Raw genomic sequence first — 144,179 nt, forward strand, 5'->3', positions numbered from 1 at the left:
GTTTCCTAAAATTGCCGTCTGCCAGGGATATTTACTTAGGTGAGAATTGTTTGTGAATGGAAAATGAATTCCAAATTTAAGCTCAAAGTAGCCAAACTGAAAACCGAACTGACTTTGCCTTAGGACTTAGGATTTTGCTAGTCTGATCTCAATTTTGAAATTCACTCGGAATTCCTCAAAATTCCCACTTCAGTGAATAACCCGGACGGCGTGAGCTCTTAACTGGCTCTTTCCTGCTGGGAGCAGGAGGAGTCGTTCAGAGAAAGGAAGGGAGGTGTTAGGTTACAGACACTTCATGTACTTACGAGAAGATTTACTAAGAAATGAGAAGCGCACTGTGAGATTGCTGAAAATGAACATGAAACCAGCAGCTATGTGCCGAGTCCAGAGTGTTCCTTCACTTCATTTAAACAAAAAGCACACATTCCTACCCTGCAAGTTACTTCTATAGGTATGTAGACATTTCTATATGACGCATTTCTTTCCACGTGCAAAGTAGGGGTAGTGTTTGTTTTGTGGCAGTAAACTCCAAATCATGATTTGCATCACTAAGCAAAGACTATGAGTCCCGAACAACATTTTCTTAAAACGTACAAACAATATGGTATTTCTTTTAAAAGCCTTAAGAATGATAGACACAAATCAAATGTTAGTTTTCTGATATATGCATACATTATTTATTTATTTCTCTTTATTTGCTAATTTTGTTTTATTAATAAAAAATATATATACCCACTCTACTAAAAAACACTTTTAGAAATAAATATTGAGATAGAAATATTGTGCCTACCACATCGAAATGCCCTAATCCTGCTCAGATGCAAATTTTGTTTGTTCATATTTTTGTCTGATCTTTAACTATGTGACCCAAAATATGTCAGTGATGGCTGAATATCTGTTGCCAGAATGCCAGAAAAAGAAAAATCATTGAAAGAATAATTTGTCTTAACTGCATTTGCTTAACATACAGAACACTAAGTGTATGTATTATCTGGGCAGAAATGCACCTTTTAATGGGGTTGTAATTTTTGTATATATCTAGGATTTTTCGAAAGTAAAGTTCCATAGTAAAGTTTCCATGCAGCATTTTTCCCACATCTGGTTGCAATCTGTTTCTAATACTAGTCCTCTTGGCATTCCATAAACTCTCGATTCACTTTACAAACAAGAAATGAATTTTGAAAAGCTACAATAATGATACACAGAACAAATAAGCTACGATAATGATACACAGAACCAATACGCTATAATAATGATACACAGAACCAATAAGCTACGATAATGATACACAGAACCAATAAGCTATAATAATGATACACAGAACCTTCAAAGTTTGTAAATAATTTGTATGTAAGAGGGGACACTCAAGCTGTGCATTGCTCTTGCACTTAAAGGAACACTATAGTCACCAAAACCACTTAATCTCAATGAAGTTGTCTGGGTGCAGTGTTCTTTCATTTTAACACAGCAATGTAAACCATTTGTCAGAACCTGCAATGTTCAAATTGCAGAATTAAATCCTCCTATAGTGGGTCACTCCAACCACTAGAAGCGCTTCCGACTGAGTAAAACTTGATCTGGTAACAGCAGCATTTGATTGGAGGAGCGCAGCATTTTACCACGCATGTGCTCGCCAATCTAGTGATTCTCTATGAGATGCATTGGATTGGACAAGATTGTGGGTGACGTTGGCATTCTTGAGTTATTTTATCTTTACAAGAGTTATTGTATCTTTTTTTTCTGATTTAACCCCTTAAGGACACATGACATGTGTGACATGTCATGATTCCCTTTTATTCCAGAAGTTTGGTCCTTAAGGGGTTAATGTTAGTCCACCATGTAGATTCTGCACATAAAGTATACCACATAAATCAAATTGTTAAAGCAGTATTGGTCTGTGCACCACTTCTGAAATGCTAACATTTCATCAGTACAGTTTGCATAAAAGAAAAAAAGACTAAACACAAATACAAATGCTTAACCCCTTCACGACCGGTGACAGTTCAGGAACATTATCCAAAAATTCCCCTTGAGGACCGGTGACGGTCCTGAACCGTCATAACGGAAATATTTACTCACCCGGTCGCCGCTGTTCCCCCTGCGGCGATCGGCGTTACTTCCGGTGTGGAGAGACTGCCTGCAGCCCAGGCAGTCTCCCCTCTGTGAATTTGGACCCCGCGGTCATGTGAGCGCTCTAACAGAGCGGTCACATAGCCACAATAGGTGTCCATGTATCTGCCTTAAAAGTTATAATAAAGCAGTCACAGTAAAATAATTATATATATATATTATATACATAATGTCAAACTAAGTGTATTTTATATATACATATATTAATATAAAAATACAATTATAATTAAATTACACACATGTATATATATATATATATAATATATATATAATAACTATATATATTGTATATATATATTGTAAAATATAAATAATAAGTAAATAAAAATAAATTTACTTTTTGTTAAATAATTTAAAAAAATTATATACATAATATCAAAATACACTTAGAATGAAATTATATATATATAATAAATAAATAATACAAAAAAATATATATATATCCATATACAAAATTACATAAATAATTTTATAAATATACACGTAGACTTCAAATATATAAATATGTAAATATATTTAAATTAGACGTGCATATTTATGTAATATTTTTAAAATAATTAAGTAATTTTATTGTTTGCAATTTGAAGGACCTGCCTGACAACCCAGGCCTGAAGGCCAGAGAATTTAATTTGCTAGCACTATATTTAACCCTGTAACTTTTCATGACAACCTAACACTTGTACATGGGGGGGGGTACTGTTTTACTCGGGAGACTTCACTGAACACAAATATTAGTGTTTCAAAACAGTAAAACCTATCACAGCGTGACATTGTCAGTGAAAGTGGCGTTTTTTCTGCATTTTTCCAACACAAACGGCACTTTCACTGATGATATCATTGTTGTGATACATTTACTGTTTTGAAACACTAATATTTGTGTTCAGCAAAGCCTGCCGAGTATAACAGTACCCCTCATGTACAGGTTTTATGGTGTTTTTGAAAGTTACTGGGTCAAATATAAGGCTTGATTTTCCTTTTTTTGTTACATTGAAATTTGCTTGGTTGGTTATGTTGTCTTTGAGAGTGTATGGTAGCCCAGGAATGAGAATTACCCCCATGATGGTATACTATTTGCAACAGAAGACAACCCAAGGTATTGCAAATGGGGTATGTCCAGTCTTTTTTAGTAGTCACTTAGTCACAAACACTGGCCAAAGTTAGCGTTCATAATTGTGTTTTGCATTTTTAACACACAAACAAATATAAATGCTAACTTTGGCCAGTGTTTGTGAATAGGTGGCTACTAAAAAAGACTGGACATACCCCATATTGAATACCCTGGGTTGTCTACTTTAAAAAAATATGTACATGTGGGGTGTGATTCAGAGATTTATGACAGATAACAGTGTTACAATGTCACTATTGATACATTTTAAATATATTTTTAAACCGCAATTTCCTATTTGTACTTATAGCCCTATAACTTGCAAAAAAAAGCATGTAAACACTGAGTGTTTTTAAACTCAGGACAAAATTTTAAATCTATTTAGCAATTTATTTTCATTACCGTTTGTAGATAATTAAAAGATTTTTCAAGTAAAAGTAAAAAAACGTGTTTTTTTTTAATTTTTCACCATATTTATTGTTTTTTTAAAGTAAATTATATGACATGATACAAATAATGGTATGTAAAGAAAGCCCTTTTAGTGCTGGAAAAAAAACAATATATAATTTGTATGGGAACAGTAAATGAGAGAGAAGAAAATTGCAGCTAAACACAAACACCACAAAAGTGTTAAAACAGCCCTGGTCCTTAACGTACAATATGGCCAAAACAGTTTGGTCCTTAAGGGGTTAAAATTCATCATGCAAGGGTTATCGATGTCAGCAAAAAGACTATAAAGAATGTGTTAACTGCATGAAATATCAGAGATATTTATTGGTTAACACGGTGCTTAAAATTACAGCAAAGTATAGTTCCTTTGCCGCATACAATGTTTTTTTTTTATCACTTTTGTTTGAGTATAAGTTAGGAGTCTCTCACTAAACAATGAATGGCGACCGAATGTAAGCCAAATGTTGTTCAATTGTCACAATTCATTCTTTTTAACCAAGTGTGACCCATTTGGCTATTTATGAGAGGCAGATTTGATTGATGAGATGCACTTCTAGCAACTCAGTTGTCTGTGGAAATAAGTAAAATTTCCATATAACGTGGATGATTCAGCTATCTGTAAACTGCTGAACTGCAAATGTATTCCTAACACCGATCTTATTTCCCTCATTCAGATTGGGAGCATTGTTTCGATAAAATTCTCAACCCCCCTAATATTACCCACCATCCCGGTATCTCTATAATGATACTCAGCTTTAAATCTCACCAAAACCTATTCATAACTTAAAGGGACACTATAGTCACCTGAACAACTACAGCTTAATGTAGTTGTTCAGGTGAGATCTATAGCTCCCTGCAGGCAATCTAATGTAAACACTGTATTTTCACAGAAAATACAGTGTTTACATTGATTGATAGGAATACCTCCAGTGGCCGTCACTCAGATGGCCACCAGAGGGACTTCCTATCATGTATGGCACTGTGTGCGTGCCTTCTCTCTCCTGCCTGTCAGCAGAGGAGAGGGGGCGGGCAAAGACCACGAGCTGAGCTGTCAGTAGTCGGTAGTGCGCTCAGGACTTCATAGGGCGGCATGAATGCGCACAAGGGAGCAATGACACTTCCGAATGTAAGCGCCTGATTGCTCCCTGCTCGCGCCCGCCTATTTCGTCATTTTGATGAAATAGGGGGCGCGGCTTCACGAGGCTCCCATCGCTGGAACGAGGTGAGTAAAAAGGGCTGCCTGGAGAGTCCCTTTAAGTCGTGTCCTTTTTTTTTTCTTTTCTTGTAGCAATGAAATGCGATTGAGCCATTTGCAAATTAACCGTAATCGTGAATGAAAATAGTTAATTTTAGTGAATATAGACCGATTACTATTAAATAATAACAGTAGTGCAAGTACAATGACATGTTACCAAGTAACTATATGAAATACATGCCACATTTTCATCATGCTAGTGGCAACTGGCGGTCTCATTTATTTTCATGTATTTGTCTAAATGTCTTGTTTTGAAATGTTATCAAGGAAGTTTTAATTTTTCCTTACAATAAAACTCAAAGTGAATGAACCTGGGAAGAAGAACTACAGAAAAGGTAGATTCATAGAATAGAGTTCCCACTGAAGGAGCAAAGGCTAGCACAGTACAGTGATTCCGGAATGCTTGGAATTTAATGTAAATGTGCACATGCTTAAGAACTAATAGGCAAAATCACTTTTTAATAAGCTGCTTTTTATCAGCCTTCACAATCTATTTTTCAATGTTGAATCTCATAAATATGGGATATGTACACCCATAAAAAACACCTATCAATCACAGCAACTCGTCTTTCCCCTTTTCCGTTTATTGTTTAGACCAGGGGTTCCCAACCTAGTCCTCAAGTAATACCCCTACCATTCCAGGACTTAGGGATTACCATGTTGTGTCTACAGTGCTTTTGTTTTGTTTCTAAAAATATATGACACAACTGGGTAATCTCTAAATCCTGGACTGTTAGGGGGTACTTGAGGACTGTGTTGGGAACCACTGTTTTAGACCAAATACAGGGCTATCTGGGAGTATGTATTCTATGATAGGTGATAATTGAATTATCCTAAATACAACCGTTTTATTTTTAATTATCAGTTTGGTTTTTCAATGCATTTGCAGTTTAAACCACTTTAAAAGAACCAATATGTTTGCCATTGACTGTTTATGATATAATTAAATTCATCTATATTACAAAGAAGCACAGGTCTCTCTAGTCTTAAAAATAGATCCATGCATGCCAGTTGGGAACTCCACTCAGTGGCAGTAAATAGTGAATGCACCCAATAAACCCAACTTGACTAGCCTCTCAGAAACCCAATAAACAAAAAAAAAATGGATGTGAGCATTCCAGGAGGATGTACGTTACAGACTTTGATTTGAAGTTAGGTACACAGCCACGCAATGCGGCCTTTGTTAAATCTAAATTCCCCTTCACACCATCACATTCTCTTCCTTCCAAGCTGCATAACTTTGCCACACCTTTTTGGTGATCTCTTAGCCATCATTTTATTTGATCTTGCTACCCATCACGTGCCTTGTCTGCCATCTGTCATGGAGTAACACTTCCGGGTTCGGCACTCAGCGGTGAGGAGGCGGACCCCGCCCCCCTCTGACACAGCTCTGGCGGTATTTAGGGAGACTGGGCCAGAGGGAGGGTGCTTGGTGATTGATTGTGTGAGCTAACGTGTGAGCTGCCTCCGTGAGACCGCGGGCTCCACAGGCTCAGCTACTGGGATCTACTTCCACCAGACTACCTCTCCACAAGCTCAGACAAGCCGTTCCAGCCTTTGAGCAAATGCAAGGATTGCTGCATGCCATAAAGGATTACTGGAGAACAGATACTTTGCTGAACTTTTACTGAACTATTGGAGGACTACCCATATTAACCTTAAGTATATCGTTCAGCTATTTGTCTGCAATATCATTTATTAATGAACTAATGCTTGCTTACTCAAATCTTCATTACTACAAGTTACTAATCCCATGAAGGACAACTCCCATCATGCTTATTCACTATGAACTGTTTCTTGCTTTGCAATTACATTCCGTGCTTCAAGTTACTAATCTCATGAAGGACAACTCCCATCATGCTTATTCACTATGAACTGTTTCTTGCTTTGCAATTAGATTCAGTGCTTCAAGTTACTAATCTCATGAAGGACAATTCCCATCATGCGTATTCACTATGAACTGTTTCTTGCTTTGCAATTACATTCAGTGCTTCAAATTACTAATCTCATGAAGGACAACTCCCATCATGCTTATTCACTATGAACTGTTTCTTGCTTTGCAATTACATTCAGTGCTTCAAATTACTAATCTCATGAAGGACAACTCCCATCATGCTTATTCACTATGAACTGTTTCTTGCTTTGCAATTACATTCAGTGCTTCAAGTTACTAATCTCATGAAGGACAACTCCCATCATGCTTATTCACTATGAACTGTTTCTTGCTTTGCAATTAGATTCAGTGCTTCAAGTTACTAATCTCATGAAGGACAATTCCCATCATGCGTATTCACTATGAACTGTTTCTTGCTTTGCAATTACATTCAGTGCTTCAAATTACTAATCTCATGAAGGACAACTCCCATCATGCTTATTCACTATGAACTGTTTCTTGCTTTGCAATTACATTCAGTGCTTCAAATTACTAATCTCATGAAGGACAACTCCCATCATGCTTATTCACTATGAACTGTTTCTTGCTTTGCAATTACATTCAGTGCTTCAAGTTACTAATCTCATGAAGGACAACTCCCATCATGCTTATTCACTATGAACTGTTCTTGCTTTGCAAATATTCTTAGCTACTTGATTATTGTTCCTATTGAAGATTATTCTCATGAACGAATGTTACTTAATGCATCTCTGAAGAAATACTTAATAATGAACTTTGTGTTGTTGATTACTTGCACTTCTTCTTATTGGATTATTGCCTAAATGCAATTCATTTAAGTTTAACACTTATTAAAACTTTGGTTGAATCAAGTTACCAGTGATTCTCTCTTTTCTTAAAGCTACAGTATTGATACTTAAGGATTCTCCATTTCTTCACTAATGTAATTAGGGAGATTACAAGCTGAAGTTGAGTTCCAATCCAAATCACCCCTAGTAGCGTAACACCATCCCATCCATGTCATGCTCCCATCACATACCATATGCATCTGCCATCCATCTATATACTCACTTTTTCTCCCACGCCATGCTGCATTTTCCATGGCTGACCCTGCCTCCTCAATATTGATGACCTTAGCCAATCCAATGCTTTCCTATGGGTCTATGCCAATCAGATAGTCACTATGAAATAGCTGAGTTGGAAGTGCCTCTATTGGCTGTCAGTGTGACAGTCACTAGAGGCATTTTAACCCTGCAATGTCAGCAATATCTAATTTTATTAGGTTCTTGTTTTGCAGGGTGAAAACAAAAACAGTAAGTACAGTTAGCAGGTCAGCCAAGCATGCAGCACCTCTACAGACATCTTAGTAGTAAAATACACAACACAAGGACTATTTGATTATATTGTAGAGCCTTTGTCTTACAGTATTTCATGCGAACTGCATGTCACAAGAGGCATCATCTCAATATGGTTAGGTTCTTGTGCCTTAACAAGTTCAGCATTAGACATCACAGCAATGCATACGAGATACAATTGGAAGAAATACCAACAACAAACAGGGAGGGACAAAAATAAATAAATAAGGAACAAAAAGTAACATTGATCATTAATGCAGAACATCAGTGACCCGTAAGGACTGCCAGGAGGAAGGAGATAATACCAATTGTGAATGTGTGCCGGTTCGCAGGGTGTGAGGTGGAAACGCGAAGCCGCATTCAGCTTATGGCATTGTGTATGGTTATGTGTGTATTGGTTGGGTTCGCTTTTAGCCAGCATTCCCATTTCCTGTAATAAGCTGCTTTTTATCCCTCTTACTCTGAAAGCTAACTTTTCTAGCTCGATTGTGGCTACTAGTCTGTCTGTAACTTCCAGTATGGTAGGTAGGGCGGTCCCCCTCCAAAGGCAAGCAATGTTTATCTTAGTGGCCAGCAAAAGGTGAATAAGCACTACCTTGTTATGTACTGAGTCTAAATTTGGGATTATGTGGAGCAGGTATCATGCTGGTTAGGGGCTAACGTGGTCTTGGTAATGTTTTGAAATGAAAATGTTTCCTCCACCTTTGACCAATATGTTGATAATTTGGTACATTCCCAGAATATGTGAGTGAAGGATCCCGTTCCCGCCCCACATGTCCAACATAGAGGGGATGCAGTACTGTAGATCCTATCTAGCTTTTGTGGTACCATGTATCATCACATTAAGATCTTGCAGTAGGCCTCCCAATGATAAAGACTACTTGAAGACGATTTTGTTGTCCTCACGCATTGTATCCAATCGGACAAGGGTAGCTCTATACCCAGTTCCTTTTCCCATTGCGTCATGTAAGGCAACTTCTCGGATGCATTCATATTATGGAAGGCGTTGTAGCAAAGTCATAATGCCTTGGTGAGTGTGCGAGTGGTCGTGCAACTGTGACCTATCGATGTCATCCCAGGTGTAATTTTATGTGTTTCAATTATATGTTTAATGCGGAGATATGTGAATATTTCTCCAGATGAAAGTTTAAGTTCTGTTTACAGGGTTGGGAAATGTTTCATCCCTCCTGCACTGTAGAGTGAGCCCACTCTAAGCTGACCATCTTTTGACCAGTTGTCCAGCCTAATATCCTGTGCTAGAGTGCCCAAGGTGCTGAGAGGTGCCAAGGAGAGAAGGCTGTCCGTCCCCATCAGGGGTCGTGCCCACCTCTGCCAGCCGGTGGTCAGAAATTTTGTGCTTGGTAGGCAGTTGGATTCCCTATTACTGGGTATGGAGAAGGACTACAATATTCCTTTAATTTTGTGAGAACAGATGCATGCGTCATCCGGTGGGAGCCACACTGGGGATATGTTAGTTTTTATAATTGTTAATCCTTGAGCTACCACTGTGACTGTGTAATATGTTGCAATGTGTGGAATTCCCAATCCAACTTCATAATTTCCCAGCCACGTTAATTTCTTCCAAACGTGGGCGTTAAGTGTAGATTGGAATTTACGTATCAGGCCATTCGGTAAGGCAATTGGAATAGTGCGAAAAAGATAAAGAATGTGAGGCAGTGCCATTATCTTAATAGTGTCTATTCTGCCAAGCCATTATGTCTAGTTCTCTCCAGGTATCCAACTGAGTGTGTAGTTTGTTTGTGAGGGCTTTATGATTTTCCAGAATCAAGGAGGGCATTGGAAATGCAATGTTTTACAATACAAGGTTAAAACAAGGAGGACATGGTGATTGCCATTTAAGGTGTGTGCACTAGCTGTTATATATCTGTTTGACTGGATGTTTATTTCCATCAATTCTTCCAATTGTACCTTTTCCTTTTGTCAATTTCAATTAAAAACTTTATTTTTTTTTTTTAATCAGCAAGTTGTGCAGATTTATGGGCACCTAATATAGGATTAAAAGATACGATTTTGTGTCTATTAAATTTAGCAAGAGGGAAATCAAGGACAATTGAATTATGCAAATATAAAGATTATGTAATGTGCCTATATTTAAATAGCAGGAAGGAAATTATTACTAGATGAATATAATGGATACCTTTATAAATAGCAAGAGCAGTATCATACCAATTAAAGTATTTAAAAAGATAACAGAAGTATATACTAAGAGATATACCACTCCCTCCTATATAAATGTTAACCAGAGAAGTGTTGGCAACTTTAGGTCTGAGGAGCAAATACACACAAGTAGTCTTTTTTGCACATCTAACTCAGATTTCAGTGTGGATGGTCACACTCACCCAATATATGTAGCATTCAATACATATATATGTATATACATATTTATATTTGTTGTGTGGACCATAAGTTGATAGAATGTTGAATGTAAGTAACTCAAATACCAACAAATTGAATATTACAAAGTCGGTTGTGGTGTTCCAAAACCGACGCATGGTTAAACCTGCAAACATATTACATGGTAAACTTTATTAAATTACCATATCGCTGATTTACAGAGCAATAGTGTGGAAATGCTTGTCTAATTTCTTTCTCTGGCTGGCATATATATCATCAATAGACTGAAGATTTCCATCAATAAAAAGGTATTTTAATGATGTGAGTAAGAATATTATGGCTTGATGCAGCAGACCTGAGAAAGAAGGATTAAGACCTAACCTAGCTAAGAGAATCCTGATGTATAGAATACATTTTTAAGTTGTAAGAGAATTCTCATGCAAAGTTAGCAGCAGAGAAATAGGGGGTTGTTATGTAAGCAATTAAGTGAATTTGTCTAGTACCTTTACTGGACACCAATTAGTATCTGATGGGTAACATGGGGGCGGAGGTGGCCAAATTTGGTTTGTTTGATCATGTTGTAAGCTAATTTTAATGAAAACAAATTGGTACAAGCAACCAGAGTTTTGATAGAAGACTAATTTATTCTGTGGAAGTCAGAAACATATTTTATAAATAACTTATATGCTCTGTTATATGATTTGTTTTGTGTTTTCTGACAATCCTGCTTTTTACTTTAAGACAAAGGTAGGTTTAGTCTATGGTTAGTTCCTGGAAATCTGGGGGTATAGTATTATGTTTTTCTATTGTAAGAAAGTTGTCTAAAGAGTGTATCACCACTGGGCATCTGCATTTATTAAGGAGGAGCCAGCATAAAATTTCAGCAAAACCATCGATCAGTTTTGGGCTACTTTTAGATCCAAACATTGCCTTGTAGCAAAGAAATACTGTTTTCCCACTTAACCACATGCTAATGCCACAGGGAAGGAAGTATGGAAAGCAGTATAAATGCATTGGGCATGTCAGATTTACTTAACCATGCTCCTTGTCCTCTGTCAATTATTGCTTTTATAGTGTCATCTATTTTGGAGTGTTGTGACAAAACGTCTTCTGAGGGTATGAGAGAGTTTAAGCTTGGTGTAGTAGAAGAATAAGGAGCAGAGAAATTGAAAATCAATCTTTTTTTATTATTGAGTTTACAGGTGACGATGGCAAGAGGACTAGTCCTTCAATTGGAAACATTTGTTTTTTTTAATGGACCTATCATGAAGCCTTGGTCAATTTCTTTAGTAAGCAGCTGATTAAGAGTCTGGGCACTTTTGGTTGCTCACTGGGATTCATACATGTAAATGTACCTGAAGGGGAGGGAAACTAAACCTGTATGGAAACCCAAAGAGAATCTGGAATTCAAAAATTTCACTAGATAAGGTGACGGGTGATCCATTAAATAAGGGTTTAGTACATCAAATTTTGCAGGAGATAGTTTGTGCATGTGCCCTAAAATACAAAGAACAAATGTGAAGCAGTCTACAGGCGCTGAACTTACAACTCCCTGCGTTAATATTATTATTGCATACTTGTGCTTTCCCAGGAAAATGAAGGGTCTCCTTAATGTATCCTTCTACTCTCTTCCGGCTGGTCTGAACTTATTATCTGTAGAAGTCTGACTGGTGGAGGGAAGACTGACTTCATTTGGGCATACATTTGTGGATAGGGAGGAGGATGTACATATTGCACAAACTGGAACCTTGAACCCAACAAAGTGACGAGAAAAAGGTTTGGTTTCTAACTGGCCCCAGTCTGTCTGGATGTTAAACTGGGCCAATGCTGCTGCTGCCTTAGCTGAAAAAAGATTTGTGGTAGTCAAAAAATGTGATCCCTCCATATTTGTGCCCTAGGTCTACCAATTTGTGCATATATGAATCCAATTTCTCTTTAAGGTGGGTGAAATTGGAGAAATTAACATCTCTAAAGAGACCAAAAAAAACTAATTTGGGGATATTTAATTTCTTATTAAGCCTAGTGTCCCAAACATATACGATTTGTTGTCTACTACATCTTGTGATGCGTTGAGTGACACCAATATCACATCTTTCCCCTCCAAGATGTCTTTCCTAATACTTAGAGCGACTTGGTGTGCTGGAGTGATAAACAAACATGAAGTTACTTTGTAATATTACTTAACATTTCAGATGCATGTTTATTCCCCACTTGCATTCCAGATGTTTATGAGCTGCTGTTCACACAATACTTTGCCAGCAGCAGTAGAGCCATGCAATCGTATGCAAAAGATCACTTCAGTATAAGAGTTTTTTTTCTGCGGGTGGTTTCTTAAGACCCAAAGCATCTCTGTAACGGAAATATGCAAAGGCTTCAGGTAGTGACTTGCTGTGAGCTGACCTGGGGGTGAAGAGGAAGATAGTTTTGACTTACCTGAACCTGTCTCTCAGGGCGTTTTGTATCTTTGAAACTCTTTTTTTCAGGGGAGAAGAGGGGTGACAATGCCACTTTAAAATTGCCTGTGTACATATTTCTTATACAGGATATTTTATTATTAACACGTTTGCTGGACTGAAACGTCACATGATTTAGCAGTTTGAGAGTTGTGGCTAAAGCTTCCAGAAGCTAGTGTATCACTGTACTTCATGTTCTAATTTACAGCTGACACCATGGTAATGTTAAAGTATTTTTTTTTTTTTTTTAAATCATAAAAGATAAAGTGGGATTTATTTGATAATTTTTGAATTGTGAATTAAAACAAAACTGCAATTAGGCATAAACTGCTTATTTGGGGAAAGGAGGGTCGTGGTTAAGAGGCGTGGCTAAGGAGTCAGGATTATGAAGCAGAATTTTTTTTTTTTTTTTTTAAACATGACGGTTATAGATAAATACAACATGTATATGCAGTAAAACTCCCCAGTTATATTGGTGCCCACAATGTCCCTTTAAACCTGTCTTGTAAAATTGACAGTTGTACTTTAAAAACATTAATATATCACATATAGATTGTGAGCTAAATTTCTAGTAAATGTATGAAGAAACAAAAAGGTAGTATTAATATTTTACAGTTTCATCTCAGTATGTACATTATAGCGTCATTAATTACTGCTGTGCCATTCACAGAAAGGTGTGCACCCCCACGTTCACTCATCAGTAGGGATGCAACGAAATGAAAATTCTGGGCCAAAACCGAAAATTCAGGATGCCCTTGGCCGAAAAAACGAAACTGTAAATGACTTTTTCCAAATGATTTTGAAAAAGTTTTTTTCCTATATGTTTTTTAAATATTAGACCTTTTAATGAATTTAATTAATCTAATATGAAAAACTTCCCTTCTCTTTTAGTGGTCCCCCCCGCTAAATGTTCCTCTCTCCCCCCCTCCTCTCCAGTTCCATAGTGTTCTTTTCTCCCCTCCCCTGTCCCAGTGTTTTTTTCCCCATCCCATAGTTTTCTTCCCCCCCCTTCTCCTTTCCCATAGTGTTCTCCCCCCCACCTTTCCCATAGTGTTCCCCCCCTTGCCTGTCCCATAGTGTTCTCCCCTGTCCCATAGTGTTCTCCCCCCCTTCCCTGTCCCATAGTGTTCTACCCCTCCATCCCATAGTGTACCCCCCCTCCCCTGTCCCAGTGTTTTTTTCCCCATCCCATAGTTTTCTTCCCCCCCTTCTCCTTTCCCATAGTGTTCTCCCCCCCTCGCCTTTCCCATAGTGTTCCCCCCCTTGCCTGTCCCATAGTGTTCTCCCCTGTCTCCTAGTGTTCTCCCCCCCCTCCCCTGTCCCTTAGTGTTCTACCCCTCCATCCCATAGTGTACTCCCCCCTCCCCTGTTCCATAGTGTTCTTCCCCCCCTGTCCCATAGTGTTCTTCCTCCCACTCCCCTGTCCCATAGTGTTCTTCCCCCCGTCCCATATTGTTCTTCCTCCCTGTCCAATTATATATCGCCTCTACTTGGTGTGGAAAATTTTGTTTAAGACTATTTAATGTTAGGGCTTTTTGTACTGCTGTACCTGGCACGGCTTGCGTCATACAGTGTTTGGGGATTTGTAACAAGAGCATTGGAGGAGGAACTGGTGTCTACAGAATTAGAATGGAATCAATGAAAGTTGACATTTCACTTATTACCAGTTACATTGGAAGGGCCAGAGGTGACCGGAATCCTGTACCTTACAGATCAGAGAGGCACCAGAGACACCTTCTAGCACAATAAGAAGTCGTTCAGTCTGAAGACGTAACTAGACTGTGACATTTCAGTGATTCTTTGTAAACTGCTGCTTAGCTAGCAGTAGTAAGGTTAATTTTCAGAAAATTAATTCTAACAAAAGAATGATATGTAAAGGAGGTATCAAATGTATCAGTTAATTAAGCACAGTTGGGAACTGGAAGTTGAGCCTTGGCGAGTTAAAATGACACACAGCCACATATTATATGGGCCCGTCAGGTCAGGATGATCCCAGCAGTGGCATGCTGGAGGCTCCTGGACCAGATCTCTTGGAAGTACTGCAGAATGTAGGCCCTCGGAGCTATGCTCCTGCTAATATAAATCACAGCACTGCACTGATCTAGGATACTAGGAGGCAAATAAGATCTTTTTGCTTTCCATTTAACTCTTCAGCCGCTGGGAATACTTAAAGAATCATACCACACAGATATTGTATCAATAAGCATTCCAAGGTTTAATGTGTCGTACAGCGTATATATTAACCCCTTAAGGACTGAGCCAAATGTACACGTTTTGATCAAAATAGAATGATATTAACATCAATTTTTCTTGTGGATAATTGAATTGGAGCATTGGCTTAGAAATTCCACTGTATGATCTATATTTACTTGCGCTCTCTATAACTTTTGTTATTATTTTACACTGTGTTTAACCTTTATTTTACTTTATTTCAGGCAGCAGGGGGACTACCTGTCATTACAGGCACCTCCCTTGCTTGCACTGCTATGGACGGCTATTCCGTTAATGTGATTGTGAGGTCCTCTCAAGGACCTAACGATCACATGGGCCAGGAGGGCCGGATCAGACGCAGGGGGACTGCCTGGGATGCTGGACAAGTCCCCCCGATCGCAATCGCCGAAGGGGGATCGCCAGCGAGCAGGTAAATACTATGCCGCCCGCTGGCGTTTAGAGCCGGATCCCCAAGAACGCCATAGCACGCCCGCTGTCCTTAAGGGGTTAAACACAGTTTGTCTAGGGGTGTATACATCAGATGGAAATACTAACCAATCATAGAAGTCTCAGAACTAAAAGTATAATTTTTAATATAACATTTCGTAATGCTGTTAGTTAGTTCCTGTTAGCTGATGTAAGTGACAGTCTTTGATTTAGGAACCCAATTAAAACTTGCAGGTGCTTAGAAAGAATTCTCTTCGTTCAAGTGAAGGATGTTTATAAAAAAGATAGTGGAAACTGGTGTCAGGCACACGAACACAAGAACAGAAAAATATTGCATGTTTAAAAAATGTGAGTTTAACCCTTTCAAAGCACGAGTATCTTGTATTAAAATCAGGCCTACTGATCATCCAGTCTTTAAAGCCATGTATACAGTAATACTTTAGCTACGTAATAAGAAATACAGAAGTAGAAAGCAGGACATGAGACTGACACCCTGTAACATAAAATATATATAGCTCTAGGGGAATATTCACTAAGCATTGTATAGGTAAAACTATTTATTTTCCATCAGGGTGTCTCTCTGTCACTCAACTCTTTGCATTGCACACATGGTTTAAAAGAGAGCAAAATAAATACCACAAAGGAAAAACACTGGAATTTGACTTGTTTGTCCTCTTATTGCATATGTTGTGTTCCTTAGGACTGTCAGAGTTATTCACTAAAGTGAGAATTGGCAGGAATTCAAAATGAATTAAAAGTGAATTTCAAATTTACGGTCATATTTACCGAACTGGAAATTCGCCAAGTCAGCTATCCTTCTAGTTCTGCTATTTTGAAATACGGTCCCATAATTACATTTTGGCTTGGATGCTTAAACTCTTGGCCCAGAATTTAAAAATCGGAACTATTTGCCCACTGGCAGCACTAGCAGGGGTTACTAATAAAATATAGAAAGGTTGGACATACCATTATCCGCCCCTCCCCCCTCCACCCCTCAAAAAATGTCTCCCACCACTAAACCTTCTGGGTGGCTAGGAGTCTCTAGCCACCACTCCAAAACAATAGTGATGGGAGGCACCAAAAAATTATAAAACCTATGAAAAAAATACTATCTGATGTGTTCTGAAATCTTGTTTTCTTTGGCCCCACAAATATTAATAATAATAAAATAAACTCCAAAGATATACATAGATAGATATTGCTTCAATAAAACATGTTAAAATAACATAAAATATGCACAGACCACAAGATCCTGAAATATTAGTCAAATAGTCCGATAAATTGATAGAGAAGAGGTCCAGGCACTCCATGACTGCTGACCCTCTCCCTTTTTTCTTCCGTTACCCTTCCCCCCCAATAACTCACAGACAAACAAATTGTGGTTAAGGGCAACGGCCACAGCTTGATTAGCAAGCCAGCATAACACAAACAACTGTCAGCTGCTGGACTTTTCCAGAAGACAGCTAACCATAACTTTATTCTTCCCGAGCCTCTTCAGTCTGAAGTCTGTCCTCAACCAGACCAGACTGCGACTCCCCAAGCCCGTCCGGGCAATGATCTCAGTTCCACTTGCAGGCGAAGGACAAACCGCCACCACAGCTTCTCCCTATCCTTGGAGAGGACTGCGTTCCCCTCCCCCCGCCCCCCCCCCCCCAAAGCCAGCGTCTGTTCAATGGCCGACTGTAATCCCAAATTGAAAATATCCAACCCAATTTCATTCAGGTGGACCCTCATTAGGTTTAAGTTGTTCCCTTCCAGCTCCACATGACGAGCCACAACACCAACCAGCCTCCGCACAAAACGTGAAATCATCATGTTGAACCGCCGCCTGACGCATTCCACCGCCTTGGCATGTGGCAGTGCCCCCCAAGCCGGACGAGGAATGACTTCGGACCACACCAGCGTGACGTCACTGAACATACACCAAGCCAAATCATGCTTGCACGCATAAGTTAAATCTACCACACGGCTCAGTCCCAAGTCACTCCCCCCGGCATGAATCACCAGAACCACTGGCCCGGTCACGAAGCTACAGAGCGCGACGCACTCCGGATACAAAATGGATTACTATTACCAGAGCACTGAATATACTAAAGCTCTATAGGGGCAGGAAAAATAGAGCTATTTGAACATACAGTTATGAGTAATTTATCAAAACAGCTACCACACTTCCACAGGTGTTCCCTTCACCAAATATAGAATATTGAGGTATAATGTTTAAGAAGTGGAGCGATATAAAGTAGATAAGCCCCTTTCACCATATGTAAACAAAAAAGGTTATACTTATACTCTGCTGGATAGGGCTCAAAGTCATATAGAGCATGTAGAAAAAGAAAGATCAAGAAAAGATCATAGTACAGATCTACATGGATTTGTATACATGTGTACTTCATATAAAAGTAACAATTTATTGTATATAATATTTAAAAAACAACTGATAGATAAAATGTAACTAAATAGCAGTGCAAACAAATTACTGCTTACTAGAAACGGTGGTCCGGCACTCCGGATACACTTGGTACCAACCCAAACCCCATATCCCCCGCCATCGTACCCTAACCTGCCCATGTGGGAGCCCTAGATTCCGGCCGTACGGTCTCTGCTCTGCACGCCTAGCCGCCCAATAAATAAAGGAGTGACCGATGATCCAAACATACCGGGGGGAACCTGTAGAGAGAAGACAACACAGCATAAACCACCTAAGCCCTACAACAGGTGAGGACGAATGTACAACTGAAATCTGTGGGAATCCCACCCACCCATGCACTGAATTGCAGCATCAGACAGCCCTACCTGCCGCGCCTGCATCGCTGCACCAATCCGAAAGGAGTGGGGAGAGTATCCCCCATCCTCCACACCCAACGCCCGCAACCCAGCCTTGAAAACACTGGAGAACTGAGACCAAGTTAAGACTGATCCATTTGGAAGCAAAAAGGACTCTGCCGCCTCCGGTCTGCCGCCTCAGGTCACCACCTTCCCCCAGTAGCACCAATACTAACCGTCCTCCCACATCCTAGCTGGTCTGTTTTGGACCTCCGAATGAACAACTCCACTCCCCTCCGGAGAGATGCCCGGGCCTTAGCTGACACGGCCACCAACTCTCCTATCCACAACGCGGCATAACAACACAGAGAAAAGGCTACCCGAAACAGCAGCGCCTCGAAGGCGGAGGAGCACACCGACGAGAGAACACCACACAGTGCATCCAATAGGTGGATAACCCTCTCCTTCCTCCACCCCCGAAGCACCCTCTGGACCACAAACTCTTTGGAAACGTCCTCCCACCCCATACAACGCATCAGAAAGGAGAGAGCCACTAAACTGCATTGTTCCACCGACAACACTGATGATGCGCACTCCCGTAAGGTTGACAGGTAAGCGAAAGTAGACAGCAAACTACCCTCAGCGGAATACAAACCGAACTCTCCCGCATAGTCCAGCCATTGCTCCCACACTGCCCGATAGGCTGTCCACGAAGCGGGAGCCAGCGATCTCCCAAAGAGGTCTGCTAGGATCCAAAATCAAGGGTCCACAAGCACGTGGGATATACCAGAGGCATCCGTGACCAACTCCAGGGCCACATTTGATATTGCTTCCTGCCGCCAAAACGTCTGACCATTGTACTCCGCTAGGAACTCCCTCAAATCATCCTTAAGCCACTTGGTAAACTGAATAAAGTGATGGGGAAGACTAATGCTGACAGTAGCAAGAGACAGACGCCTACAAAACACCCAACCCATAGGCATGGTCCGACAAGCAAAGTTTAGATGGCCCAACAGGATTGAATCTGCCGAAGCTGCACTTTCTGAGCACCCCTCACCTGATCAACCAAGGTGGTAAGGATCTCCAATTTGTCCACAGGCATACAAAAACCAAGCTGATGGAGTCAATCTCAATACCCAGGAAGGAAATCACCACCCTCGGGCCTTCCGTCTTGTCATCTGCCACTGGAACCCCCAAATCTAGCATAACCGCCCTAAACTGTCCCAACAAATCCTCACACCGCGAAGAAGGCACAGGACCAACGAACAAGAAGTCATCAAGATAGTGCAGGAGGGAAGAGAAGCCCGACATCCGCGCCACGATCCATGACACCCCAGCAAATGAAAACAGGTAGGGTGAACTGGCAGCAACCGAAAAGCCAACTGAATGTCTAACTTAGCCATCAGGGCCCTGGGCCCTGCTTCCCGAACGAGATCCAGAGCTCGATCAAACGAGGCGTATCGGACCCGACTATCCTCCTTCGATATCCTGTCATTAACCAAGGACCCCGCTGAAAAGGACAGGTGATGAATAAGTCGAAATGCCCGCTAATGATCAAACGGAGGAATGGAAAACGGATCCGCCATCCATCCCATCACCACTTCTTTTCTCAGGTTAGCTGGCAGCACCCCTTCCTTACCCTGGATGGAGGACAAATTGTGCGCAAACTACGCCTTCCCGACGGAGTAAATGGAATCCGAAAACCCTTGGTAAAACCTTCCCATAGTAGCCATGCGTCCCTTCACCTGGGATGCCGCGTGAGCCATGACAACAGTTTTTCCGCCCTCACCGGGGTCCTCCCACGAGGAATGTCATTCTTTGACGCCATCCTGGGGAGGGGCTTCCCTCTCCTAAAACATCGAACTGCCGGGTTGGAGCCACAGTGGGAGCACTCATGTTTTAACCCACAACTGCTGTACCATCTGCAGTGACTCTCGTTGTAGAGCCAACAGATGCCTTTCTTGTGCCCTGCCGACGCTCCTCCAGCAGCGCCGGCGGCCGAAGGAAAGGACGATGTCGACGGACGACAGGGAGTCATTAGAAGCAACCAAAGGTTGCCATGCTGCATTCCAAAATCCAGGTGCGGCCGCACCGTCATCTTCTGCCCAAACTGTTAGTCATACTTAAACTAGCACTGTCCCCCGTAAACCTTATAAGCCCCCCCAAATTAAATCCAAATACGTAAAAAACGATGGGGCCCGCTCCGGAAACCTTGCTGACATAGGTTGCAAATTCTTGCAACCAATTCCCGAAGGTAGGGGGGAGCTGCTTACCTTTTTCACTCTCCATCGCTTTGCGGTTTATCCGCCGATTCCCTATCACATGGGACCAAAGAGATGAGGTCCACATACTCACCCTTAAGTATTCTGTTCTCACCTACAAAGACACATGCAACCCCAGGGGGCGATGTCACACCGCCCCTCCCTGAAGTACCACCTCCTGTACCCAACAGAGGAGTTCCTGCGGGAAGCCTTAACTTCCTGCGCATCACCCCTTATGCCAACAGTCCCCATTGGCGCTAAGCAATCTAACACTAAGCGCAGCGATTGTACCACTTCCCTTTGACCCCCCTTTTCTAACCTTGAATCCCCCTCTGCCCTTAACCAAGCACGAGCGCACTCCAACTCACAGTTTTGGAGCAGGGGTCTGTCAATCAGCTCCACATCCGATCCACCTGGCAGTATTCGTACTATGGCCTGCCTGTCTGCTGCCCCTCAAAGGGCCCGGCGGCTCACCCCCATAGGCGCTCCAAGTCTTCTGGGGTGGGTACTTTGAGGGGTATCCTGTGTCAATCCCTGCTCCCTGGCCAACCATTCCTGCACTGGTGAGTTCCTCCACCGGCCCGCTTGCACCCGCTCGCCGTTGCTACTTTCGGGGGGGGGCAGCAGTGTTCTGCTCTGGAATCTCTGCTTCCATCCTCACCCAGACTTCCGGGTTCGGCAGTGGCCTGTGACATCCATGCTCCCTGATGCACAGACTTCATGTACACGCCACCAGTGTTCCGCGTACCAGTGCAGCGCTCCGCCGCTTCTGGCGTGCGGCCGCACGCCCTGACGTCACTTACGCTGCTGCCGGAAAAGAAGGGTGAGGACTGCGAGACCTCACCAGTGGCGCTATCTTGGGACCCGCCATCTTGACTCCTAGGCCCCGATCGGGCCGTTCACTGCTCATCCTCATACCGGTGCCAGGATTCCTCCCCAGGAGGCCAGCCCGGACTGTTCACAGATGGTGGCGCCGCCCTGGATCTCCAAACCGGACTGGGGGACAATCTCGATGGCGGCCTGGAACGGCGGTCCCGACATCCCCTGGTTGGCACCGACCCCTCCTGAGAGTCCTGGGCATCGTGGACACTGTGCAGCATCGCTGCATAGGACTCTGCACTGTGGGTCCTCTGGAAGGCCTGCAATGTAATAAGCCGGGCCTCTCTGGGCATTTCAGGGGCACAGGACGACCAGAAACAGCACTGCCAGGTTCCCTCAGCATGCTCTCCAGTGGTCTGGTAAGTCTTTTCCCAGTGTCCCTAGTCCAGGTGCATCTCCAACATTGTATCCCTTGTTGCCATGCCAACCTCTCCAGGCAGCAATCATGCTCCCCCCTCCTTATCCACTACGGGGGTTGGCCTATAGCTTCAGACACATTTATTTGAACAATAAAATCACTCGAAGTATTAAATATAAAATGTTAACACTTCTCAAAATTCACATTTAATCCTTTAGGTGATACGGTATCTAACTCAAATATCCATCTCATTTCATTCTTGCTCAGGCTGGATGACAGGTTTCGCCCTCTCCAATAGTTTTGGATTAATTGTGTACCATAAAATGAGAGTTTACTAGCATCTTTGTTATAAGACCTTGTAAAATGTAGGGATACACTGTTTATTTTAGAGTCCAAACACGTCCAACATACACTGTATGTGTATACAATAAGTTCTAAGCACAGCTCCCTCAGAGGTGGCTCTGAAAGGACATCACACCTCTCTACATCATAGCCATTCTATGTTCTCTCGCCTTGACTACTGCAATCCCTTTCTTAGTGATCTTGTTTCCAGCTTGCACCGTTGCAGTCTATAATGAATCCACCAGCAAAGCTCTTCTTCCTGTCCGCCTGCACCTCCAATGCCTCCCCCCTCTGTCAGTCATTACACTTTCTGTAAGATATAGGGCTCAATTTAAGATTCTGGTGCTTGCTTACAAGTCTCGTGGCTCCAACCTACCTATCCTCCCTAAAACACAAGTGTGTTCCCCTCTAGGCTCCTGCGCTCTGCCACAGGCCTACGTCTATCCTCTGTCCGTACTCCCACCTCTGATGCTCGCATTTAAGACTTCTCCAAGACTCCGCCGTTCCTTTGGAACTCCCTTCCCTTCTCCGTTAGACTTTCACCCAGTCTCCACTCCTTCAAAAAATCATTGATAACTCACTTAATCGGAAAAGCATATCAATTAAACAGTTAGCACCTTTCCCTCCCCGCACCCTGATTCTTCTCCTGCAACGGTCAAAAATAACCTACTAAGTCCTCGCTAAATACTTTTCTAGCAACCTACTTTTCTACCCCTACCCTTATCCTTTGTGTCACTATACCCCACTCCCTCTAGCATGTAAGCTGACTGAGCAGGGCCCTCAAGCCCCCTATTCCTGTGCGTCCAACTTGTCTGGTTATAAGTACGTGTCTGTTAGTCCACCCATTGTACAGCACTACATAACTTGTTGGTGCTTTATAAATAATAAAATAATGTCAATATGCTTTAAATAGTGATATAGTCTCATGATTGGCTTTTTTGGCTATTTGTGTTGAAAAACAGGTATATCTAATGAGATAGCCACTGAGTATACATAGGTTTGTAAGAATAAAAATGCTAAATTTACATGTATACCATATGGAATATGCTTAAGTGTTCAAATATAAACTACATATTACCTTCACTTATATGTACTAAAAAAACATGGAAGTATTCTAAAGAAGTATAATTTCTTCTTATACTATTCTCAATTAGTGTTTCTCAATATCCAGTCCTCAATTCACAGTACAGTGCTTGTTTTAGACATGTCATCAGTTCAGGTGGATTACCAGGTATTACTAAATTACTGGTTTATTAAGTCTTACGTAACCTGTACCCATTACTATTGTTGTTGTCGAGTCTGGACATTACTTTTTTCATGAATAGGTTGATTTATTCAACATACAGCCATATTGACAATACTGGATACTTGCAATGGAACTCTACTGGAATCCACTAAGCATACTAGAATCGCTTAGTTTCTTAGAATTAATTTACTTCACAATATATTATCCAGTTACTTTTTTTCTGGAAGGAGTTTATTTTGCTTGCTTTTTGAGTTTCCTGTGAGTTGTTTAGCTATAGGTAGAATTAAGTTTAAAAACAAATGTTTTTTTTTTAATTCTTTATTTTTGTTGTGCAACATTTAGACAATCGTGTGTGTTACGCCACAACAGCGAATAAAGATATTTCAAGGAGCATAACACTGTGACATGTAATAAAACAGGAATTTTTTTAAGTAGCAAACTGGCTGATACAAGTAATGTCAGATAATGAGAGGGCGATAAGAGTGGTTGGGACAAACTATGTGGGCTGGCATTAGTAGTCCAAGATAAGAAAATAGTGTAACACTCTAAACAGTAGTTACCGCTGGGTACTATTCTCGGTGGAGATGCATGAGACGATAACAGATTGTTAGATAAAGATAGAACTAACATGCCCATCACGTGCTGGGGTATATCTGCAGCAGCAGGAGGGATGTTTTCTACATAGGCTGGTTTGGCCTGGAGTATATGGGCGTGGGCCAATACATACGTAGTACATAATAGAAACAAGGCTTTTCAATGGTGGAGTACATCGTTATGGTTAGTAGGCCATATCATGTCAACGAAGGGAGGCAAAACAGTCTAACTTAAAAACCTAGACATGGTATGAGATGGCTATATGGCTGATATAGGGTGCCAGACTGTTTTGACTGGTATGAAACAATAAGTAAAAAACAGAAAATTAAAAGTTTCACCAATTCAGGCATATTGAGCATTTAAGATGAACTTTGCTTTAAAAGAAGTGTGGCATCTGCTTAAGTACGCTTGGCCAGTGCCTGTTAGTGTCTGGGAGATACTAGAAGCGTTGCTTCATACAGATATGTTGACAGGCAGGTGTAGCTAGGATATGAAGAAAAAAATAAATGAAGAAATAAAAGACAACCGATCTAGACAAAGCAGAACTGTTAGTCCAAGGTTGGGGTTAGCTGCATCGTTGGTCTGTCCCAGCAGGTGCAGCTCACCTCTTATTTGCAGTGTCACTATGTTAGTGTATGGCCCACTTCACGCCCAGTGCTTGAGCGAGGGTTTTCTCCTTCACCCTGTGCACACAGGAGTTGTTAGGGCGTAGTAGCTTCTCAGAGGGCGCATGTCGCGGGAACTTTGCTGTGTGTCACCTCTTACAATTCGCGGTCTTCTGCCTAGATAGGCGAGGTGGCAGGATCAAGCTCTGGGTAATTTGCGGTCCTCTTGGTCCCTTGTTAGGGGAGGCAGGGGTGTTGCAGTTTGCTGTTCCCGGTGGGTGCTTTGCCGACCCCAGTATCTCACCTCCGCCGTCCGTTTTCAGTAGCTGGGGAGGGGCAGAAGCCAATCGTTGTTCCAATTGGGACCAAATGTTTGCGAATGTCGCCTCCAACCGTAGCATGAAGTCACTGTGGAGGTCCAGCAGTGCTTTACCCTTCATGGACGTGGCTTGTGCCACCATTAAACCTCTCTCCGCCATCTGAGAGAGTGTGTTGAGCAGGTGTGAAGATTTTGCAGCAGGAGTAGCCACTTGAGACAGTCCAGCGGGGAGTGGGATAACCCCCACCGGTCCGGGAGAGAGGGGGAATGCAGTGTACGGATCCCACCTAGCCTGCTCGAGATCTCGGAGAGTGGCCGTCTCTCCTCTGATTCTTGTGTAGGCCACAAAGCCTTGAGTCGGGCAAATCGGTTGCGGAGTGGCTCAGATGAGGTATTATTAGGTTCACTGTCGTCTCGTTAGCACAGATAATGCTTAATTGTGGTCCTCTGATCGAACAGGCCGGGGATATCATCTCTTGCAACTCACGTCTGGTCAGCTTAACCATCGGTCTCCGCCCTCCCCAATTGAGTCAAATGTTATATTTTCCAGTACCATGTAAAAAAAAATGAATAACATACATTTTACGTGCTGGATTTAAAAAAAAAAAAAAGATTTTATTTCTGCTTTAAACGAACACTCCGACAGTTTTTTCAGGAAATGGGGTCAAATAAATGAGGGATGAGTTCTTGAACTTGTCCCCAAAAAGCAAATTTAGCCAAAGGATACATGAGCAGCTTGTAGTCAAAGGTAAAAAAAAAACAGACCAACTGGTACATTAAAATGGTTTATTACTGGCGCCCAACCCATAGACTTCAGCTCTGCACATAATTGAGAGGGAAACTAAACGCAGATATGACCGCATCTTCGGTGCCCTCTGGGAGAAGCTGGAGGCCCTGATGCAGTCCCCCCAAAAGGGACCCCCACCAGGCGATATGAGGCAGGGTCCAAAGCACAGAAGCGCAGGGGGAGACTGGGCAAACCCCCCGAAATCCACCCGCATGAAGAGTGCACGTCCGAACAGGCCGGCCTCAAACCCAGTAACCTGGAACCGCACAAAGGCCACTCACGGTCCGCACAAAGCGACTACAACACGAGAAACACTAAAAGCACAGCTCCAAAAGTGGCCTTACAGACGTGTAGAGTCCTGACCTAAACTCCGGACGAGAGGACAGCAGAAAGTAAAGCTTACAGTGGCTGCCATGACACTTCAATTCCGGGAAGGCAAAGACTGGCGCTTGCACCAAATAATACACAGCACAGCCAAGACCCTGCGCTGCCTGCCGGGTGAACATACTCCTTACAGGGGCACCCCCCCCTGACCACACGACCGGAATACAGCACACAGGGCACGAGATCAGAACTGACCACAATGCGACTGGGTTGCTACCCGGCGATCTAAACCGGCACGGAGCCCATCCACAACCAACAATGGGAGGAAGGTATGCCTGGAGGCAGACCCCATCGGCACCATCGAAGGCCCCAACGGAACCGGCCTTGCGCAGAGGCATTGGGTAAACAGACCCACTTGGACTATCCATACAGTCCCAAGAAGGGGAAAGGACTGACATTGACCGGGGCCACCTATACCCCTCCATTGCAATGCCTATTGACATACTTCACTGTATTCTTGCTCCAATGTTTCACTCTCATGCTTTATGCATTGTTTCCACTGGGCTTGCTAGTAGCTCCATATAGTGACCATATGTACATGGAATTTACACGGCATTCAAGAGCATGCACCCACATAGGTCTCACTACATCACAAGCAACACACAAACTAGCAACCACATAGCAGCAAGACTTAATGCGACACACATACTTAATACAGCGAGAACCTAATCAGCCATACTAATGACCTAGGGCTCATAACTTACAGGGCTGCATAACAAACCATAACACCAGGCGGGAAAAAATTTTGTTGCATCACAGGTAGCCTAGCGTGTTTATGGCAAACTGCGGATGTCTCCTAGCCTGTTTATTCCTCTGTTATTTTCATGCTTGAAAAAAACAAAGCTCCTTACCCAGACCCAGCATGATTATTTTATATTGTACTTTTATGTTTTCCTAAAGAAATGTATTTGTTCTGACGTCTATAAATTGTATAATTTTGCATAACCTCTTTATTGGTTAGTTTACTAACTACTTTGTCTAGCATCTCTTATGAACCTGCTCAGGCTCACTCAACCCAGACATCCTCGAGTAATCTGTTAGAAATTGCATTTAACATAAAAAATGTGCAAGAAATCTAAATGCCATGACGATGTCAATATATGTATACTGCATTTGTTTGGTCCGCTGTTGTGGCGTGACGAGACTGTTATGTATAATATTTGCACAATAAAATACAGAATTAAAAAAAAAAAAAATGGTTTATTACCAGGACCTCCTTCTATAGTACATGTTCTTACTTTTATTTGGTTATTTGTTTTTAAAAGTTGATTGAGGTGGTTGTTTATTAACCGCGCCATAAAATAATACGTTTTTGTTTTACATTAAAATAAACCATTTTGTCTGCCTTGATGCAGAAATACTTGTTCTATAAATCTGATAACTTTTAGCTGTTTAATAGTTAACCACAATCCTTGAAGGATAGGTTTGTCTGTTTTGTTTGCATTTGAAAGATAGAGATTATTTTCATTACTCTTGCTCAGCATGAGTTCAGCACACAATAACATATACTTTTGTTTGTCAGTGTCATTTAAAAGAACACTGTTGTGAGAAAAAAATATTTGGGTTGTGCGTTATGAAAGGGCTAACCTTGAGTAATTTCAGTTACTAAAATAAGAATTGCCAGAATTTAAAAATAAATAAAAATTTTGAATGAATTTAAATTGAGTTTTTTCAAATATCTGTATATGTATTTTCAGGAGTTGTCCTACTTTAACAAATTTCACTTATTAGAAACTGAGTGAAATGCACAGTATACCACAGCCTGGTAAAGTCCACAGAAACCATATTAATTGAAATATTAGTAGATGTTCTATATGCTTACTTTTAATTCTATTCCTGACATGCAGAAACTGAGGGGATTAAGTGTAACTATAGTGCAAAACATTGTGAGTTTCTTCATGTTGGAGCACGTTGGGAAATAACATTCTCTATACATTAATTAAGACCGCCAACACAAGGTCATTCATGGCAAAGGGTTGTGATTTCGATGGACAGAATGATCTACTATATACTAATCTAGCATCACTGCAGCCTTTCATCTTATCTCGAAATCGGTCGGGAGATCAGATGTCTCTGATGACTGCATGACAAATACACAGACACAGGGAGAGTATCTGCACCTCTGTACCAATCACCCCCAAACACAAAAAAACAAACATAAGCAATAACTGTGAGTTATTTAGAACCTTCCAACCAATAGTCACAATATATAAGTAATACATCTACTTCAGGTTGTCAAAAAGTTATAAATTCCTCAATTAGTCCGGATCCTCTGCAGGGCCGCAGGTTGTGTTTCAGAAGCCATCCGACCACATACGCAGTGATAGCCCGATTGACATGTTTCCACCATGGAGGCTGTGTACTAATTGCTGCCTTTATGAGGATTGTAACCTATTTTCTCTTCGACATGCCTTGATTTTTATTTTTACAAATAGAAGTGAATAATTTCCTTGTGACAAGCTTCCAGTGTTAGTGCTGAATTGATACAAATCAGAAAGTTCAGTGTGAATGGAAACGAGACTTAATTTCACAACATTCCTGATTCGATTCTTCATATGGCCAGGCCGTTCTGGTCAGTCAATAATTGCAAAGAGCCAGCATTCAAGGCTCGGATACCTTGCGGCATTGAATGGTTCTGATCAGAGGAAGTACTTTCTTTGTTACAATCTTACTTCTGCGTGACAGTCTGTCCTGAACTCTCAAAATGAACGCAGTGAAAAACTTTGTTTGCTGTGTAATCAATACGATCATATAGGGCTGAGCAAGCTGAACAACAGTGGCACCCCAGCACAGCTGGTGACACATGTAACCAGAATCCAAGTCGTAATTCTTGGTGTCTGCATTCAGCAAGGCATTCCGACATCAACTGGAACCATGGATCATGCTGGCACATTCAGAGATGGTAGCAACATTGTCTGTAGGGACCAATAAGCCTTTCTACAGTGTAAATGGCTGGTTGGTGAACATGCATTCAACCAACAGCAATTTACACTGTAAATGGCTTTTGTTTGAATGTGTCCCATGATTCGAACATACCTGCAGACACAAGCTGGGAAAATAGCTTCTACCAGGACTGTCACAGGAACTGCGAGTGATCAACGAAATGGATCAATTCCAGTTCATCCATGGATACCTCAATATAGTACGAATAAGATGTCACACTTTGATGGCACCAAGATGGCGTCTGGGGAAAGCAGAGTGTTTCAACACCTTCAGTAGCTGTGTGAGACTCATTAGAGGTGGGCGAACAGCTACCATTATTTCAGTATGATTCTTCTTGGGATTGTGCTTGCTCCACTGCATTAGAGCCTGGAAAACGAGCGCACCCTTGAACAATGACAGGAAGCCCTCGCTGGTGATGACATCCTGTGCATTACGATCCATAAACATACAGCAGGTGCTGGTCAGTTTGGATAGCAAGTACAGGTTGGCCACATAATAAATTATGCACACTTTCTGAATCTTGAGAATAGTCCAAAGGTGTTCCGACGTGGAGTCCTTGAAGCCATATCTATGAGCTAAGCTGAGAAATTCCAGGATGACATCCTCCCGTTCATCTTGAAGAGTGGCTAGCCATGTGTAGATTTATGTTATTAGCATGGTGAAGGACTCTGAACTAGTGTCCTGCAGGACGATTTCTGCTTCAGGCTGAGATTCCCTCATTCCTCTATATAACAATGCTCTGAAATACTGACACCTGGCAACCAGGATGACTCTGTGAGCTGGAAACTTCTTATTTTCGTAAATAAAGGTAACATCACTGTATTCTTCACCATTTATCAGCATGTCAACATTCTCCGATAGTAGGTGCATATGGTCAATTTCTCAGATGGTTGTGTATGGCCGCAGAGGGTGGCTGTTACTCATCCTGGCAGCATGCAGCGAATTGCAGGTCAGCCCACAGAGACAGCTTCTTCCTACCCAGGTGACAAGCTCTCCTCCCCCCCAGGTAGGCTCTCCTGAAGTAACAAGAGGGCAGAGAGCGGCAGCCATGTCTACTACTGGCATGCCATCATAACCTTCCCATATATCACATTACTAAGAGGAGAGTTGATGGGTAATACAGAGGGAATTTTAGCTTACAGACCTCAATAGCCAAATTGGGGGAGGGGGAGGGGGGGGGCTGACTGTCAGCTATGTTTTCAGTTATGCCTTCACTTGGAATTCCTAACAAGTCACTTTTTAGTGAACAATCCTGTGTGTGTTTGTTTGTGACAAAAGCTTGTCTACTATGTGATTATTGCTTGCAGCGCAATGCATTTCTAAGGAGATACTGCTGATTAGATACAGGCTTCCTGTTGTTAACTGATAGTTTAGTTCAGAGTTTCTGTGTGACCTTACATGTACTTTCGTCCAGATCAGTTAGAATCTTGTATTCCTTGATTCTGTTAAAAACCTGTGAGCTAGCTTATTTGTTAAATGAGAGCTCAGGGATGTTCCCAAAAACCCTGAAACAAAATATTATTTGAAAATCAGTGCACGCATCAGCAGTTTATCTGTCATATTGTGTAAATCGTGAATTGTGCTCAAGTAATTGTGCTCATGAGATACATGAGTCCAGGAAGCATGTGATTTTAAAAAGGTTTTCCCATGCTACCACTGCGGCTCCGCACTAATGTGCGTCAGTGACTAAAATATAATCTAATTCTATATAGTGTGCAAGCCAAAGTGGATGCACAGTTAACTTAGTCTGCCAACACATCCACTGCCAACAGGTAAATATAACTTCACTACCAATTTATTTGCATGCAAATAACCTCCAGAAAGTGCATTTTGGAGGGGTTTTAGAAAATAATGTATTTAATTATTTTCATGTCAATGTGCTCAAATAGTACAACATTTAATGACTAGATGAAAATATAACTTCTCATTCAGTCTTCCTCTCTTCCTTGTAAAATAATTTTACTAAGCATGTTATGTTAACCACGTGTTGCCTAGTCCCTAAAAATCTAAGCGGCATTAGTCAGACATGCCAATTATAGTAGCGACCAAGAATTTCTTTAGTTCAATAATGCCCTAGTTCCAGGCCTCATAAACTCTTTAAAGTATTACTCCAGTCACCTTGACTACTTCTGCTTTTTTTAAGTGGTCATGGTTGTAGGAGTTTGTATGTGCACTGTTTCAGCTTGAAACACCACACATCAAGAGTTATTGACAATTGTGCACCGGGGGCTAGTTACACCCCCCGCATACATGACTAGGCAGCCTGGAACTTTGTTCAGGGCTGCCTAATGTAAGCTCTGTGCATATTTTATGTTTGTTGTCAGCATGCACTTCTCACTGATGATAGACATAACTGCTTCTCTGCAAGGGTAAGCTCTCTACCCCCTCCCTCCCACAGTGAAAGCTGCTCCCCCTGCCTCTCTATCCCTTCTGATAATATATTTTTCAACCCAGCTTCCACGCATGCGGTCTGAGCCTGTTGGATCATCCAATCAAAGGCTTCCCTATAAGAAGCCTTTGACTGGAACTCTGCACAGCTATCGTGACTTTAGACCGATACAGGTAAGTAAAACTTCTTTTAAAACGATCTTTGAGCATTTATATTGGGTGGGACCTAAAGATTAATGGCAATAGGGCATTATTCTAATTAATACAAAAAATGGTTGGAAAAAAAACCTTTAACCCCTTAAGGACCAAACTTCTGGAATAAAAGGGAATCATGACATGTCACACATGTCATGTGTCCTTAAGGGGTTAAAGGGAAACTACAGTGCCAGGAAAACAATCCGTTTTCCTGGCACTGCAGGTCCCCTCTCCCTCCCACCCCCCAATCCCCGGTTGCTGAAGGGGTGAAAACCCCTTCAGTAACTTACCTGATTCAGCGACGATTTCCCTCGTCGCTGCTTCCTCCTCCGCCGCCGCTCCTCCTTTGCATTGCGTCGGTGGCCGCGCATACGCATTAGTGCTCCCCATAGGAAAGCATTGAAAATGCATTTCAATGCTTTCCTATGGGGTTTTGAGCGACGCTGGAGGTCCTCACACAGCGTGAGGATGTCCAGCGACGCTCTAGCACAGGTTTCCTGTGCTAGAAACCAGGAAGTGCCCTCTAGTGGCTGTCTAGTAGACAGCCACTAGAGGTGGAGTTAACCCTGCAATGTAATTATTGCAGTTTATAAAAAAACTGCAATAATTACACTTGCAGGGATCGGGTAGTGGGAGTTGGCACCCAGACCACTCCAATGGGCAGAAGTGGTCTGGGTGCCTGGAGTGTACCTTTAATATCCAAATCACTAAATATTTCAAGAGCTTTACCTTTATTCAGCTATCACACTTGGATGTGTCACAAAATATCAGACGATCTGCCAAAACAACACTGAGTCCAGTTGTGTAAATATTGGCAGAACTGTCCAAACAGAAATATGTTAATAATGTTCAAGTGAAAGCTGCTACTACATTTCCACAAAGCTTCAAGGATAGATATGATGTGTAACAGCTTGGCATGTTTTTCTTTTCATTTATTGTATGTGTAGTTCACTGCTAAAATACAATCAGCATCTGAGCCACAGTGTTGTAATATAATAGTCAAAATAAGAGTAAGCAAGCAATGACATTTAAAGAGACCCTATAGTCACCAGAACAACTACAGCTTAATGTAGTTGTTATGGTTAATATAATCATTGCTTGCAGGCATTCTCATGCAAACACTGCCTCATCAGATGGCCACTGGAGATGCTTCCTGGGGCAGTGCTGCACAGTGTGCAGCACTGTCGTTCAGCATCTCCACACTCTGCAAGCGACGTAAATGGTGTTTTTAACACTATAGGGTCAGGAATACATGTTTGAGTGAACTGCTTGTGAAAAACTCAACTTATATGAAAGCCCTCCATATACATTAAATACACAATAAACAAAGTTACATGAGGTATTTATTGTAAAATATAGAGCTTTACTCACCTCTCCTCCATCTCAGTGCCGCCATCTTAAAGCTTTGTGGGTGTTATTCTTCATGTAACACCCACCTCCGGGACGTCCTCTGATCCAGCTCTGTTCTTCTTTAAATTGCCCTGCTTTGGGATTATATCCACAATGACTTTGGCAGGCTGGCTTCGTTGAAAGCATGTCGGCATCGGAACGGAGTGATGTCACGTCACTCCATTCCAATATTACCTAGCCGATGCTAGAAGCGCCGGATAGGGAGTTTCCATAGCAACCGCAGAACATGTTTTGTGGTTGCTATACTTGCGGGAGTTCTTTTCTGCTCTCCCTTGTCAGTCAAAAAAATAAGAAAATGCTAAGAAAAAAAGAAAACAACAAATAAATTAGTCAAATAGTGTATAAAGTCTCAGCTATCAGGTTCAGTAAGAATGTGTTTGTGTTTACAGAAGGGACACTATTAGTACCATTTGAAATATCTCAGCGAATAACAGAGGATGAGGCAAACTTTGTGTTTCAAGCAATGAAGGAACCTATGACAGCTAATGCTTTTATAACAGTCCAGTTTTATCCTATTACAAAATGGAAAATAAAAAAAATATTATTAGATTGCCTCACAATCTAGTCAAGGTTTCTAAATTCTTGCATCAGGGCCACAATTTGGTCTCCATGTAGTTTTAGTGAGTTTCAAGGCATATCATATAATTTGTGTCCCAGACCGTCAACTTAGCAACTGTAAATAAATTATAAATGTATTATAACTGCGTCCTGTTCCCCAATGTGATGATGACTTCCTTAGACATTGAGAATAGATTTATGTTGGTATTTTGTGTATTTCCTATTTAGTATACTTAATATCACTGTGACAAACTCCCCTGTCCAAGAGAGTTTGCCACGAGTTCCTAGAGGAGCCTGCTTGCCAGCCTTCTGCCCACAGACTATGGACCTTAATAAATGTGATATAAAAGTCTCCATTCGCGCAATTGGGATTATATGGTTTAGTTACCGAACAACCGCACGAACCAGAGACCACCCTGGAGCTTGTTAACACCTATTAACAGCTTGGAACGTTTCTCACCGCAGTGTTCTAATTGTTCGTCTGGGTGGCCGCAATTCCTATGGCCAACCACGAGGTGGCGGCCATCTTGTTCGCATGAACGCAGGCAGCTGTGTTTGGGCATGAATCTCATGGAACTAAAATCGGACACAGAAACTCCTGAACACCGCTAGACTTCCATCATCGCCTGCATTCGGTTCTATACAACTTAGAAGGGCACTGTTAGGTGAAATCATTCATCTGGATGAGGGGAACAAGTTCCAGGGAAAGACTATTGACTCTGTTCTGTAGTTTGTTCGTTTTCAGGACCATGCCTGAGGTCAGTCAAATAAATGAGGAAATACAAGTTTAGACCACCCAAGTGCAGTATGTGAAAAATATATAGAAAGGATAATTACTTCCCTTTCTTTGGTCAGGTATAACAAAAGGATTCCTCTTAATCCTCAATATACATAGAAACAAAGCAAGATATATCTATACCTAGAAAGATAAAAAAGAAAGTACGCTCATAGGGGATTAACGTTAATATAACGTTAGAGTTATTTGCTGTAACTTTTATTTGATTTTATACATTTTTCTGTTTGCCTGCCTGAGATCTCTACAAGGACTTCGTTCTCTGTATTGACGGGATAACAGAATTGTACTGATGGGCCTTTTTACATCTTTTATATTGTAAGTGCAACCATTAAAGCTGATTTATATTTTTTCAACAGTGCTATACTATGCTATCTTTTATTTTTTGCATGTAATGTCCACTACTCCAACTACGAGGAATTTATGAGAATCTACTGATTTGATGGGCTTGAAAACAACCTCAATTCTGTGAGTGTGACATATTAAAAAAAGGGTCCGTTTGTTATATTAACGTTAATCCCCTATGAGCGTACTTTCTTTTTTATCTTTCTAGGTATAGGTATATCTTGCTTTGTTTCAGTCAAATAAATGACTTGCAGGAAACTATCAGGGGATGCAACTGTTATGGGGTTTCATGTATTTTTAGGGTACTTTTGGCGTGTTTTGGAAAAAGTATGTTTTTTCTGTGCTTGGAGATAATTGGATTCGATTAGTACAGTTCCTGATCCAATTATCTCCCAGGCACAGAGGAGGGATTATCAGATTTTGTGTGGGAGTGTCCTAGGCCTGAGAGCCAATGTAATTGTTTATTTGTTTTTTACTGTGGTTTACTCTCAGGTCCAGGGGGAGTGCCCCTTGCATGGGGACATGCATATAAGGCCAGTTGTGGCTGCCATTAAAGCGTTCCAGCTTGCACTCCAAAAATGTGTGTCATCCTGTTATTTAAGGGAAGGAAGATGTAACCTGTGTGTCTGCTGTTCCAGCTTGCAGTGGATTCAATGGGGAAAGTCCTTGTAAGGACTAGATCTCCCAGGACTGAGTGTCGTCCAGTGCCTGGGGGTGTCTAGAGCAAATTCCCCATTCGGCTCCAGGAAGAGTTCTTCCAGGGCCCCAGTCAAGCCATGGTGACTGTGGGAAGAAGTGCTGCGGTTTGTCTCCTGTTCCAGCTAGGGAGCGGTCCTTGGCAGAGGTGCCCAGCCAGGGGTGCAGGGAGCTCTGTTACAATCACAATGAGGGGGAATGCGCCACTTCACTGTTTGTACTGTTGAAGAATAGGTTGCTAAGGGATGGCGTTGTATTGAATGGGTCCCTATAAAAAAGGGTAAAGAACCACTGATCCAATCGCTAAACACCATTCTCTATGTGTCTACCTGTGGTGAATTAAACAGTATGCCAATCTCCAGGATCCAAGCCACACAAACATATTTCCTTCCTTCTATGACATGCGTTGTCTTACAGCATTGAGGTGACAACTGCTGGGAGGTTAGGAAACATTTAGTCCCTCCTTTGTGTCCTTTCAATTGATAGAAAGCCTGAAGCCTCAGACAGTTACAATCTGCTTGTTAACATTCCTTCAAGCTTTGCATGTTCTTAGAATAGAATGCAGCGAAGTAGGATATCATGCCTATTAATTAGAACTAGAGAGTATGCTGTATTTGTGTAAGGTATAATAATAATACCCTACTATTTGCTATCTTGTACCGTAATACAATATTCTGCCTCAATCTCATTAAATCAGCGGAAATCCCAAACATTTTTGTTTTTTTTTAAAGAAAGGACAATAGTGACACAATAACTGTTAGTGTGGTAAGCCTACTGGTATCAGTCTATCCTTTTATTGTTTTGCAATAGTTTGTGTTACTGACATATTAGGATGTTTCCTTTGCTCCTGCTCACATCACATGCTCACTCTATTGCGCAGGACATATGATTTAACACTTTCAGTACCACGGGCGTGAGGAATAGTTTACCCACCCTTTGGTACCTAAAGCATTCTGACAGGGGCACTCATTTTAAAATCCAAATGTTTAGCGTATGTGTTGATCATATTTTTATAAAGTAGAATTTGTTCAGTTATCATTGCACATTGCAGCTCAGAGATTCTTCTTGTCTGTGAAATGTATCAGTGATAAACCAATATTACCCATATTCCAATAATTCCCCAAATTGTGTGATTGACATGTTCACAGTCGCAGTGGTAAAACAGTGGTAAAAAATGTCTATGCATTGTGCTGGTAAAAGTTCTCTTCCTTCACATAGAAAATGTACTCCTGGATCACAAGTGCAGGCACCCCTCTTTCAAGCGATTTAGGGGGGGGGGGCTTTCTGAACGCCCCACTCAGGGTAGCCTGTGATGAGAGCATTGATGAAGCTGTCTGAGCATGAAATTATTGCTCTGAGTTGCAGTGCTAGCACATAGCCAGAGGCAGGACACCAGGGAGCAAACCAAGGACAGCAGAACAGCACCACAAGTTCAGGACAACGCATGGGTTTTGAAGAGTGTAGACCTCTACTCCCTGCTGATCATCCTCTGTTAGTGATGAATATTGGGAGATGCCCCATTCTGCACATTATTAAATCTGGGACTGGACTGTTTCTGTGTGTTGCGATAGCAGAGACAACTTGCAGCATTTTTTTGCATTCAGCCACGTCAGTCACGTCTCTGGGAAGATGTGTTATGGTGTTACATCCTGCAAGCTCTGAAAGTCATGATGCCACATTGAAGAACAAGAGCAAGGCAGTCCAGGATCTTTTCATGCCACGGGATTTCTGGATCAGCTGGGGTTAACTGCAGAAGCACTCCTCCATGGGACAGCAAGCAAGGAATAATTCCCAACTCAACCACTAGCATCATAGGGTTGCTATGTCTGTGGATTAAATAGCAGGGGGTACATTGAGATGTTGTTGATGGAATACAGCAGAAAAAAGACAGCAGGCAGAAATTGTCCAGGGTCTTTGTTAACCCCTTCGTGCCATGAATTGAGTACATTAAATTCCCAGGGTATGCACCCACTGCCTAGAATGGTTTAACTTTTGCAAATTAAATTAGTTTATTGCAAATTAAATCTGTTTGCAATTGCTGCCCAGATGTTAGAACTGGCGTTATCATTGTAGGGCATGTTATGCCCCCCTGCTGCTGCACGGGCGGGTGGTGAGATATATAGATTTCCGTGCTCAGCCCTGCGCATGCCTGCACCTATGGCTGGCTGTAGAGCATTGTAGATGCTCTATCCTGGTTAGAGAACGGATTGAAGCATTCAGAGGGGTCTGCACCCAACTGGAGGTGCAGACCTGTTTCACAGCCCTCTGGCCAACCTGGGATCCCAATGCACTTTAAGGGAATCAAGAATAGAGACCCCTTCAGAGTGTGTATGTGTGTACATGTATCAGAGTGTATTTATTTGTGCGTATGTCAGTGTTTCTGTGTGTGTCCAAAAAGGCAACATCGCTGCAATATGAGGGCGATATGGTATGGGCCGTGTCATGGTACTATGGCAACATATAGAATATATATGGGGCAAGATATATATGTATATACATGCACAACTGAGAACTGAATGCATATGGGATGATATATATGTGATAGGGGTATAGACTATGTGAGGAAAACATCTATATTTCATATTGAGAAATGTTATTTATTAACAACACTGGTTTCTTATATGTAACTTATTACATTATTTTGTAAAAATTTTTCACTCCAAGCAAATTTTATTTTTATTTATTTTTTCATTTAATAATCTATACATATGGAATGCATACATAAACAGTGGGCTTATTTCAATATAAGCTGTTGTACAATAATATTGCAGCATTTCCCATGAATGCTCATTTTTAATATGATATAATATAGATTCCCATCTTTCTTACAGAAGGCTTACATTACCCTCACATAATGAGCAAGACGCCCACATATGATTAACAATAGACGTTTTCCATGGTGACAGCTCCTTGTACATTGGTTGCCGTTTTATTGAATTCAATTTGTACCTTCAGCTTGATTGCATCTCCAACAAATTGGGGGGGGGGGGGTGAATTGATGATATTCTAGATAGGTTTTTTGGTACTAAGTACCATCTATGCATTGTTTTTACATGTGTTTCCAAAATGCCCAAGCTATGCACCACTCTTTTAATTTTATTCAAGGAAAGGCACTATTCTTTATTCTTTATACTTATCCCCAATTCCTTCTCCCATTTTTTTTTTTTTTTAAAGCTGGAGGATGGACGGTTGAAAATCTGGACCTTAATAGCATAGCTAGCGCTAGAGTAACCATTTTAATTGTTTTGCCACAGAATATTATATTAATAAGGCCCTTCTCTTCCTCCTGTGTTTTAAGAAAATGATCTTTCAAGAAACATTTGATTCTCAAAAATTTGAATATTTTTCTATTTGGTAGATCTAATTTTTGTATTAGATCCCTAAAGGGTAAAATATGATAAATTTTACATCAATCTTTTATTTTTACTCCCTGCGATTTTTAAAAGTCTGGGATAATTCTCTCTAAGAGGTCAATGTTGATCCCGTCAATTATTTTACCCGTAAATTTTTGCTAATTTTTGATAATTCTCCACTGCTTTATTATATGTTGTAGGACCATTGGGTTGTCTTGTTAGAGTAAGGTTATACGAATATCGTGTATTTATATGTTAATGGCAGTATCGCAAATATAAATATTGTGTATGGAAAAACTTATAACCCTCTTTATTAAAAAAATATATTTAGGTGGGCTCATCACCAAAGTATCAGCTGTTATTTGTACATGTGATCTTGCTTTTGCGAATGCATCTTGAACTTGCCGAAAACAAAGTACATGTACTAAACGCACATAAATCAAGACAAAATCAACACACATAGCTTTTTGAAACCGTAAAGCTATGTGTTGAAGACATGATTAATAATGAATAATCCAAAATAATTTTGTACTGTGCCATCACCGTCTGTATGATTTACCAATGGAGTACCTTTTTAAAGTTGAATTTCTTGTTTTTAAACTTCAAGCTTCATGTTATATTGTCCAAACATTGGTGTGGATTAATCTCTGCTTTACATCATGATTTTGTTGGAGGTACCAATAAATACTAGCTGAATTTTATCGATAAGCTACATTTTTATTCCTGTGAGTGGTTGTAGGTAGGGCCCCAGTGCATTGCTTTGCCTGGGGGCCTATAATGCTGTTAAGACAGCCGTGAGTAGAGGCAATATTGTTAATTTTTTCAAGATAATGCAGAAGTATCTACTGAGGATGGTCATAGCTAAACGACCCCCAAATGTAATTAATTTGATGCTAAACACCAGGGCTTCAAGAGATGTCTTAGCCAATTCTTTATCTAGATGTTTCAAGAGGTTTTGGGAATTCATAGTTCAACTAAACATTAACTAAACTACTATGCAAACACGAGCCACTGGGGAGATTCTTTGCGGTTACAATTTAGCTATATTCCAGAAAATTTTAAAGGGACATTCCAAACATTTAACTACCTATGCATCTTGTGAAGTATATAGTGCAAGTAGGCCCACTTTTCTTGTCTCTTTGTGTGTAGTGTCTGAGAACTACAGTAATTTGCTAAAACCGCTGCATCTACAAGCCTGTCCTTTTTTATGTCTAAAGAGAATTGTCCACTTACTCTTTTGCAAAATTTGTGACAATCTGCCGTAAAATGTGGGGATAACATTTTATTATTTGGAATCACATTGCACACAAACTTTTTAGCATTTCTGTTCAAGAGATATGATTAAATGGAACTGCATATCAGGCAGGGGTTTATGGTGTAAGTTTATACCACACCGTCCAAAAGGAGAGTCTCCTGATTCGTGAACCGGTTTCAGAAAGGGTTTTCTGCTATTGCTAGGAATGACAACGGGCACTTTATTATTTATTTTTTTATTGCTTATTTTAACATATTATTATTTATTATTATTTTATTATTTATATAGCGCCATCAGATTCCGTAGCGCTGTACAAAGGGTGGACTAACAGACATTTAATTGTAACCAGACAACTCGACGTACAGGAACAGAGAGGTGGAGGGCCCTGCTCAATAAGCTTACATTCTAGAGGGAGTGGGGTATAGTGACACAAAGGGTAAAAGTAGGGGTATGAAGTAAGATTTTAGAAAAGTATTCGCTGTGGGCTTAACCCCCTTAAGGACACATGACGTGTGTGACACGTCATTATTCCATTTTATTTCAGAAGTTTGGTCCTTAAGGGGTTAATAGGTAATTTTTAAAGTTGCAGGAGAGGAGTCATGGAGGGTGGGGGATGAAAACCTGCTAACAGTTTAATTGATATGCTTTCTTGAAGAAGTGAGTTTTCAATGATTTTTTGAATGAGTGGATACTGGGTGAAATTCTTACGGAGGAGGGAAGGGAGTTCCACAGAAGAGATGCAGCCCTGGAAAAGTCTTGGAGGCAAGCATTAGAGGTAGGAGTACGGACAGAGGATATACGTAGGTCTTTGGCAGAGCGTAGGGGCCTTAACGGGACATACTTGTGTGTTAGGGAGGATAGGTAGGTTGGAGCAGCATTATGTAGGGACTTGTAATCAAGCACCAGAATTTTAAATTGAGCCATATATCTAACTGGGAGCCAATGCAGGGAGCAGGGTGCGAGCGGAAAGGAAAAATATCTATATAATACATTAAATATGTGTTTAGCTTATAAGATGACAACACAATTTATAAGAGGCATGTTATCAAAGCTGCTCTTATGGAAAGCTTAAACCGGTCCCATTCATAGTCTAATGTTCTGTGTTCAAAATATTCCATCTTGATGTGTTAATAGGTACATGGACAGAGTATAATATGTGAACATCAGTCTTAAAGGTACGCTATAGTCACCTAAACAACTTTAGCTTAATGAAGCAGTTTTAGTGGATAGATCATGCCTCTCAGGTTTCACTGCTCAATTCACTGCCATTTAGGAGTTAAATCACTTTATTTCTGTTTATGCAGCCCTAGCCACACCTCCCTTGGCTCTGATTGACACAGCCTGCATGAAAAAAAAAAACTGGTTTCACTTTCAATCAGATGTAATTTACCTTAAACAATTTTATCTCTTGCTCTGTAAATTGATCTTTAATCACATACAGGAGACTCTTGCAGGGTCTAGCAAGCTATCAATATAGCGGGGGATAAGAAAATCTAAATTAAATAGAAATTTCAATAAAGGAAGGATAAACATTAGCTGACTCTTTACAGGAAGTGTTTAGGAAGGCTATGCAAGTCACATGCAGGGAGGTGTGACTAGGGTTCATAAACAAAGTGATTTAACTCCTAAATGACAGTGAATTGAGTATTGAGACTGCAGGGGCATGATCAATACACCAAAACTGTTTCATTAAACTAACGTTGTTTTGGTGACTATAGTGTCCCTTTAATTCCACAGACTGCTGAAACAGGAAATGGGTTTCTGAATTTTGCAATATTTGGATTGGCTTCATTCTGTAAACCGTCCTACATATCAACGTGTTGTTGATATATTACTAAAAGAAAATTGTAATAATAAACTGGACTCAGTGGATGCCACACTCTTTGGAACCTAATAATTGGCTCCTGTGGAGTTAAGAGAGTTTCTTCTGTGGTTAGTATAGACTGTTGGCATCAGTTCCCCACTCTGCACAGTAGGGAAAGCTCAAGTCTGCAGAGTAAACAATAATTGCATTATTTTATGTCTGCATAGCTCATGTACAAACAATACAATGTTAATTCCTGATGTCTATCACACAATGACTCTGTAAACAACTTGTTATCAATGTGTTCAATGAAAAGCAGAAAGTGCTTCTATTATGGTCCCAAAAGTTCAATTTCAAGGAAAATCACAACTCCTCCTCAATCCTCTAATGTGCAGAGACACGTATCACACTCAGTTCATTGAACACAGAAAGTCCGATAAATCATTTCCTTCAAAGTTTCTCACCATTTCTCATCCCCCCTCGATTATTTTCTTTGTCTGAGCTGATATTTCATTGTCTCGGCTCAGAAGCTTTTTTAAAATGTATTAACATTTCACTAGTATCGGAATGTGAAAACAATTGCTTAAATAGGACTGCTATGTACTAATACTATGTACTAATACTATGGCAATGCTAATCTCTCACTTTAGTTAATATTGTAAAATATTCCTGGTGTCACACTATAGCAGAGTTACTGATATTAGTCATTCATGGGGTTACTCAATATCTAAGGGTGAGTATGTGTGTCAGAAAGGAAAGAATGTTTCATAACAAAACCACAAACTTTAGCAATGTATCCATGTATTGCCAACTCACCCAAGGATACATGGTAAAAAACATGATTTGTTAACAGATAGAACATCATTACCCAGCTTCTAGGAACCACAGAACACCAGTGCCCTGGAACTGTATGGAGGAGGCTGGGGAGAGGACACTCGGGGTAAGGAGTGATCTGCCATGCTCAGGGATGGGGTCATGGACAGGGCCGGACTGGGAAGAAAATTCGGCCCGGGCATTTTTTAATCACAGAGGCTTACTGAAAAGGGGGCAGAGAGGGTGTGTTTTGTCATCACCAATGACAAGCACGCCCCATTACAAAGTGAGCATGTTGGTTCAATGCTCTTCCAGGGCAGACCATGCGCAGAGCTCTGCTGAAAAGCTCTAGCATGAGAAAAAGGCCCTGTGTTTGTTCTGCACAGCACAAGGAAATTTGATAACATGTTTGCACTGTGTTTGCTTGAAATCTGTCTCTGGTGTCTATATAGATGGGATACCAGGAGACATAAATGCCAGTAAAGAGTATTGTGCAGTGTGTTTGTGTGCAAGAGGGGCGCAGTGTGTGTGTGAGGGGTGCAGTGTGTGTGCGTGATGTGTGCAGTGTGTGTGAGGGTGCTGTGTTAGAGTGAGGGTCCTATGTGCGTGTGAAGAAGCTGTGTGTGTGTGAGGGTGCTCTGAGTGTCAGGGGTGCAGTGTGTGTGAGGGTGCTGTGTGTGTGAGGGTGCTGGGAGTTTCAGGGGTGCAGTGTGTGTGTGAGTGAGGGTGCTGTGAGGGTCAGGGGTCCAGTGTGTGTGTGTGTGAGTAAGGGTGCTGTGAGTGTCAGGGGTGTAGTGTGTGTGTGTGTGTGTGTGTGTGTGTGTGTGTGCAAGAGGGGTGCAGTGTGTGTGTGAGGGTGCTGTGTGTTTCAGGGGTGCAGTGTGTGTTTGTGCTGTGTGTGAATGATGGGTGCAGTGTGTGTGAGGGTGCTGTGTTTGAGTGAGGGTGCTATGTGCGTGTGAGTGCCAGGGGTGCAGTGTGTGTGTATGAGTGAGGGTGCTGTGAATGCCAGGGGTGCAGTTTGTGTGCGTGTGTGTGAGTGAGGGTGCTGTGAGTGTCAGGGGTGCAATGTGTGTGTGTGTGAGTGAGGGTGCTGTTAGAGCCAGGGGTGCAGTGTGGGTGAGTAAGGGTGCTGTGAGTGCCAGGTGTGTGTGTGAGTGAGGGTGCATGGGGTGCAGTGTGTATGTGTGAGTGAGGGTGCTGGTGTATGAATATGTTTGGAGGGCCTGTGTGTTGGGGGGGACGGGGGGCAGATTATTATCTATATCAGGTTTCTTGGGGAAGCCTGATCTATATATTAGTAAAATATAAATAAATAAAGAAGGATTGATTATATCCCCACTCCCTTCTTATCTTTACACTGGGAGGGGGGACAGTGCTGCCATCCCTGGTGGTGCTAGTGGTGAGTGAACTCTAGCCTGTGGGGCTAGAGTTCACTCACGCAAGACCAGGAGCATTGCCATGGCAACGCTCCGGATCTCGCAAGAGGAACCCGAGGGAGCTGCAAGATAGAGCTCCTCCGAGTTCCTCTCCTGTCTCCCTCCCTCCCCAGCCGGCGGCCGCATCACACTGCATGTGGGCCCATGAGGGAGATCTTTGATCTCCTCACTGGAAAGTCATGGAAAACAGCGGGGCAGACAATCTGTCAGGGGCATGGAACTATGGTTTGGGGGAGCAGATAAAAGACTTGCCAGTGAGCACCTAATTGCTCTGCAGAACTGCATGTGGGCAAGCATATGTTGTATTCTGCATCTTTACTCCATGGAATCCTGGATATGAGCATGTTCCCTCACCGCTCAGAATTGTAAACTGCAACAGAAGTATACTTACCCTGGGACACCCAGGGTGAAAAAAGTAAAAGGGATGCACAGAGCACCCCCTTCCACCAGAGCAGGCACCTGCCTATTGGCACGTTGCTGGCCAAGTTACCTGCTCTGGAACTTGCAGCAAGAGGACTGCTGGGATCTCTCTGCACTGAGTGTCTAGCTCCTTCACATGCGCTGTAGTGATGGTAGGAGCCAGGATGGGACGTCATCCCAGCCCCAGCTTGGACCCAGGGATATGGTTCCACTCCACATCCCTTTTGAGGATCTCACTGTGGAAATAAATAGAATATAATTTAAGTGTGTGTATGAATGTGTGTAAGTCTGTGTGTATGTGTATGGATGTGTGTGCTCATACGTTTCCATTTGTTTTTGCATGAGTCTTTGCGTATCTTTATCAATGTATGTGTCTATATATGTGTCCGCGTGTGTGTGTGTCTGTATAAATGTACATGTGTATATGTGAATGCAAGTATGTGTGAATATAAATGTCTATGTATATGAATGTGAATTTCTTCCAGGTTGCCATGCAATCTAGGTATGCTACTGAGGCACAACATCCAAAACTTATACTGGCAGCTCCTTTGTAAAAAGTCATAACTGAGTTAAACTCACTTATAGCTCAAATGACTCTCAATGATTGGCTCGGTGTGGCATTTTGCCGCTCATGCACGCTAGACTCCAAATGCTTCACTATGGGGAAGCATTGGATTGGCTGAGATCATCGAGACTGATAATCTCAGCCATGGAGGCAGTTCACCAGAATGCAGACCCCCTGTAAGGGGTGGAGTGGACATCTATATACGTAGTAAACATTACAGGGTTAGGAACACATGTTTGTATTTCTAACTCTCTAGTGTTCCTTTAATAAGTGTCCCCTCCTGATTTAAATGTTCATATTAGCTGTGGAAGGGAGCTTTATCTTTAGTTTCTAAAAAATATTCAATGTCTTAATTTAGTTGAATGTCAATATTAATTGGCAAATAGATGGTATTTAGTGCACAGCAGAATGAGTAAATTTATTCACAATCAGGTTCATATATGCTGGCGCTGCAACACAGAAAGAGGGGACATATATGGTGGGATTGCGGTCCACTTTAGCTATTTTGGAAGATATTGCATAAGATTAAAATCTTAACTTCTATAAATTTGGGGTTCTCTCCCCAAATATTTCTCATCCAATTAAATATTAGATAATTATGCGGTAATTTAGCACCCTTCGTAATTCAAGTATTAGTAGACGCTAAGATTGTTATTATAAGATATTGGGAACTTTATTTGGTTCTAGTTTGGCCCATAGTTAGAACAACTTAAATTTCAAATACAAATTGAATCGGGTCTACATAAAGGCCAACAACCAAAAATATGGTCTATGGCTAGAAAAGATAGAAAACCGTTCATTTATTGCACTTATTTTTTGTTATACAGAGGGGCCTTGTAGTAGTCATATTTGTTATCCTGGTGTGAAGGCAGGGCTGATGGCTGCCATGGAATTTTTTCTTGTTTCCTGGAATGCTCCTCCCGAGGACCAGATGGTTCAAGGGATACATCGATTGTAACATGACCATTACTGTTGTGTGTCTAGGGTATTGTTTGGAAGGTTTTGTTGCGTTTGGAGTCTCTTTTGTCTTTTTCCTTTTTTCTTTATGTGGATGTAATTATTATGTAACAAAAAGGAAGACGAATTGATTAGCTTTGTTAACACAATCTTGTAAATGTGACAATAATATTAATATAGGAGATTCTTGGTAAATATGTTTTAACACCTGCAATAATATGCAATCTTCTTTGGCATTGTATATGATGATGACTCTATTAACGCAATGTACTTGTGTAAGTATTAAAATATCTAATAAAGATTATAAATTTAAAAAAAATAAGTGTCCCCTCTTCAATGTGATTTCCATTCTGAACGTCTCACACAGGAAATTTGCATTTAGTGTTCAGGGGATGGAGCCAATATTGGAATTTTGCAATCCTTTTCTGTTGTTTACACAAGAGATGAACATTTCTCAAGCACTTTGTGCAGTAAACTTGCCTTGTAGGCTTTTTTTAAACTAACTTACTGATAATCTGTCTTGCTGAGCAAACAAATTGAAGCATTGTTCCCTTCCTTGAATTGTCCAGTTTCTGCAGGTCTTGCTAAATACCCTCCAAGACCTACAAAAGACAACACTTTTTTAAAATATATATATATTTTGTTTTTATGCCAGTGCTAATTTTAAATTAAGAATATTTACGTGAACAGTGGTCAGCGGCTCCAGTTTCAGTAGAAGCTCTTGGGATCTATCCACAGGAACGCGCTGCACCTTTGAGCAGGTCTCTGTGTGAAGATTGTAAAGGTCAGTGGAGATTTTTGTAAATCTATTAGAAAACAAGAAAGTTACACTAACTTCTTTTAAGACTCCTTTTAAACTCTTTATGTCAGGATTCATACCACGGATGTCATGAACATGTTAATTTCCTTAACCCCATGTCCTGGGCACACCAAACACACTAAGTTATTTATCGCACTAAACTTTTTTAGAAAGAAAATGTAGTTTCACCAAAGAGTCATAAATCCATAAACATAAACTTTTTTTTTTTCTTTTTCACTTACAACTATTTACCTATTATTTAGTCATGGCTGAATTGTGTCCTTAACAAGCACACCACAAATGGTTCTATTAACCCTTTCACTCTCGGGTCCTTTTCTTTAAAAACATAATTAGCATTAAAAAAATGGGATGCATATCCATTTAAAAATAAGTGTGAAATAAAAGATTTAGTACCCTATTTAGTCAATGCATTTCATATACAGACTATAATTTATCAAAGCCTGTTAGATGTACTTTGTATATATAATATACTTTGTCAAGGTCTTGTTAGAGTATACTGCATGTATAAAATTTATTAAACAGGCGGTGTTGCCTTCAACTCTGTAAAATCATAAGACGTTAATTGTGGCACACTTTTCATGCATTGTTTTTAGTATTCTATAGCCAGGATGCTACCTAAAATTGTTTCTCTGTAGTTGACTTTGAATAGTTACACATAACATGTCAAAGTAATATCTCATGCTCTTTTATCACATATTGTTATTTGATGATCTTCTTTGGTCTGTCTAGTTAACAGGACAATTTTAGCCCCATAACCACTACATGTTCTGTAGTGGTTATGATGCCAGGAGTCCTTGGATGCAGGGCCAGCGCGTCCATAAGGCGGCACAGGCGCCTTAGGGCGCACCGGCTCTGGGGGCGCCAGATTTCAGTGACCAGCAGGAGGGAAGCGCTCCCTCCTGCCAGGTCACCTTCTGGATCCCCGGCGGGCGGCAGCGTTCTAATGAGAGGCGGCGAGGGAGCTCTAACCTGTCTGCTCTGCTCCCTCGCGCGCCGTTTGCTGATTCTGCGGGAGCCGGAATATGACGTCATATTCCGGCTCCCGGCATCAGTAGACACCCGCGAGGGAGCAGAGCAGACAGGTTAGAGCTCCCTCGCCGCCTCTCATTAGAACGCTGCCGCCCGCCGCACTGAAGCCCCACTGGACCGACGGGACAGATCCACGCCAGCTCTCCATGTAGGGATGCTGGGTGGATATTATTAATAATTTGTGTGTGTCTAAAAGTGTATGTGTGAGTGTGTGTCTTTGTATGTGTTTGTCTGTGAGTGTCTGTGTATGTGTTTGTGAGTGTTTGTGTCTGTGTATGTGTTTGTCTGTGTGTGTGTCTGTGTGTGTATGTGTTTGCCTGTGAGTGTGTGTGTCTGTGAGTGTGTGTGTCTGTGTATGTGTTGTCTGTGAGTGTGAGTGTGTGTATGTGTATGTGTTTGCCTGTGAGTGTGTGTCTGTGTTTGTCTGTGTGTGTGTATGTGTGAGTATGTGTCTGTGTGTGTATGTGTTTGCCTGTGAGTGTGTGTGTCTGTGAGTGTGTGTGTCTGTGAGTGTGTGTGTCTGTGTATGTGTTTGTCTGTGAGTGTGAGTGTGTGTCTGTGTATGTGTTTGTCTGTGAGTGTGTGTCTGTGTTTGTCTGTGTATGTGTTTGTCTGTGAGTGTGTGTGTATGTGTGTATGTGTCTGTGTATGTGTTTGTCTGTGAGTGTGTGTGTCTGTGTATGTGTGAGTGTGTGTATGTGTCTGTGTGTGTATGTGTTTGTCTGTGAGTGTGTGTCTGTAAGTGTGTGTGTTTATGCATTTGTGAGGGAGTGTGTGTGTGTCTGTGAATGATTGTATGAATGTCTGTCAGTGTATGAGTGTGTTTTGTCAGTGTGAGTGTGTCTATCAGTGTGTGTTTGGGAGTGTCTGTCAAATCAGTGAGAGTATGTTTGTGATTGAGTGTGTGTCTGTCAATGAATGAGTGTGTGTCAGATCAGTAAGTCTGTGTCTGTCAGTGACGTCTGTGTGTTTGTCATTGAGTGTGTGTGGCTGTTAGTGTGTATACACCACTGAGTGTAGCGTGGCGGAGCGGAGCGCAGTACAGGAGCTTCTGTTTCCTATACCCAGCCAGACTGACAGGAAGTGCTCACTGAGAGAGCACTTCCTGTCAGTCCAGCCAGGTACAGAAAACTGAAGCTCCTGTAGAGGATCTGCTCCGCAACGCTACAAGACAGGTAGGAGGCACACCAGGAAGGGGAGTGTGACCGCTAAGAGGGTGGGGGGTGCACCAAGGGACAGAGAGGGGAGGGGAGAGAAACACCAAGGGACAGGGAAAAGAGGGGGGAGGGGAGAGGAACACTAAGGGACAGGGAAGAGGGAGGGGCTGGTTAGGAGGCACATAGGTGAAGATGTTAATTTTAGAGGAGGGGGGGGGTGGAAAAAGGCATCTTCGCCTATGTACCCAAAAATCCTTGTACCGGCCCTGCTTGGATGCAATCTGTCAAACCATTTCTGAACATTTTGAATGCAGACTTTGCTATGTCAGGTGCCACCGTCATACCGATCTGAGCTGATCTGATGAAACAGAAATGTATACTTCAGCATTCTAATACCAACTCCTACCAAGTTTAAATGGTATTCAGTACGTGAGAGTGTCAGGCAACATGTTGTTGTTATGTTGCCTATCGTGTCCCTTTTACCAAACCCTTGTAGTTCGCCAGTATTGTTTATTGTGATATGCTACTTTGAACTACTCAATATAAATTATATTACAAAACAAAAATGTAGAAAACTTGATTTATTTTTTTAAAAAGACAATGTTTGTGTACAAGTTGTGATTACTGTTTTACAAAAAATGAACACTGGAAACGGCAAGCTCTAGTGTTATAGGAAGTAATAAAAAGGCAACATTTTAGAGATTTAACTGTTCAGTTATAAAAAGAGAACGTCACAGCTACATGTATAAATATATATATTTTCATATATTGGTTAATCCTTAGTGAAAATATTGGAAGAAATGCAATAAGATGTTGCGGTTTGTTTGGTATCCCTCTTCTAACCCTCCTTCAAACTTACTCTGAAGGGATTGCACAAAGTCAAAACTATTATTTTTGAACAAGCCAGAGATTTGACATTATAAAAAGTTATATACATATTGTGGAAAGCTTTATCAATGCTCTGAAATGCTGCTCACAATCTGCATCTACTTTTGGGAATGCAGATTCCTGAAATTTTGTTCTAATTTGTAAGTTGTAGATGAATGTAAACGCAGTACATAATAACACAAGCAAAAAGGCTATGAAAAAGACTGTTAGTTGTAATTTCAGACATAAAAAATGTCTCAAATTGGGGGGGCGTGGCCTGGACGCTGAACAAGATGGACGCCTAAACACAGTGCTCCGCTCCACCAAGCCCTTGTAAAGCATTCCACAATAAGCAGAAGCCACCAAATGGGCCGTAATCGCCGCTCAGATCACCCCCAGACCCCGAGGGGGGCACCCTCGAAACCCCAACAGGGACCGATGGACGGCTTCATACACCCTCAAAGGGGAACGGACAACGAGGCCGAGCCGACAAGTCCCACGCCGCCATCACCGGCCTCGACGATCTCGACTGAACCGTCAGCCCTAGACCAAATAGGAGAAGAATTACGCCTGATAGCGGCATCTATGGCAACTAAAGCCGACCTACTCTCACATACCACCGCGATTCAAGATGCACTAAGGGCAGAAATCGCGGGAATCCGTACCGAAGTCGGAGCCCATGCAGGCCGCATCCAGTCCTTGGAAGCCTCCCTTGAAACACAAACGGACAGGCTCACAGCAACCAACACGGCAATCTCTCGACAAGGAGAGCTTTTACTCACCATGAGGCGCGCTGTGGAAGACATGGACAACAGGGGGAGACGCAGCAATGTTAGGGTCCATGGGGTCCCTGAGACAGATGGGGAGGAAAAGGCAGAAGAGCTGCTCTCTGCATTATTCAACAGCATTCTGCAAGCTGAGGCCCCTCCACGCTACAAATTCGATAGAGCCCACCGGGCCCTGCCACCACGCACGCCAGAAGACGGACCCCGGGACTTAATATGTTGCCTTCACTCATTCCCACTCAAAGAGGCAATTATGCGCAAGGCCAGAACAAAACCCACGTGGCCTTACATGGGAGCCCAGGTCTCCGTATACAATGACCTCTCCCCCATGACACTGGATGCAAGACGGGCACTCCGCCCGGTCACCACCCTCCTCCGAGAACGCAACATCCCTTACAAATGGGGATTTCCATTTGCCCTTCAAGTCCGCCATCGGGATGGCTGGACCGCCGCCAAAGGCCCAGACGAAATCCCGCGCCTCCTGGAAGAGCTGAACCTGCCGCCCATACCCGTCACAAACTGGATTCTGGATCTGCCAGGCCAGAGACCCAGACCGCAACGGATACCTCGGAGACGCAGAGGGGGCTCCCCTCCTGGACCCCCACGAGACGCCGCCCTGATTGGAGCAACCAAGCGGAGTAGGTAAGCCTGCATCTCCTACCCGCACAGACAATGCCCTACCCGACCTAGAATCCTTGCCTACCCCACTCCGTTATAGCCACAAATCCCATGGGCCAGGACTGTCCCCACCAACACCGAGACTATTTTGTGGGTGGGAATCGCTGAGACACTTTGGGGAGGGGGGCAAAGGGAGAAATGCGGGCAATAACTTGCTCACACACAGTCCCCCAATTCCCTACCCACTAGCATAAGGGCGAAAAGTTAGGCCTCCACCCCCACCACGTGAAGGGACGTGGCACTCACTCCACTATCATGCCGACCCCGGGGAAACCCGGTAGACATAGCACAACCACCGTCATACGGAGCCTGACCACCTTGGGGATGCCCCAGCTGACCCGGAGCACCGGTAACAATTATGACCCCCACTAATCCGGAAGGCCTCACCACACCCCGGGGCTACGGGACGGGTGGGCTACCATGAAATACCTTGGGAGGGTGGGGTATAGATGGATGGAGACTTCTCCGCATCCTAAAAGGAACTAGCACCTGACAGAGGTCTCCCCCCTCATGAACTTTAGGCGGCACACTAATGCCTCAACCTGCTAAGAGAAAAGAAGCAGCCCGCTAAATGAATCCCATGGGTTGGGGGGGGCTATGGGGGGCAGAGGGGATTAATAAGACGCATATGCAGCTTCGGCCATGGTTCTGAAACACCCGGGCCCACGTTAATCCGGACGGAATACTGAACAGGCTGCTCACCGACGCAGCCCAGGATTAAAGGGGCAGCGGTCAATAAACTGCACCTATGAACGCTAGTAACCGGGTTGCAAGGACTGGGGGATTTGAGATGAGTGGCGGGCTATGGGAGGGGAGAGGGAGGGTTGAAATAGGGGGTAAGCTCACACACCGTCCGCACGCAAACATCCAGGACATGGACACACACACCAAGCCGCACACACACAAACACGGAGTACATATTCTTGCTAGCACACTGGCCACGACCGGTCAGCTGGTGCCTGACGGCCTAGGACACTGGAGGGGTGATGGGAAAGCCCGAGCCTGAACATACACATAGCCATAAGCACCCAGACCCTGAGGGTTGGGGGACATGGGCTGTAACGGTGATTGTCGAGGGGGGGGGAGGGGAAAGAGAGCGCCTTGGGGGACACCCAACTCAGCTACGCATAACACATGGGACTAGGACACAGGCAGACGCACGTCTATACGCTCACACAACCATACACATCTGTTCTCACGCACACATACCGCGGCCCCCCCTCCCCTCCCCCCACCCGCTATGCGCTGGGGGGGTGGGAGGGGGCGCTAGAACTCATACATACGCTGTGCCCACGCACGCACACGGCCCTACACACGTGGCGGAATCAGTGGCCGATGCGCCCTTCTCTCGAAATCCCCAACCAGCGAAATTCCTACCTAACACTATACAGGGTTCAGTGAGACCTAAGCTGCAAACTAATACATTGGGCCTCATATACGGGCACAGTTACTCATACAAATGTGTTGGAGATGGGGGGTAGGAGGGGACCGGGGAAGAGGGGAATGGGGTTATTGGGCGAATGTTTATTGTTCTTGTTTTATACGCGGCTTGTTATGCCGTACTGTTCATTGTTAATCTATATTAATTAACTATGGAATGCTAATAAATTTGCAATCCTTAAGCGCTCATGGGCAAGGTGGAGACTGGACACGACCCACACACAGACCTAGACGACATATCCTCGATAGGTACCTAGGCTACGTACCTCAACCCATACCCGCGCACTGTATTGGACGGTGGAACTCACGAGGGGACTGCATCCCAGTCTGGTAACTGAGACGGGCCCCTAGGGTACTCCACCGTAGCACGGGAACCCCTCTATCAGAGGGTAGAACACGACTGGGAGACCACTCTCCACCCCAGTGGTGAAGCCCTCATCCAAGGGCACTAATCCCTATCTACTCCTCCCATCTATACCTACCTCAACCCCCCCCCCCCCCTCAACACCTAAACCTACACCCACCCTCCCCAACCCCTATACGCTCGTAGGCGCACCCCAGAGCTTCTGGTACCCGCCCGCCCTGGGCCCCCGCCGCCATCTGTCGGGCTGGGGCGGGGGATTGGGCCGTCGCCGGAGCCATACCGGGGAGTGGGAGAGAAGAGCTCTCGATAAACCGTCTGAGGGACGACACCTGGGACAGAGGAGAACATGGCATATCAACCAGATCCCATCACCATCCTCACACTCAATTGCAGGGGACTCAATTTCCCGGAGCGCAGAGCCCACCTACTGCGTGATCTGAGGAAGAAACGCATTTCAGTAGCACTACTCCAAGAAACACACTTTCGGGCAGACGCGGCCCCGAAACTCCAGAATAAAACGTACCCGAAGTCCTATCTGTGTAACCACCCGATACAACGCAAAGCCGGAGTAGCCATCCTCCTGGCAGCAAAATTGGAATTCCAAGAGTTGGCCATCATACACGACCCCCAGGGTAGATATTTGTTCCTGAAAGGACACATACTGAGCAAAATGTACACATTCGCTTCCATATACGTACCAAATAAAAAACAAGCCCAATTTCTCAAAAGCACATTAACTAAATTACAGGATTTCGCGGAGGGCACACTACTACTTGGGGGAGACTTCAACGTACCCATGGACCCAATTTTGGACTCCTCAACGGGTCATAGCTGTATTCCACAACGCAACATTCGCCAAATTAAACAGTCGCTGAGCAACATGGACCTGGTGGACTGCTGGAGGGCCCTGCACCCTGACACAAAAGATTACACCCATTACTCGGTGATACACGGTCGATACTCTAGAATCGACTATATATTCACTAGACAAATCGGGCTCCCACACCTTCTAACCACCGAAATTGAGCCGGCCACATGGTCGGACCATGGGGCGGTCAAGGTCACGCTTGAATCTCCACTCTTTAGGCCCACTCGATGGACCTGGAGGCTTAATGACGCACTGCTCCAAGACCCAGGCACGAAGGAAAAGATCTCGCAGGACCTGGTCAACTACTTCCAGGACAACGGAGCGGCGACCATATCCCAAATCTCGATATGGGAAGCGCATAAGTGTGTAATCCGAGGCTCACTTATTCGGATTGCATCCCAAAAGAAAAAAGAGGCACAAAGAGAGATGGCTGATCTTTACCGACAAATCGCCACCCTAGAAGCCCAACACAAAAGATCCCAACTGGTAACCACTCACAGGGAGCTAATACAAGCTAGAAGACAACTCAAAGAACTCCTAATGAAGCGATACCTACGCTCTATTCAACGATCCAAAGGGTTTTTCTACACCCACGCCAACAAAGGAGGGAGTTACCTCGCTAGACTGCTCAAGGACAACACCCCCCGAACACAGGTCCCAAACTAAGACTACCCTCGGGCACCACTTCAATCCACCCAACGGAAATAGCTGAAGAATTTAGGACGTACTACCATAAGCTATATAATCTACGAACCCAGAATCACATGGAAGACGGGGACATCACTGACGCCAGGACCCAGACATACTTGCGCAATGCAGGGCTACGTAACTTGCAAGAAGAAACAGCAGCCGCCCTAGACGAACCGATTACGGAAGAGGAAATAGCAGCAGCCCTGAAACGGACAAAAACGGGGAAGGCTCCGGGACCGGACGGATTTTCCACGTCATACTATAAAACCTACACAACGTTACTATTACCCTGGCTAACTAAAGCTGTCAATGCGATAACAGAAGGAAAAACATTCGGAGCTGAATCCCTAGCGGCAACGATAGCAGTCCTACCTAAACCTGGCAAGGACCCGATGTATTGTAGTAACTACCGCCCAATCTCCCTTCTCAACGTGGATACTAAGCTATTCACAAAGGTACTATCCAACAGGCTCCAAGCTCCACTACCGGGCCTGATTCACGTGGACCAAACAGGGTTTATCCCAGGACGGGAAGCGAGGGATAGTACGTTACGACTGTTCGGAAATGGGCATAGGGCAAAACTTCCTCACATGGATCAAAGCTCTCTACAACAATCCCAGAGCCGCAGTCAGGGTTAATGGGGCACTCACGGCCGACTTCCCGATATCAAATGGCACGCGACAGGGGTGTCCCCTATCCCCGCTACTCTTCACCATCACTCTAGAGCCCCTCCTGCAAACAATTCGCCAAAGTCGAGATGTGCAGGGATTCCCCTGGCAGGGAGGGATCCACAAAGTGGCCGCATACGCGGACGATCTCCTCTTCTTCGTTAGCAACCCGAGAATCACACTACCATGCCTATTGGCAGAATTTGATAAATTCAGCCTGATCTCGGGATTCAAACTCAACCACTCCAAATGCGAAGTGTTGAATGTTACGACACAAGGGGAGGAATTTACTGCACTGGAGACGTCGTTTCCGTTTACGTGGTGTACCAACAAAATGAAGTACCTGGGCATATGGATAACACCTGACCCGAAAGACCTATATCACCACAACTACGCCCCCCTGTTGAAGACGCTGCTCGGGGACCTAGCCAGGTGGTCATACCCACACATCTCCTGGCACGGTCGAGTAGCGGTCCTCAAAATGATTATCCTACCACGCCTTCTTTACCCGTTCCAGACCATCCCAATCTCCATTCCACCCTCATTTTTCAAGGCACTAAAATCTGCGGTCCTTAGATACGTATGGAGGGGCGAACGCTCCAGGCTCAAACACGAAACACTCTGCCTGCCAAGGCATTGCGGGGGACTCGCCCTACCTGACTTCAAGAAATATTACCAAGCAACGATCCTACAACGTATCCTCAACTGGCACTCGAAAACAGAGCAGAAACAATGGGTGTCTTTGAACGCCGAAGGGAATAGCACGGCCCTACACTCCGCCATATGGGACACACAAGGCCCAGGCACGCTGGCACGAGACATGGAGGACGGCCCAGTAGCCCAGACACTGCGTGGCTGGAGACCCCTAAGGGAACAAAAGCACATATCACCAACGCCGAGCCCATTACTGCCTATTACCTATAACAGCAAAATAGGGGGAGGAATCCCAACACAGACTGGACCATTCTCGGAAGGACGAGGACATGTACCCATACACACGGTTTTACAACACGGAGAGATCCGCCCCCTGGACTCGTTACTAAACGGCAGACCATGCTCTTTACAACTAATGCTCCGATACCTACAAGTAAAACATTTCCATAGCACGCTCCGCAACAGAGATCGTCTAACTCGAGAACTCACGTGGTTCGAGGAAAGCTGCATGAATGCAGTTGAGCTCGACAAAACGATCTCCACATTATATCAACATCTCCTGATTGGGCACCTAACTGAACATAACACGTTCCGCTGCAAATGGGAGACGTTCCTAGCTAAGTCACTCACACGACAACAATGGGACAAAGCATTGCTTTGGCACCATAAAAGCACCATCAGTTCACAATTTCAGGAAACAAATTATAAACTGCTGACCTCTTGGTATAGAACACCCTCGATCCTCCATAAAATATACCCATCAACCTCACCACTGTGCTGGAGATGCCTGTCCGAACAGGGCACGACGATCCACATATGGTGGGAATGCAGCTTAATCACCCCCTACTGGGAGATGATTAGAGAGGAACTACGTGAGATCCTGGGAGACGGGATTGAATGGACGCCTGAACTAGCACTACTCCACATATCGCCAATGCCAATATCCAGATATAAGAAATCGATCTTACGACATCTATTGAATGCAGCCAAGTCGCTCATACCCATATACTGGAAGAAAACAGAAACACCACAAAGGGAAGAATGGATACGCAAAGTAGAAGACATCCAGGGAGCAGAAGCGATACACGCAGCACTCCTTGGCAGGGCCACCAAACACGCAGAGGCTTGGACACCCTGGTTCATGTACACCTCCAAGAGCCATTAGAAGGATAACAACGAGGCTTGTAATGAGAGAGGATGAGTGCGGTCACGGTCGATGGCTCGGTCCCTGGACCCGGGTCCCGGCAGCTGGGGGCGGCGGGTGCACAAAGATAGGAGATCTGGAGTGAACCTTCTCTCCCCCCATCCATCCCCACCTTCCCTCTTCCTCACCCCTCTCTCCACCACCCTCCTCCCCCACCCTCCCACGTACCTGTATCCCATTCCCCCTCTTACTGCTCTTACCGACATGACCGAAAGCCGGAAGGTACCGGCACATACATGGATAGAAAGTAATATAGCTTTTAAAATGACTTTGAGCATAAAAAACACATACCACACAAATCAGACGTACTGCTACTGGACAGGATAACATACGACAGCTTATAAAGCAGCTAAACAGACATCGATCAACTATGCATACCCTAATATATCACGGTAACCACTTCTTGACAATTAATGGAGGTTACCCCGACGACGTAGACCTAGCACATGACTAGAGTCCAAGACCAATAACCGATGCAGATCGGGGCAACAGTAACATGCCATCCGACAACATACAGGCTACACTTAAGCAAAGGCGAAAACGATTCGGCATGGCCCAGACCTGTCAACAACCCAACTGTAACGTAATATATCATACTTTGCCTAAAGATGCATGGAATAATGCCTGTAACTGATTAATATGTCTATCCGAATAACGGACCTGCGTGTCCACGATACTGTAACTAATAAGCATTGATAACACTGAACAAAACCTTTGACAATAAAAGATTTACAAAAAAAATTCTCAAATGACCCATTTTGTTCCAGAACTTTCTCTTTTCATTCCTTGTAGGAGTTTTAATTAATTTAACTTTTTCATTCATTGATTTGCTTTGAAAATGTAAGGAAACATTATTTGTTATTCACACAATATTTTTGTTCTCCCTCCATTTAAATGCAGATACTTCTGAAACATCTCAGTGATTGGTGGCTGTGATGCTGTTAGTGAGTAGAAAATGAACATTCGGTAGGTATTGTGATATTCCAAACTTATCACATTCTGTTTCTTACCTGTTACCTGCTAAATATTTGATGTATGTTTATATAAATATGTGCTGTTTCCCCACAATTTAGCATGCAGTTGCTGCTGTAAGTCCTGGCAGACGCTAGTTCATATGACGCCCTCTCGCAGTCATATTATTTATTGAGTTTCCATCCATTTACCCCATTGCATCTCTGCCACCCATTTAGGAGAACCCACTAGTAATAAATTAAGCTTCTCATGGCATAGCCAAGAGTCATAATGCTCATAGAGACAGCACAACAATAGGCTACTGGGCCTAGCATCATCAAAAAATTAAGGCAAACTATTGCTGAAGTGCCTAAGGTAGCTCTTGTATATTGAATGTGAGACCCATGCTCACAAGCACACAGAGCTTACAACACCAGCCATCAGTGGAAGAGCCAAAGCAAAATGCTCACATGTCTGGAATGACTTGACCTGCAGTAGATACTTGTGTCAACATAGCTAATTTGTCAAGGGAAATGTGACTCATTAGGGACAGTGCTTTAACCCCTCAGTGACGAGACCGTTTTTCAATTTTCCTACCGTTAAGGACAAGGGCTCTTTTTAAATTTCTGCAGTGTTTGTGGTTAACTGTAATTTTCCTCTTACTCATTTACTGTACCCACACATATTGTATACCATTTTTCTCGCCATTAAATGGTCTTTCTAAAGATACCATTATTTTCATCATATAATTTACTATAACAAATTTTATAAAATACGATGAAAAAATAAAAAAAAACACTTTTTCTTATTTTGACCCCCAAAATCTTTTATGCATCTACAACCGCCAAAAAAAACACCCATGATAAATAGTTCATAAATTTTGTCCTGAGTTTAGAAATACCCAATGTTAACATATTCTTAGCTTTTTTTTTGCAAGTTATAGGGCAATAAGTACAAAAAGCACTTTGCTATTTCCAAACCATTTTTATTTTTCAAAATCAACAAGTTACATTGTAACACTGATATCTGTCAGGAATCCCTGAATACCCCTTCACATGTATATATTTCATAAAAGAAGACAACCTAAGGTATTAACTTGGGGTATTTTGACTCTTCTCATGCAACCATTTTACCACCAATCTATGCCAAATTTAAAAAAATGTTTACAAATAATTGGTGATTTTTTTTTGACACACATAGCAATTTAAGAATATATGTACAGAGAACTTTAAGGGTTACTGCCAAAGAACACCCCAATATGTGTTCAGAAACATCTCCTGAGTATAGTGATAGCACCCATGTATAGGTGTGTTGGGTTCTCTGGGGGCAAAAAGACCTTATTTGGAGGGTGTGCATTCCAGTTTTCCAACTTGGAATTTTCACAGCTGGTCATCACACACCCACGTCATATTTGGGACATTTTTTAAGCCGGTCAATGTAATTTACCCCCATCAACCCATATATTTTTTAATAGTAGACGCCCTAGGCTATTTCAAATGGTGGTATTTTAACACGTTCCATGCAATAATTCTACCACCAGTCTTTGTCAAACTTTTAGGTAGTCATTTTTTTGTGTTATTTTTCCACACACATTCTACTTTAGGCATGGATTCTCAGCTCATGTTAGGTGTTACTGCTAAAGAACATTCCAATATGTACAGTGATACCACCTAGGCATAGGTGTGTTGGGCTGTATGGGGGGGGGGGGGTGCAATGCCAAACTTCTGACGTGTTTTTAAAATGTGACATATCTTCTTTGCCTATCTTCTTTTTTGGGGCCTTTTTCCATATCCCAATTTATTTTCTTGCCATGGGCGTGCATATATTTGAAAAGTTGACATCCCACGGTATTGTATATGGAGTGTTTTGATGCCTTTGATGCAATAGTTTTAGTCAGAAAATTTGAGAAAATGTGTGGTGGTAATTTTTACATTTTTATTTTCACACACACATTTGTGAATGATTTAGGGGAGCCTGTTGTTGGTTATTGCACGAAAACACTCCAGGTAAAAAAAAATAAACAACTGAACGGTAAATGTTAAAAAAATAAAAATAAAAAAAATTCAAAAATCGACCTGTGTGTGGTATCCTTTGAAGCAGTCTGCAGTCGGGAAGTGCCTCTGTTACCACTTCTTGTCCCCCGACCCCCCTTCCCATTCAAAATTAGTATTTCATAAAGAAATAATCTTTATGAAATACCTTGAATTTAAAATTCACTTTAAACTCACTCTGAATTCTCACTTTAGTGAATAATCCTGAAAAAAAACCTGTTTGGGGAAGCATAATTGAATACAATGTATCAATTATTACAAGTGTCGTAAACACTGTCTATAACAGGAAATTAAATAGAAGATGTTTTCAAATCCGAAATAAGCAGATTAGGAAATCTTTTATCCTTATTCAAATGTTTAACCTGATAAGCAAGATTACAATTGCACAATCATGTGGCTTAAAATCAGTTTGTTATATCAATGGTAGCTTTATTCTGGTCAAGCAGGCTTTTTGTATAATAAGGTGGATGAGGTAAAAACAAGGATAAGGTAAGCAAACACAATGCTGGAGTTGTTTTTCTACGAGTATGAGCACTTAGTTCTACAGAGTAAATATTGCTTAAATAAAACTGCTACAATTGAAGTACAATTTAAGAGAATATTCCTTATAGGCCCACAGTTTAAAATTTCAAACCTAAGGCTTAAGCCAGGTCTGATATAAAACTGGAGATATTCTCCAAGTCAGCTATGATTTCAAAATTAAAAAGGGTACCACAGCTTCAGAAAATAGCCCTAACAATATTAAAAAAAAGTTCTCAAACAAACACAAAAATAGCAAATATGCCCCTTTAATTTAAAATATCAGATGTTTTCTAGGTAAAGAAAAATGAACCTCATGTTGAACAAGAAACATTTATAACTAGACTGCTGCCCCCCAGATTCAGCCAATGAGGTCCACAAAAGAGGGTGTTACTAGGAGTTGGAGAGGAAGCAAAAGAACAAGAATGCAATACATATTTTTAATTTAACTGACATCAAATCAAAGTTCTGAATAAGGGACTGAAGTATGCCCCAACTATAAAACCAGACCCATTCACTATATTGCACTATATGTGTGCTGTTTTTCCACGGTATTCCACAGTATTGTGAGGACATCACAATCACATGGCCGGGATAGCTGGCTGCAGCAATGCCAGCAGGGGGACTAACTGTACTGACAGTTAGTCCCCCTGCTGGCTGGAAATCAAATAAAAATAAATTAAATAAGTGTAAAAAAATATAACATATATATATGATCTAAGTATATATATATATATATACATATACACACACACATACACTGTCTAGGTGTATTTTAATATTAATATATATATAAAATTATATATATATATTAATATCAAATTACACGTAGACTGATACTGATTAAATATATATATAATTATTGTTATATATATATTTATATATAATATTAAAAAAATATGTAAATACGTAAAAAAATAAAAAAATAATTAAAAATAAAATATTAAAAAATATATAGATGTGTTTTATTTCGTTCTAACTGTATTGTGATATTAATATATATATATTTATATCAAAATACACGTAGAACGAAATAATATATATATCTATATACATAAATATATACGTATATATCACTATATATACCTATATATAAATACAAATATTTTAAAAAAAAAAAAATATATATATACGTATATATACACATATGTATATATATACATATATTAATTCTACACATATATTTATGTAATATTTTTACATTATTAGGTATCCTAATTAATTACAATTAGCTGGACCTGCCTGATAACCCATGCCGAAAGTATAGGGAATTTAATTTGCTAGCACTATATTTAACCCTATAACTTTCCAAGACACCATAAAACCTGTACATGGGGGATACTGTTTTACTCGGGAGACTTCACTGAACACAAATATTAGTGTTTCAAAACAGTAAAATGTATTACAACGATGATATCGCCAGTAAAAGTGACTTTTTTTGAATTTTTCACGCACAAACAGCACTTACACGGACGATATTATTGCTGCAATACTTTTTACTGTTTTGAAACACACATTTGTGTTCAGCAAAGTCTCCAGAGTAACACAGTACCCCTCATGTACAGGTTTTATGGTGTTTTTAAAAGTTACAGTGTCAAATATAAGGCTTGTGTTTCATTTTTTTCACATTAAAATTTGCCAGATTGCTTACGTTGCCTTTGTGACCCTATGGTAGCCCAAGAAAAAAATTATCCCTACGATGGCATACCATTGGCAATAGTAGACAACCCAAGGTATTGCAAATGGGTTATGTCCAGTCTTTTTTAGTAGCCACTTAGTCACAAACACTGGCCAAAATTGGCGTTTTTTGCATTTTTCACACACAAACAAATACTAACGCTAACTTTGGCCAGTGTTTGTGACCAAATGGCTACTAAAAAAGACTGGACATACCCCATTTGCAATACCTTGGGTTGTCTACTATTGCAAATGGTATGCCATTATGGGTGTAAATTTAATTCCTGGGTTACTATACAGTCTCAAAGGCAACGTAACCAAGGCCGACGCTACCTGTTAGGCGGACTAGGCAGCCGCCTAGGGCGCCCCTTGGGAAGGGGCGCTGCCAGGAAAGCGCCGGCCCCCCTAATGCTGCAGCCGCCCGAGCGCTCTGTAGAGAGCCTCAGGCGGCTGCAGCTTTGCTCGGGCTGGTGCGTCCATGAGGGCGCACCACCCGGGCGCAGCCAGAGGAGAGGGGCTGACAGGAGGTAAGCGCTCAGCGCTCCCTCCTGTCACTCCCTCACTGTAGCGTGGCCGAGCTCTGTATGGTCCGGCCGGGTACAGGGAGCATCTGTCTCCTGTACACGGCCGGACTAACAGGAAGTGAACACTGAGTGTTCACTTCCTTTTAGTCCGGCCGGGTACAGGAAACAAAATCTCCCTGTACCCGGCCGGACCATAGAGAGCTCGGCCACGCTACATCATAGGTAGGGGAGGGGGGGAAGAAAGAAACAGGGAGGGAGGGAGGGAGGGGAGAAAGAAACAGGGGGGAAGAAACGGGGGGGAGAAAGAAACAGAGAGGGAGGGGGGGAGAAAGAAACAGGGAGGGAGGGGGGAGAAAGAAACAGGGAGGGAGGGGGGAGAAAGAAACAGGGAGGGAGGGGGGAGAAAGAAACAGGGAGGGAGGAGGGGGGAGAAAGAAACAGGGAGGGAGGATGGGGGGGAGAAAGAAACAGGGAGGGAGGAGGGGGGGGAGAAAGAAACAGGGAGGGGGGGAGAAAGAAGGAGGGAGGAGGGGGGAGAAAGAAGGAGGGGGGAGAAAGAAACAGGGAGGGGGGAGAAAGAAGGAGGGGGGAGAAAGGAGGAGGGGGGGGAAGAAACAGGGAGGGAGGAGGGGGGGAGAAAGAAACAGGGAGGGGGGAAGAAACAGGGAAGGAGGGAGGGGGGAGAAAGAAACAGGGAGGGAGGGGGGGGAAAGAAACAGGGAGGGAGGGGGGAGAAAGAAACAGGGAGGGAGGGGGGGAGAAAGAAACAGGGAGGGAGGGGGGGAGAAAGAAACAGGGAGGGAGGGGGGAGAATGAAACAGGGAGGGAGGGGGGAGAAAGAAACAGGGAGGGAGGGGGGGAGAAAGAAACAGGGAGGGAGGGGGGGAGAAAGAAACAGGGAGGGAGGGGGGAGAAAGAAACAGGGAGGGAGGGGGGGGAGAAAGAAACAGGGAGGGAGGGGGGAGAAAGAAACAGGGAGGGAGGGGGGGAGAAAGAAACAGGGAGGGAGGGGGGGAGAAAGAAACAGGGAGGGAGGGGGAGAAAGAAACAGGGAGGGAGGGGGGAGAAAGAAACAGGGAGGGAGGGGGGGAGAAAGAAACAGGGAGGGGGGAGAAAGAAACAGGGAAGGAGGGAGGGGGGATAAAGAAACAGGGAAGGAGGGAGGGGGGATAAAGAAACAGGGAGGGAGGGGGGTGAGAAAGAAACAGGGAGTTAGGGAGGGGGGGTAGAAAGAAACAGGGAGGGGGGGAGAAATAAACTAACAAGGAGGGGGGAAGACATTGACAGGGAGGGGAATTGAGGGGGAGAGAGAAATTAACAGGGAGGGGAGAGTAACAAGGGAGGGGGGAGAAGAGAGTGACAAGGGAGGGGGGAGGGATTGACATTCATCACACACACACACAATCACACACAATGCACCCCTTACACACAAAGACAATGCACCCCTTGCACACAGAAAAACACAATGCATTACACACACAATGCATTACACACACACACACAATGCAACCCTTACACACAATGCATCCCTTACACACACACAGAAACACACAATGCAGTCCTTACACACACTCAATGCACCCCTTACACACACACTCAAAGACACTTACAGACTCACACACTTCATCCCTTACATACACAGAAACACACCTTGCAGCCCTTACACATACAAACACAAATTCACACAATGCATTCCTTACACACAAATCAGGACATCCCCTACACACTCCACCCCCTGTGAACAAACACATTGGTGGACCCTGGGACCCAGACCTTGAGCTGTGTAAAGGCCCCCAAAAAATGGAGCTGCTTCCCGTTCTCCCAGAACATTGATTTTTGTGAGCACAGTTACAAACAGCCTGCATAGATCCTGTTCTACACCAGACCAGTGGAGCCAGACTGCAGCTAGAGCCCATCATAATCCTCATCTGGTTGTAAGTAGGCAATCTAGTATATTATTTGTTGCACTTATCTAATTTACCTCACATTAAAGAAACTTAATGTAGTGGTTCTGGTGTCTATAGCCTGTCCCTGCAGGCTTTTTAATGTAAACACGGCGGCACTGCAGCACTAGCGTTAGTTAACATGGCTGGTCATATGGGTGGGTCATTGTGATGTCACGGGGGGGGGGGGGGCGGTAAACTTTACCTTTGCCTAGGGCGGCAAAAATCCTTGCACCGGCCCTGAACGTAACCAATCTGGCGAATTTCAATTTCAAATGTAACACGCTATATTTGACCCTGTAACTTCCCAAAACACCATAAAACCTTTACATAGGGGGTACTGTTTTACACGTGAGACTTTGCTGAATACAAATATGTGTATTTTATTGCAGTAAAAGCAAACAGTATTATGACATTGACAGTTAAAATGTCATGCAGAACTAAAAAAAATAACAACATTTATTATTTTCTCCCATTTTTTTCATATTAAATTATGTTTCATAGCTAAATATTTGATATTAAATGAAAGCCCTGTTTCCCCTGAATAAAATGATATATAATAAGGGGGGGGGTGCATTTAATGTGAAAGAGGTGAATTACGGTTGGGCAGACATATAGCGCAAATGGCAGGTTTTGTTTACGTTTTGTTCTGTTCACAACTTGTACATTTGGCTCAGTCCTTAAGGGGTTAAATAATGTCATGTAGGACCGTTCAGTATGTTGTCCATGATGAGGGTTAGTTACCAGCACCAAAACATACGTTGGGCAATTTCTTATATTCATTTTCCCAGTCACTATGGGTAGCACTTGATATTCGCTGTAAATAGTTATTTGTTTCATGATAAGGACAGGGATTAGGTAAAGTATACCCATGAAGAGTGAGCTCCCATGTGCTGAGGTTTGTGGGGTTAGATGGTATTTCTAGCTTCAGGACAAATAGACTACAGCACCTCTAGGCTTGGTGCTCCAGATGTTATGGATTGCCTCTCCCATAATGCTCTCACAGGCATAATGCTGGCAAAGCATCAGAGGAGATGTAGTCAACAACAGTGATGACTCTAGAAGCAATATATAGGGGTGGGCACGTAAGGCCTATGGTCCACTAACTCTGTCATTCTTACTTATTAAGCTGGGACCCTCTCTCTTTTTTGCAACTCCATGTACTGTTTAGGCAGCTCACAGTTATGCCTGTGATAAGAGTGAGCCTTTCCAGCAGCAAATTTAAAGGAACACTGACAGGGTTATTGATTAAAATGAGAATCCAAAGTGAATATAAAATTTGAGTCCAAAGTCGCAAAACTGACTTAGCTGACTTCACGTTTCCAGTTCAGCTATTTTTATTTTGAATTTGAAATTCTCTTTTAAATTTCCACTTTTGTGAATAAACCTAGGAAGCGTATGAACTTGTATCCCTTTAGTGTCCCTGTCTTTAGTTAAACAGGTTCCTCCCCCACCCTTGTGTGCCATAAAAATAATAAAAAAAAGTTTCCTACTTACCTTTTTCCAGTGCTGAGTCTCCCTCGGCGCTGCTTATCTCTCTGCCACTCGTCAAGTGATGGAGGAGACATGGCTTCTTCTGGCGAGTCTCCACCCAATGCTCCTTATAGAGGAGCATTAAGGACCTGATGCACATGAGCATTGAATTCAATGCTTTTGTAGGGGGGCTGCAACGTCACGTGACCAAGTTTTACTCTGTAGTTGCAGCAGAAGTGCCTCTAGTGGCTGTCAGTATGTGTTTAACTCTTCAAAATAAGCATTGCTGTTTCTGCATTGTTAGGACATCTGCACCAAGGCCAATTCATTGAGATGACGTGGCCTGGGTGACTTTAGTGCTTTGTAGGGAGGAGACATTGCATATAGATAGTAGGTGCTAGTCAATGTCTTTTTAGTCTCTCTCTACTATATTGTTTGCTAGCATACCCCTCATTTGGCCTACTTAGCTTTTCCCCATACAAAGATACTATATACAACTTTTACAAGCGTGGGAAACCACTATTATGCTTTTACATTATTAGCAAATTATTTTTCTTGTTTGATGATTTTTGTAATTCTTTATTTTGACGTGCTTTTGAGTGAATGCAGGTATGCTCACAATGTCACAACATCATTAGGAAACCATCAGTGTGAAACATGGTAAGAAACATTGGTATGACATTTTCAGAAACAGCACTTTTTTTTTTTTTTTGAGAGTGTAAAACACGCTAGGTTTAAGCTAGGCATTCATGTTTAAGTTGGAATATATCAACATTCTTGTCTTGAGGAGACAATCTCATTAGTTCTAGCGTCTTGCTGACATTCTAGGTTACATTAAACAGACATATTTTTATGATACGAGCAAGCTTTGTTAGTCGTGAAAGCATCAACCTTACTAGTAATTCCAGGTAAAAACAGGCTTATTAGTTCCATCCCCAATGCAGAGGCAACGACCATAAAGACTTCAGAACAAGGCTCTATAATAGCAGGTTAATGACATGAAAAGATTTAAGGATAGAGATGTAGCTTTTGCCAGAGCATAGGAGTTAGATTAGTGAGAGGAGAGTGCAGCAGGGTGTCAGTTAAGAACAAACTTTTTTGTGTAAAAACAATGAGCAATAAACATACTGCAGCGCACTCATCTTGAGGCCCCAGTCCTAGCTGCGTGTTGCTAAGGTCGTAAGACAATAGCTAGTGAGTCCATTATTGTCCAAGCACATACTCATCGGGGCATTGCGTTGTGTCTCGGGGTGATTGTCTCTTGGTGTTTTGCTGGGTTGCAGGACTGCTCCAGTACAAGCCGGGTTACCAGCGCCTTGCTCCCGGTGTGTCTCTGGTCCTGGGTGTCTCTGCAAGAGGAGCTGGGTGGCAGCTGGGCTTCACCCTCCAGGCTTGATCTGTAGCCGTGAGCTAACGAACTTGTTGTTGTTCGGGGAGGGTGACTGGTAGAGACGTCTTGCGGCGTGAAAGCACAGCTTCCCCATGGGTCGTCATTTGTGGTCAGAGGGCTTAGTAACACTCTCAGCCCCACTTTCTCCCCGGCTATGGTAGGTGATGTTGTCGTCCCCAGACTTGCCTTGTTCTAGCTGGGTGATCCTCTCTGCTTTCGGCTCTGTAGTGCTGGCCGGTCACGCACATGGCATGCGGGCGGCGGCCATCTTGTGTGGTGCCGCTCAGCAGGTATTCCACAGCAGGGTGGTTGTTCTGGGCCCAGATTGGTGCCCCAGTGGTTGCCCTGGTAGACCGGGATGACCCCCCCGGTCCAGAGGGGGGGGAGGGGAGCCAGCCGCCGTCTGGAGACCCGGGAGGGCGGCCGTCCCGTCTCGGCTCAAGCTCCCTTGTGCTCCGGGCCCTTGTCGGGTCGCTGTTATTGCCAGGCTGGGTCTTGTGAGGTATCCCTGCTTTCCCCTTCAGCTGGGGATCGATTTGGTCGCCAGTGTGAACCGCTAGTTAGGTTTGGCCTCCAGTTTTCGCCGATTCTTAGACCCTGGAGCGCGTCTGATCCCGTCGGCGGCCAGGCCCCGCCCCCCTGTTTGATGATTTTAGCCTGTTGGTGTATATACAGGCACTTGTTGCCTACTGTACATCTTTATTATAGCGTTTGCCATCTTTTAGAAACACTGTGTGTTGTGTGTTCATTTCAAGGAGTTCTGGGATTACTTTTATTTCTAGTTTGGTATTTTAATTATTTGAAAGTTTTATAAATTTCACCCTTCTCCCGTCTGTATACGTGAACCATAGGCCAGTTGGTAATAGATCTGGGTTTCGTCCTACTTGTTTTAATGATTGAAAGTTGTTATGGGGAGGAGGGAGTGTTGAATTATTGTCATTCTTTAGACTTTAAAATAAAAGACCTCTTTGTCATCTTAACATTCTTGAAAGGCCTCGTTAAGTACTCTAATAGCAATTAAAAAGTACTGGGATACAGTTCAGGAGCAACGAATTTTAGGTTTCTTTAACCCAAGACAATTCTAGAGATATTGGAATAACGTTTCACTGACTAGATAATGTTACGAGAGGATTAGCTATCACGTGATGTAACAATGTAGACAAGATCAATGAATTGGGGTAGAAAGGCATAAATCACTGGAGTAGCAGAGAAAAGAAAGCATTACATCTTTTTGTTTTCTGTTCGTAGTCACACACATTTTGAGAGGTCGGGCAGACAATGAGAACAGTGATTCCATGCCATTCTGGATGTTTGACAGAGTAAATTGGCAGGATGTGTAGGCAACAGGTAAACGAGACAGTAAACCACAACATAAAAAGGGCTTCCCAAAAAGAACTGGTGAGGTATGACCGATCTGAAATCAAAGTAAGGACACATCTACACCAACATCTTGAAGTGAGACAAAGCCAAACATTTTTTAAACAACAAGGTGACTGATTCAGAGCGGGTTAGTTTATTGTTTAGTTTCCTGGAATAGGTCAGAATGCTTATCATATGTGTCCCAATCTATGTCCTACGTCACAGGTGTCTAGGGCTGGAAATACATCCAGTCATCGAGGTGACGTTTGCTTAAGGACAGGAAACAAAAAGGTCAACCTTGTAGATCATATTTTGTTATTTTAACAGCTAATGGTCTGTACCACCTCATGGAGAGGTGTGTTGTTAATCCCCATATTTTAATTTTAAAATGCTAAGTGCTAAACTTCAATATCACTCAATTCAAGATAAAACCCACATCTGCCAAATTTTCCTAGCTGAATATAGAAGATTTCTAAAAGCTATCTCGCACACTGTTCCCTATCTATGGATCTGTTTATCAGCTGATAATAACTGAGATTCAACTTCAATTAAAAAAAAACAACATTAACAGGGTTATTCAGCAATGTCTGAATGCCTCCTGTCCTGATTTGCAAGACTTGAATTTCCACCAGATTTCAACCTATCTGTATGCAACCTGACTTTTAAAACTCTACAATGCTCGGCTACTGTCACGACAAGCAGCTAAAAAAGTTAAATTAAATTTAAAAACATGTAATTCAAATGCAATAATAAAAAAAAAAAAAAAAAAACCTATGGAGGTCTATATGACCTCTTTATAATTCTTGGTAGAATAAAATCCTCCCTTGACCACTATCCAACATGCATTAGTGATGGGATGTAGCCTTTAAAAGTATAGGTGAAGTGCTACCAACCCACGGTGTTCCACCTTTCATGGGGGGCCACAGAGCCTGCTGTCTTAGGGTGCCCCCTGAGGAGGATAGCAAAAGTTGGGCAGCGAGGGAGCTCTGATCTATATTTGCCCTGGCAGCAAAGCTCCCTTACGTGCACCGTGGTAATATCAGGAGTCGGGATATGACATCACTATTGAGAGCCCTAAAATCAGAGCAGCCCCAGTAGACACCAGGCAGAAGGCCCACTCCAGCTCTCCCAAAAGTAAGGAGGCTGGGGGGGCCTCAACGAGAGTATGTTTATGTGTGCAAGAATTTGTATGCACAGTATGTGTGAAAATGTGTCAGTGAGTGTCTGTCAGTGAGCCTATGTCAGTGTGTATCAGTATCAGTGACAGTACGTGTCTGTCAGGCCAAGTGTGTTGGTCAAACATTGGCTGATCCAATGAGTGACTGCATGGATCTTTGATAATGTGTGTGCTTAAGAGGATGAAAAAGTTTCATTAAAAAAATAGTTTTCACTCAATTCATGTGATTTGTTGTAATAGGCGTATGTGTGTGTGTGTGTGTGTGTGTGTGTGTGTGTATATATATATAATGTGTAGATGCACACAGTATATATACATGTGCATGCATTATTTTTAAATGTCTATTATATTAAAGTGTATATAAAATAAGTGTGCATTAAAGAATGTTTAATTACATCTATACAATATGCAAGCAGTAATGCTATACAATGTACATAGTTACATTGGCTGAAAAAAAGACTTGGGTCCATTAAAGGGACACTGTAGGCACCCAGACCACTTCAGTTCATTGAAGTGGTCTGGGTGCAATGTCCCTTATCCCTACAGAAACTGCAATAACTACCTCTGAGGGTTAACTCCTACTCTAGTGGCTGTCTATCAAACAGCCACTAGAGGGACTTCCGGAATCAAAATGGACCATTGGTCCATTATCTGATGCTGGAGATCCTCACGCTCTGCATGAAAACCTCCAGCATCAGATTTTCCGAGGATTAGGTCTCCAAAACCGATTGACGTCGGCGGGGGAGAAGTGTTGGCGGAGCCTGACTCCGCGCTGAGGGACATCGGCGCTGGATTCAGGTAAGTGACTGAACGGGATTTTTTATTTTATTATTATTTATTTTGGTCGTGCAGGTATGCGTACAAGAAGAGACGGTAACATTGTGTGTGAAACAAGACATAATACAGACTGATTAGGAACAGTAAATGTCATGAGTCGCTGCACTTTTTGGGGGGGGGGGTTTGGAGGAGTTAAACAATAAGCCACATGCTAATTTACAAGAAAATAGTAACACATGTACAACTTAGTTTGGTGTTACTTGGGTAGGGAGAGATAAACCATCGTTAAAGGGAATCTCCAGTGCCAGGAAAACAATCCGTTTTCCTGGCACTGGAGGGTCCCTCTCCCTTCCACCCCCCAATCCCCGGTTACTGAAAACCTCTTCAGCGACGTACCTGAGGCAGCGACGATGTCCCTCGTCGCTGTCTTCTCCTCAGCGCCGCTCCTCCTCTGCATTGCGTCGGCCGGTGGGCGAGACTGATCCTGAACATGTCATCGAGGTTTACTGATTTTGCCTGTTTGGGGGTCAAAGTTGCACCCATCAGGCGTGTCCGGTATACCGCGGATCTTGAGGTTCTTGCTGCGCCAAGCATCCTCCAGTGCCACACATCTCTCGTTGCAGGTGTGCCACCTGTTGTGGGCTGCTTCTTAATTCTTGCTGTAGGGCTCCCATGCGTTCGATCAGACCCCTTGTATCTTTCCTGATATCAGCCATGTCGGCCTGTATATTGCGTCTGAGGTCCGCAATTCCTGCATGACGGCCTTTGTGACTGTACCAACACTGCCTCAGTCAGATTCATCCCCGATCTGACTGAGGCAGTGTTGGTACAGTCCCCGGCGGAGCAGGTAGGTATTGTACCTCTTCTCCCAACGTGGGATCATCAGAGATGTCTGATTCTTCATCAAGGTAAGCATCCATCTTGCGATCAAGGCCACCGCGTGCCTGTCTCCAGAGATCGACGATACTTTTTCCAGATCTAGGCGGCTCTGTCCTCTATTTTTTTACCTTTTTGCCCATCTTGATGTAGCCAGTCAGGACAGGCAAGTGCCAATCAAAATTGGGTATGTTTTCCTGGCACTATAGAATCCCTGTAAGTTCAAGAAAGTTTGTGTGCTTAAGAGAATAAAAATGTTTAATATAAAAATAATTTCAGCTAATTATTCTGATTTGTTGTAATATGTGTGCATGTTTTATTAATACATGTGTATAGATTTTAATTAAAATCACTTTAAATATATACATCCTCTGCCATCTGTTAATGGAAATCTCAACACTAGAAATGTGCCAACTGGTCTAATGCCTTGTTACTGTGTAAATCCAACTGCAGGTGTTTCTCACGCTTGTTGGGAGAGTATGGGATGCACCGATGCCAATATGCTGGCAGTGAAGCTTACATTTTAGCATCAGCATGGGTATTGCCCAAAGGGGCAATCAGTCTACACTCACACACATTCACATCCCATATACAATCACACTGAGCCAACTTCACACAGAATCAAGCTCAACCAACCACTGCACAATCTCAGTCACCCACACATCTCACCAATATATATAGCACTGAGCCAAAAAAACACAATTACACTCATCCAAGCACCATACAGAATCAAACTCAGTCACCCACTGCACAAACTCAGCCACCCACACATCTCACCAATATATATAGCACTGAGCAAAAAAAAAACACAATTACACTCATCCAAGCACCATACAGAATCAAACTCAACCAACTCAACCAACCACTGCACAAACAATCAGTCTACACTCACACACATTCACATCCCATATACAATCACACTGAGCCAACTTCACACAGAATCAAACTCAGCCAACCACTGCACAAACTCGGTAACCCACACATCTCACCAATATATATAGCACTGAACCACAAAAACACAATCACACTCAACCAAGCACCACACAGAACCACGGTGTGCAGTCAACCACTGCACAAACTTAGCCACCCACACACCCCGCTCAGGTAAATTACAAAAAAGGAGAAAGGTAGGGTGATATGTTTTGGGTTTTTTTACTCTTGCATTCGAACTCTGTGGTATCTAGTTACTCCTCTGCAGAGGGACCTGTCTCTGGTCTTCCATGCCCCTATGCATGGGTAGCAGGTGAGGGACTATGTTATACTAAAGGTGGTACATGCCGATGGACAGTGGTTGGGGCAGTTTATTGCTAGAGAGGGGGACCTACCCATTAGCGGTGGATGGGGGATATTATTATAATAAATGGGGGGGGGAATATAAAAGAGAGGCATATATATTGGTAAGATTTGAGGCTACAGGGAACAACTATCATGTCCCTCCTTTGTTTTAGTATTGCTCCCACCCACTGCTATTGGGTGGGGCGAACAATGGCAGGTTCCCCCTCTGGCAACAATCTGCCCTTACGTGTTGCCCATAGGTGGGTGCATGTGGGAAAATGGAATGTCTATTCCCTTTTATCATCATAATAAAGCCTCCACCCACTGCCCATGGGTAGGGACTGGGAGGTTGGACAGTGATATGTGCAGCCTTGTCATTATTTTCATAACCCCATACCCAAAGCCAATAACTGGTGGATAGGGGGTGGGGGGGCAGTAGTATTCCCTCCTGATATTATTATATTTTTCATTCCCATGGGCAATGGGTGGGGGGAAACATGAAAATGATCAAAGAAACGATTACTAAATATTAATGTAACCATATTTCTTGTTGTAAAATAAATCTAACCATTTTTTATTTTTATTTTTTTGATCAGGTGGATCAGGATATATCATCTTGTATATATTTTTGGGGAATCATTATCACTTTACATGGACATACCAGAATGTCAGGTAAATAACGGATATGGCATCTTTCGTGGATGTAACCTCACTGGAATTCCTCTTGTACAAACCGAAATTGGAATCCTTGATTTAGGTTTCAACTACATTTTGGAAATAAATGCGTCATCTTTTCCTTTTCTGGAAAAATTATTTAAACTTCAAATTGACAGTCAAAAAACTGAGAAACTAACAATCCGAAACCACAGCTTTCGAAACTTGCCGGGACTAATTGAATTGGATCTCTCATATAACCGAATGCTCATACTGGATTCAGAAGCCTTTGCAGGTTTGTCATACTTGCAAAATCTCATACTGTACTACAACAATTTGACAGGATCAATTTTGGAAAATGATTATTTTAAAGATTTGAAATCTTTGGAGTACCTAGATCTTTCTAGTAACAAAATATCGTATCTGAAACCCAATCCATTATTTTATTATCTTTACAACTTTCATCTACTGACGTTAAAATACAATCACATCTCACGTATTTGTGGAGGTGACCTTCATAGCTTTGAAAGAAAAATGTTTACTGTCATGGATTTATCAAATAATAGGTTATACGAATCAGGTCCCGATGTCTGGAAGAGTTGCGGAAAACCTTTCAGGAATATTCAGTTTGATACCCTATTGCTCGGTAGCAATGGATTGAATGTGGACTCGTTACAAAGTATTACCAATGCTTTGAATGGAACCAAAATAATGCATTTAAAGTTGGCACCTCACATTATGGGAGCCAGTTTTGGTTTTCATAACCTTAAAGATCCAGATAATACCACATTTACAGCCTTAGTGAACAGCGATCTGCAAATTCTTGATATATCTGATGGAAGCATTTTTTCTCTAAACCCGTATACATTTGCAAATCTTTCTCAACTTTTACTGCTGAATCTTGCTGAAAATAAAATAAACCGCATAAATAAGTATGCATTTCATGGACTTAACAGCCTCCTTCATCTTAACCTCTCCAACAATTTACTTGGAGAACTCTATGAGTACACATTTGATGGACTTCCAAATGTAATACACATTTATTTGCAACAAAATCACATTGGAGCAATTCGTGATGACACTTTCAAGCAACTTACAAAATTGGAACTTTTGGATCTCCAAGATAATGCAATTAAACAGATTAGGTTCTTTGAACAAATAAATTATGTACAAGTAATGTACATTGGCAGAAATAGGTTGAAAGCAGTTGGCCAGACATATGTGAATACAACCTTCTTTGATGCTACACAAAATAATCTGGAGAATTTGGGAGAACTGTATTGGCTTTCAAATATTCCACAAATTAAAGGTATAATCTTAAAGCAGAATAGGTTGTCTTATTGCTACCCTTTTTTTAATATTTCCAAAACAAATTCCTTGATCTATCTGGACCTATCTGAAAACATGATACAGTTAATATGGGAAAAGGGTCAATGTTTAGATGTTTTCCATCACCTTTCTAGGTTGAAAGTACTAATTCTTTATGGGAACCACTTTGCTTTTATTCCAGATGGCATATTTAATGGATTATCATCTTTAAAAAACCTTAATTTGTCTCATAACTCTCTCACTTATATTTCGAATGGAATATTGCCTTTAAATCTGGAAAAACTGGATTTGTCCAATAACCAGTTGCTTTCACCGAGTCCAGAATTATTTACCTCCATCCAGTCACTTGACATAACAAAAAATAATTTTATATGTGATTGCACACTAGTGAGCTTCATAATGTGGCTAAATGAGACAAACACAACCCTTTTAGGCTCTCCGAATGACATTTATTGTATGTTTCCTACAAACTTCCTATATCAACCACTTCATAAATTGAATGTTGACGGCTGTGATGAAGATCTTGTGTTGCTGCCACTGAGATTTTCTCTCTTTGTCTTTACAACTTTGATTATTGCTATTTCTGTGACATCAACAATAGTCTATAATCATTTCAGAGGAACTTGTTTTGGCCTGTTCAAGAGAATCACAACATCGGTGTTGGGTGGACCAAAGTCTGAAGGCTCATTAGGAATGCACCAGTATGATGCTTACTTGTGTTACAGTAAAAAGGATTTCCAGTGGGTGCAAAACTCTTTCCTTGAAAACCTTGACTCCCATTATTGTGAAAGGAACCGCTTCCATTTGTGCTTTGAAGAAAGAGATTTTGTTCCGGGTGAAGATCATATTATGAATATCCGTCAAGCCATCTGGAACAGTAGAAAAACCATCTGTATTGTGTCAAAGCACTTCCTTAAGGATGGCTGGTGCATCGAAGCTTTTAACTGTGCTCAAAGCAGATACTTTACAGAACTAAAAGATGTGCTTATCATGGTCGTTGTGGGGACGTTATCTTCATTCCAACTAAAGAGACATGAACCTATTCGAGCTTTTGTGCAGAGGAGTCAGTATATGAAATGGCCAGAAGACTCCCAAGATGTAGACTGGTTTCTTAGTAGACTTTCCTATAAAATCCTAAAAGAGCAAAATGTAAAGAAACACTCAAAAGTAACAAAAATATCGTCTGCTCTGGAATTGCGAGCTGTTGCAACAGTTTCATAAGCCCCGTAGTATGGTTCTATAATCCATGCAGTTTTTACTAAGTTTCTGGTTTGCCAAAATGTGAACATACAAATTTAGTAGGATATAGAAGAAATGTTTAAATGCAGCTTTAATGTTGCTTTTCTTTTTAAATTCAAAAAGAAGTACCAAAGAAGTATGATTGTTTCTCTCGTGTATTAGTGAGCTTAAAGGTAGCGCTGCTTCAATATATTGGTAACTAAAACAGGAGAATTTTCTGCTAAATTTGGAATCGTAGAAAAGTCATTTGATAACTGGAGGAAAAATGGCTAATCTGTACAAACCTTTGATTATTATTATTATTATTTTTTTAAATCTCAGCTATCCTCTTGCTTTAGTAAGAGCACACTATATGATTTTCATTCAAGCATCTAGTTACTGTCAGTGTTCTGTTATGTTCTTTATGTATTTTTAACAAGCTGTGTATATGTTGATGACATTTGTTATGAAGCTTATTGCTATTTTTAAATCAATACCTCAGTTGTTGCCATTTTTTTTATTTTATCATTATTAATTTCAAAGTACTTATAAATCCTGAAAGTTAAAGGATAACTCTGTGTCTAAAAATGCACATAGTTTTTTATGCATAATTAAAGGGATACTATAGTCACAGGGTTAATGAAGCGGTTTTGATGTATAGATGATGCCCCTGTGGTCTCACTGCTGAATTACCTGCCATTCAGGAGTTAAATAACTTTGTTTATGTAGCCACACCTCCCTGCCTATGACTTACACAATCTTCTTAAACACTTCCTGTAAAGAGTCATCAAATGTTTACTCCTTTATTGCAAATTCTGTTTAATTTATCTTCTGCTCTGTTGATAGGTCGCTAGACCTTACAGGAGTCTCCTGCATGTGAATAAAGTTCAATTTACAGAGTAGGAGATTAAAATGTTTAAAGTAAGGTAACAACTGATTTGAAAACAAAAGCATTTTTTTTCCATGCAGGCTGTGTGAGCCACAGCCAGGGGAGGCGTGGCTAGGGCTGCATTAACAGAAACATAAGTGATTTAACTCCTAAATGGCAGACAATTGAGCAGTGAAACTTCAGAGGCTTGATCTATACACAAAAACTGCTTCATTAAGCTAAATTTGTTTTGGTGACTATAGTGTCCCTTTAATTGTTCCAAAATATGCATTTATTAAAAATTCTGCAAATATTATCTAAGACCTATACACGTACCTTTCAATAGCTGCAGAACTGGTCTCTTTAGATAAAGAATGTCAACCACATTTTTGCCATACACCTACTGAAATCTTAGGGTTGGGCATTATCCAATCAAATGACTGTCATAGAGAAGCACTGATACCAAATCTATATTGCAAAGCTTATAATAGAAATAGGTGGGGCTTTTTTTTTTTTTTTAGATTTAGAGATTAGTATACAAAAGGGTATGACATATAGTCAAGCAGGGCGGGTAGCTTCTTTCATGGGACAAACATTCTCCATTCTCGTTATTTAACCATTCTTACATAGTTTGACACTGAATAATGGTCCATGGATGCCCACCGCTTACCCCACACTGGAGGGATGGCTAAGGCAGAGATTTCATTCTTCCTTAACATAACAACATGGGGTTAGCTATAATAGGCTGAAAGAAGAAAGCTGACCCTCTAAGCCAATCACTGCCACCCAAAAAACAAAAGTTTAACACTGAATGGAAGGGCTCTGCCAGGACACTCCAGACACTATAAGCACTTCAGTGAGATGAACCGTTACAGTGCCTTGAGTGTCCCTATAAAGAAAGATAAATATCCCAATCTAAAAAAAAAACATTAAAGGGCCAATAATGGTCATTCTAATAGTCTGATCCTTCAAGACCATGCTCTAATCCTTCTGATTTAGCGTTAGCTGGTTTATGTGAAAATGTTTTTGCTAAACAAGAAGCACATTCCGTAATTTTAGTGTTGAAAGATCAAATTGTGACGGGTTATCCTAAAGGAATTAACATTTAGTGATTCTTCAAACAATGCACATTCTAATCTTACCATTTCAGATTTATATGTTTGTGCAACATGAAAAAAAGTTCAAGATTTGGTTTGAAATGTCAATTTGTTTTGTATTTTACCTGGGAAAAACTGTATTAATTAGTAAAATATTCACTGTCCTTATGTTAGAATTGTTTGACAGAGCTCAGCAGTATTAAGGTATTTTTAAAACACCACTAATTTTACTATCCATTGTAGGCTTCGCTTATTCAAGTATATCTTTCATGAAAATACTACGTGTCATATGTTAAGCGAACCAATATTCTACCTAATGTAAATATTACATTTTATATTATGCTGCCACTTGCATACTTGAATTAGAATTCATACCTAGATGGGTATACATAGTGCCTCCATGTTTGGAAAAATAATTGTAAAAATGAAGTGTGTTAAAATTCACAACATGATAGCTTTGTCTAATTTCTCATAGTTAAGCTTTAACTACCCAAAAAATCAATAGTGCAAATTTAATTGGACGACTGCAATACTTAGGATACGAATTTGCATGTAAAATACTGCCAAATAGTATAAGGACAGTAATATAGCAAGTATGTGCACAATGTGGAAAAAGAGTCAATAAGAAGCTCTATGCACCTCATAGTGGTGTCCCCTATACCACTTTAAAATCAACAATATACGTACATAAACAAGATGGAGCTTCTTAAAATGGCAGTATAACAGATATTCTGTAAAATAGAATGTATACCATAGTGCAATACAGTAATGCAAAATAAAATAAGGGATATACACACAATGAAATATCACTCACAAGCCTGGAGTCATAATCTCATATGACTCGGATGGACAGTAGTTTTATAACAAGATCTGATTTATTAAATAGTTTTTATTTATAAATTTGTGTAGATATTAAATATGCTAGCATCTTACTCACAAAGTATGCCAGTAACATGTGTACTAGTGCTGAGTGCAAACAAGCAATGTTGTGGGATTTGTTTGGTGCTTCCCCCAATATTTAAAACAAGGTTTTTTTTAATGTTTGATGGGATTTCGATAATGAGACCAGAAAGCAAACCATAGAGTTGATTCTATATATTACTAAGCCTCCCAACCATCCCGATTTCAGTGGAATAGCCATGGTTTTCGGGTCTTGTCCCTCTGTCCCGGTGTTGTTCCCTGGTGTCCCACTTTTAGGGGAACTGTTCCTGACAATCATTAGACATGCCTGCGCTATGCCACGGCATTAGAACCCTGCAGACAGCACTGAAACAGCGCTCCCTGCGTGATACACGCCTGGTTGGTCGCCCTATGTGATGGGCAGGCAGCATTGGCTGTAGGTTGACTTGTCAATTTATAGACGGACCTGTCCTGTTTCTGTGTGGGTCCAACTTCTTTGGGCAGAGCCAGTGACACAACCTTTTTACACTCCCACCAGAGTCCAGCTTGACGGGCGCTGTAGTTGGGAGGTAAGCATTATTGGTGTTTGGTGTCGTAATGTACAGGCGAAATTCTATAACCTGAAAGAGACACAAAGGGTTATTTACTAAAGCGAGAATTCCAAGTGAATTCAAAGAGAATCTTCTCGCTTTAGTGAATAACATTGACAATCATCCACACATTTTTCTAATTCCATACAAATATTTCTACATTAGAAGACAAAACATATCATATGTCTTCATTTCTATTATTTAAATGGACACAATATGCTTTAGTGGTCACATTTTAAATGCTTTATAAAGGTAAACCATTCAAATATGGAGAGAATAAATTTTAAAAATACCTAACTAAAACTGCTCAGACATATGTGTACAGCAAGCAGACTACTCCAAAACCGAGAGGAGGCTCTATCAATCAGGGTTTCTTTTGTTCCTTATCCCATGTCCATCAGGAGTTGTGGAATACGTAGTTTAGCCCCCAGTTGATGTTCCCCTCAGCAAATAAGATCAGTGAAATGGCCAAATAAACTGATAAAAAACCCCACTGACACTTTTAATTTTTTATTCATGGCCAAATTCAAAGTTTTGCAGCTATAAACCACAGTAAGCAGAGAGATGGAGCACTTCTTCATTCAAGTTATTACATTATGATGCTTAGAGTGAACTTTTAGGTGATCCCTTGCTTTATCTTGGTCATGTGACTATCCCATTGCTAACCTGTAAAACACAGGTCTCCATTCCACCCACATCCGATGAGCTATGAGGAATTTGGGGGGGAGGCTGAGCACACACCTCCAATTCATTACCCATCCTGTTGGCTGTGGTGTTTACTAAAAGAGCTGCTTAACCCTGCACCTTTGCTATGGTCCTCCATATTGCAGTATGTTCCAGGACATGCTGAATCATTTGGGCCCTTTAGTCCGTCTCATTAGAATGCCAGACAGATGCACAGTTCCTTTGGTAATACATAACAACTGTCCCCGGTTCTTAGAATCCCAAGGGAATAGCTATAATTCTACACTAGGTATTAGTATACTAGGGGCTACGTTCTTGTGTGCTATACCGACAAGGCTGTGTGTCATTGCCTTGACATTTCAACCCATATGGCAGTTGACAGTTATGACATTTATTGAATTCAGGTATGGTGTATTGTGCATGAAAATTGTGAGTGTAAATTGAGCCTCCTTATTATCTTATATATTTTTTTTGGCAAACATAAAATGACCTTGAATATATTTCTTTAGGTAGGGTGAACTGACGAAGAGCAGAGATTAGATTATTTCCAATTTTAGAAACCTGTTTCTGGTATCAACTTTTTGTAAAAATCTGTTTGTGTGTTTTGTTAGGGTGTCTGTTAAAAAATATCAGCAACATAAAGTACATATTTTTAAATAAGCTACTTAGAAAAATGAAAACATGGTTTATTGTTAGTACAGAGAAACGTATTATACAATGTAATGTGTCATTAAAGACCTTAAGCTCTTATTGGTTTCTGTGTTTAAGATATGTGAATAGTAAATGTGTCTGTCTGTTTATCCTGTTTTCAAATGAAGATTCTTGCACAGTGATGGCTACACATGGTACAGAATATGCTTGTAATCTGCATAGTCCAAGGCGCTCTATCACTTTGTTTGACTGGATGTCATGGGATATGTAGTCCTCAAGTGCCAGAGTTATCCATCACTGCACAAGGGGCTGCCTGGAAGGGTAGATTATTGCACTGCATATCATAAAAAAAAATCTTGTTGTGTATTACTTATGTCACAATACTTTAATAAATTGTATTTTTATATAACAGGCTAGTTTGTCATCATTGTTTCTTCCAGTGTTTAGCTCAACAACATAATGTTAAACTCTTATGGTCTATTAATAAACGTTAAAGGTAAACTATCATCTCTATAGCATTTACACCATTGAAGATCACCTATCACCGTCTAAAGATCGCCGTTTTTTTCATGCGTAGATCTTTTTTCATTAGTAAACGTTTTTCAGCGGCACTCTCTGCATGATCCTGCAAGTAGGGGGCTGGCCAGGAGGCTGTCTGTCAGTCTGGCGTGCTTGAACCCAAACTGACACACTCCCTTCAGTTAGCAGACATGCCCACATTCTTGCCCACATTGCATGCCAGGCCTACCCATTGTGGTCATCACCATTAACACCCCCTAGAAGACCGGCCCATCGCTCCCTATTGCATACACCCAAAAAACATGAGATGCCATCCAGATATTTCTAACTGAATGGCATCTCACTTCTCCAAAACAGAAGTTTCCCTCCAACACCGTTACTTAAGTCACAGACACACCCAATATGTCAGCAGTTACAGGTTTCCTTCTCCCAGGATTTCCCAATAGAGGAACAGATATATGGACACACAGCACACCTATAGTAAGGGAACCAAAAATAGTATAACACTGTTTAGGTGATCACCTCCTACTGTGATAGAATACTTGCATTTACAGAGCTGTTAATCACGTGTCTGTCTCCCTCCATATCAATGGCACTACCATCAGCTCTATCTCACAGGCTCACTGCATTGGCCTTTGCATCAATTCCAACCCCTCCTTCACCCCTCACATTGAGTCAATCTACAAATCCTGTTGCTTCCATCTCAAAAACATAGCTCGCACCCATCGTACCGAACACCAGATGCAGCAAAGGTGCTCGCACATGCTACTATCATCTCCCTCCTTGACTACTGCAATCAGATTCTCACTGGTTGTGCATGCTCCCAGCTCACTCCGCTACAATCTATAATGAATGCTGCAACAAGGCTTATATTCCTGTCTTCCCACACCTCCCCCTTCTGACAGTCCTTACATTGACTTCCCAAAAAATATAAGTCACAACTTAAAATTCTGGTCCTTGCTTACCAATCTCTTCATACCACTGTTCCGGTCTACTTATCCTCACCCATATGCAAAGTATGTCCCATTCAGGTCTCTATTGAAGACCCTGTGGCGGAACTAATGTAGAGAGGGCCCTGGTGTAAAAAAGATTTTTGGCCCCCACTCTAGCGCAAGGGTGGCCAAAAGTTAAATCTCCATTTGCTGCACAACACAATGCCAGCCGAATATCTACCCTTTGCCTATCCTTTCAGGGATGTATTTAATTATATTTTTGTATGGAATATGTGTGCATGCAGGGTTGTTTGTATATACTGTTGCCATTGGAATACAGTGGTGTACTTTTATGTATTGTTTGAATGCAGGGATGTGTTTGCACATAGTGCTGACTTTTAAATGCAGGTGTACTTTTGGTTGCAAGGGTATGTTTGCATGTATTGTTGGCATTTATGTTTCAGGAAACATTCTCTGACTGGCTTTGGTGGGATTTGAACCTCTGCTTCTCTCTCTCTACCACTGCAGACTACATGTTGTGCAACTGTGGAATCTCTTATCCTGCAGCAATTCGTGAGTGTTGTCTGTTTGATACTGACCTACCTGATGTATTCTGGTTGCTGGGTTTTGTAGGGCACCTGATATCTCCCTTCCTATTTAAGGAGGACTATTTGCCCGCTCAAGGACCTTTCGTGGTTTCAGAATCCTTGATGATATTCTGTTCTGATCTTCATTCTCTGTTATTTTGTAAATTTGTTTTTATTGTTGTTTTAACAGCAACTGTTTGTTATATATTTTCATATTAGGAAAAGTGTGGGACTCGCAGGTCCCGTATTAAACATGCATACAATGTTATTAGGCAATTGTGTGAAGTATCTATTTTGGCACGCAGGCCGGGAGCATCTGTGGACTCGTAGGTCCCATATCTTATACACGTATTTTCCTGTTGTCTGGATTCTTCACTTTATGTTTTTGGTTCAACGAGAAATAACATGAATAAACAATTCTAGTAACGTGTTGGTCTAGCTTTCAGGAATGGTTGGAACGTGTGGTGTTAGATCCTAGTGTATGTTGGATTGTCAGGTCCGTCTTAGTTGTGTAAGTCTTCCCTCCGCCCCTCCTGTGTCTCGTGTCATAGCCTCATGCGAGTCGTGCGGCTGAGTTGTTTATGTGTGTGGTGTGAGTACCCTTGGAGGTATGTTTTTCATGTGTGTGTGTTTTTATTGGATTTTTATCCATATAGTATCGGTGATCACATTCGGCAATGAGACTCGCAGGTCTCCAATATCGTCTAAGAGTGTGTGGATACGCAGATCCGAGTATTGCTACACATGTAATAGGATTTATCGTTTGTCCTTTCCAATTGATTTCCATCTGTGTTGTATCCAGAGGTAATGTGGCCACAGTGTTGGTTATCGGTAGGGTGCGCTTTGCATAATGCAGAGCTATTGTGTGTGGAGTGTCATTATTCCCTGGCTCTCGTGTATGTCTTCCTTTCTATACTCCCCATGTTCCCTACTACGGTTAGGTAAGAGTCATGTCTGGTGTCTGTTGAGTCGTATGTGGGGTCAGTTGTAGTCTTTTGTCATTCACTTGTGTCTACGTAGGTGGTGCTCATATTAAATGCGCTGGGGGTGTGTGTCTGTTGCTGTAGGCACGGGTGTTTACCTATCAGTAGGGTGGTGTGTGAGCCGTCGTCAGTTTGGGAAGTGCTTCTGGTATTTGGGTAGTGGCTGTTGTAGGAGTATCCTAGTGAGTCTAGGTTTGGTTAGTTGCTTGGTCTGAGGAGTGGGTAATTGGGGCTGGTGGTCTAAAGTGTGTGTTCGCCTACCAGGTGTGGTTAGTTACATGCTGGTGCTGGATAGGATGGCTCGTTGTTGGCTGCTATGTCGCTATTACATTGCCGATTGCTTGCATGATAGGATGGTCGGGAATTTACGTGTTATAGGAAGGCTGGTGTGGTTGTGTTCCTGGATTGTGGTTGGTGTTTTAGGAATATTCTTGGGGGCAGGTGTGTAGAGCATTGATTCGTATCTTTTTAGTATTTGGCGTTTGTTCATTTCCGTTTGGGGGGTTGCTTATATTGTTAGTTCGCATTGTTATGATTCTGAGCAGTATTGAGTGAGAACCATTGTACTCTTGCAGAGTAGTGAGGTTAATCCGTCTTTTAAAGGTTGCTATTTAGGCAAGATTTTGTGGTTTGTGTAGTTGGTATGTGTGTGTTTCTTTAACGTTCTGGGCGTAATGTCTTCGTATTATGTTTGTGTTGCATGTCGGGTTTCCGGGTTTATGTGTTGGTCTGGTTTAGTGGTGCGAAGTCCTACAAGGGAATTGTGTGTGTGTGGTATGTCATCGTCGAGTGACGGTTAGATCAATTTTGTTAGGTGTGTCGTGTGGTGTATTGGGTCAGGTGGGTGGTTCTGTTTGAGAGTTATCTTTATATGTCAGTTGTTTTGTTGATCTAGGTGATTGCATGGGTGAGGTTCCCGTTTGATCATGTTGGTCTTGGGTGTGGGGTCTGTGTAGGATCATTGTGCAGGGTGGTCGTTATGAGTGTGTGTTTGGGTGTTCCGTTGGTTGTTCTCCACTGCATCGTGTTGTGTTCCATTAGTTTTGTGAGTCTAAGCCTGTGGTAGTGGTACCTCTCGTGTGGATGTTGATTTGTGAGTTTGTTTGGTTTCAGTGCGGTGATGCATTTGGGGGGCGTGTGTGGTGAGGGTGGTCGTGTGTGGTGGGGGCATGTTGTTGTGTATGTGTTCGTGTGTGGTGCGATGTGCGAGGGGACTGTATGGGTGCAGGACTTGTTTGGTGTTTTGGGTGTTGTTTCGTTCTCTCAGCTCCCCCCCGTCGGCCCCGTCTCGCTGTGTATATAATCCATGGTTGCCATTTGTCTACGTGTTTGGTGAGAGTATCTGTCAGAGTTGCATGTATCTCTTCTGCAGCTCTAATTTCTTCCACTTTGGCGAGCCATTGTTCCGCCGTGGGGATTTGAGTCCGTTTCCAAAGGGTGGGTATTAGTGCTTTGGCGGCGTCTAGTAGATGACGGAGGATCGATCTTTTATATCTTGAAATTGGTTCGTGTGTGTGGTGTAGGAGTATGTTTTCAATGGATAGCTGTGTCGTGGGTCCCAGGATGTCTTTGATGCGGGTCGTGATTTGGGTCCAGTACGGTTTGATTTTGGCGCACTCCCACCATATGTGTTTTACTGTTCCCTCTTCCAGGCCACATCTCCAGCAAGTCGCCGGGGTGGCGGGGAATATTTTGTGTAGGAGGTCTGGGGTTCTGTACCAGAACGTCAGTAGTTTGTAGTTCATTTCTTGGTAGGACGTGCTGGTGGAGGATTTGTGGTGGAGTATGAGGATTTTGTCCCATTGTGCGTCTGTGAATGTCCTGTCCAGGAGATGTTCCCATCGTCTTTTGCAGGGTAGGACTGTGGTCTGTGATCCCGTGATTAGGTGTTGGTATATGGTGGAGGTAGATTTCAGTACGGTCGACTTTCGGTCGCAAAGTTCTTCGAACCATGTGAGGGTTCTATGTGCCCCGGTCTTTTTAATCCGGTAATGTATGGTAGTAGTGTGCCAACTGTGTGTATCTGTATATGTGCATGGGTTGGCGTGCCTTCCATCAGTTGTTCCAGAGGTTTCAGTCCGGTGTTGGTTAGGGTCCTGTGGAGGGGAATGAAGTCTCCTTCCCCTAGGAAGGTCCAGGCGCTGGTGGGTAGTCCACCCCCTAATTGTTGGTTATACGTCAGGGTGGTCATTGGGCTTGGTGTGGGAGAGGTCGTTGTTGTTCTCCGTATTACTGACCATGTCTGCAGAGTTTGGTTCGTTGGGGAGAGTTTGTTCGGTTCCCCCTGCGTTATTCTTTTCGTATTCCAAACTGAGGCGAAGATGGAAGGATTGTCGGGCGTGTTTCTATCTAGAGCTACCCATTGTTTGTGTTGGAGATTGGTGTGCCATTCCAGGATTCTCTGTAGGGCTGTCGCTTGCTGATATTTCCGTACGTCTGGGAGTGCTAATCCTCCGTTTCGTCTGGGTTGGCAGAGGAGTTCATATCGTAGGCGTGGGCTTTGTCCTTTCCATATGTATGTTAGGAATGCAGTCTTCAGGGTAGCGAAGAATGTCATCGGTATCGATATGGGAATTGTGTGGAAGAGGTTTTAAGAACCGCTAGACGGCCTAGCCATGAAATGTGTGGGAAGTTCCAGGTCCGTAGGTCTTGTTGAATGCGGGCGAGGAGGGGGGTGAAGTTGGTTTGGTATAGGGAATTCGGTTCCGTCGTCACCCATATCCCCAGGTATTTCATTTTGGATTGACACCATCGAAATGGAAAGCTCGAGGCTATGGTTCTATGGTTTCCCGTTGGATCGGTTATATTCAGGAGTTCGCATTTGCTTAGGTTGAGCTTGAGGCCCGAGAGGCATCCATAGTCTTCAAGCTCTTTCATTAGGCAGGGCAGGGTTATCCTAGGTTGTGTGATGAAGAACAACATATCGTCCGCGTATGCGGCAACCTTGTGTGTGGTGTTTTTCCATGTATATCCCTGATGTTGTTATTCCGTCTTATTGCTTCCAGTAGGGGTTCGAGCGTGAGCGCGAATAGAAGTGGGGATAGGGGACATCCCTGCCTCGTACCATTACGGATCAGGAAGGGTTCTGTAAGGGCTCCGTTCACTCGCACTATCGCAGTTGGTTCGCTGTATATTGCCTCTATCCACTTTAGTATGGTATCAGTGAATCCTAGCAGGCGTAGTACCGTTTTCATAAACGTCCAGTTCACGCGGTCGAACGCCTTTTCGGCGTCCGTGGACAGCAGGAGGAGTGGTGTGTTGTTTCTCCTGGTGAGATGTTGGATGGCGAAGACTCTAAGGGTGCTGTCTTGGGCCTCCCGTCCCGGTATAAATCCTGTTTGGTCAGGGTGTATCAGTGTTGGCATTAGCATGCCTATCCTGGTAGCTAGAATTTTGGTGAATAATTTTGTGTCGATGTTTAATAGGGAGATTGGCCTGTAGCTGCTGCAGATCTCCGGGTCTTTTCCTGGTTTGGGGGGTTACGGTTATCGTAGCTGTCAGTGATTCGGTGTGGAACCCGTTCCCGTCTGTGATGGCGTTTAGGGCTTTTGTGAGCTTGGGGAGTAGGATGTCCTGGAGGCGTTTGTAGTAGTCTAGGGTCAGTCCGTCCGGGCCTGGTGCGCGGCCAGTTTTGGTCTTTTTAATGGCTGCTCTTAATTCGCCCTCGGTTATCGGTAGGTTGAGTGTTTCAGCGTCTGCTGTGGATATTGTCGTGGGGAGGTGTTCCTGTATGAAGTGTGTCATGCGGTCTCTTTTAGAGCGTTCTTGTGCTTCAGTGCCCAGTTCGTGTGTGTTGTATAGAGAGGTGTAGTATGTGAGAAATTCCTTTGCGATCTTCCCCCAGGTGTTGAGTGGTCGTGTCTCCTTGCGTTTTCAGTCTGTTTACTTGTGCGGGTTGTTGTTGCCCTCTGAGCATGTGTGCAAGTAGTCTCCCTCCCTTGTTCGCATGTAGGTAGAAGAATCCCTTCGATCGTCGTAGTTGGCGGGTGTGTCTCTGGAGTAACAGGGTGTGTAGTTGCCTTCTGTTGTCCAGAAGTTCTTTGTACGTGTCTTCCACTTGGCTGCGCTTGTGTTGTGTTTCTAGTGTCTTGATTCGGTCTATGAGCTCGGACATTAGTCTGCCTGCTTCTTTTTTACGCTGAGAAGCAAGTTGTATAAGTTTGGCACGTATTACGCTCTTGTGTGCTTCCCAGATAGTCATGTCCGAGACATCACCCGTCTCATTTTCAGTGAAATAATTTGTTAGAGTCTGGGTGATTTGCATCTTCAGTGGTATGTCAGTCAGTAGTGTGTCGTTGAGTCTCCAGGTCCTTTTTGAGGGTCTTGTGAACGGGGAGTCAATCTCTATGGAGACTTTGCTATGGTCCGACCATGTCGCTGCATGTATGGTAGCGTTCTGGAGTCTCGTTAGAGCTTCCTGTTGTATAAACAAGAAGTCTATCCTGGAGTACCTCCTGTGTATGATCGAATAATGGGTGTAGTCCTTGTCTGATGGGTGTATCGTTCTCCAGCAGTCGATCAGTCTTAGCGTCTTTAGAGAGTGGCGGATGTTCTTTATGTCCCTTTGCGGGATGCTGCTGTGTCCTGTGGAGGAGTCCATGGTCGGGTCCAGGGGTACATTGAAGTCTCCTCCCGTTATCAGTGTGCCTTCCGTAAAATCCGCCAGTTTCTGTAGTGTGGTTTTTAGGAAGCGCGACTGGTTGTTGTTAGGGACGTAGATCGTTGCTAGTGTGTATCTACGGTGCGATATCTCTCCTTTGATAAACATGTATCTGCCGTTCTCATCTATGAGTGTGTCATGTTCCTTAAATTGTAGCGTGGCTGCCAGCAGGATCGCGACACCCGCTTTTTTAGCGTCGGGATGGTTGCTACAGTAGCAAGTGGGGTAGTGTTTGTTTCGTAGAGCGGGGGCCGAGCCTTCCCGGAAATGTGTTTCCTGTAAAAGGGCTATTGCCGTTCTTTCTCTCCGTAGTTCCCGTAAAAGGAGTGTCCGGCGCTCCGGCAGGTTCAGTCCTCGGCAATTTTGCGTGGTGATTCTTATTGGGTCCGGTCGGTATGCCATCTTGTTAGAGCCCGATTGTCGGTAAGGTGTCTTAATTTATGTCGGGTTACCGATCTGTGGTTCTGTGCCCGATGGTCGTCCTTGGGGATGTTGCTCGTCGAATGATGTCGCAGGCCTTCTATTTGATCCAGTGGGTATTCCAAAGGGGCGTAGCCGCGGGGCGCGAAGTGCGGGGGGAGAAACGAAGGTGAGTGTTGTTCCTGTGGGGTGGTGAGTGTGTGTCTGTGTGCGTGTGTGTGGGTAGGGTGTGGGTGTCCGTGTCCCAGGAGTCAGGTGCGTGCCGTCAGTCCTATGCGGTGCGTGTGGTGTGTTGTGTGGAGCGATCCCTTTGCGGTCTGAGGTAGTGAGTGGTATGCGTGCGTGTGAGTGTGAGGTGTGTAGGTGTGTAGGGTGTGCGATGCTACTCTAGGTAGTGGTCAAGGTGGTTCTCTCCAAGGAGAGGGAGTTTGTGTGCCTACGGTAGTATTCGGCGGTGTCCCTGTGGATAGGTCCCAGGGGGCCCCGTCTAAACCCCGTAGTATCGGGTGTGCACCACGAAAGAAGTGGGAAGCGCGGCCGGGTGACGGTCGGCTAGGGTCAGGCGCCTACTAGGGATGTGGGTGAAGTAGGTCGGGTGTGTCCCAGCTGGGTTGTCCTGTCCATCCACGTTAGTGTGGCTAGGATGTACCTATAGTTTTAGCTGTTTGTCGTCAATGGTTTGTGCCGTAAGTTGCGGGTTATGATGTCGAATTGGTCGTAGCCGTCCGTAGCTACCTGGAGTCGTCTCTCCCTTAGGTGCATCCCCCCTCCCACTGTGTATGGGGGCGTCTCCTGTAACGTCGTGGGACAGTGGTTGGTGCCCCCCCGCCCCCCCCCCAGGTAGTAGCTTGATATGTATAGGTCCTTTCTGTCTGTCCCTCTGTTGTGTTTTGTGTCTTGATGCAGTGCGGCCTCGGCTCCCTCGGTCTCTCCCTCCCGCTTCACCCATGTATTGTCTTGTCATAACTAGTTATTCCGTAGTTGGGTTTGTGAGTACTCTATCTATTATTTTACTTCCATTTAGATCTTGGCGTGAGTATAGGTTTCTCCCGTCATGGGCGTGTGGGTGGGTGATATGCGGAGTGGGAGAGGGGACTCCGGGGTGGCACCCAGTGCCTGTCGCTTCGTTTGGTGGCTGTGTGGTCTGCGGTTCCAGACATGACTTGTATGATCATAGCGTCTGTGTGGGTGGTCAGCTCTCTCTGGTGACCTTGGTTAACCTGAGAGTCATCAGCGTTTATGCCACAGTAACAATTTGTGTCCCATTCCCATTCATCCCCTCCCGGCCCCCCACCCCAAATAGCTGTCATCAGTATTCACCTTCGCCATTCCGGTTCGGTTGTGGGTTCCGGGACCGCAGGGGGGGGAAGTGGGGGGGGGGGGAAGTTAGTGACAGCGGTTGAGAGGGGAGAATTGGATATAGTTAGAGGTCTTGTGTTTTTTTTTGTTTTTTTTTTAAAGGGGGGAGGGGGGGAGTTAGGGAGGGGGGAGAGACGGGTTAAGGTTCCTTGAGCGGGTAAGTTCTCCTGGTCGGGCCGCCTCAGACCCCCCCGTAGGGACCCCCCACCCAAATCTATTCTAATGCTTTCAGTCCCCTAGTCAGAGTACCTGATGATGGTCTGTAAGTCATCCCTTACAGCGGAGCGTTGTGTGTTCTTGTCAGCGTTCCATTCTTGCAGCGGAGTGTTGTGTGATCTTGTCAGCGGTCTAGTCAGGGTGTCTGCGGATGGTGGTGATTCGGAGGTGTGGGGCACACGGGTGTGAGCCAGGGTCAGCCGTCGGTGTAACGGCTACTCTTCCGGATGTTCCAGGCCGGCCCGGGGGCCCTGGGGCGGACCGCCCGGCGAGTTCCATCTTCTCCTTCTGGTTTGCCTCTGCGGCATTGGTCTCGGCTATAGTGGTAGAAGCACCCACTTTGGTATGGGCGTCGGTGGTAGGCCTAGGCGTTGCAGGAATGGGGGTACCTCCTCAGGCCATTTGGCTATGACCCATTCGTTGTTGTGCCTTACTTGGATGCTGAAGGGGTAGCCCCACTTATAGGGTATGTTCTTTTCTCTGAGCAGGGTGGTAACTGGTCTCAGGGCTCGTCTATCTTCTAGGGTCATTGGCGAGATGTCATTGAATAGCAAGACCTCTGCTCCTCTAAAGTTCCAGTGGGGTCTGGGCCTCGCTTTTGTAATAATCAGTTCTTTTAGTGGGAATGAGTGGAGACAGCAGATTATGTCTATGGGGATTCCTTCTGAGGGTCGGGGCCGGAGTGCCCTGTGTGCCCTGTCATATTTTATAAGTACTGGTGTGTCCTCTTTAAGTATTATACGGAATAGGGAGGTGAGTATTTCCTCTACGTTCTCCCCATCTGGTGTCTCCGGTACCCCTCTTACCCTGATATTATTTCGGCGTCCTCTGTTATCTTGATCCTCTAGTTGTCTTCTCATCGCTAGGATCAGAGCCCCCTGTCTTTTCAGGGCTGTATCAGTGGCAGCAGCATGGGTTTCTGCCGTCAGCTGCTGTTGCTCAATTGTGTGTAAGCGGGCCTCGTGGGCCGCGACGTCAGTTTTCAGGCCTGCTAGTTCTGCCTTAAATGCCTCGTGTAATGAGGTGGTGAGGTGCTGCAAATCATCTTTGGTCGCCATAGACATCGTTATGCGCTTGAGATCTGCGCCGATGTCTGCCAGCGTGGTGTGGTCGGAGCTGGCGCTCGATGAGGCTGGGGAGGAAGGCGCCATTTTGGAGGACGGGGTCCCCGGAACGGGCCCGGTGGTTGCGTGGAGGTAGTCATCCATCGGTCCGGACTGTGACCCCGGTAAGGTGTTCCTCGGGGGTTTGTGGCTGTTCAGCCCGTTTTGTGCGGCCCATTTGCGGAGGTGTGCGAGGTGGTACACCGTGATTTGTGCTGTTGTGGATCGGAGCTGCGGAGTTAAGCGGCCATGTTCTCCGGCGTCCAGGCCACGCCCCCCATTCTCTGTTATTTTGACCCAGCTTACCTGACTACGTTTTGCAATCCTGCCCTTGTGTATATGGCCTTCTGCCTGATTTTGTGTTCCAGTCTCTGGCCTGTCTAGCTACTAAACCTGTGTACCAGATCCTGGCTTATCTGACTTCCTGTTACATATACCAGTCCTTGGCTTGTTCCTAACATTGCTTTTCTTCATGCTCCCGACCCTTGACTGTGTCTGGTATTGTGGTTTTTTTTTTATTTTGTTCCTCTTCTTGCCTGTAACGTTCTCTTATTCTAGCCCTGTTGTTTACTAGATCTACCTTTACGTTAGCCCGGCCACTCTAAGGTCCGATAATATGCCTCTTCCTATCGCTCTGTCTTTGCCTGGTTAGTTCATTGCCTCTTACCTTGCTGAGGATCCTTTAGCCAACCCTGACAGTATGTACATATACACATACACTGACACATACATACATGCTTACACAGATACACATACACATTGACACACATGCAGATACAAACTGACACACACACTCAGATACATGCTGACACACAGATACAGACACATACACTCACTGACACATAAATAAATACAGACACGCACACACTGACACACAAATGCACTGACACATACATGCTGAGAAACAAATAAATATACACACTGACACAGGTACACACATATACATACAATGCCACACACATAGATGCACATACAAATACATACATAAACACAAAAATTAGATCATGTTTAAATTTTTAGCCACCCTAGTGTTAACATATTTCTAGCCAACACGCTTTATATTTTTAGCCACCTTGCTTTTAAGTGCTGGAGGGTGGCTTCCCTGGATCCTGCTGAACACTGAAAAACAAATGTCTTCAAGGAGGCATATCAATGATACTGTTAACAGCTTTCCTTCACCTCAGTAATCCACCTTCTCTAGTGCAACTATGTGATCTAAAAAACAATCCTTCATTGTAAACTCTTCTAGTACCCGTCTTTTCCATACATAAAATACATCCTACCCTCACCTCTAGTGTTATTTCACCCCACTCCACTTAAAATGTCAGCTTGTTTGAGCAGGGCCCTCATCACCTTCTGTTTCTGTACGTCCAACTTAATGTGCGCACTGCCCACATTAAAGATGGCTTATCGACGCACACGCACATTTTGGGGTCAAAGGCCATGTACTAACCAATCACAGCACTGAGAGGCATATTTAAATCCTGTAATGCCTTTTCTCCGTGCCCTGTCGTGGTTTCCACTTGTTGGTTGTCAGAGAGCGTGTTCTTGGTATATTTTTCTGGTTATTGACTTTGGCAATTGTTTTTGACTTTCCCTTCTTCTGGTATTCCTGACCCTTGGCTAGTTATTCGTATTGTCTCATTCTGTATCCCCGACCTTGGCTTGTTCGTTGACCATTCTCTTTTACGTTAAGTCCGGCCATTCTAATGTCCGGAATACGTTGTTTGTGTTAATATAGTTCTGCATGTTGGGTCACACAGTAATCGTGACAGTGTTCTGAATAGGGCAGCTCCAGGCAACTGTCATGCGAGCCCCAGGGAACTGTGCTTAGAACTCTATAATGTACAGCTACCTGAGGCTACACAGAGTTTACTGTCTAACTTAGATGGAAATGAGAGTAAGGAGCAGGAATGGAGATAAGGCTGGGGAGGGAAAGGAAACTGATTCTGTGACTGGGGAGGAAAGTATGGATACCGATGCAATAAGTGAGGGAACCAAATTGTAGGAAAGAAGGGGGAACAAGGAGAGAAGAGGAGGGAGTAGATATGGGAAAGCAGTGGAAGGTGGGACAAAGAATATCAGAGAAGAAAGGGAGCAAAACTAATGACGCCATGTTGTATTAAAGGTAAAAAGCGGGAGTTGGAGGGGAAAAAAAGATATCAACTTTGTTGAGAGGTATGAAGTGCAGCAAAAGGTTAGAAAAAAAGCCCAAGAGAATAAATGAGATGTGGGAAGAATATATATACACAAACACACACACAGAGTTGGATGAGATATTTTTGGAATTTTAGTTTTAAGCCCAGTCATACTGTTTTGGCATAATTTTGCCTCTATATAATCTAATACTGTCACCATGTGGCCGTAGTTGGTAGTGTCAAAAAGTACCGAAGGGTTCAAAAGAATTGATTTATAAATGAATATGTTCTAAACACACACAGTAAACCAGTTATAAAGGATTCAAAATAATTAACTTATAACTTTATATGTTCTAACCACACACAGTAAACAACTAAACAAAATTAACATAAAAGATGACTTCCAACAAAAATAATGTAAAATAAAGGTAACACAATTCAAATATATCTGAAACAGAGGAGCAAAAACAAACACAAAAATGAATCCACCAAGAACAGCTATAAAACTGTTGCAGGAATTCCAATCGAAGAAAAATTAAACATACACCCACAGAGCCGGTCACAATAATCCACAATCCATAATTGACGAGTATTAGCGATACTAATGATCCTTTCCTACCAATAATTATAATATTTTACTGTGAACTATTAGTACGAGATTCCTAATATTTTCCGATATATAAACTAGTGTTTTATTGTTCTACATTGTTATTGCTTTAAGTAAGGTAAACTGATTTGGGACTATCAACGTGCTCGTTTCAGTTTGGTCAGAAATGTTTTGGATTAGAAAAAAGGAACAAGTCCTAAAAAAAAATAGTATTATATTATTCTGCATTACTGGACTAAATGAGATATATTGTTGATTAAATATCTACTTGGTCAAGTGACTGTGCACATAATAAAAACATAAGAGTTAAGGCAGACTCCATGCTGTAGTGGTTATGGTGTGAGGATTGTCTTGTTGACCACCAGTTTAAGTAGTCAGACCATTTGCAAAGTTTTGACAACTTATCTGGGGTGCACTGAGAGCTGGCCAACTCCTCCATTGAAAAGCAAAAGCTCTCTGGTGTTAACTAGCCTGGTGCCAAATGGCTTAATTAATTGGTTGACACAGCCAATGAGCCTGCAACAGGGCTTACCTCAGGGGAGCTAGCTAAAGCTCCATGCAGGAGATTATGACCAGCTCCTGGTTTAACTATTTACATTGGGGTGAACACCGGGGCACTCCAACATTGAGAGCTGTAACCTTCTTCATGCAGCTACAATTAGATCTCCAAAGCCAAGCCTTGCAGAGCACCATTTTGTTTCAGAACACTTTGCTAAATCTTCCCCGTAGTATAATATTTCTGCTATGAAACACGTTAGGGGAGGGAGTACTTCAATTATAAAGTTAAGCATATTAAATATAAATAAATATAATAAATATTAAAGATACTTTCCAGAGCCCTCAAATCTATTTTACATGTGGTTGATTTCTATAATCAGCAAACAATTCCTTATTATTTATTTTTTTTACAACAGAGTCCTAGTCAAAGAGTGTTAGTCTTCTCTGACAAAACAGACAGGGCCTCACTTAAATGAGGGGTCAGGCTGTGTACTCTACACATGATACATATTTTAGCATTTGGTGTTCATCAGCAAGGGGAACCAACTAAGGTAGAGCCCATCGTGCATCCTGCAGCGAGCGAGAGAACTTGAGAAGCCAATATATCATACAATCCTCATTTGGCCTGGCCTTCCACCATCATATTCTCTCTTGAGAGAGAAGTATGCTGAAAGTGAAAAACAAAACATTGGATTCGAGTAAAATAATTATATCCAGGTGTTCAAAATTGGGAAAAGAAAGTTGTCTAAAACCTCATGTTACCCTGTGCATTGGACTGGCCTGTAACCAATGTATGGATGCCCCAGGTAGACAAAATGTCCTCCTACATTCATTCATAGACAGACAACCTAGAGGAAGCCAGCCAAAAAGCTGAGACTTAACTTATTGTCATTTTTTTTAAGTATATTTGTTGCACTTTCTTTGTAAGGAAAGTTGCTTATTTTAGCAATTAAGTTTAAATTATTGTAAAAATTTTTTTTTTTTTTTAAATGACTTTTGGGTGCCATTTTCATCGATCAGATGCAGAGATCATAGTTACCAATATTTGAAAGTGTCACTAATACTTTTATGTCTAATTTCCGGTGAATATTATCTTGCAGACTATTTTTCCTCCAGTACATCCCTATTCACAGCAATATTCTTCTGGATGTGTGGTTTACAGGTCTTACCTGTGACATTTCAATAGACTTTAGTTAGTGACAGAACTAAATGAAGACAGGGCAATCATTTTTTTTTTATCTCAATAAAACAGGAGTAACCAAAAGGTAGATCCTCAATTGCTGTAAAATTCCCACGATTTCTTGGGAGATGGGAATCTACCATATGCCCATCCATTGCTGGGGTGGATATGTCTGTGGTGTCTAAGTGTTTGAATATAAGAGTGTTTTATAAGGAGTATGTGAATACAGGGGTGTATATATTTGCAGCTATGGTGTTTGAGTGCATGGGGCGTATTCGTCTGTGATGTTGGTGTTTGAATGTAGGGGTGTATTTGTTTGTAGTCCCTGTGTGTTTGAATGTAGGCATGTTTTTATATGTGTTTGTGCTGTTGGCAGAGGAATGTAGGGGTGTATTCAAATATGAATATACAGACGCCCTTACAAACATATACACACATTCGCACAGATATACTCAAAGACACACACACACACAATGGAACACAGGTACACACACTCTCACAGATACACACAGACAGATACTCATACAGACATACAAACACAGATACACAAAAATACATATAAAAAATATATATATTAAAAAAAATACATATTTTTAGCCAACCTGTAGTTTCCATACATTTTGGATACAGGAGGGTGGGGTCCAGTTGGAGTAAGTTGTATCAGAAGACAGTAGGTTTGGGGCTGGCTGTGGATGATGGGAGTGGGCTGCCGCTTGTCCATGCTCTGTCTGCATGGGCGTAGGAACCCCAAAAAATCGGGGGGGGGATAGCATTTTTACTCGCCGGGTATATTCTTATTCTGTAAACTAGGAGTTGTTTATCCCATTGTACAGCGCTACGGAATTTGCAGTCGCTATATAAATGATTAAATAATAACATTAAAGGGTCACTACAGGGAAGGGGTTTTACTTACCCGGATACAGCGCCGGGATCCTCCTGATTAGAACCACCCCTACCCTTCCCATGAACATTAGAACCACCCTTACCCCTTCCATGCACAAAAGAACCCCCCCTACCCCTTCCATGCACATTAGTACCCCCTACCCCTTCCATGCATATTAGTACCCCCTAACCCCTTCCATGCATATTAGAACCCACCGTACCCCTTCCATTCATATTAGTACTCCCCTAACCCCATCCAATAATTTTTCTACCTCCCCCTCCTCCCATCCATATTAGTAGCCCCCCTAAACCCTTCCAATTATTTTTCTACCTACCCCTCTCCCCCTATCCTTATTAGTAGCCCCCCTAACCCTTTCCAATTATTTTTCTGCCATGTTAACTAACGCCAGTGCTGGAGTGCCGACGTGTTTACATTAAAAGGCCTGCAGGGACAGGCTATAGACACCAGAACCACTACATTAAGGTGCAGTGGTTCTGGGGACTATAGTGTTTCTTTAATGTGAGGTAAATTAGAGATTAGTGCCAAGAATAATATGCTAGATTGCCTACTTACAACCAGATGAGGATGATGATGGGCTCTAGCTGCAGTCTGGCTCCACTGGTCTGGTGTAGAACAGGATCTCTGGAGGCTGTTTGAAACTGTGGTCACAAAAATCAATGTTCTGGGAGAACGGGAAGCAGCTCCATTTTTTGGGGGCCCTTTACACAGCTCAAGGTCTGGGTCCCAGGGTCCACCTTCATGTTCCACCAATGAGTTTGTTCACAGGGGGTGGAGTGTGTATGGGATGTCCTGATATGTGTGTAAGGAATGCATTGTGTGAATCTGTGTTTGTATGTGTAAGGGCTGCAAGGTGTGTTTCTGTGTATGTACGGGATGCAGTGTGTGCGTCTGTAAGGGGTGCATTGAGTGTGTGTAAGGAATGCATTGTGTGTTTCTGTGTGTGTAAGGGTTGCATGATTGTGTGTGTGTGTGTGATGGATGTCAATCTCTCTCCCTCCCTTGTCACTCTCTTTCTCCCCTTCCCTCCCTTGTCACTCTCTTTTTTCTCCCCCTCCCTCCCTTGTCACTCTCTTTCTCCCCCTCCCTCCCTTGTCACTCTCTTTCTCCCCCTCCCTCCCTTGTCACTCTCTTTCTCCCTCCCTTGTCACTCTGTTTCTCCCTCCCTTGTCACTCTCTTTCTCCCCCTCCCTCCCCACTCTCTTTTTCCCCCTCCCTCCCCACTCTCTTTCTCACCCTCCCTCCCTTGTCACTCTCTTTCTCCCCCTCCCTTGTCACTCTCTTTCTCCCCCTCCCTCCCTTGTCACTCTCTTTTTTCTCCCCCTCCCTCCTTTGTCACTCTCTTTTTTCTCCCCCTCCCTCCTTTGTCACTCTCTTTTTGCTCCCCCTCCCTCCCTTGTCACTCTTTTTTCTCCCCCTCCCTTCCTTGTCACTCTCTTTTTTCTCCCACTCCCTCCCTTGTCACTCTCTTTCTCCCCCTCCCTCCCTCCCTCCCTCCCTTGTCACTCTTTATCCCCCTCCCTCACTTGTCAATCTTTCTCCCCCTCCCTCCCTCCCTTGTCACTCTCTTTTTTCTCCCCCTCCCTCCCTTGTCACTCTTTTTTTCTCCCCCTCCCTCCCTTGTCACTTTCTTTCTCCCCCTCCCTCGTCACTCTCTTCCCCCCTCTCCCTTGCACTCTCTTCCCCCCTCCCTTGTCACTCTCTTTCTCCCCCTCCCTCCCTCCCTTGTCACTCTTTCTCCCCCTCCCTCCCTTGTCACTCTTTCTCCCCCTCCCTCCCTTGTCACTCTCTTTTTTCTCCCCCTCCCTCCTTTGTCACTCTCTTTTTTCTCCCCCTCCCTCCTTTGTCACTCTCTTTTTTCCCCCCCTCCCTCCCTTGTCACTCTTTTTTTCTCCCCCCTCCCTCCCTGGTCACTTTCTTTCTCACCCTCCCTCGTCACTCTCTTCCCCCCCTCCCTTGTCACTCTCTTCCCCCCTCCCTTGTCACTCTCTTTCTCCCCCTCCCTTGTCACTCTCTTTCTCCCCCTCCCTCCCTTGTCACTCTTTCTCCCCCTCCCTCCATCCCTTGTCACTCTTTTTTCTCCCCCTCCCTCCCTCCCTTGCCACTCTTTCTCCCCCTCCCTCCCTTGTCACTCTCTTTTTTCTCCCCCTCCCTCCTTTGTCACTCTCTTTTTTCTCCCCCTCCCTCCTTTGTCACTCTCTTTTTTCTCCCCCTCCCTCCCTTGTCACTCTCTTTTTTTCTCCCCCTCCCTTCCTTGTCACTCTCTTTTTTCTCCCCCTCCCTCCCTTGTCACTCTCTTTCTCCCCCTCCCTCCCTCCCTCCCTTGTCACTCTCGTTTTTCTCCCCCTCCCTCCCTTGTCACTCTTTTTTTCTCCCCCCTCCCTCCCTTGTCACTTTCTTTCTCCCCCTCCCTCGTCACTCTCTTGCTCCCCCTCCGTCCCCCCTTGTCACTCTCTTTTTTCTCCCCCTCCCTCCCTTGTCACTCTCTTTTTTCTCCCCCTCCCTCCCTTGTCACTTTTTCTCCCCCTCCCTCCCTCCCTTGTCACTCTCTTTCTCCCCCTCCCTCCCTTGTCACTCTCTTTCTCCCCCTCCCTCCCTTGTCACTCTCTTTCTCCCCCTCCCTCCCTTGTCACTCTTTCTCCCCCTCCCTCCCTTCCTTGTCACTCTTTCTCCCCCTCCCTCCCTCCCTCCCAACCTTGTCACTCTAATTTTTCTCTCCACCCCTCCCCTATGTCATGCCTTAATTATGGTATCCTCTTACTTCCTGGTTCCACGGAGCTTAGCCACACCTCTTTATGACACGGTCTCCCTATTTAATCCGACCGCACCAGCTGATCGACGCTGGATTATTGAACTACGTTCCGTACTCACGAACCGGCTGCAACATCGTTGTGAAAGCCCTCTGTTACCGGACCGGACTGGAAGACTTCAAGTCCCCTTCACCTTTCCTCATCCACGACTAAAGCTGAACTCTCTCCATTCAGGATAAACCGCCTCTGAGGAGATCTCGGGAACCAGTGTTCTATGTGCCGGAAGCTAAGTAAAACCTCTGTGATAAGCGTTGCATCTCAAAGCTGTTATTTCCTGTCTCCAAAGTCCTTCGATAAAACAAACCCGTTACAGCTAACTTCAACTCATACTTTGTCTCAGTTAGCTGCATCTGTCTTGCTTCAGTTAAAGTCTATGGAACAGCTATTGTAACTTCTTATCACCTAATTCATTAATACTACTAAGAGACTCTTTCTGATTCAGTGTCTGCTAATTACTACCGTTTACTACTTAAAGCTACAGTGCCTATAATTGTGGACTTCAGTTATCGTTTACTACTTAAGCTACAGTGCCTATAATTGTGGACTTCAGTTATCGTTTACTACTTAAAGCTACAGTGCCTATAATTGTGGACTTCAGTTATCGTTTACTACTTAAAGCTACAGTGCCTATAATTGTGGACTTCAGTTATCGTTTACTACTTAAAGCTACAGTGCCTATAATTGTGGACTTCAGTTATCGTTTACTACTTAAAGCTACAGTGCCTATAATTGTGGACTTCAGTTATCGTTTACTACTTAAAGCTACAGTGCCTATAATTGTGGACTTCAGTTATCGTTTATTACTTAAAGCTACAGTACCTGTAAATTGGAATTAAAGTCAATACCTTTTACTTTTTATAATAAATATTCAAACTATAAGAAATCTGCAGTTGTGTTCCTTCATAACAAATGTTTAGACGTGACACCCTACCTCTGTTGTAGCGTGGCCGAGCCCTGTATGGTCCGCGGGTACAGGGAGCTTTTGTTTCCTGTACCCGGCCGGACTAAACCTGTTAGTCCGGCCGGGTACAGGAGACAGATGCTCCCTGTACCGGCGGACCGTACAGGGCTCGGCCACGCTACAGTGAGGGAAAGGTCACGCTACAGTAGAAAGGTACGTATACCGGACCTTAGAATGGCCGGACTAACGTACGGAGATAGAGAGGATGGTCAAAGGCAAGCCGAAGTCGAGGGAACGGGAAGACAGGTAAGCGAGGAACAAGCCGAGTCAAAGGGTAACAGAGATAAGCAGAGTAATACAAACAAGCCGGGTCGGAACCAAAAGGATAACTGGAATACAAGAGCACTGAGTGACTAGACAGGCTAGAACCACCACAGGGCAATGAGCAAATGGAAGAAGCACTGTTAAATACCCTGGCTCAGGAGAGTAGACACGCCTCCGACGAGTCCTGATTAGTTTCCAGACAATTGAGTGACAGGTCGGTCCGGGTTGGCGTCATGACGTCGACTGCTGGGCGTCGTGTTACAAAAGGAAGTGGATCCCTCGCGGCCGGCGTGTAAATGACCGGAAGGACCGCGAGGGACGGAGGAAACAGCCCTTCTGGACGGATAAACTTCTAAGTCTCTACCTCTCTCAGAGGTAGAGACTTCAGGTACCCTGACAGTACCCCCCCTCTCAGATACGCCCACCGGGCGGAAGGAACCGGGACGAGATGGGAAGCGGGAGTGAAACGCCCTGCGGAGGCGAGGAGCATGAACATCCTCTTGAGGTACCCAACTCCTCTCTTCAGGACCATATCCTTTCCAGTCGACCAGATATTGTACTCTCCCCCGGGAGATTCGAGAATCGATGATAGAGTTGACCTCATACTCCTCCTGACCCTCCACCTGAACAGAGCGAGGAGAGGATACCGTGGAGGAAAATCTGTTGCAGACTAGCGGTTTCAGCAATGAAACATGAAAGGAGTTAGGGATGCGTAAGGCAGATGGAAGAGCTAGACGATACGCAACTGGGTTAATTCGAGTCAGAACCCTGTAAGGTCCAATATAACGAGGAGCGAACTTCATGGAAGGCACTTTTAAACGAATGTTTCTAGTACTCAACCATACTCTATCGCCTGGAACAAAAACCGGAGCCGACCTTCTACGTTTATCAGCGTGTTTCTTAACCAGCATAGAATTGTGCAGAAGAATTTGTCGAGTCTGATCCCACAACTTCCTCAAATTGGCAACATGAACATCAACCGACGGTACCCCTTGGGAAGGAGAAACCGAGGGAAGAATGGATGGATGAAAGCCATAATTCATGAAGAAGGGGCTTGAATGAGTAGAATCACAAACGAGATTGTTGTGCGCGAACTCCGCCCAAGGAATCAAACCGACCCAATCGTCCTGGTGTTCGGAAACAAAACAACGTAAATATTGTTCAATCTTTTGGTTGGTGCGTTCAGCAGCTCCGTTAGACTGAGGATGATAGGCGGAAGAGAAATTCAATTTGATACCCAGTTGAGAGCAGAAGGATCTCCAAAAACGAGAAACAAATTGGGAACCTCTGTCAGATACAATTTGGGAGGGTATCCCATGTAAACGAAAAATCTCCCTTGCGAATATCTCTGCCAACTCGGGAGAAGACGTTTAGGCAGAGGAACGAAGTGAGCCATCTTGGTGAATCTGTCAACCACGGTGAGGATAACAGTCTGTTTTTTAGATATAGGTAAATCGACAATAAAGTCCATAGCCAAACAGGACCACGGCTTTTCTGGAACCTCTAAGGGATGCAGAAATCCACATGGAAGCGTATGAGGTTGCTTGGTCTTAGTACAAACCTCACACGCACCGATGAAATCTTTGATATCCCTACGTAAAGCAGGCCACCAGAAGTCTTTAGAGATCAAAGCGCACGTCTTGCGAATGCCAGGATGTCCAGCCACCTTGCTGTTGTGGAAACATTGTAACAGTTCCAGTTGAAGAGCAGGAGGAACGAAATGTCGACCCCCGGGAGTCTGTTTAGGGCATGGGTCGTCAACCTGGTCCCTACCGCCCACTAGTGGGCGTTTCAGGATTCCAGGTGGGCGGTAGGGATTTTCAATTTTTTTTTTATAAATTGGGCAGGCGGGCGGGCGGGCGCGAGCCGGCGGTACCACTGTGACTGGGTACCGCCATCACCACTTGCGGCCCCGGCGGCAAACCGCCGGGGCCGCATATGGAGGGGTCCATCGGGTGGCCCATGCTGTCAGGGCCACCCGATGGATGTGGATTGTGAGGGGGCCCGGTCAGCGCTGGGCGCTTTAACAGCGCGACCGGGCCCCCTGTGATGACATCAAATCTGCTGGGAGGAAGTGATTCCCCGGTCACTCCTCCCAGCATACAGAGAGCCGCGCGGGAGGAAGGAGGAGGAGGGAGTCAGAGTGGGAACTCTGACTCCCATGCACCTGAGCCACCACTGGACCCCAGGGAAAGTCACCCTCCTGCACCTTAAAGGTAGGAAACAGGAGGGTGACTTAAATATGTGTGTTTGTTTGTGTATGTGTCTTTGTATGTATGTCTTGTGTGTGTCTGTATGTATGTCTTGTGTGTGTCTTATGTAAGTGTCTTGTGTGTGTATGTCTGTATACATGTGTCTTGTCTTTGTATGTATGTCTTGTGTGTGTCTTATGTGTGTGTGTGTATGTCTGTATACATGTGTCTTGTCTTTGTATGTATGTCTTGTGTGTGTCTTATGTGTGTGTGTGTATGTCTGTATATATGTGTGTCTTGTCTTTGTATGTATGTCTTGTGTGTGTCTTATGTATGTGTCTTGTGTGTATGTCTGTATACATGTGTCTTGTGTTTGTATGTATGTCTTGTGTGTGTGTGTCTGTATGTGTGTCTTATGTATGTGTCTTGTGTGTATGTCTGTATACATGTGTCTTGTGTTTGTATGTATGTCTTGTGTGTGTGTCTGTATGTGTGTCTTATGTATGTGTCTTGTGTGTGTGTGTCTGTATACATGTGTCTTGTCTTTGTATGTATGTCTTGTTTGTGTCTGTGTGTATGTCTGTATATATGTGTCTTGTCTTTGTATGTATGTCGTGTGTGTGTCTTTGTATGCATGTTTTGTGTGTGTGTGTTTGTATGTATGTTTTGTGTGTGTGTGTGTCTTTGTATGTATGTCTTGTGTGTGTGTGTCTTTGTATGTATGTCTTTGTATGTGTCGTGTGTGTGTGTCTGTCTGTATGTGTCGTGTGTGTGTCTGTCTGTATATATGTGTGTATGTATGTGTGTCTGTTTCTTGTGTCTGTCTGTATGTGTATGTGTCTTTGTATGTATGTCTTTGTGTGTGTGTGTGTGCCTGTCTGTATGTATGTCTGTATGTATGTGTGCCAGTCTGTTATAGTGGGATACCTAGCTCAGCCTTCCTACTGGGCATTGCTATAAGGAAGGTTAAAAAAAGGGGGGAAAAAAAGGTGGGGAGGGGAATTGAGGAGGGAGAAGAGGGGGAGCTGACGCACAGATGAGAAATCATATTATGCGCAAACAGAGAAGTCGTCTGAATATCACCGAAAGAGGAGACCTTCGTTTGTTCCTTACAACCTCAAGGATCTCATTAATCACTAGTAAAGGTAATTTCAATTTACTTTATTGTTTTCTCATTAAACTTTTTATAAAGTTAAAAACATTATAAACATGCATTAATTGCAAATAAAAAGATAAATGTACGTACATTTATTTTTTTTAAAACACCCTCCTTTCGAAAAAAATATTCCGCACTTGCGCGAAAACTGGTGGGCGGTAAGGAAATTTTTTCAACCAAAAAGATGCATTAGTGGGCGGTAGTTAGAAAAAGGTTGACTACCACTGGTTTAGGGGCTAGATGTTGCAGCTTTAAGATCTCGGCAAGTAACGGAGAGTGAATCCTGAGATTCGTGTTAGCGATAATATTGCATTTCGGAACTATAGAGGAAAGAACAGGTTCAGATATAGTAGAAGGTTCATATTGGCGAGACAAAGCATCGGCTTTAGAGTTCTTAGAACCAGGTCTATAAGTAAGCACATAATTGAAGTGGGTCAGGAATAAGGACCAACGAGCTTGTCTGGCGGACAGTCGCTTAGCCTCCCCAATATAGGACAAGTTCTTGTGATCCGTTAAAATGGTAACAGGATGTAAGGTCCCCTCCAATAAATGTCTCCACTCCTTTAAAGCCATAATGACCGCTAATAATTCCCTGTCACCGATGTCATATCTGCTCTCAGGGCCAGACAGTTTCTTGGAAAAAAAACCACAAGGGTGTAGTGGTTTGTCCACCCCTAACCTTTGTGACAGAATAGCACCTACGCCTGTCTCAGAGGCATCGACCTCGAGTAGGAACGGCAGAGTCGTATCAGGATGGACTAAAATTGGAGCAGAAGCAAAAAGTTCCTTGAGAGTCTTGAAAGCAACGAGAGCTTCAGTAGACCAAGTCTTAGTGTCAGCCCCCTGTCTGGTCATATTGGTAATAGGCGCAATAATAGAAGAGTATCCCTTAATGAAGCGCCTATAATAATTGGAGAAACCAATAAACCTCTGAATAGCCTTGAGTCCCTTAGGCAATGGCCAATCTAAAATAGACTGGAGTTTGTCAGGATCCATCTTAAAGCCTTCCCCAGAAATCACGTAACCAAGAAAGTCTATCTGAGACTGGTCAAAACTACATTTCTCCAATTTGCAGTATAACCCATGTTGAAGAAGTTTGTGTAATACCTTTCTGACTTATCTGTGGTGGGTCTCAATCTCTCTAGAGTGTATAAGTATGTCGTCCAGGTACACAATAACACAATCATGTTGAAATTCCCTAAGAACTTCATTAATCAAATCCTGAAATACTGCCGGTGCGTTACAAAGACCAAAAGGCATGACCGTGTATTCATAATGCCCATAACGGGTATTGAACGCTGTCATCCACTCGTGTCCTTGCTGGATTCTCACCAAGTTATATGCCCCTCTGAGATCCAACTTGGTGAAAATTTTAGAGCCCTTTAGGCGATCAAACAGCTCGGTAATCAAGGGGATTGGATTGGCATTTCTGATGGTTATTTTATTCAAACCTCGGTAATCAATGCAAGGTCTTAGGGAACCATCCTTCTTTTTAACAAAAAAAAAACCAGCCCCGGCAGGAGAAGAAGATCTCCTAATGAATCCTTTGTCTAGATTCTCCCGAATATATTCCTCTAGAACTGAATTCTCTTTGGTGGATAGAGGATATACATTGCCCCTCGGAGGCATGGTACCAGGTAGTAGATTAATTTTACAATCAAAAGTCCTGTGTGGAGGTAGAGTATCAGCATTCCTTTTGTCGAATACTGCTTTTAAATCCAGGTACAGAGGCGGTATCTGTATATCTGTAGACTGGGTAGAACTACCTGGTGTGTTAATTACACCCAATGGAGAAACCCTCCGTAAACAACTCTCCTGGCAACCCTGGCCCCATGAGAGTATCTCCCCTAACTCCCAATCAATAATAGGGTTATGTCTCTTTAACCATGGGTAACCCAGGACTATGGGAACAGAAGGGGACGAAATAAGCATAAGCGATAAGTTTTCCTCGTGTAAGATACCAACAGTTAAGTTAACGGGTATGGTTTCACGAAAGATAACAGGCTCAAGTAAAGGTCTACCATCTATGGCCTCAACGGCCAAGGGTGTATCCCTTAACTGGGATGGGATAGTGTGTTTAGTAGCAAAGGCCTGGTCGATAAAATTCTCAGCAGCTCCGGAATCTATCAAAGCCATGGTCTTTAGTACTCCCTTCTCCCAAGTTAAAGAAACTGGTAGCAGAAGCCTGTGATCTTTATAATTATGAGTAGAGGACAAAATAGAAACACCCAAGGCCTGTCCTCTAGAGAAACTTAGGTGCGGGCGTTTCCCGAGCGATTAGGACAATTCAGGCGTAAGTGACCTCTGACTCCACAATACATACACAATCCCTCCCTTCTCCTGTACTGTCTCTCCTCTTCTGAGAGGCGAGTATTGCCTATCTGCATAGGTTCAGGCAACAGTGAGGTAGTGGAATCAGGACTTTGAAATGCGGGAGCTAATTTAAAGGAAGGTCTAAAGTTCCTCTCTCGAGTGTTCTGTCTCTCTCTTAAACGCTCATCAATACGAGAGATGAACGAAATTAAATCCTCCAAATTTTCAGGGAGCTCTCTAGTAGCAACCTCGTCAAGGATTACATCTGATAGCCCGTTCAAAAATACATCTATATAAGCCTGCTCATTCCACTTAACTTCTGCCGCCAAAGACCTGAACTCTAGTGCATAATCCACAAGTGTTCGGTTCTCTTGTCTCAGGCGCAAAAGTAATCTAGCTGCATTGACCTTTCTACCAGGAGGGTCAAAAGTTCTTCTAAAGGCAGCTACAAAGGCATTATAATTATATAGTAACGGGTTATCATTCTCCCATAATGGGTTGGCCCATCTCAGAGCTCTCTCAATGAGTAAGGTGATAATAAATCCAACCTTCGCCCTATCTGTAGGATAGGAGCGAGGTTGTAATTCAAAGTGGATACTGATCTGGTTTAGAAAACCACGACACTTCTCAGGTGAACCACCATAACGTACTGGTGGGGTAATACGGGAAGAGGCACCTACAGTGGCTACCTCTAGGCCTGAACTCACAGGGGAAATAGAAGTAGTACGCGTCTCCTCTGGTGGGTTATTAGCACGAGATAATAACGCCTGTAGTGCTAGGGCCATCTGATCCATTCTGTGTTCCATGGCTTCAAACCTAGGATCGGAAGGACCAAGCTGACTGTTTGTACTTGCAGGATCCATTGGCCCTGTCGTAATGTCAGGATCGGGACAGGGATCCAACACGCAGAGTACAGACAGTAGAAAGGTACGTATACCGGACCTTAGAATGGCCGGACTAACGTACGGCGATAGAGAGGATGGTCAAAGGCAAGCCGAAGTCGAGGGACCGGGAAGACAGGTAAGCGAGGAACAAGCCGAGTCAAAGGGTAACAGAGATAAGCAGAGTAATACAAACAAGCCGGGTCGGAACCAAAAGGATAACTGGAATACAAGAGCGCTGAGTGACTAGACAGGCTAGAACCACGACAGGGCAATGAGCAAATGGAAGAAGCACTGTTAAATACCCTGGCTCAGGAGAGTAGACACGCCTCCGACGAGTCCTGATTAGTTTCCAGACAATTGAGTGACAGGTCGGTCCGGGTTGGCGTCATGACGTCGACTGCTGGGCGTCGTGTTACAAAAGGAAGTGGATCCCTCGCGGCCGGCGTGTAAATGACCGGAAGGACCGCGAGGGACGGAGGAAACAGCCCTTCTGGACGGATAAACTTCTAAGTCTCTACCTCTCTCAGAGGTAGAGACTTCAGGTACCCTGACAGCGCCCTCATGGACGCACCAGCCCAGGCAAAGCTGCAGCCGCCTGAGGCTCTCTGCAGAGCGCTCGGGCGGCTGCAGCATGAGAGGGCCGGCGGAGCTGGGGGGGATTTCCCCATAACCTGTCCCCCCCGCATTATTTGCTGGGGGGGATGCGTCCCCCCTCATCCCCCCCGGTTCCTACGCCCATGTCTGTCCCCCCCTCCCTCCTCTTTGTCTCTCTATCCCCTGCATGTCTCTCTGTGTGTCAGGAAGAAGTGAGGTGTAATAATTTACTCCTGACGCAGAGGCTGCAAAACGGCAATATGGCAGTGGCCCAAATACAGACTAAGGGACATGTTCCGGGACACAATCCCAAAACGTGGGATTGTCCTGGCAAAACTGGAACTATGAGAGATATTTGAGGAAGGAAACAAGCATATTCGCATTTTCTCTGACAAAGTTTTATGAGGTTGACACCAAGCAAAGCTGTTAAAGCATAAGTTTGTTTATGTTTGTATTAGTGTCTGTGATTCTAAAAATAGAATGATCCTGTATGACCGCCTCTGGCAATCCTCCTATTTCTGTTCCCTACTTTAAAAATATAGGCGAGATGGTACAATCACTGCAGTAACCAGGTGATATCTGCAGTGCTGGACACTTCAAATTTTACTCTAAAATGTAATCTCTGCACTTTCTTATAAAAATTGTACTTCACACATTTAGTGGGCTTCTTCAGAAATTGTGTCTCTTATCTTTGCAAGCCTAATGCTCTGATAAAGTTAGATGTGAAATAGAGATTATGGAGCAAACTGGATGTCTTTGATTTCTTGCTAGCCACAGGCAAGGTGAGTGCCTACAGCTTCCACATACCTCCATGATCCACCAAAGCCAAGTATAACTAGAGAGATAGAGAGACAATATAATTTTACATTTAATTGGTGTTTTGTTTTGTTTGTTTAAAATAAAAGCAGATCTCTGCAAAAATCATGAGATGAAGGAGTGTTGGTGTCTCTTGATGCTAAAAAGGCATTCAACCACTTATATTGTGGCTTCCTGGATATAGTCTTGCTTGAATTTGGATTCCCAGATAGGTTTCCGTCCACAATCCATGTGCTTTATAGTAGCCCCTCAGCAAGTGTCTTAACCTCTTAATGACACAACTTCTGGAATAAAAGGGAATCATGATGGAATATTTCCAACATGTGTCCTTAAGGGGTTAAATGGAAGGTTTGTGTCGACTCCCTTTGCAATTACAAATGGTACCCAGCAGGAATGTCCACTATCACTGTTATATGTATTAGCACTCAAACCCACCATTAGAGCAAACCCTAACACCCAAGGGATTAAAATATGTGATAGTACTTTAAATGTAACTTATTTGCTGACAACATTGAAGCGGATGGCATTGGGCTGTCCTCAAAATTCTGTATGTTCATATGCTTTCTGTTAAATTTTGCCTTATGTATATATGTGTATGAAGCATTCGTCTGATTGCACGGTAAAATCACTCTGTTCATTATATTGAGTGAAACTACCGAACAACCAGACCACCCAGGAATAAGTGTGCCTCCAATTACCGTTCGCAACAATGTTGCAAACGGGTAATTGGTGATTCGTGTAATGTGTGTTTTGGCCTCTGGGTGGCCGCCATTCGGGAAACGAACACGTGGCGGCGGCCATTTTAAACTCCCGAACAGCGGTGTTTTGCCTTTGAGTTTCTGGAACCAAATCGTACACTTGTCTAGGCAAACACCGCTGAGACCTCCACACTGCCCTTAAATTCGAGTAGAAACTACCGAACGGCTACCCGTTCGGTAGAAAGAAACACACGAACAAGGGGATTTATTCGAAACCTACTCAGTCTCCATAGCCCAAGTCATTCGTGCAGTTTATTCCCTTTTTCTGTGACCGACCGCAGGGCCAAAACGCGTGGAACTAATTTCGGCTGTTACCTCCACCGCGGTCGGTCTTTTTACTACTTCCACAAATCTCCCGAACCCCTGGTCCGTTCTGGGTGATTTTTGGATATGTCACTCACCCAGATCAGGACTACCAGGGGATGTAATATTTAAAGGGGAACCCGTATGTTTAAGGGTACATCCAGAAACCCAGGGAATTTGTGTCCTGCATAATAGGATTATGAGTCAGGCTAAGGGGAGGGGATGTGTGGGCGGCAACTCATGTATGATTGGCTACTGTAATAATTATTGTAAATCCCTCCCTTGCACGGGAGAATGCTTTAAAAGAAGGTTGAGTGATTAAAAGTTCAGTTCTGCTCCTGATGCTGTGTGTCGTCCAGTCATTGGGATCCGTATTGGGATATTCGTGGATTATCTTGCTTGCAGTGATTATTATTTTATGGTATTTTATAACTTGTTCCTGAGCCTCACTGGGATCTTCAGTGGAGTTAACCTGTGAAATACCAGCTCTCCGCTACAAACATACTTCTTACACTAACACAACCTATGATCTCTCTACTAAACATGTGTAAGTGCCTGAAAGGCACACAGTACACACTCATATTACAAACTAAACATTCATAAAACACAGGCACTGGGTGTGGGAGTCCCGTAAATGACAAGAGAACAGCTTAAACAAGCCTTTAACTTTGAATGGAGGAACGACTTACTCACACTCCTGGGTACATGTCTAACAAAAAACAAAAAAATCTGATTAATATACACAAAACTACGTCAAACTACAGAACAAAATATCCTAGACCCCTAAAACTTGGAAGGGAAAGGTTAAATTGTGGATGGAGCATAGTCCAACCTTCAAAATGGTCCTTTTGTCTAAACTCCAGTATTTAATTCACAATTTGCAAATACAGATACCGAAATTTTTTTACTTAAGGAATAACATTTGTGTCTGTCTGGCAAAACAAAAAAAATAGAGTAACCACCAGTATTTTATACAGAAAGGTCACCGAAGGAGGCCTGGGATTACCACAAATTAGAGACTCTAAAGGGGCATTGTTGGGGACGGTAGTCACATTATAGTCTTAGGATAGATATCCACGTTGGGCATACATTGAGGGGGATTCAGTATTTATTTTGCGTTCCTCAGTTTTTGAGGTCCCCACTTCTCCCCTCCCGTCCTGCAACCTGTCACTGCTTGCCTTTCTTTCATCTTTGATTGGATGTCCTCCAGCTTTTTGAAAATCAATCTCTCTAAAACTGAACTCCTTGTCTTTCCTCCTCCTAAAACTGATCCCCCTCTTTCGCTGTCCCTTCAAGTGAGTGGTACCCACATCAGTCCATCCTTGCAAGCGTGCTGTCTTGGTGTTATACTTGATTTTGGCCTCACATTCTTACGTAATATGCTAAGGAGCTTGTCCATGATCTAGTAATCTCTTGCATGGATTATTGTAACTCTCTCCTAATAGGTCTTCCCACAAGTTGTATTGCCCTGCTACTGTCTGTAATGAATGATGCAGCTAGACTGAATTTCCTCTCCTGTCGCTCCTCTCACACCCCTCCCCTCTGTCAGTCCTTATATTGGTTTCCTATAGTAGTCAATTCAAGGTACTAATTCACACCTATAAAGCACTGAACAATTCAAGCCCCTCCTATATCTCTTCACTGATCCGCAGGTATCACTGGCTGTAACACACACACACTGCTTTACACACTCACTGGCTGTAATACACACACACACACACACACACACACACACACACACACACACACACTGCTTTACACACTCACTGGCTCTAACTCACACACACACACACACACACAGTCTCTTACACACACATACTGCTTATAGACACATACACTAACACTTACACACACACACACACACACAGACTTACTGTTTCTAATAATTGCTAAACAGACGTCCCGCTGCACTGTAGTAGCTGCCCTCCTCTCTCCACAGCAGTTTGCCGCCGGGATATGATGTCACATATCCCAGCAGCCTTTAGCTCAGGAAGAGATTTGCCTCAGTCGCTCCTCGCTGCTCCACCAACCTCCCTCAGTGGCTTCACGTTTTTTCCCCCATCTCATAGCCAGCTGGGTAAATTGCTGCAGAAAGTGACCGACGGGAGCGGAGTTCTCCGTGCTCCAGCGGGTCACTCGGACATTTTTGCGCCCCTTGGGTCGGTGCGCCCTAAAGCGCCCACTTGCGCCGCCTTATGGTAGCACTGGCCCTGCCTGTGACTTCCTCCGACAACCAATGTAAGATCTGAATTCTGTTTGAATAATTGAGTATTTGCCATTAGCACTGTTTGTTAATATCACTTACCAGCAATTTTTATTCTTCATCAGCATTATTTGTGAACGTTGTCTTAAGCTGTGGCACAACAAATATATGCCTTTTTTAATAAAATATATTTTTTAAAGAGTTCATATCTGTTAACGATTTCACGTTTCCAAAATTGTTGCATGTCTTGTCTATATGATAAATATTATGGGATAGTAGAATAAAGGGAACCATACCTGGATCGTATTCTCCTTTACTGTTTAGTTACCCACTGTACGATTTAATTTACTTACAACATTGAACTCTGTGTATACTACTATGTAATGTCATTGCACTTCATGTATTGCAAGTTTGTGTGTTTCTTTATGCATAAATCTCAATAAAAATTCTCAAATTGGAAAAAAGAATGAAAGCAGATCATCAGCTGCTGTACAAAAACACTTCATTTTAAAAAGGCTTACTTCCATAGGATAAGAAAAGGCGTCAGGATTTTATTATATATTTTGTTTCATACTCGTATGCTTCTTATCCTGGGTGTTTACCAGCTTCTTCCTGGATACTGAAGAGTTACTGCGATTTTTCATGGGCTTTTTAACTACTGATTTCCCGTGAGTGCAATCTAATAAAGTATTTCCTTTGTGTATATACAGTCGTACACTATGTCTTGTATTTCTCTCTTACCCTAAAAGCAAAAAGAGTGGGAGAAGAGAAGAAAAGAAGTTCACATTTGAATTATATATTCCGCCTATTTCATTCATTCGTTTGTGAGTGTATCTTAGTTTTTATTTTTTGTGGTGTTTAATTTTATCTACACCATTTGCGGTCCCTCTTTGTTTTTATTTATTTTAGGTTGTGTATATTTTATTAATTTCCATAGGATAAGAGCATCTTTACACCAAATTACCTGCTGGAATTAATCACTGGCAAGAGTATACAAGGAAGGTCTTTAAACAAATTCTACAAAAGTATTTTTCTTAATAAATATTATTGGGAAACAAAAATAAAAGAAGCAAATTAATACCAATGTGGATTAGCAAAAGGGTCAGTCAAATTATAAAAGATAAGTAAAGGGCATTTAAAATTTAAATCAGAGGTTGATTGCAACCTATAACAAATATCACCATGCCAACAGTGGTGTATCCTGGTTTTGTGCTGCCCTAGGCAGGACAAAACTCAGACGCCCCCCCGCGCCACCTCCACCCAACCCTTCCCCCCGCCCCGCCTTGTAAATATACACACACACACACACACACACACTCTCACTAACAGACACACTTACTCACACTAACAGACACACACACTGACACACACTAACAGGCAAACACACTCACACTCACTAACAAGCACACACACTCACTAACAGACACTCACACTCACTAGCAGACACACTCCCTAACAGACAAACACACACACACTCACTAGCAGACAAACACACAAGTGAGTGTGTGTGTTTGTCTGTTAGTGAGTGTGTGTGTGTTTGTCTGTTAGTGTGTGACACACACTCACTAACAGACAAACACACAAACTCACTAACAGAAACACACACACTAACAGACACACACACTAAAAGACACACACTAACAGACACACGCTCGCTAAAACACACACTAACACACACACACTCCCTAACAGACACACACTAACAGACACACACACACACACACACACAGACACACACTAACAGACTTACACAAACACACACACAGACACACACTAACAGACTTACACAAACACACACAGACACACACTAACAGACACACACACAGACACACACTCTCACTCACTCACATTAACACACTCACTTTTTTTTTATTTAACCCCCCTCCAACCTCCTTACCTTTGGGAATGCTGGGGGGTTCTCCCTCTCCCTGGGGCTGCCGGTCGGTTGGGCGGTGCTGGCGAGAAAGCACTTTCCCCTGAGTTCTCTGCTCAGCTCCCTCACGCGCCGCCCACAGAGTGATGCCAGGAGCCGGAATATGACATCATATTCCGGCTCCCGGCATCACTCTGCGGGCGGCGCGCGAGGGAGCTGAGCAGAGAGCTCAGGGGAAAGTGCTACCTCGCCAGCGCCCCCCACATGGATTTTTACCTAACCGCCCGCCCGCCTGGACTGTTAGCCGCAAGGCTAACAAGGCATTTGCCCTGGGCATTTGGGGACGGCTTTTTTTGCCGCACCCTGGAAAATGCCGCCCAAGGCAAATGCCTTGTTTGCCTCCGGCTAAAACGTTCCTGCATGCCAATAGGACTTGCAAAAGGGCAAATAAATGGGCTAAACTTGAAAATGAAAAGCTCAAAGGATCAGGACAAGCAGAAATTCTATATAATTATTTCTTCAGTATATAGGAAGTAGAATTTATGCCTTTATATTTGCAAATCCCTGCTACAAAAGCCTTACCTTATAGCAAACACGCGATTGGTTAACAAAGAGAAAGTGCTACAGAAATAAAATAACATTAATGTAAACAAAATCCCTGGGCCAGATGGTATTCACTCATGCATGTTCTGGGAGCGTAGAAATATCCATACCACTGTTTTTCATTTTTCCGGAATCTTTTCTTTCAGGAATTGTACCAGAGGATTGGGGAATTGGTGCCTATATTTAAAAAGGGTGCAAAGCCACAAACTGAAAACTGCAGACCTGTGAGCTTAACACCTATGGTTGGGAAATTGTTTAAAGAGCTATTAAGGGATAATATTCAAGAATTGATTTTGAATAATAATATCATTAGCAGTAATCAACATGGTATCATGAAAGAAAGGTCATGCCAAGGTAACTTAATTGTGTTCTATGAATAAGTTAGTAGAAATATAGTTCAGGATGATCCAGTAGATGTGATCTACCTGGATTTTGCCAAGGCATTTGACATAGTTCTGCACAAAAGGTTACTAGACAAAGTGTGTAGGTGAGCTATAAAATTAGTAAGGGGGATGGAAAACATTAGTTATAAGGAAAGGCTAGAAAAACTGAATTTGTTTTCTTTAGAAAGAAGGCACCTCCATTTATATATTTAATAGCACTAAACAAATATATACAGGGTCAGTATAAACTGTTATGTGCTAATCTGTTCATTAGCATACAACACACAAGAGATTATATATTGAGACTGGAAGAAATGCGTTTTCACTTACAGTAGATGAAAGGCTTCTTTACAGTAAGATCAATAAAGTGGTTGTCTTATAAGAATCTATAGATATATTTTTTTAAAGGCTTGGATTATTTTTTGTATAAACAGAATATTCAAGGACATGATTGATATGTATGTGAAAAGGTTTTGGTCCAAGGAGAAATCTGATTGCCATTATAGAGCCAAGAAGGCATTTGTTCCCTTTTTGTGGCATAATTGGGAATGGCTACAATTGTTTTTTTTTTTTTTATATACCTTCTTTTGGAGAGCAGCATAAAAAGAATGGGTTTCAATGTTTAACTTAATGGACTTTAGTCTTTTTTGACTAAATCCCCATATTTGTACGAAGAAGGTGATTTTAAATAGACTTTGTTTATTAAATTGTTTAAAATTGTTCTCTGTGGGAGCTGAGCCATATTTAAATCTTATATATAAATGTTAATAATTTCAGACCCCACAATTAAATATTGTATGTATCCCCTGAACCCACCCTTTAATATTTTGGCCACAAAAAATATGAAGTGTGCTACTAGGTCAATAAAGACTATTTTTAGGTAGGACCCTGCAATAACCTTTCTTGTTCAAGCATTCTCTTTAAACCAGATTTGCTAGGAAAAATAATAAATGTTATAATACATTTAAAATATTTATTAATTAGTTGTAATCATTTATAAAAAATAATAAATGATATTCGCTCACTGAATACTCATTTGAATCAAAGGTCTATAATGACCCCCTCCTTCCTAGATTTTCCACCATGCTCCAATATCTCCTCGCCCTTCTCAAGCTATCAAATACCACGGTGGGCTGCCCACCAGGGGCGTACCTAGAGCATTTGGCATCCTCCACCACCCCCTCTTTAAAATGTAAAAAACACCCACATTATATTAAAAATGTTTTCAAGAATATTTAAACTCCTGCACCCCCTTTCCATAAAGTTCCTGCACCAACCCTTCAGAAATAAAACAATGCACCCCATTCCCCATTCATTCATGTTCCGGAGTCCTGCTCTACATGTTGCTAGATCTTATTTGACCTCTCTCCCTTGTTTGAAGGGATGTGCATTGCTGCTCCATGTCCTGGCTAAATCAGGGTCCCAATCACTGTTATCTTTCTTGCCTGACCTTGATTCCAGTTTCCAGACTTCTATTTTGTTTACCTTTCTCTGTTTGTGATAGCCTTTTTGTGCTTATAGGTTTTATTAAGAAATAGTGAACAGTTACACCTGTTTTAGAGCTGCAACACAAGGACTGCAAGTTCTAAAACTGGAATTTACAAGATTCCGGCCACTAGAGGGAGTCACACTATAAGTATTACAGATCCTGTTTCTATGTGGTGTATTTTTCATCTCTATTATTTAAATATAAAGACAAATTAAAGGGACACTCCAAACTAGATTCCCCAGACTTTTTATTTATTATATATGCAACTAAATTAACTGCTCATGTGTAAGCAGCAACCAATCATCTATATGGAGAAACAATGTGAGTGTGTTACAAAAGCTTAGGAATCTTTATGAAACACTCACATCGACTGTATTACTTGAATATTATTGGCATTCCTAAAGATCAAAGAAAATCCACCTCCGAATAGCTTAAAAAAAAAGAAAATCTGCCTTTTAGAGTGGCCCAGTCAGAACCCAGACCTCAACTTCATGGAGATGCTGTAGAATTACCTCACGAGAGCTGTTCACACCATACATCCTAAAATATGGCTGAGCTGAAGGAAGAGTGGCCCTAACTTCCTCCTGAAGGTTGTGCAGGTTAATCCAGAGCTATCGCAAACACTTGGCTGAGTTTATTGCTGCCAAAGGAGAATCAACTAGCCATTAAATCCAAATGGCCGCTTACTTTTCCACAGCACAGTGAATGTTTCATGGGGTGTGTCAAATAAAAACATGAAATATTATATTGTTGTGTTGTTAGCTTAATCATATTGTGTGTGTCTATATACTTGTGAGTTTGATGAAGATGAGATTAAATTTGTTGACCAATGATGCAGAAAACCAACTAATTTCAAAGGGTTCAATATTTTTGCTTGGCACTCTACATATATGTTTTATCTGTTGATCCCCAGTATGTCAATAATATAGTATATACTGCAATTTACTGTTGAGTTTATGTTTTATTATTAGACTTATTGTGAGGGGTTCAAAACAATGTATTTAATGTAAAATTTTTAAAATGTTTTCCCAGTTTAAAACTAAAGTATTAAGCCAGTTATTTTGGGAACATTGTCTAAACATGGTCATTTCTAGGATCACAGTGACAGAATCTAAGGGCCTGTATTCTGGCTTAACTGTTCCTTGGTGTTTGGGATCAGCTGCAGTCGGAAGTCCAGTTGGCAAAAGATCTAGGCATGAGAGCCAAAAAGTGTTTTTATAAATCAGGCAGAGTGATCAATTCCTACTTGAACTGACAAAGTGGGGATAGGCATCAATCCCTGTGTGGAAGATAGTCAATGTTCCTGGTGTAGGAGGAAAAGGGAAGGACCACATAAAAGGACAAGTCTGGATTACAAGTCCCCTCTTCCTGTTGGAAGTTAACCATAGACATTTGTCTGACAGAAATGTACTAATATTCACAATCAAAGACCTGCGTTACTTGTGTTTGGTCAGTTAAAGTCTTTGGTTCCTGAAAAAATGTTAGTCCTGTTTATAATTCTGAAATGGTTCATGAGCAATGAGACTGATTAACTGGGAGAAAGTTTATATCAAATAAATATTATTGATTGTTATAAGAACGACAATCAAAAGAAAACTTTAGACAAACCATCAGCGGTAGGCAACCTTTGGCACTCCAGATGTTGTGGACTATATCTCCCCTGATGCTTTGTCAGCATCATGGTTGTAAGAGCATTATGGGAGATATAGTCCACAACATTTGGAGTGCTGAAAGTTTCCTACTGATCTAGATGGTTAAAGGACCACTATAGGCACCCAGACCACTTCAGCTCAATGAAGTAGTCTGGATGCCAGGTCCATCTAGGGTTAACCCTGCCTGCTGTAAACAGTAGTTTCAGAGAAACTGCTATGTTTACATATGGGTTAATCCAGCCTCTAGTGGCTGTCTCATTGACAGCCGCTAGAGGCGCTTCCGCGCTTCTCACTGTGATTTTCACAGTGAGAAGACGCCAGCATCCATAGGAAAGCATTGAGAATGCTTTCCTATGGACTGGCTGAACGCGCGTGGCTCTTGCTGCGCATGCGAATTCAGCCGATGACGGCCAAAGGAGTGAGTGTTAAACCCCCTTCCTCCCCCTTTAGCCCGGCGGGAGTGGGACCCTGAGGGTGGGGGCACCCTCAGGGCAATATAGTGCCAGGAAAACGAGTTTGTTTTCCTGGCACTATAGTGGTCCTTTAAGGATGTTTCGGAGCCAGGAAAAGTAAGTCCACAACTTCTTCTCAAGGAGACCCATGGACTTCTTACACCCCCAAGGAACAATGAACGTCTTGCTGGTGTCTGTTCGTTAGCACATCTGCAGCTATAGACTTAAAAGCTTATTTAGGTCTCATCACTTTTAATTAAAAATAAATAAATAAATATATATGTATATATATATATATATATATATATATATATATATATATAATACATTTCTTTATAGCAATTTTGTTTACATTATGGAAGAAATACAAATATCACTGAGAAATGGCAGAATTTAGGCACAATACAACAAAAAAGAAAAGAAGGAACATTTAATTAAAAGAAACCAATTTGTACAATAACCTCACAATCCATAGCCACTTATGGGATAGTGAAATTTCCATGTGATAAGCTTGAGAGCTACCAATTGTCGATACCTGTCCCATATATACAGAAACAATAAAATTTGTCTTCCATCATTTTGTTTGTTGTTATTTTATGTGAAATGTTAAAGTAATTTTGTTTTTAAAAAATGTTCTATATATTATTTCCTATAGGAAAAAGTGTTTCACAGATTTTTACGTTTCTATTCTAATCTGGAAAACTTTCAAACTCTTCTACCATTTTGTGTAGATATAGCATTTCAGCCATCCGTGTGCCACATATTATACCTGTTGAAAACAGGAGAAATTTTCGTTAATCTGCATATTTGAAAAAACTATTTGAAAAACAAAACTGCAAAATAAGCCAAAATAGCCAAGATAACATTTTATTAGTCTTAGGAAAGTTTTCACTTGATCTATTTTGGCTTCAAATTACTAAATTGCCCTATTGATCCAACGCAGTTCACAGTTTAGTAAATAAACTGTTTGTTATTAGGTTGTCAGGAAGACAGAGGAAACTAAGAAAAGGGCAGTTCATTGCCTTATATTTATATTCTATTTTTAAAATAAATTTCAGTTTCCTGATAACCGCAAATATTTTCAGCCTAATCTGTATGCAGCCATTGAATGAACATAAAAAAAAGAAAATATCTTACATCTAAGCAGCCTATTTTAACTTATAGGTATTTCCTTCCGAAACCATTGTTTTGCTTGTCGGTTGCTGTAGACAGAACGTATGCAAACCGAAGAGGAAGCAATCAGTCTGTATGACAGGGCAGTTGGAGCTTCCCTTATTACCTTATTGCTAGAAGTTGGGAACTGATAGAGCTGTATTATTACTTAAAAGAAAGGTGATGGTTCAGTTTAAGTTCAATTTATACAAAAGAGATCATTTACAGAAGTTCAAAACATCCATAGCTTCTGTTGTCCCAGTTAGATCTTACAGCAGATTTATCATTGTCTTTGGACTTTTTGGTCACTGACCATAGCTAAAATTACAGCGGCTTTATGATCGGCTAAAGGCAGCACTGGTGGAAGGACCTTCAGCCATGGTTTTAATGAATTAAGTTACTCATGCCTAGGTCTACTGTAGAGAGTTGTACCAAATTTTCCATAATCCCCCTGCTAAGTAAAAAAAAGAAAAGAAAAATATGTGCCAATTAATTGGAACTAGTGTTCTATTTCCTTTCGATGAAGAATGCTTTTTTCTCTGAAACAGGGTATTTATGAAGATATTTGTATGCTTGTTTCTCTGAAACAGGGTATTTATGAAGATATTTGTATGGTTTGCTTGAGCTTCTTCAAATCTTCATGAAGTGGAGTTGGTGCCAGATGAGAGGTTTTTAAAGTTCACATAGAAAAGTTGTTGCCAGCACAGCTCCTATTCTAAGCTTTGTTTATGGAAAATTAAAATATAATTTGAGGAGCTGTGGTCATCACTAGCAAGATACTTGATAGGTGTTGTTTTATTTTTCTTCATTGGTGGATTGGGCCAGAAAAACAAGATTATAGTTTCAGGTTAATTATAGGTGAAACCTTATTAAGTATCTATGTTTTATGGGTATATTACAGGACAGAGGAGCTTTTGAATAAATTGCCAAATGGAGGAAATTGAGTCTTCCACATATGCTAAACTGGCAACAGGTTTATAATACGAAAGCTGCCAATTATTATATCATTCTCTAAATTCATGAATATATCATCTATAGGAGTGGCCCTCGGTTTAAGTTCCGAGCAAAAAGATACTAACGTACATACTGTATTGAGTCCCATGTATAGGACTACACTGTTTTTGTTTTTTTTACTCCTTTCCCTCTGTATAAAAAGTATGTTGGTGTGCTTATTTTATTTTTTGGTTTCTTACTACATAGAATAGTCCATAATATTAGAGTAATACAAACAAAAAAAAAAGCTACTTAAAAATAATACAAAGTGCACAAAAATGGAAATTACTATAGTGCATCTCTTGCATATCTCAAGTTGGACTTTGGAAAGTCCTCCTTGGGCACAGATACTTGTAAAATCATGTTTCAACAACTTTTTTTTTTCTAAAACCATAGCAAAGTTATAATCCAAAAGGATCAGAGACCAGACACCAGCCATGGGCTGTACAGTTTTGACCTTTAATCTCTCATCAGCATGGCACTGATTCTGTTCTGAAAGTTGAAGTCGTTCTCAAAGCATATACTTAGGTGCAATGATAACTATTCAAAATATATGCAGGTGATGTACAACAGTAGTTTCTCTGTCAACATAATATAGAGCAAATCGGAGATCCTATGTAATAAAGATCTTTATTTTAGTTGGTTTTGTTTTCCCCCAACCATTCCTGCCATGTTTACATTTAAGGTTTTATTTACCTTCCACCCTTTAGTTTAACTTGTGTCATGTATCTCTAAGGATATTCATGTATATATTCCTGGGATATATTATGGGATATTCCTTGTGTTTTTTCTTATAACAGATAGTTACTTTTAGATAACAGTTGATGACAGGCCATCTTGGACATTTTGGCAGAAGTTGTTTTGGCAGCTTGTATTGTATCCATTTGTGCATTTTCTACAAGATGGTAGCATGATATATTTTGTGGGTGCATGCCAATTTGACGAAAGACTTCTCTAAGCAATAACCTATTTATTCTCATCTTAAAATGGAAATAAAACAAGGTGGGCAAGTAAAAACACTATTTCATGATGTTCAGTAATTATTAGTATAAATGTGCAGGAATAAATCAGGAACTAATAGCCTCCAAAATGTAAAGACTGCATGATGTTCCTATACCTTCTCAGTCAGTGAAAAAATAGCCATAAAATGGCCTTAAGGCCTAGAAGATAGACACATGCCCCAGAATCATGGATTTCCTTGCCCCATTCCTATGTGAAGAATGAAGATGGGACCCAAATCAGAAACCTGCCCCATTAGAGTGATGATAGATAACAGAATTCTTTGTTATAGGTGATGGCAGAAAGGTTGACGTAATTGAGCTATGGTCGGGATTACACATTAATACAGTGTTCTGTCTTCTGATATATTAACTCTATTCTACTGGTGTGTTCATAGACATGACAACCAAGTGGGAAAAAAGGGTAAAATGTCTCCTTTTTTCCCATTCCCTTTCATAACAATTTTTGCACACATATATGTAATAAAGAACAGACATGTGTACTATTACTGTTACCATTAGTTTTCCTGGTTGACAAACGTTGACAATGTATGTTAATATGGCTTTTTTTTCAATGTCTATACAAATATGACTGATGGACAGTGTTAAACTTATGAGATGTACTGGATATTTGTTTCCTCGGAAGTGCTGGTAACTATATTTTATTTATAAAATATTTTACCAGGATGGATACATTGAGATTTTTTTCTTGTTTTTAAGTATGTCCTGGGTGCTAGTGCTGATATTTATCGAAGTGGGGCCCTCCCAGAGGCCTCACTGCCACGCTGTGACCAAGCGACACCAACGGGCAGCCAAGATGCTACCTTTAAAATGGTGGGCGCCCCATGCTCATCTGACCCATGTGGGGGAAAGTGGGATGTGGCGAGCAGGCTGACGGAACTCTTTGAGGCATTCTAGGCAAAGCTGGCATGCAGACTGCTGATTCTGATATCAAGCCTGACCACGTACCTCACAGTCCAGCACCTCCAGATGAACGGAGGTTCATCTTGGCGCCAGCAAACACATCCCCTCCAGGTGTGGCGAACCATGCTGTTGAACAAGCAGGCTTCTTTGACTGTGGACCTGCTCTGCTGCTGCTGTTTTGCAAGCCATGTTTCCCTGCAGTACCGCCTTTTACACTCACCTGTGTGCTATCCGATCTCTTGTGGCAGACTCTGGTGAGGGACTTTCTTTGGCCCCTAGAAGGTATAGGCTGAGCTGCCTTCCTCTCACTTCTCTGCCTGCAATATTATCTGCAGTTGGGCACTTGTTCGTTTTTCAGTTTACATTTACTTTTTGTCTTACGAAGAATACTAATGTCTATGCATGTTTGACACATGTCTTTATATGGGGCCTTTTGGGGATTTTACTCCTCTGTTATGTTAAGTAATCTCCACACATTACTGTAATTCACAAAATGGTGCAGTATCTCAGACATGTCTTGCGATCTCTTGTTAATACTATTTGCGGATGCTACTTGCAATGTCTTTGTATTTCCTCGTTATCTGCAATGCATTACAAAAATAAAGAATTTAAAAAAACAAAAAGAAAGAAAGCAGGCACAATGCATCGGCCATTCCTCCCAATCACAATACTTTGATAAATATCCCAAGTGTAATTCACTAAGGAGTTGATTTTTTTTCTTCTTTTCAGCTAAAAATTGCAGTTTGCTGGCTAATTCTCCCTAATTATATTTTTTATAAATTAACCCCACGAGGTTCCCAGAATAACCGTGCCCGCACTTTTCTAATGAAGGACTTTTATATTAATAAAATAAGTTATTTTGTTTGTTTTCTTGTTATCTAAATAAATAAAGCCTACTTTCTTTAAAAAAAAAATAATATATATATATATATATATATATATATATATATATATATATCTTCCTGTCTCCATCTCTGGCAGCATACCCAAAACTAAAAAAATAGCGAGTATGGGAGTCCCTTTGACTAATCTGGTAACCCTGTCTACACGAGAGCATATATGCAGTTATAGGCGGACCACGGGCTACACTAAGACATACAGAAAACCCAAACCTAGGAAAAACGACTCCAACCACCATCTATTTATCCAGATCTCATTTTCTCAAGAGGAGTAAAACAAACTGATTGGAAAAGTGGTTAAGAAAAAGACTTTGTGGTCACTTGGTTATTTTTCTACAGACCATAAGTTATATGGATTATGTTTATGTTCCCCTCACGTCCTGTTTACAGGATTTTTACAGAAATGGAATATTTTTACACCATTAGCCGGTGGCCTCAAGTCTTCGCACGTATGAATTAGCGGTGTTCAGTGAACTTTTGCACCACACTGAGGTCTCTTGTGCTTTAAAATTTAGATTCCCCCTTTATTTACTTTAAAGCACAAGAGGTTCCAGTCTGCAAGTGGTGACTTAAAGGTCTATTTAGTTTGCTTAGCCATCATCTGTGGTTTCCAGCAAAACTCAGAGGAAGGTCAAGGTGACAGCTTGCTTTCATACGTGAGTGTAGCACTTTTCCTTTCTGGTCTAGGGCTATGAAAGACCAATCTCTCGCATGGGGAGATCAAATCTGTCTTCTGTGCTAATTTGGTTCCTGCTGTAAACTTTATTTCTTCTAAAACCAATTTCTGAATAGTTTTTTTTTTTTCTTTAAATAAGAAAATGGAAAATGTATGAGTAATGGTGCACGGAGCTTATGAGGACATTAGTCTTAAATAAAAAATGTCATTAAAGAATATTTAATATCAAGATTACACAGGGAGGGAAATATGCTGTTTCTGTTTTTAATTTATAAAAATATATGTGGGTGTTAATTATAAAAAAAAATTAGGACTACATTCACATTGTGTATTTTATGTTGCATATCTTTATTCTAAAGTAGATCATATAATATTTAACTAAAATAGTTAGAAAAACTTCACAATTACATATTTTCATGAATGAAACTGCTGTCGTTGCTAGATTACTTATACAATGTGTCCCGGCTGAGAAGAGGCATTATGGGAAATGCACAGCTCTCTCATTGAAAATAATGAGAGAGCCAGAACTGGCTCAAAGATTATCGCCTACTTCCTGGTCTGGGCAGAGTTAACTCGTTCCTAATGCTCTTAGTGTGATATTGCTGGTTAACGTAGCACAGCTACATGGAGATCTACAACTGGCAAGACGATAAGCAATGGGAAAATCCGGTTTTACCTAAAATTTCAGAAAACACAGACACTTTCCCCCATAACCTCTACAATCAGTTGTAGTGGTTATGGTGCTTAAAGTGTACCAGAAAATAGTCATGTCTCAGGAGTGCATCAAAAGTTCCACAGAACCATTCAGGCACACCCAGAGTCTATTGTAGCTTGAACTGCTAGGTGAAATGTAGACAAATAGAGGATGCCTGATGATTTCTCCAACCCATTAACTTTTGAATTTTTATTTAATGTGAATTTTGCAATTCGGTCTTCGATTCAGAGTGGATAAGCAAATAAACCCTCTTTATTGGGACACACAGAGGGATTTATCGATGTGATTGTAACAAAATGAAATCTGAATAGGAACAAGTTGGCAAAATAACTGGTCTTGAAAAATTCAGCAAGTTGGCTCTAGTAACCTATTTTAGCATAATAGATAATATACCGTATATACTCGAGTATAAACCGACCCGACCCTAATTTTACCCCAAAAAACTGGGAAAACTTATTGACTCGAGTATAAGACTAGGGTGGGAAATGCAGCAGCTACTGGTAAATTTATTTTTTTTATTTTATTTTTTATTTATTTTTAATTCTTTATTTATTTCAAGACAGGATGAAAGATACAGCATAAACAAAACTTCCATTAGCTTTAAACAGACACATGTTAACGTACTTTGAACAGTAATTGCACAGGGATAAGCAATAAAGGTAATGCCGGGTATAGTATAACATGAGTTGTCCGTACATTGAATCCGTGCAATGTGTCTGTGACCCAGTTCAAAAACACGCCACATCTGACATCTCGCCCTGAGGTTTGAGCTAAAATAAAAATGAAATAGCGTACAACTATATATACGTTTTCCAACAAGATAGGAATGACAGTTTTCCAGTGGACTCCTCCCGTTCAGGAGCGGTGTATAGCCTTATAATATCTGAACCATCTCATTCCTAATTTGAACCCTAGTGTTGAATCTATGCTTCGAAGCAGCACAAAGTGAGTAGGAATACAAATGTAAGGTTAATTAGAAAAGTAATAGAGATAGGATAAGGAGGGGGGAAAAGATCAGGAGAGAGAGAGGGGGGGAGGAGTTATGTGGGTTTGACCAGTTTGTCACTAAGCTACTGGTAAATTTCTAAATAAAATAAGATCCTAAAAAATTATATTAATTGAATATTTATTTACAGTATGTGTATATAATGAATGCAGTGTGTGTATATGAATGCAGTGTGTGTGTATGAGTGCAGTGTGTATGAATGCAGTGTGTGTATGAATGCAGTGTGTGTATGAGTGCAGTGTGTGTGTGTGATGCAGAGCCTTAGTGGGGGGGGTGGGCATTTTTATTATTATTTTTTAAATTATTATTTTAATATTATAGTTTTTTTGTTATATTATTAATATTTTTATTTTTTTTAATATTATTATTTTATTATTATATATTTTTTTCCTCACTCCCTGGTGGTCCAGTGGCATTGGCAGTTCAGTGGAGGGGGGCTGGCAGAGAGCTGTAACTTACCTCTCCTGCATCTCCTGTCAGCTCCCTCCTCCTCCGCGCCGGTCCGGTCAGCTCCCTCTGCCAGCTCCCAGTGTAAGTCTCGCGGCCGCGCTATAACCCCGCGGCTCTCACGAGACTTACACTGGGACTTGCAGAGGGAGCTGACCGGACCGGCGTGGAGGAGAAGGGAGCTGAAAGGAGCTGCATGAGAGGTAAGTTACAGCTCTCTGCCAGCCCCCCTCCTACACAGCCCCACTGTCTGTATTATGGCAATGTAAATAGTATAAGTCGAGTTGGGGTTTTTCAGCACAAACAATTTGCTGAAAAACTCGACTTATACTCGAGTATATATGGTATGTTAAATATAATCCAGGTTGCAATTCACTACAGTTCAGTGTTTAGTGAATAAACTACACATACAGACATATTATATATATATATATGTTCCTTTTACTATCGCTTTCCCACAGAAAAAAGCAGAAGGCGCTCTAAGACTTGTGGGAGTAAAAATGCCCCCATAAGCTGTTTGTCTGCCTGCATTCCTTTTAGACTGATGTTACCCAGCATGAGATAATACATACTACTTACTTTTCACAAAATGTATGAGAATATTCTGCATTAAAGTGATATTGAACTGAGCATGACCCGGGCCCCTGTTGTGTCATGAAAATTTATATCCTAAGACATAATTCTGAGGATTTTGGAAAAAAATAAGACGAATGATTCCCTAAAATGTTACATTAGAGTCTGAAGTAGAATGTTAGAAGATATTAATATCATAATCCCTAAAGCAGATCTAGACACTAATTTACCCTTTACTGTTGAACTGTGACTTGCTCAATGCTCAGCCAGCACTGCTTAAATGGAATGGTTCATTTTATTTTTGGTTGTATGTAGTGCAATGAAGTATAATATAGGGCGTTTGACATGCTATTTTAAAGTAGTTTGGGTATTTATTATTTGGAAAATTAAAGAGTTACTCCAAGCACCATGACCACTTCTGTTTTGGAGTGGTTAGGGAGCAAGGACCCTGCAATATTGAGATATTTATTTTGGGAGTTGAACGTTAATTGGATATGAATTTAAAGCCTTAGGATTAAATAGCCCAAACTGCAAATATAGCATGGCTAACACTAAAGTAACCTCTGGTACCTCCCTCCCTTGTGCCCCCCACCTCTAGCACTGAAAAGGTTAAACACAACAAAAAAAACTTTATTTACTTCTTGCAATTTCAGAGTCGATATTCCTGGGTCGGCGGTCTGCCACCTCTGACGGTGGGACGTAATGCGCATGCAACAAATCAATGCTTTCCTACGGGGATTTCACTGATGCTGGATGTCCTCATGAAGAGTGTGATGACGTCCAGCTTCATTTAGGCGACCCAGGGTCCAGTAAACTCCTGGAAGCACCTCTAGTGGCTGTTGGAAGAGAGCCAAGAGAGGCTGTCTTAGTACTGAAATGTAGTTTCTCAATGACTGTAATGTTTTACATCGCAGGACTAAGGGGGACAGGGACAGTGCACCAAAACAACTTCAAAGAGATGAAGTGGTCTGGAAGCCTGTAGTGTCCCTTTATAGAACATGGGATCAATTTCTGCACAGCAACCCCATTTGACTATGAGAACTATCCCTCTTCTACCAACATAGACTATTACCAAGGGCAAAGGACTTTATGATCATCTATATTGGGAAAGCCAAATCTGGTTTGTAGACATTCATTGCTTAACCCAGGTTGACCCAGCCATTTCACTTGACATTGAGGAGAGCTTGCTTTATAGAAGGCTCAACAACTTATTCCTTATAGAGCTCCCAGGATAAACTGTAAAGCAATATTTCTTGTGACTAAATGCTATGCCATGGCCAGCCACAGATTACCACAAACACTATGGGTGCACTGTCATGCATTGGGGATAGCTGCAGTGTTGTTTAATAAAATGGAAATTTTCGAGAATTGACAACAGATGGAAAATTTTAGACTAAACTGGCCGAATTGGATGCATAGTCCGGCCATTTTTTCCCAAAGTCAAAACAAAGAAATGATTATCTCCTCTACAGTGTTCTATTGTACTGATATTTACATATATATATATATCAGATTTATTTTATGTTGATATATGTTTGTATAAATGTATGTTTCGTGTGTTTTTAATGCGTGTGCGTTCATTTTCTTAGAATGCAGTGTCGAGTTAATGCTGACTTATAGCTTATTTAACAATTTCCAACCCTTTCTTTCTGACATTTCACTCCGCGCCCCATTACACCTTTGACCTTTTACTCCCCAGTTTACTCAGTCTGTCTGAGGGATGGTTTTCATTCACTTTATAATCAGCTATGGGACTTGTCATATGTAAATCCCTTTATATTGATTACACCAACTCTTTGGAATGTTCAGCCTTTTTATACCTGTCAAGAATCTAACCACTAAGTGCCAGGTGAGCATCTACATTAACTGCACCCCCTCTCTGGCACTAAATGGAAAAAAAACCCTCTTCTCATTCTTTGTCTCATTATGATTCATCTGTCAGCTCTTGCTGATGAACATAGAACAGGTGGATAGCCACCTCCATTAGGCAACATTTTATAATTTGTTTGTGCTGTTAATCACATGGTTCTGAGCCTTAGCGGGATAGGCTCAGATCACTTAGGCAGGCGTGTTTGGGATAACACGGAACCTTACAGTGGAAGAAGGTCACGCTGTTCCTTTAAGAAATAAGAAACCAGATATGGTGCAATATGTAAATATACTTCAATAAAGGTGACAATAAAGGCTCTGAGTATAATAGTGTATGTGTCAGTAAGGGGGCACAAAACCCTGTAAGTGGATGGCATGAATACAGGATGCTTTCGTCAGCAGGAGGAAGTTGAATAAATTTTTTTATTGTTAAGTATAAAAACACTCATGTAAATAAAATCACTGTATAAAAACAATGGTGCAAAATAAGTCCTCAATCCTGTTGACGGTCCGAGACGTGTTTCACCAATCGGCTTCTTCAATCGGTATGATCTTCTGTGTTCCCGCTCTTCTTTTATATCTTCAGTATAAATTTGATTGAAGATCTCCTCAATTTCAAATTGACCTCGGCTGTGTTCCGCTTACGTCACTTCCACTTACGCCATCATGTGGTGCGGTCGCGTTTCTTTCGCCCATATATGGGTGAGTCCATAGCCACCATATTGTTTAAGGGCATAAATCTACATATTGCACCATATCTGATCTCTTATTTCTTAAAGAAACAATGTGACCCTCTTCCACTGTAAGGTTCCGTGTTATCCCAAACACGCCTGCCTAAGTGATCTGAGCCTATCCTGCTAAGGCTCAGAACCATGTGAGTGGGTTCATATCTTTTATTACCACTCCATTATCACCCAAACATATTTCACGATATTGCTGTTTATTTCATCCCCACCTCTAGGTTATTCAAACAGCCCAAGAGGGGGGTGAGTTACCTCACTTTGAGCGCTCCACCTATTGACTGGTGTCGGTTCATTAACCAGTCTACCACCACATTTGATGTATTTGTGCTAAGTTGTGAGAGGATTGCACACTGGTGGTAGCAGCACAATTTTTTCCACTATTATCTATCTTAAGCGCCTGAATACACAATATTTCTTTTTTGTATATGGTTTAAAATGATTTAACCCCTTTTGGAGCAACATTGTCATAACAATCTGATTGTTTTCAGATCCTATTCCTCATATTGAACAATACTATAGCATAGATGGCAATGCTAAATTGGTAACATTCGATTTTGACATAAGGTCTTTGGAGAGAGGAAAAAAAACAACGCAATGTTGGCAAAAAAAACCCAAAAGTGGCATTGGTCATTAAGGGATTAACATACAAATCATACCAAATAAATGTAATAATGACAAAACCTTACAAGTATTTTGTGTTTGGGGCACAATCTGAAATAATATTCAGCACAGACTAAAACGAACATTTAAAGCGGCCAAATATTGCCAGGAATTTTAAGGGAATTTCAATAATTTTTTTTTTTTTTTTTTTTTTACAAAATAGCAGATTAGGAAAGATAAGCTATATTTTCAGTCTAGCTAGTTTGACCTAGAATTTGAATTCCCACTTTAGAGAATTAACCCTTTAACTCATTGCTGACATCACACTGGATTCTTTTGGGTATGATGTATAAACCCATGTGTATACCTGGTGTTGAAGTATGATCTCACAGCCTAGGTAACCATGTGGTTGTTGTGAAAAGATTAATGGATGAAGGCAAATGTAGGTTTTAATTTATGACACAGAAAGTGAATTGCTGTTAAAATGGATATATGTGTTGCCACTTTCCGGTCTCAATATTTGTGGATCTTTTAAGGAACTGAGGTGACATCCTATTTAATGTGAATTGTCCACATCTTTGGTGATTTAGAAAGAAATTAACTATAAATCAGTCAACCTCCAAGCTTACTGCCTCTCCCTCCTTTTCTAAAGGTAAAGGCTGGCGACTGAACTACAACTCCCAGAAATCCTTGTTTGTTGATTGTTACAGATCCGGCATGGCACAATATGAAGAACCTCTAAAAAAGTGCACCATTATTATGTATGGTAATCTGTAATGCCATACATAATAATGGTGCAGTAACAGCATTTGACAAGGATACAACTAGGCTCCATGCAAGCTATACACTTAACTGGCACAGATCTCCTCACTCATTTGTTTTGTCATAAAACTTCTAGGTAGGATGTCTTATGGCAGTGCCCAAGGAGCCATGTGAGGAAGCAACGCAGGAAAAATCCATCCAACCAGTGGTCTTGGACAAAAAGATCTATTCATACTGCACTCACAACACAATAGAGAAGATAACAGTTGAATAACAGCGGTTTTATCAGAGTCCATACAGATGTTTAAAGAGCAATTGGAGAAATACTTCCAAAAACATGACATACAGGGATATCATTTCTAATTATTGGGGTAATAGCCGCTTGATCCAAGGAGACATCTGACTGCTATTTTGGGGTCAAGAAGGAATTTTTTGTTTTCCTAGTTTGTTGCAAAATTGGAAGTGCTTCACGCTGTTTTTGTTTTTTTTGGATCAACAGCAAAATCATATGTGAGGAAGGCAGATATTGATGGATGCAAGTCTCTTTTCAGCTATGTAAGTATGTAACTAGCATTACTGGTAACCAAAACAGGGTACAATGCTGCTGGCCTTGGCTAGAGAATGTGATGGCTTCAAAATGATTTCTCTAGGTTACTGAACTTTGCATAACATGGTATTCCTGTATATATAGAGCACTTTAAATTCTCTTTGTTAAAAGCTTCAAAATTCTTTCATGGTCAAATACAGTGAAGCTCTTTGTGCTGTCATGCTGACAATACACAGAATGCTGAGCACATTAAAAAAGAAGAGGCAACCGGAAATCATATCAGTTTAAGTATGTTTTTGAGATACTGATTTGGTACGAATGGGTTATTCAGGGTAGCGTAGTCAGTGGGATCTTCTGGATTTTATACAGAACAGCAAACTGTGATACACAAGTTACTAGACTAGACCAGTTAATATTAGCTCAAGTGAGGGGACCAGATATGTTGGAGATTTATTTTAATGAAGCACACTGTCACCCCCTCCTTGGAAAATGAGTATTTTGTAAAGATAGAAGAAATATTCATGTTGATTGTGTTAAATTGTCACTGAATTTCCAGCGCAGTCAAAACATATACTGAGACAAAGTACTGACTACTTTGTCTCAGTATTGTTTTCTAAGCCTGTCAGCTGCATAGGCACAACATCAAAAACATAGGTGAGGAAGGCTGAACTTGGTGGACGCAAGTCTCGTTTCAGCTATGTAACTATGTAACAATGTAACATGCGTGGAGTACAGTAGTGACATCGACTCCAGGTTCAGGTAGGTAAAACGAATAATCCAGAATTAGAAGGATTCTCTTATTACCCAGTTAAAAGTTACCAAAAAGCACACAAACAGCATGTCATTAAAAACACTAGCAGCTGCTAATTTGTTTTATCATTTCTATCCATATGGAAATATTATGCATATAACTGCATTGTAGATTGTTGGCTAGTTTTCAATTTTATCATTCCAATTTCAAAGCGTTCAAAGTGTTCACCTGTTGCCCACTTTAAAGAAAATCGTGAGTTTATTGTCTCCATTTGTTCTTATATGAGGTGAAGCTGGAAAAATTGCAACAAAGAAGGAAATCGCAGATCGAGAACATGTCAGCAATTTACCATCTCAGAAGTTAAGAGGAAGGAAAAAAAAAATCAAAAAAATCAGAGAGGGAGTGTAATGGATGCAGACATTTTCCAGAATGTATACTTAAAGGAATTTTGGTATCAAAAGAGATCTTTCCACTTCAAGACTGAGTTGCAAAACAGGATACAGAGTGCATCTGTGCTTGGGAAACAAAAGAAATCTAAGCAACAAGCAGTCACAATTGGGATGTAAATCTAGCAACGAACACACAAATGAGAACCATCAAAAGGAATACTGTGGGTACCAACAAAATTTAAGTGTATCTAATAGCTTTTGGTCTCACATTCATAATGTATTTTTTATCCACGTTAAAATCTATATGGGTTTGCTAAAAAAGAAATGTAATGGAATCCTCCGTTAACGTGGTACTTGGAAAGGACTGCATGTTAGCCTCCTTCCCATTGACTATGTGCTCTGGCCTGAAATTTGGTTCTGTTTTGGGGAGGCAGGTACATGGGGATTATTTTGACTGCTTTCCCACTTGGTTTGGATTGCCGTTTGAAAAGTTGGGATATCTTTGTTTAAAAAATAAAACAGGGGGGGCGTGGCCAACTGCCGACGGGAACAGTCGCATGCTGTGTTAGCTCCGTATCCCGCCGGGCCCTTTAGCGACAATTGAGCTGGAATTTTCCCGAAAAACACGGCAGAAAACAGAAAGGAGTCTCTACAACCTCCCCATGGCACCTTCAAAACAAACCAAACTCACCGACCCGGTCCGCCAAAGCAAAAAAGACCGCGTGAAACCGTTCCAAGATGGCGACGGCCACGTGGATTTGTCACCCTCACTGGAGTGCGACCCGGACAGTGATCCACAGGTACCAGATGATGTACCGGTCACAAATAAAAGTCTACATATTATGCTCCAAGACCTGAAGGCATCTCTACGCTCCGATTTCAGGCAACTCACTAACGATCTAAAAAAAGAAATAGTGGATCTAGGCGGCCGCACTAGCCACCTGGAAACAAAGACGGAGGAGCTATGTATGGCTCACAATGATGTGGTCGATAAGCTGCAGAGACTGGAAGAGGATCATACTGCACTAAAACATAAGCTGGCTGACATAGAGGACCGATCGCGTCGCAACAATTTGAGATTCAGAGGTATCAGTGACTCTGTCAGCACGGACGAACTCCCTATGTACATTAAGAATCTCTGCAAGTTGCTGGTTCCAGACCTAGAAGACTCCGCATGGGAACTGGATCGGATTCATAGGCTGCCGCGGCCGGCACGATTCACTGCTGACACGCCTAAGGACACCATAGCCCGCTTCCACTACTACAGTTCCAAAGAAAAACTGCTCACAACAGCGAGAAAACTCGCCAGCCTCCCGGATATTTACAAGCATATACAGATTTACGCGGATCTCTCAGCAGCAACGATGGCAAGAAGGAGGGAATTCATAGATGTCACCAAAACACTGAGAAATAACAACATCGCCTATCGGTGGGGCTACCCCACTAAACTGCTGATTTGGTACCGAGGAAAGTCTGTGCTAATTCTGGAACCGGAGGTGGGTCTGGCGAAACTGAAGGAATGGGGCCTACATCATGCTCGAGGCCAGGCCTTTCCTGCGCGCTCCTCGCCGTTGAAAATGTTACCAGAATGGAGGATGGCTGGGACCGCCAAAGAACCCACCTCACAGGACTAGTCTGTGGCATGCCCGGGCCTGCACAACGACCGAACACTTGAGTATTACAAATGTTTTAATGTTATGCTGTAACAAGGAGAAGGGTTAGGATCGCTCCAGCTGGGACTGTTAAATATATGTGTGTAGAAGTGTTATCATAAGAGTAGTGCCGGGGGGACTGCGTGGGGTTTTTGAGGAATCTATGGGCAGCCCGGACGGGCGGTCGTTTGTAGACCATCAGACCCATTACGCTATAAGCCCGTTGCCACATTGAAAGGGTTACCCCCACACCACGTAGAGCTCAGTTCCCGGGCAGGGTTTGCTCTAAATGCATTCAGTCAATTCGAAAGTTAGCAGGGGCTCTGCTGGCCCGAAGACCGCAGGCATGAGCTCTCACGCAGTCCGCCCAGGCATAATGTATATAATATTAGTTGTATTGAGATTGCATTTTACTGCCTACTACTTATTGCCCATTTCAAATCTGGAATAAGGTGTCCTCAGAGTGGGAATGCTCTTAAGGGGGTGACTGTATGACAAGGACAGGAGGTGGGTCGACCCGCCTCAGAAGGGAGATCCTGAGAGTTCACCCTTCCGTCATTACACTAATCCCTAGTCCTAGAACGGTCGCGAGCCTAGGGCGCAAAACACAAGTTAATTTCCCATCCCCCGACATGTTACTATGGCCTCAGGCGGCCCACTATCCACATAGATCCCAAGTACAATGTGACGGTTATAATTTGGTTAAGCAGAACACAAAAGAAGTTATGGCAATAGTAAGGAGGAAAAAAAAAAAAAAAACAAAAAATAAAAAAAAAAAAAACCAACAAAAAACCACAAAATAAAAAAAACCACAAAAAAAAAAAAAAAAAAAATAAAGAAAAAAAAAAAGTAATTTAATGGGAGGGAGGGAAGTATAGAGAAAAGGTTAAATTAAAACACACACAAAAAAAAAAAAAAAAAAAGAAAAAAAAAGAGGAGCATTACCGAGGAGCAAGTAACTAACCTAACTCCACAGCATTTACATTGGGTCAAGGAGCCCCGGGCGGCACAACAAATAGCCGTAGGAGGTAATACATCAGGGTATAATATATGTCCACGTCATGGACGTGGTAAATCAGTCAAGAACAGCTGATATGAGCCATGGGGGGAATAAGAATAAGAACAAGTACTCACCCATCAGTCAGATAGGGAATTGAAGGACGTATCGGGCCTTATACTGGTGGGAATTACTCCACACCTCACTTTCCGAGCTAGTGTGAGGATGTGCCTCACCTTGGTCTCGGCATTACACTCTGCTGGAAGCAGAGACAGTTCGTTTTTATCCCTAGTTTTGTGGGATCCCCAGTTATTCCCACTCCCATTCCCTTTACCCCTCTACCCCTCACGACATCTCACGTCATGGTTCCTCAATCGAGGGACGTACATTAAACTCAGACATCGGACACGCAGACCAAATCCAGGTACCGCAACAGGCTTGTCACGGGACACCGTCAAAATAAATAACCACAGTTTGCTTTCATGCAGTCACAAACATAAATCTAGTCATGGCACAATCTACATTTAAAGTCCTATCTCTGAACGTCAAGGGTCTGAATAGCCCACATAAACGAAGCTTAGCCATCAGAGACATGCACAAATCACGAGCAGCAGTAGTCTGCCTCCAAGAGACCCACCTTTGCACCCGCAACCCCCCAAGGTTCACATCTAAAAAATATCCCCAAGCATATCACGCTTACTCCCAAACCAAAACTAAAGGGGTCTCAATACTCTTTCACGCGGACTGGGTATTCCAGCTTGAAACGCAATTTGCCGACACCGCAGGGCGACTTTTAATTCTGGTGGGCAAGCTAAATGGCATCATCATGACAGTAGCGTCGCTTTACGCCCCGAACGAAGGGCAAACACACTTTCTCCGGAAAGCGCTAAAGAAAATAGACGCACTTAAACAAGGCCATGTTCTCATTGGGGGTGACTTTAACTGCTGTCTAATTGGCCGGCAGACTGAAGGCCCAAAGGCTGCAGTCGAAAATCCCTTATATTGATTCACCACAAAACACAAAAATCTTTAATCCAACAGAGATAGTAAATACACTATCTACCTACTACACAAAATTATACAACCTAAAAGACGATCCCACAACGCACCAACCGTCACATGACTCTATAACACAATTTCTTGACAAGGTAGTACTTCCGCATCTTTCACGCGCGCAAATAGACTCTCTGGACAGTCCATTTACAGAAGAAGAGGTATCTAAGGCTATACTTTCCCTCCCAAAACACAAAGCCCCTGGGCCAGACGGATTCTCCAATTATTACTACCTGAAACTACTGAGTATCTTGACCCCCTTCCTCACTAAGTTGTTTAACAACATCAAAGCCACTGGGACTATGCCAAAAGAAATGCTAGAAGCCCATGTGATAACGCTTCCCAAGCCAGGTAAACCTCCCTCAAAATGTGAAAACTTAAGGCCAATTTCGCTGCTAAATGCGGATGTTAAGCTGTACGCCAAACTCCTTGCTTCCCGTATAAAACCATTCCTCTCACACTTAATCTCGGCGGAACAAGCCGGTTTTGTCCCAGGGAGACAAGCAGGTGATAATACCAGACACTGCATGAATTGGGTCAGCTGGGCGAGCTCCACACTCCAGCAGGGCGTGCTTCTGGGGCTCGATGCTGAAAAAGCGTTTGATCGGCTAAATTGGGACTACCTAGAGGCTACCCTGCTGAGGATGGGGTTCTCCCATTCATTTTTGGGGGCGATTATGGCTCTTTACCGAGCTCCTACTGCCAAAATATTCAACACAGGATTTCTATCAGAACCCTTTGAAATAAGTAATGGTACAAGGCAGGGTTGCCCACTGTCGCCTATACTCTTTATCCTCTGCCTCGAGCCATTAATTCACAGCATCAAAAATCACACAGGAATTTTGGGTCTAGATACTCCAGCTGGCACGCAAAAATTAGCCCTATTCGCGGACGATATTATCCTATTCCTCACGCACCCAGACAAATCTATCCCGGCGCTGATGGCTTTGCTAACACAATATGGCCAGGTATCCTATTATAAAAACAACGTCAACAAAACTCAGGTGCTCCCAGTTAATCTACCTGACAGGATTTTACAACAACTGAAGGATAGCTACCCTTTTGACTGGAGGAAATCGTCACTAAAGTATTTGGGGGTCAACCTGACAGCCTCTTATTCTAAAATAACTAGGGAAAATCACATTCCCATGCTGCACAAACTGCAGACGCAACTAGAGAAATGGCAGCCCCTAGAAATCTCATGGTTAGGACGGGTTCAGACAATAAAGATGATGGCCCTCCCACACGTCCTATACCTGTTTAGAACACTACCTATTGCATTACCAGATACCCTACTTAAAAAATTCCAATCCTTGTTTAACTCGTACATCTGGAAGAAAAAACCTCCAAGAATCCCACGTAGGCTCACATGGCTCCCACCGTCAAAGGGGGGACTGGGAACCCCAGACGTTAAAACCTACTATAAAGCATCAGTCTTAGCACAAGGCTTAGAGGTTCTAACACGCCCCATATCACCAGTGTGGCTGCATCTGGAAGATGCGTGCATAAACCCTGACACGATACGCAAAAACCTGTGGTCATCAAATGTACCTGGGAAGACATCCTCACCAGGTCTGCCCAACACCAACTTCCTGCTCACTAGTTGGAGAAGGTGGGCAGGGGCCCTGTTTGGGCAAGCACACCCACTTTTCTTTGCCCCTCTCACCCGTCTACTCGATCTCACAAGCGATCTACAGTTAAAAGCGTGGTTAGCGAGTGAGATATCCACCATAGGTGACCTGATCACGCCACGGGGCATAAAACCATTCCCTGAGCTAGTTACCGAATACGCACTCCCTACAAAGGAAATCTTCTCTTATCTACGTATCAAACACATCTTAGCTTCAATGAAGTTACAATACTGTGAGGTCGACCAACTGACAGCATTCAGCAAGCAGTGTGTCTTCCCAAGCCTCACACAGAAATCATTATCCCTTTGTTATAACGCAATTAATAATGCTGACAGCGCCAAGAAACACCCCTACATGTTGCAATGGGAAACTGACGTACACACCACATTCCCTCTCCCTATGTGGCTGCACACACTGCAAACCACGCGCTCGTCTTCTCATAATTTAGCTCATTGGGAGACATATTGCAAGCTTCTGATGAGGTGGTACCTAGTTCCTACAAGACTGGCCCAGATGTATCCATCAATAACGCGTTCCTGCTGGAGATGCGGAGGTGGGGAGGGCACATTGTTGCATATATTTTGGGAATGTACAGAACTAGAGCTTTACTGGCAACAAGTAAGGAAGTTGATCCTAGAAGTAACTGCAGTGAACATACCAAACCGCCCAGAAAGTTGCCTTCTACACATATACGCTGGGCTACTGTCCTCACGTCACAAGGTGGTTGTATGTCATCTACTCATGGCCGCTAAATCCGGAATAGCCGGGAGATGGAAAAAAAAATCCTCACCAAATATCCAAGAGGTGAAAGATAGGGTACACATGACATGTGAATATGAAAGGCTAGCTTACAAACTCAAGGGACAGATGGGAAAACACACACTACTCTGGCAAAGTTGGCTAACCAGACCAGCAGTAACCACTGAGGTAATCAAAGTTTCTAACCCAGGTCACTCATCAGCCAACCATTTAGCTAACTAACCACACGTCAGATTATCACGTATCTCCACCCAACTAAAATGGTAGAAGTAATATTGCAGTGAGAAAGCAGAGGTCGGAGTCGGGTACAAAGTTTCTTGTGCATGTGAGGCCAGGAATATGTGCAATGTACCATTAACTATGTGATAAACTTATGTCTACTACACGTGTTGATGTCAATGTCGATGAAATGTTCCCCCTTCCCCCTTTTCCCTTCTGTATCCCGTTACTTTTATGTATAGTTTATATTAAATGCCAATAAAAACGAGACATTGGAAAAAAAAAAAAAAATAAAACAGGGGGGCGGGGCCGGACCGCCAAGCAGAGTGGATGCATGGCACTATAGCTCCCGCTATTTTCAGGCAATATGGCCCCAAAATGCCATTTCTGGCACTGAGGTGCTAGGACCTGAGATCAGTCAGCAACCCGCTTCTGGGCCCGTGTTTGGAGAGAAAACGGAGCTTCAAGACCGAGGCCTAGTCAAACCTATCCAGGTGGTGACTAGGGCGGACGGCCGCCGCCCTGCTATCCTGCCTGGCTGCAACACGGAGGTCCCCTAACGCAATGGGGTGATGGCCCTGCTTCCCCCCCTGGGCCGGTGGGGGTCATCCCGGCCTACCCTGGGACTCTACCCCGAGCGGGGACTTTGTTTATCACCTAAGATGGCGGCTGAGCCTGAACGGCACGCTATGGAGAGGGCGGCCCCTCCTCGGGGCTCTTGGCGCTCACTAGGGGCAACTCAGGGAGGAATCATTGGAGCAACCTACCTATCCTGTGTCCCGGCCTGGGGTGCTCCAATCGACACAGAGGACCTTGAGCGGAGACCATCTGACTGGCAAGCGGCTCCAAGGGTACTCAGACTGTAAGCCGGCACGTTCCTGTACAAGCGAGCTATGCGCACGACAGCCGAGGATCATTATGAAGACCTCACACACAAACCCAGCTCCCACCCGCAACTGTCTGACACTACCTGACAAGCCACACCACAGCATCTTTATTCGGATAGAGATGAAAAACACAGAACTGTGACCTGCCAGTGATGGGAGTTAGCTAATCTCTGCATGAGGACTGGGGCTGCCTACTCTCTGCCTCCTGAACAACTACAATCAGGATCAAGTTCCCCTCTCCTCTGGGAGAGGAGTCTCTGTTCGGAACCCAGGGTTATTTGTTAATCACGGTGGCATAATTTTTTCTTTTTATTTTTTAAGCAAACGCCAACCGTGCCATATTGCCTAGCATATTTGTCTCTCTCACCTAATCTACTGTAACAATGCTTTCAGTTTTTGCCTTTGTTTCCATCTCTCACGCCTGCTATCAGGCAGCGAAGCGCAGATTCAGTATAAGTATCCTAACAGCTAAGCGAGACTAGCCTGCAAAAGCTTGTGTGTTATTCACAGATTACAATGCAAATATGATTATACTGCATGTATACATTCTGTTAGCTCGTGATACAGCATGCCAATTCTAAGTTTAAATAGAGCAGCGAAGTTACCATATGTACCAAGCAAGCCTCAGATATTTTCAGCTAGCATGTTAATCCCTAGGCTGTAAGATTAATCAGTATACTGCATTACTAAACTCTGAGACAGGCAGATTTTCTGTGCAACTATGATCCATTGTTTAACCTTTAACATGTCTCCTATCTTGAATATAAAAAACGGTGCTATGTATTTCAATGCCATACCTATGTTAATGTATGTTTCCAAACCTGGTTGCACCTGCTATTGTGGCGGTAGAAACATGATTGTTCAAGCTATGCACAAATAAAATAAAGAATTAAAAAAAAAAAAAAAAAAGGAAAATGCATTGTTGGCATAATGACCAGGTTGTAGGAACGGAACCCGGTCGGTAAGTGAGTACCTGTACACAAATTAGAATATTGTAAAACTGACAAGTTGTATCTATATAGCTCTGTTTCCCCATAGTTTGGATAGTTGTAATTATATTATATATTTGAGGAGTTATTATGTTGCTTGTTCTTTACATTATATATGTTTATATTTTTATGGATCTCACCACATGCTTAAGTACTAGTCAGCAAAGGCTAGTTAAAAAATATTGTATGCCAACTTCTTTTTGAACTGTGCCCTGTGTCTAATTTATAGTAAAAACCAAAGAAAAACAAGTTACGTGCGCTCTCTCCTTAATCCCTATGTATTTTTAAACAAATTGAGTTTTTTTTAGTTACCTACAATGGCCATAAGAGGATAAGCCCACCCTCTAATTTGTTGAGGGATCCCAGTAACGGAGACTTCGGACCTGTTGGCTGGCTGCATTGTCCCTGTAGCATGGGACAAAGTCAAAAGACCTAGGCCTGAGAGCCACAAGTGCCTTTACAAAGGCAGGAGCTAATCATATTAAAGGCAAATTTGGGGATACCTGCCTGGAAGGAGAGATGCAGAGTGGATCATACCAGGCTGGAAGGAGAGAGTTTCAGCCTGGTTGGGTGAAAGAGCTCCGGAAAGACTCAGGTTACGTTTCAGCGACTGGGTATTAAGTGTTCTGTGCTTTACGGGAGGTCTGTCACAAGAAAAAAATTTTTACCACCCCCTTAGCCACACCTCCCCTCTACACAAAACATTTTTCATTTATTCAGGTACGTATTGTTGCTCAGTCAATGCGAGATCAGTGTGAGCGGAGGTGCTGACTTGGCTCTGTCCACAGCCAATCACTGTCCTTTTACTATCTGTATAGTACCTGTACAGTAGTAAACACTTTGCCGAGGCGGAGGCAGCTACAAAGGATACAGTAGGTGTCTGATAAGCATGATCAAGTCCATAGCTCAACTCTCATTGGCTGTGCTGGGTATGTATTAAAATAAGGAAGCTGATTCGTGATAACAGGAGGTCTGGCTAAAGGGCAGGATTATAATGCAGAAATTTGCTATTTTTTTGTTTTTTCAAACAAACCTAAAGAGATTTTTAACAGAAGGAAAAATACAGCATGAATATAAACCCAAAACCTATAAAATGCCAATAATTTGGGTTGGTGACCAGAGTGTCAAAACTGTAGGGAATTAAATAGCCTCAATTTTGTTATTCTGATTCAATTCACAGGGCTGCAGAATATGTTGGCGTGTTTTACATGCCTGCAGGGGCGGACTGAGAGCCTTTGGGGCCCCCGGGCAAAATTACATCCCAGGCCCTTTGAATGCACAAATATATGTGCATTAAATATATGTTAAAGGATCACTATAGTGTTAGGAAAACAAAGCGGTTTTCCTGACACTATAGTGCCCTAAGGGTGCCCCCACCCTCAGGGTCCCCCTCCCGTTGCGCTGAAGGGGTTAAAACCCCTTCAGCAGCTTACCTTTATCCAGCACCGGGCTCCCTCGGTGCTGGTGACCTCTCCTCCCCCGCCAACGTTAGCTCCCGAGTGGAGCGAAATGCACATGCATTCAAACAAGCGCATAGGAAAGCATTTCTCAATGCTTTCCTATAGACGTTCTGCACGTCAGGATGATACCCACTAGAGGTTTGATTAACCCTGCTAAGTAAACATAGCAGTTTCTCTGAAACTGCTATGTTTACATCTGAAGGGTTGAAACCTGAGGGACCTGGCACCCAGTCCACTTCATTGAGCTGAAGTGGTCTGGGTGACTATAGTGTCCCTTTAAATATAACTCTCATATAATACAGCATTCCTTTGGATGTAACCCTTTGGAGGGTTACTAGTGACAGAGGGAGGGTGACCAGTGACAAAGGGAGGGGGTGACTAGTGACAGAGGGAGGGTGACTAGTGACGGGGGGGGGTGACTAGTGACAGAGGGAGGGTGACCAGTGACAAAGGGAGGGTGACTAGTGACAGAGGGAGGGTGACCAGTGACATAGGGAGGGAGGGGGGTGAGTAGTTCCTACCTTTCTCTCTGCTCCCTTTTCTCTCCCAGGCTGCTGCTCCTTGTCCTGCTGATCGCTGTGTGAGAGGAGAGTACAGGAAGTGATGTCACTTCCCGGCCCCGCCTCTCCCATCACACAGAGCCGCGTGGGACAGGGAGAAGGAGACCTGTCAGAGAGCTGGTGAAGCTGCCAGGTCTCGGGTGAGAGGGGGGTGACTTACAAAGCGGTAGGTTGCTGGGGCCCTGCACTCCATCAGGGGCCCCAGCAACCTAATAAAGGAAAATATTTTTTTTTCGTTCCAGTTGGAGAGATCTCTGATCTCTCCAGCTGGAGCATGGCTGTGCTGCCGGGCCCCTGGCTGTCTCGGGCCCTCGGTCCATGACCGATAGTCCGCCCCTGCATGCCTGTGATAAATAAACCCAGTCAGTAGGTATTTCCTTTCAGTTTGCTGTCATTCCCCCTCCATCTACATTTTCATGTGTGATATTTTACACCTTTTATCTCTTTTCTACAATGTATTCACAAATTTGGAGATTTTAAATATATATATATATATATTTTAGTAAGTTCACTCCTGGTTATATCAATGTAATTTTGTCACTACTATAGGATGGGCTACTTTTGCACCATATGCCCTTAAATCTCAAGCTTTTTTTTGTTTTTGTTTACTTGCCTTTTGATTACGTCCACTTGAATGGATGACCGTTTTCCTTATTTTATGGCATCTTGCCATCCTCAGCTGAAGCAGGTGGTTTAAAGTTTGGATACTTACTTAGAGAAAACTTTTACATGGAAGTTTTGATTGGTGTCTGATTTTTCCTTCAGAGTGGACCAAGAATCCGTTTTTT

At 42.6% G+C, this 144,179-nt stretch overlaps 1 protein-coding gene and 1 pseudogene across 1 annotated transcript; one reads left to right on the forward strand and one right to left on the reverse strand.

Moving 5' to 3' along the window:
- The first annotated feature begins 313 nt into the window (after nt 1-313).
- Nucleotides 314-77,175, forward strand: TLR5 (toll like receptor 5). Its single transcript, XM_063441424.1, has 3 exons — nt 314-451; nt 58,249-58,314; nt 73,937-77,175. The coding sequence occupies exons 2-3, from the start codon at nt 58,304-58,306 to the stop codon at nt 76,542-76,544; spliced, it is 2,619 nt and encodes an 872-aa protein (XP_063297494.1). The 5' UTR covers nt 314-451; nt 58,249-58,303; the 3' UTR covers nt 76,545-77,175.
- On the reverse strand, nt 29,347-30,057 carry LOC134586383 (BTB/POZ domain-containing protein 9-like; annotated as a pseudogene).
- Nucleotides 77,176-144,179: the final 67,004 nt, after the last annotated feature.

Source organism: Pelobates fuscus, chromosome 2 (genome assembly GCF_036172605.1).
Source record: "Pelobates fuscus isolate aPelFus1 chromosome 2, aPelFus1.pri, whole genome shotgun sequence".
In the NCBI taxonomy this organism is placed as follows: Eukaryota; Metazoa; Chordata; class Amphibia; order Anura; family Pelobatidae; genus Pelobates; species Pelobates fuscus.